The 144,179-nt window shown below is 43.3% G+C and overlaps 1 protein-coding gene across 2 annotated transcripts; it reads right to left on the bottom strand.

Annotated features, from left to right (window-relative positions):
* Positions 1 to 69,167: 69,167 nt before the first annotated feature.
* NPY (neuropeptide Y) lies at positions 69,168 to 138,699 on the bottom strand. Of its 2 annotated transcripts, XM_068238652.1 has the most exons (4): positions 138,523 to 138,699; positions 135,660 to 135,847; positions 132,299 to 132,379; positions 69,168 to 69,664 (listed from the first exon to the last, which is right to left on the bottom strand). In XM_068238652.1, exons 2-4 carry the CDS (start codon positions 135,845 to 135,847, stop codon positions 69,640 to 69,642), a joined length of 294 nt encoding a protein of 97 aa, XP_068094753.1. In that variant the 5' UTR covers positions 138,523 to 138,699; the 3' UTR covers positions 69,168 to 69,639. The 2 variants fall into 2 exon arrangements, with proteins under 2 accessions (XP_068094753.1, XP_068094754.1); XM_068238653.1 differs by lacking the exon at positions 69,168 to 69,664 and having other exon boundaries at positions 132,295 to 132,379; positions 138,523 to 138,695.
* Between the last annotated feature and the right edge of the window lie 5,480 nt (positions 138,700 to 144,179).

Below are 144,179 nucleotides of genomic sequence, written 5' to 3'. Positions count from 1 at the left end.
TCAGTGACAAAGCTGAAGCTGTGCTGGGTATGGATCTTTCATCAAGACAACGATTCTAAACACTTCTCAAACTCCATTAAGGCATTCATGCAGAGGAACAAGTACAACATTCTGGAATGGCCATCTCAGTCCCCAGACCTCGATATAATCGAAAATCTGTCGTGTGAGTTAAAGTTAGCTGTCCATGCTGTCACTTCTCAAACATCACTGTGTGTCTCCTATAGGATATATTTAACTGACATTTTTTATCGTAACAACCAACAAATTATACAGGAAAATCATGACGATTAACAAGGTTGCCCAAACTTTTGCATCCCAATATATATATATATATATATATATATATATATATATATATATATATATATATATATATATATATATTATACAGAGAAAGGGTGTGGGGCCGATATGATCTAGTAAACTAGCAAACTACAGAGGAGTCTGTGTCAGCAGCACACTAGGGAAACGGCATCATCAATAAAAGATTCCTCTCCTTCCTCACACAGCAGGACCTACTCAGCAAAAGCCAAGCCGGGTTCAAGCCAAGCCACTGCACAACCGACCACATCTACACACTGCACAGCCTCATCAAGTCCCATGCCCACAGCTTACGTGGCAAAATACACGTTTACTTTCCTAAAACTCCTAGAGAGCGGAATAGGAGGAAGAACCTGTGATGTGATTAAGAGTTCATATACTGGGTACCAATGCAGTGTCAAAGTGGATGGGAAGAGAAGCGCTTTCTTAAAGCAGGGTCGAGGAGTAAGGCAGGACTGCAGTCTGAGCCCAACACTCTTTAATATATACATTAACGAACTGGCTGTAGCCCTGGAATCCTCCCCAACACCAGGTCTTCTATTGCATGACCGTGAGGTGAAGTTTCTGCTGTATGCAGATGATCTTCTGCTGCACTCCCCAACAGAGAAGGGCCTACAGGATAGCCTGGCAGTATTGGAGAGTTTCTGCACCACATGGGCACTACCCATCAACCAAAAGAAGACAAAAGTGATGGTGTTCCAGGCAAAAAATCTAAATAAAACCCCCTCCTCCTCATTTATATTAAATGGCTGCCCACTGGTGACAACTAATGTAATGATCAGTGGTACTCTGCTGATCAGAGTGAGCTCAACCAGACTAGTTAGGAATACAACAGTAATAAATACAACAAAATGTCAGTATTTTAATAAAGGTGTGATCACACGTGATTAGGTGCACAGTAGCTCAGGAGTACTCCTAAGTGATAGCCCCTGGCTGTGGGGACTATCACTAAATCCAGAGAGGTCGTACAAGCAGAGTCGGTAACTGATCGGTCAGGTCGCAGTACAAAATCGGTAAGCAAAATCGTAGTCAGAGTATAGCCAAGGTCGGCAACAATCAGATATGCGGAGGTACAGAATCAGAAGGCAAGGACAGAGTCGAGGTCGGGCCGAGGTCGGCAACAAGACAGATAGGCTGAGTACAGAATCGTGAGGCAGAAGGATAGTCGGAAGTTCAGGCAAGGTTCATACACATAAAGACAATAATATCAGTTATAATTATAGCTATCAATAAATTCCTAGCTATGTGTGAAATCCCCGAGGTCCTGCCGGATCAAAGCACACTGGGAACTAACTAAGGTCTGAGAGCTTAACCGCAAAGTTTCAACAACAGCAGACAACGATGTACTGAAAGCCCGGGTCTTAAATGCAAACGGTAATGCCCGTGGCTCCGCCCATACTCCTTAGCCAATCAGATGGCAAAGGGTTAGACCAGAGTTGTCAGCTTACCGGCCGGTCAGCTGACCTTTCTCCTCGGCGCATAAAGGTTCTGTCTCTGGGTGCGTGCGTGCGCCCTTCTGTTCTGATGTACCCTGGAGAGACCTGACCTGGTGGGAAGCGATGCCGAGGAGGCGGCGGCGGAATCCGCTGTGACGTCAGACGCGAGTGTGGCGGTAGCGCCGCTCTCTGCAGCAGAGGTAATTTTGCTACTACTGACAACTAACAGTTACACCTACCTGGGGATGGAGATCAACCAATCAGGGAGCTTTAAACCAGCAGTAGAGGCCCTGAATTTTATGCCATCAGAAGGCAACTTTACCACCTAAAACCACCAGTGAGAGTCTGGGTAAAGATATTCGACAGCATCATCACCCCAATCCTGCTCTGTAGCAGTGAGGTATGGGGCCCGGCCACCTACCCTGACCAATCAAAATGGGACTCCAGCCCAACAGAAATATTCCATCTAGAGTTCAGCAAGTATCTTCTCCAAGTCCATCGCAGCACTTTGAACTCATCCTGCCAGACGGAGCTAGACAGATTCCCACTATGGCTGACTATCCAGCTGAGGGCACTCTCATACTGGGCGCAAATACAGAGCAGCAACTCCAGCACTTACCACCGTAAAGCCTCACTGAGCCAGGGGGGCGAAGGCATACCACACGCTCTGAAACAAAGCGTCAGCAGCCAGCCCAGCCAAGACCACCAACACAGGCTCAAATAAAAGGGACCACAGAAAGCTGCAGGGAACAATACCTAGAGAAATGGAGAAGTGACATAAAGAACTCCCAGAAACTCACCATCTACTAATCAATACAGAGGGAGTACACAATGGCATCATATCTGGAGAGGCTACACCACCACAAAGAAAGACAGACCCTGAGCCTGTACCATCTGAGTACCCACAGCTTAGAGATAGAGACAGGTCAGCACAGACAGACATGGAAGCCCTGGGAGGAGAGACTGTGCAGACAATGTGACCAGGGGGTCTTGGAGGATGAGGCCCACTTCCTGCTACACTGCAGCAAATATGCATCTGTGAGGACTGCCCACTTCCAGAGACTCTCCGACCACGTCCAGGATTTCACCTACACAAATGTGGAGAGGAAACTCTAGATCCTACTGGGGGAAGAGGAAACAACTGTGCAAATAGCTGCCCGATATGTCACGGCTTGCCACCAACTGAGAGGAACATGATACCACATGGACTGTATACCCCCAATACCCCCCTATGGACTGTAATCCCAGCCCCTCATACTGTCCCTTACATCCTCTACACTCTATGGACTATATACCCCAACCTTCTATACCCTTCCCTTATCCCCACGACCCCCACCCCCCACCCATATTAATGCTATGTTTTGCTTTGGCAATGCTAAATGTATTTGGTCCTGCCAATAAAGCTTTTGTGGATTGGATTGGATTGGATTGGAGAGAGAGAGAGAGAGTCTGTGTGACTGTGTGTGTGTGTCACCATCCTCCACCCTTTTCTTCAGTAAGATCTTCAGAGTTGTAGGTTTGATTGTGTTGCAGTAAATGTCAACTCTGTCTACACCATAAATAAAGGGTGAGGTTATACAGGTAGTCCCTGGTTAATGAATGAGATAGGGACTGCAGGTTTGCTCTTCAGTTAAATTTGTATGTTGGAACACTGTGCCCCCCCTCCCCCCACCTCTATCTCCCTGTGCCTCCATTGTGCTCAGGCCTGTATTTATGTCACAGGAGCCTATAGACACAGATGTCCCTAGGCTTTGCCCTCCATGAACCTGAAAATATCCGCTGAACTGCACCACAAGGGTGCTGGCTGGCCCAGCTGTCACAGCTGTCACTTTTCCCTTAGTTCCCTTGCTCATCATAGGCAGCTACAGGTGTCCCTTAGCATTAGGTAGCCAGAGGTACCCTCAGTATTAAGTAGCTAGAGGTGCCCCTGACTGAAGGAAGGTCTAGTCAGTGGAATGCAGAGAGCTGGGTGAGTAACCTCTCATCAATGCTATGCTTAGGACTCTGCACAGGGAAGGAGGGAGGAAGTCGGGAAGGGGAGTGAGCCGCCTTTCCATCATCAGGGGCCTGTAGGCACATGCCTACAGTGCCTTATTGTAAATCCAGCCCTGATTGTGCTTCCAGTGCCCCTCTCTACCCCTTTGTGTTTTCACTGTGCCTCCAGTGGCTCCCTCTGTCTGTCCCCCTTTGCCTCCACAGTGCCTTTTGTGACCCCCTTGGGGGGGGGGAGGTGGGGAGGCCAGTCTCTCTTTCTTTCCTTTCACACAGGAGCTCCTTCCACAAACAGACTCCCTTCTCCCGATCTCACCTCTCTGCTCCAACCACCCTCGCTGAGGACAAGGCACTTTGCGCGGCAATGTGAACACGGTGGCCGGGAAGCACACATATGTAGCATGGCCGGTGGTCTCTCTCCTCCTGGATCTCCTCGTCAGCAGCATGGCTGGTGGGTCTCCTTTTAGGTTGGCAAGGCAGCACAGAGGCACTATACTGTTGTAGCAATGCTTGCAGGCCGCTGCATATCAGCTGAGTGGCACTTAAAATATTGTCCCTCCCTCCTCTGATTGGATGACCACAGCGGCACCAGTATTGGCTAATGGGAAGCTGGTGCTGCTGCTATTGGCCAGAGTCCCCCTGCTTGCTACTCTGTGACAAGTAGAGATGGCCCGAACGGTTTGCGGGCGAACGGGAACTGGCAAACTTCCGGGGTTCTCGATCGCGGAGAACCAAAAACTTTCCCGGAAGTTCTATTCCAGAAGTCATTGCATAATTGATCACAGTACCTGTGTGACCGCACGCTGTGTAATATACCACTCCGAGCATACCTGTTAACTGCACCTGTGTGACAGCTGCACATTGTATTGTAATACCAGTCACTGCATACCTTTCACTGCACCTGTGTGACTGCACATTGTATTAGTCAAGTCAGTGCATACCATTTACTTCATCCCCCCGATATGGACAAAACAGGTAGAGGCATAAGCAGGGGCAGACCCAGAGGCAGGCCACCTGGCAGGTCTGTTAGAGGTCGTGCTGATGTGATTTCGTGCAGCCCTGGCCCAAAGTACAGTGCTCAGAAGGCACGTCCCATCAACTCCCAAGATTGTCAGGACATGGTTGACTATTTAACACAGAACACCTCATCTTCCGCAGCCACCAGTGCTACTACTAGCACCACATCCACTGCATTTGACACTTCGCAGGAGTTATATGATGAGGAAAACACTGATGCACAGCCATTATTTTTACAACAAGATGAAGGCGCTAAGCAAGTTACACCACCCCATATGTCTGAGTTAGGCGACACTATGGATGTAACGTGTGAGGAGGAAGAGGATGAAGTACCTGCTGTTGGTGCAGTTTATGAGGTGTCTGAGGCAAGAAAAGCTGGGGATGATGATTATGATGATACGGATGCCACGTGGGTTCCCAATAGAGTAGATGAACAGTGGGACAGTTCAGTGGGGGAGTCAGACAGGAGTAGGAGGAGACGAGTTGCTGAAAGGGCAGGGGGAGCTCGTCATCAGAAACAGCTGGTGGCAGTGTCCGGTGCCATGTATCGCCACCTATGGACAGCCAGCCAACATGCCCTTCAATATCAGCTGCTAATGTGACCATAGTACCATCACCCCAGGGGAACTCAACGGTTTGATAATTTTTACGTGTGTCTGCCTTAGATCAGAGCAATGCCATCTGTTCTCTCTGCCTCCAAAAATTGAGCCGGGGAAAGGCCAACACTCATGTAGGGCCTTACAAAGGCACATGCTGAAAAGGCACAAAATGTAATGGGAAGACCACCTGAGGAAAAGCAGCACACAAAAGAAAAGCCACCCTCCTTCTCCTCTTCCTACTTCAGGTGCATCATCTTCAGCCACTTTCTCCCTTGCACCTTCACAATCACAGCCAACCTCCTCCACTCCACCTCTCACTTTGAGCGGTTCCTGCTCCTCTGCCCACAGCAGCAGCCAGATGTCCGTGAGGGAAATCTTTGAGCAGAGGATGCCAGTGTCTGCCAATCACCACCTTTCCCGGCATCTGACAGCTGGCTTGGCGGAACTGTTAGCTTACCAGCTGTTACCATACCAGCTGGTGGACTCTGAGGCCTTCCGAAAATTTGTGGCCATTTGGACACCGCAGTGGACTATACCAGGCTGCAATTATTTCTCAAAAAAGGCGATACCCAAACTGTACCATGAAGTTGAGAGGCAAGTGGTGTCATCTCTGGCACACAGCATTGGGTCAAGGGTCCATCTGACCATGGATGCCTGGTCTGCCAAGCACGGTCAGGGCAGGTACATTACTTACACAGCCCATTGGGTCGACCTGGTGACCGATGCCAAGCAGGGAGTACGTGGCTGTTCAGCAGAACTTGTGACACCTCCACGGCTTGCAGGCAGGCCTGCTGCCACCTCCTCTCCACCTGCTACCTCCTCTTCGCTGTTGTCCTCCTCCTCCTCCTTGGCTGAGTGGCAGTTCAACTCTACTGGTGCTGCAATCTCCTCTCCAGCTACACAGCCCCAGCTCCCCAGGGCCTATGCTGCATGCCAGGTATGACGGTGTCATGCCATATTAGACATATCTTGCCTCAAAGCGGAGAGTCACACTGGAGCAGCTCTCCTGGCTGCTCTTAACAAACAGGTGGATCAGTGGCTGACCCCGCACCAACTGGACATCGGCAACGTGGTGTGTGACAACAGCAGCAATCTAATTTCAGCTTTGAATTTGGGAAAGTTGACACATGTTCCCTGCATGGCATATGTGCTGAATCTCATCATTTAGAGATTTGTATCTAAGTACCCAGGCTTACAGGACGTCCTGAAGCAGGCCAGGAAGTCGTGTGCACATTTCAGGCGGTCTTACACGGCCATGGCACGCTTTGTGGACATTCAGCGGAGAAACAATTTGCCGGTGAGACGCTTGATTTGTGATAGACCGACTCACTGGAATTCGACCCTGGTCATGTTTGACCGCCTGCTACAACAGGAGAAAGCCGTCACCCAGTATCTCTACAACTACAGTAGAAGGACACAGTCTGAGGAGATGGGGATGTTCTGGCCCAAGAACTGGACACTCATGCAAAATGCCTGCAGGCTCATGTGGCCATTTGAGGAGGTGACAAACAGAATTGCAGTGAAGGCGCCATCAGCGACTTGATCCCCTATGCTTTTTTCCTGGAGCGTGCCGTGCATAGAGTGGTAGATCAAGCTGTGGAGGAGCGTGAAGAGGAACAGGAACAGGAGGAAGATTTGTGGGATCAATTCTTATCAGAACCAGATGTTTCCTTAACACCTGCGGCAGCACAGAGGGGGAGGAAGAGGAGGAGGAAGAGTCGTGTGGGGAAGAGGAGTCAGACTCAGATGATGATGAGGAAGGTGGTTTTTTTTGGGAGGAGGAGGTAGCAGAAGAACAACCACAGCCAGCGTCGCAGGGGGCTTATGCTGCTCAACTTTCCCGTGGTATTGTTCGTGGCTGGGGGGAGGAGGAGAACTTAGCTGACATCACTGAGGAAGAGCAAGAGGCGATGGATAGTACGTCTGCATCCAACTTTGTGCAGATGGCGTCTTTCATGCTGTCCAGCCTGTTGAGGGCCCCCCGTATAAAAAAAACTCAAGGGGAATCAGCTGTACTGGGTGGCCACGCTACTAGACCCTCGGTATAAGCACAAAGTGGTGGAGATGTTTACAAATCACCATAAGGCAGAAAGAATGCAGCACTTGAAGAACAAGCTGGCAACTATGCTTTACAGTGCGTCTAAGGGTGATGCCACAGCATAACAGAATAAAGGTACCACTGCCAGTAATCCATCTCCCATGTTCACGCAGGCAAGGACAGGACGCTCCAGCGATCTCATGGTGATGTCGGACATGCAGACATTCTTTAGTCCAACGCCTCGCCTTAGCCCTTCCGGATCCACCCTCCACCAACGACTCGACCGGCAGGTAGCTGACTACCTGACCTTAAGTATGGATGTAGACACTGTGAGCAGCGATGAACCTTTGGACTACTGGGTGCGCAGGCTTGACCTGTGGCTAGAGCTGTCCCAATTTGCCATCCAACTTCTGTCTTGCTCTGCCTCAAGTGTCCTGTCAGAAAGGACCTTCAGCGCATCTGGAGGCATTGTCACTGAGAAGAGAAGTCGCCTAAGTCAAAAAAGGGTTCAGTACCTCACCTTTATCAAAATTAATGAGGCATGGATCCCGGAGGGCTACTGCCCGCCCGAAGACTAAGTCAGTCCCCACACACAGCATCTCTGCCTTCATGCCGTGTGACTGCCTGCCCCAAGACTAAGTTGCTCCCCACACAGCATCTCTGCCTGCAGGCCACTTGACTGCCTTCTCCGCCACCACCAACAGGGTCCAGGACTCCAGGCGGATTCCTGAATTTTTAAGGCCGCTGCTAGCAGCGGCTGCTATACTCATTTTTCTGGTGCGTGTACATGCCTGCCTAATTTTAAAACAAAAGGCATGTACATGTGTTAATTCCCCTTCGTGATCGTTACCTTGCTGCAGTGAAGGGGCACAATGAAGCAATGACCGCCAGCGATATGAGTGTCGTTGCGTCATTGTGAACGGACCAAATTCGATCAGCTGGACAGTCACTGTTGTTCTGTCATTGCGCTACCTCAGACCAGCGACCATTTGGGCTTGAAAACCGCCATGGCCTGCACTCTCGCCGTGGTGCGCACCAGTCCAGCACGGCCGTCACTACACAAACAGCTGTGTGCGGTGCGTTACACAGTGAGTTTGGTCTGTCAGTGTGAAGCAGAACTCTAATTACACTCCCTGATTGATGTATATGTTACGGCCAGAACCCGAAGTGTGGCCAGTGGCCACTTCGCGTTCTTGCCAGCCACTTCGGGTTCTGGCCGGCCAATGTGCAAAGTGGCTGCAGCGCAGCGGCCAATGCTAGAAATGGAATGATTACACTAAGCTACAATGTATTTTACGGCCGTCTCGCTGCGGCCAAATGTATTAGAAGTTGGTTAATTTAATGAAATTAAATATAGCCGGCGGCAATGTAATAGATGAAGCCGCCGGCTTTCGCACTGCCTCCTCTCCTCCTCCCCCGGATCCCACCCGCCTCTCTCTCTCCTCTCCCTGCCTCCTATACAATATACGGAGCAGCCGGGGACATGCGTGTCCCCGAGTCGTTGGTCGCGGCAGGGAATCCTGCCATTCGTTCCTGCAGAGCGGGTGCTGGCAGAAGCAAGGCTGCTCCGTATATTGTATAGGAGGCAGGGAGAGGAGAGAGGCGGGGGAGGATCGGGGGGGGAGGAGGAGTCAGTGCGAAATCCGGTGGCTTCATCTATTACATTGCCGCCGGCTATATTTCATTAAATTAATCAACTTCTAATACATTTGGCCACAGCGAGACGGCCGTAAAATACATTGTAGCTTAGTGTAATCATACCATTTGTAACATTGGCCGCTGCGCTGCGGACACTTCGCACATTGGCCGGCCAGAACCCGAAGTGGCTGGCCAGAACGCGAAGTGGCCACACTTCGGGTTCTGGCCGTAACATATACACATGCAAGATGTTTTAAAGCACTTTAGGCCTCCAATTTAGCATGCAATGTGGTTTCTGCCCTTAAATCGCTGCTTTTTGTCAAATCCAGATTTTTCCCTAGGACTTTTGGCGTGTATCCCACTCCTCCATGCAAAAACTCAGATGTTAGACCCCTTGAAACATCTTTTCCTTCGCTTTTCCAGCATAAATGTTTCTAGTTTTCAAAGTTCGCCTCCCCATTGAAGTCTATTGCGGTTCGAAAGTTCGCACGAACCCAAACTTTTTTTGCATGTTCGCGTTCAAGATTCGCGAACCGAAAATCGGAGGTTCAAACCATCTCTATCAAATACTATTCCCCTCTGAGTTGTAGCAACTCGGAGGGAGATGTAATAATGCGGTGTCTTGCAACCACCGAAACTCCAAATTACCATTATGTAAGGCGCGCAGCATAGCATTGCCGCTATGACGGCGCCCAGCTTTGTCGCTTGGCGCTCAGCACCATGCGCCGAAATAAGCTGCTTCACCATTTTTTTACATCTAATTTCATGTTACCTCCAGACATACTGCTGTACACTATTTTGGCTCCTGGTATTCCTTGACTTTTTTCAGGAAGGTACAAGATTATCCAGTTTCCTTTTCCTCAACCTAACTCTTAAGGAAGGATTTGTGGATCATGGCCCAAGTTTGATTAGTTACAAAATTGTGCATAATTTGGGAACAACTGTAAAGATGCCCATTCATTACTCTAAAATGCAGCCTGATCGACTTTCCAATCCATACATTTTATTGAATAGGAAGAGAATCAATGCTGCAACATGGCCACCTGATCATTCTTTCAATCAATTTCGGCCAAAATTGGTCAAAAGAATTGATCAGAAATACTGGCAAAATCTTGGTCGCAAGGGCTCAATCAGGTGTGTGGCTGTAATGGTGTCCAGTATCGCCATTAATGAGAAAACCCGAGAGACCCCAGCCAGTGTTCCCCTCTTCCCCGTGTGCAGTGTTAAATCCTCACCTCTCTGTCCCCTGGCCTCCTCTGTTGTCCACTTTAGTCACTTGGGCAGCGGAAGCGGTAGAACGATTTCCAATAGATTTCATGTCGAAATGTATTGGAAATTGCTATGCAGTGTGTGGGCAGGCAATAGATCCTTCTCTAATAAGATTTGATCGGATAGGGATCTATCCAATGGTTAATTTGGCCATACATACATCGAGTGATGTACCTGAGACGGAGTAAATTAAAGTATCAATATTTACCTGGGGGCTTCCTCCAGCTCCATGAACTCTGTTGCCTCCCTCACCGCTGGCTCTGTTCCTCTGTAATAACCCCAGTAATTGGGCTTTAGTTGCTCTATTCGGGCCACTCTGTGCATGTGCCCTTGCTTACTTTATTTCGCATCATACTATCCAAAAGGAACTGTACATTGTACATATAGATTTATTATTCTTTGGAGTGCATTTAACCATACATGGACATTTTATTTTTTGGGTGATCACCTATAAGAAAGAGCTCTGTCCCTGGATAGTGTAATGGTGGCTGGATAGTGTAATGGTTAAGGGCTCTGCCTCTGGCACAGGAGACCTGGGTTTGAATCTTGGCTCTGCCTGTTCAGTAAGCCAGCACCTATTCAGTAGGAGACCTTGGGCAAGTCTCCCTAACACTGCTACTGCCTATAGAGCACGTCCTAGTGGCTGCAGCTTCAGCGCTTTGAGTCTGCCTAGAGAAAAGCGCAATATAAATGTTCTGTGTTTGTCTGTATGGATGTGGGTATGAGTGCTGGGGTGGTATGCTATGGGTCAACACTTTTAATGTTGATAATAATATTAATAAAGTTTATATTTTTCTATGAAAACTGATCTTATTGATTAATTGGAGTGGTGCTTCCCTCACCGGTCCGCTGGCTCTTTTCCTCTGTAATAGCCCCAGTAATTGGGCTTCAGTTACTCTATTCGGGCCACTCTGCGCATGTGCGACCCGGCCGTGCGCTCAACCCTGCAATGTGTGGCTCAACTGGCGCAACTTAAGCCCTATTACAGGGGGCTATTAGGGAGGAATAAAGCCACCGGGGAGAAGGGGAGGACAGCAAGTGGGCTGGAGAAAACCCCAGGTAAGTATCGATTCTTTACTTTACTACGTCTCAGCAGGATCAGTTCTAGTAGCAATGGGGCCTTGGTGCAAAATTAGCCTGGGGGCCCCAAACAGGCACCCCTGACCAAAAAGCTGCATTAGGGGTCCTTTGTGGCAGCTTAATTTCCCTCCTGGGCCCCTGAGCTGGCTGCTGACCCTCCCAATCACCTTATAACTTAGCTGTGCTCCCTGGGGCCCATGCCGAGTCTTTGGCAGCGTAGCATCTTACCTGCCCGCTAGCACAGATGATGCTACTCTGCCAAAGACTCTGCAGAGGCCCCAGGTAACAACAGTTAAGATAGGGGGAGGGACCTTGGGGGCCCCTACAGGCTCTGAGGCGATTTCCCCTTTGCCTCTATGGTAGGGCTGGCCCTGCGTCTCAAGTTCTTTTTAAGTGTTTTTTTGATAGCTACGTCTATGTAATGTGTTTTTTTTCATGTTGCTTCTATCTGCTATTTCAATAAACATTTACTTTTTTCATCTTCATCGTTCCCCTAAACTTTTTTTGTATCACATGTGGAATAAAAGAAAAGAAAATTCTCACAGAGTAAACTTCTTGTTCAGCTTAGGTATTGGCCTTGTCATTAAGGCTACAGCTGTCCATTATTAAGGGATTGTAACGATTATTGCGTGGTTTTAATTATCAGTGTTACAGAGAGCTTTGCTTTGCCTCATTCCATCAGACATGCCTGCGAGTGGTTAAAGCATTGCAATACTTTTGTCTTTTGTGCAGTTCTGTCACTACTAATTATAAGTTCCTTTGAAAAGCAGATCACAAAAAAGGTGACAGCTGAAGACAGTAATGACATAGTAAGCAACTGTGTGGTGATTTGCAGACTTTATAAACTGGAGCTGTAGTGTTAGAATTGTAGATGGTAGATGCTGTTTTAATAAAAACCAGTAAGGAAGTAAAGTAACCTTAAAGGCATTGTAACACATGTGTTTCTGGGGGCTCAGCGCACCTCTGATTGGAGGCCATTCAGAGGCGGCCTGGTGATGTGCTGATCCACCTTTTGCGCAATTTTCAATTTTCAAAGGTTAGGATTTAGTTAGTGTTAGGTCCCCTCCCATCAAGGATGACTTCTCCGCAGTGGGAGGGACGAGTACTTAACAAGTTGCATGCAAGCGGTTACAGGAAACCAACATCCTTCAGTGGTAGACAGGTCATGTGTATGCTAGGTGTGTATTTTATCCCACAAGTGGGGCTTGCACTCTCTTGCAGGTGGGCACTTATCTGTTTTTAAGTAGAGCTTTTCATTTCCTTGCTATGTACTAATTTAATTCATTTTTGGTCAGCTGCTCCCACTTAACAGCTTTGCGTTTGCAATTTCTGGGGGGGCTCAGCGCACCTCTGATTGGAGGCCATTCGGAGGCGGCCTGGTGATGCGCTGATCCACCTTTTGCGCAACACATGGATTGTTGTGGCTACAAAATGCACAAACTAGACTCATGTTTTATTTAAAAGGACTAGTTATGCTCACCTTATCTGTATGGGCCTGGTAATTTCCCTGCTTAGGCCTGGGCATCAGAAACATAACTTCTGAAAAACAGTACAGCCTATCAGGAGTAGAGATGGCCCGAACGGATCGCATTTGAACCCGAACACGCGAACTTCGGTGGTTCGCGTTCGCAGTGAACTGCGAACTATATGCGAATTCGGGCCGCCCCCTATACTACATCATTAGGCTCAACTTTGACCCTCTACATCAGCCAGCAGACACATGGGAACCAATCAAGCTACACTCCCTACTGGAGCCCCCCCCCCTTATTAAAGGCAGGCAGTGTCAGCCATTTCACTCACTCGTGTGGCTGCAGTAATTAGAGAAGGGAGAGCTTGCTGCAGAGAGACATAGAGAATGCTTAGTTAGGCTCTTCTTAGGCTTGTTAGCTTGCTCTTTGGTGATACTTATTGCTAAAAAGCACCCCTCAACAGCTCTTTTAAAAGCTAATGTTGTTCTTGTGATCTATTTTTTTTTTGTGTGTGTGTGTCCCACAGACACTTGTTGCATATACAGCCCTGTCAGTCAGTCGCAGCTGGCCCTTGGCCCCTTGCTAATTCCTACTGTGCCACTGCCAGGCCCAGCACATTCAGTGACTTCCTGTTCATGGTACATGTGTGTGTGACAGCTGCACATTTGTAATACCAATCCCTGCATACCTGTTCAGTGCACCTACCTACGTGACCGCACGCAGTGTTATATTATATACCAGTCACTGCACCTGTTCACTTTACCTGTGTGTGTGACAGCTGTACATTTGTAATACCAAACCCTGCATACCTGTTCAGTGCACCTACCTACGTGACCGCATGCAGTGTTATATTATATACCAGTCACTGCACCTGTTCACGGTACCTGTGTGTGTGACAGTTGCACATTTGTAATACTAGTCACTGCATACCTGTTCAGGGTACCTGTGTGTGTGAGACAGCTGCACATTTGTGATACCAGTCACTGCATACCTGTTCACTTCACCTGTGTGAACGCACGCTGTTTTATATACCAGTCTGTGCATACCTGTTAAATGCACCTGTGTAACCGCACATTGTTGTACCAGCAGTCACTGCAACCTTTTCACTGCACCTGTGTAACCGCACATTGTATTAGTCAAGTCAGTGCATACCTTTCACTTCACCCCCCTCCCCCCAAATGGACAAAACAAGAGGTAGAGCCAGAGGCAGGCCACCTGGGAGATCTGTTCGAGGTCGGGCCCTCGACCAAAGTACAGTGTTCAGAAGAAGGCATGTGCCATCAACCCCCAATATTGTCAGGTTGTAGTTTACTATTTAACACAGAACACCTCATCTTCCTCAGCTTCCGCACGGAAGCGTGGCATGTCTTCCTCCTACTGCTCTGATTCTGGCACCCCACTTAACACTCAGTCGGCAGCCATCACCAAAGTGCCATCATCCCAGGGCTCAGCCGTGTGGAAATTTTTTTGTGTGTCTGCCTCAGATGAGAGCAATACCATCTGTACTCTCTGCCACCGAAAATTGAGCCCTGGAAAGACCAAGACCCGCGTAGGGACAACTACCATATGAAGGCACATGATTACAAAGCACAAACTGCAATGGGATGACCACCTTAAAGTGAACCTCCAGACTAAAAATCGACTCAGCAGCACTGAAAAGGCCTGGTGTTTCTTTAACAGTTTCACAGCATCAGAACTTTGTTTCTCTTATACAAGCCTCATTTTTAGCTGCACAGAAGAAAACTGCCCGGGCATTTTTCCTCTGATGCTGTGCAAAGCATGATGGGATTTCTGATGTTGTTGCTCTCGTTCTGCTGTTTTGGTGCATTTTTTTTTTCTTACATTTTGAATTTGACATTTGAAGCCTAGGAGCTGGGAGGGGTGATCAGGACACAGGACAGTTGGAACTGTGTCTCCTGCTCCCTGTCACCTCCTTTCAACCAAAAAGATGGCTGCCCCCATGACAAAGATGGCAGCCCCCATGAATCACAAACATTTGCCTTTTCTTTTAAAACAGGGTAAGTAAGAGATTATATTACATATCTATTCTAATTAACATAACTAATGTAACGTAATGACAGTATGTTTGTTTAGGCTGAAGTTCCCCTTTAACCTCCTTGCCGGTCCAATTCCCGCCGGCAAGAGGGCAGCGCAGCACTTTTTTTAACTTTTTTTTTTCAAATCATGTAGCGAGGCCAGGGCTCGCTACATGATAGCCTCTGAGCGGCGGCATCCCCCCACCCACTCAGAGTAAGCAGGAAATCCTGTTCAGAATGTGATTTCCTGCAGGGCTTCCCCGGTCGCCATGGCGACGGGGTGGGATGACGTCACCGACTTCATGGACGTCGGGACGTCAGAGGGAATCCCGATCCACCCCTCAGCGCTGCCTGGCACAGATTTTTCCCCGGGACTTTTGGCATGTATCCCACTCCGCCATGTCCCCCTCCAGGTGTTAGACCCCTTGAAACATCTTTTTCATCACTTTTGTGGCCAGCATAAATGTTTCTAGTTTTCAAAGTTCGCCTCCCCATTGAAGTCTATTGCGGTTCGCGCAAACCAAACTTTTTTTAAAGTTCGTGTTCGAGGTTTGAGTACCTAAAATCGGAGGATCGAGCCATCTCTAATCTGTAGGGGGCGTAACTAAGCTGAATGCTCCCATGGCCGCAAAAACTTTGTGGTGCCCCATGCTTAAAGGACTTGAAAAAAGTTCAGTACCTGCGTCTATTTTGAATCCATCCGTGCCCTCCGTTTACTTCCACCAGGTCCCCGCTCTGTTACTGGCCCCTGGTTGGCTCCCGACCCCATGGACCCGGCGGAAGTAAACGGAGGGTGTGGATGACGTCCTCTGTGGACTCAAAGTAGGCGCAGGTACTGAACACTTTTTTAACTTTTTACCTTGTAAGTCCTTTAAGTCCCCTCCCCCCAGCGAGTCCGGTCTCTGTGACACCCTCAATGAGAATAGTGCAGCATGCTCATACCTATGCCACACAGCTCTGCTCCCGCCTCTTCACTCTGAAGTGTGGCAGTGTTTACCTCCATAAGGTCCAGATGTCACCTGACATGCTTTGGAGCCTTACGGAGGAACACTGGTGCACGCTCCCACGCTACAGAGTGCAGAGGAGGGAGCAGAGCCATGGTGACATAAGTATGTGCATGCATGGCTGCTCTGCATAAAAGGGGGAGAGAGAGTAACAGGTCCCCTTAGCACTCTGTAACCCCCCCTCCCCCTGCCACGGGTCCTGCTCCTCCATTCACCTGAGTGTGCACTTAGATCTCCTCAGCATTCACTATAATGGTGAGAAATCATTCAGATGACTTGGTGATTATGGTCACTTTCAGTTTGCTTGCCAGAACCATAGACCAGTTAAATAAGGATATATGCAATTATAATCATTAAATTATGAAGTGATTCACAACATGTCGTTTTGATTGCTATACCACAAGTAGCGCTAATGAATAGGATGAATATGTTCACAAGTTGGACACACCAGCAGTGGTGTAGCTAAGGAGCTATGGGTCCTCGTGTGAGTCTTACATTGTATCAGAGGGGCCCCATGGTGGCAAATTGTTCTGTGAAATCAGCCATTTTCTGCCTTACCAAATGCGGTAACACGTAGCGAATTGAGGCTAATGGGGAAAAGGTCGGTATAAACCTCAGGAACTGTAATCCAGACAGTAATAAAACAGCTAAAATAATGAAAGCCTCTTCTCCCTCTTCATCCACCTAAAAAATGAAGATAGTTCTGTTCTTAAACACTAAACAATCCCAGATAAAGTATTTTATCTGCGGCAGGCCCTAGGCTCAGCTGTGCTCTAGAACATTAAAATTGATTAGAGACTTTATCTAGAACACTTTCTGTACAGCTGAGCTGATCTCTTTTCACACATGAGCGGAAAATGTGTGATAATGGCTTGTTTAATAGCTGCTAATTGATCAAATGAACGAGCTAAATGGTGAAATAAAACATTTTTTTATCAGCTTTGAAGGGTTTTAGGATAACACTGGGGAATATTGGCGTTCTTTTTTTCCACCTGAGTCGTTAAATTAAAACATTACTGAGTGGACAGGTGTGCGATGAGAGATTCGTGAAAGCAGCATCTGGGAATAGGGATTATTACTGTCATGTTGTTCTGGGCAGGCTGTTAAAAAAGATACACATGGGAGAAAATCAGAAAAACCTACAATGAAGAGACCAATTCTGAGGACGACTAATAAAGGTTGATTCAGTAATGTCTTCCAGAGCTGGAGAACAATAGCAAACACTGGAGAAGATAAAGCGCAACTAAAATAACATATAGTAGAACATTATAAATTATTCAGGTTACCTATTTTTATCTTAAATATCCTAGGTTTAGTGTCAGAAATGCTTCTTATATCTATGTTTTGCTATATAATGGTTTGTAACCCAGCCTTTCCAGTGATGTTTAGCCTAGGTTATGATGTCATGCAGCCTTCTCCCCCAGAGCATTTTGTGTGATCGTGTGATGTTTCTGCACCCTTCATAAAGGGAAATAAAATCCACATATCCACATACATTTAAGAATGTAAAATCAGGAGTAGTAAGATTTTACAATCAGTGCTGCTCATCAGGATTCCGGATATCCGGGTAACCCGGATATCCAAACTTTTTTCAGCTATCAGATCGGAGCTAGGATTCCGGATACCTGGGCCCAAATCCGGATAGCTATCTGCGGATATTTGGGCGCATAATGCGGATATCCGCGGATATTGCGGTTATCCGGATCCGAAATACTGTAACTAAGGAGATGACGTCCTGGAGCCAATCAGAGGGCTCCCAGCAGAAGCCCTAGCAACCAATCACAGAGGGGAACTGTGGCCAGCCCCACCTGACCTCATTGAGCCAATTAGAGGGCTCCCAGCAGAAGCCCTAGCAACCAATCACAGAGGGGAACCCTGGCCAGCCCCACCTGACCTCATTGAGCCAATCAGAGGGCTCCCAGCCTAAATCCTGGCACCCAATCACAGAAAGGAACACTGGCCAACCCCCCTGTATAATAAGAAGGGCTGCCATGATGAGACATATCGCCCTAGCTTGCTGAATGCTCACTGAGAGACATGCTCCAGTGCTGCTGGCCTAGCAAGGACTGTACACAGTTATAAACCTAAAGCTGTTAAGTGATTAACCCCTTCACTATCACTACACTATCGTTAAATCGTTAATTAGCTTGATGTCATTGTGTGACAGTCATTGTGTGTGCTCCAGTGCTGCTGGCCTAGCAAGGGCTGTACACAGTGATAAACCGAAAGCTGTTCAGTGATTAACCCCTTCACTATCACTACACTATTGTTAAATCATTAATTAGCTTGATATCATTGTGTGACAGTCAAAGTGTGTGCTGCAGGCAGCTGCTATGTGTCTGTGTGTGTGCTGTGCACAGACCAGGCAAGCTGCTTCCTGCTGGCCAGCTATTAGCCTTAGCTAACTACAGTATAGGTTTGTTAGGTTAGGGATTAGGGAATAGCATTACTGTGTTATTGTGTAGTTAGTACTGTAGCACTGCAGTCAGTGCTAGTAGTTGTTAGAGTAGTAGTACTACTTTGTTAGCTTACTACAGAACTGCTGTGCTGTGAGTAGTGCCAGTGTGACAGTTAGTGTGCACTAGTGTCTTCTCCTCTGCTGTCTGATTGCCACGTGGCACTTGGCAACTCATAATCATAGGTTAAGGGCAGGTAGCATTGCTCAAGAGTGCCTAAATATGACAACCTCACAAAACATTTGCTATGGGGCTCCATAATGTCTCGCTCTGCCACTGCAGCTAACAGTATGAAGAAGAGGATCTACCTCCTCCAGTTAGTAGTGCTAGATGAGATGACACCATAAGTAATATGCAGGAACACAGCACTGCACTGCATTTGCAAAAATACATTCCCAACCTGCAAGGAACCTCCACCATACTTCACTGTCGACTGCTGCCACTCATAGTATTCAGCCAATTGGTGAACAAACTACTGTCTGCTACAGTCAGAAATTCCATATTTTAATTCACCAGTCCAGAGATCCTGCTGCTATTTTTTCTGCACCCCCATTTTCATGTTTGAATGCATTGATAAATTGCTTGGTGCTGTTTCCACAGTGAAGGTATCACTTTTTCAGCACAGTTCTTCCACAAATACTTTTTATGGTCAGGTCTTACAGGTTTCTACCAGTTCTAATCTGATGGCTCTGCTTGACATCTTCCAATCAAGGGAAGTAAGCATCTGGAGCACTGTTTGCTTGGCCAACCTCTGCATCTGAGGTCCTCAATGTTGCCCTGGTATTTGTGCTTCTTCAAAATAAATCGAACAGCACATCTCAAATCCCCAGTCAGCTATAAAATCTTTGTCCAGCAGAAACCTTTTCAATGTTGCTGTGCTCAGTCTTGCCATAGTGTATGACCTATAAATTGAAAACATATTCTGTAAACTCACCTTCGTAACAGAGTATGGCTATTCCTCACTTCTATTCAGCTGGTTTTAATTCAGTTAATTACTGTGTTGCAACCTACATATAATGACCATTAGCACCTGCTTGGCATAACTGGTTAATCAACCGCACTATAATTTTCCCCAAATCCCTGACTTTGCGCAAGGATGACTATAAGAACTGATGTGATGCAAAGGGTAGTCACACAGAACATTGATTTGAATTCATATGTTAGTTCCTTTTTTATTTAGTAAATTGATAAGAATACATTTGTGAAAGCATTCTTACTTTAAAGCATTTTTTTCACACCTGCCTCAAGCTAAGAATAATATTATGATGTGGAATGGTGATGTGACAACTTTCCCTTTAGATACATTCCTAAGCCAAGCAGGCCAGAAGCTTCTAAACATCTAACAATACATGGCAAATATTTCTGATCTCAGCCTTTAACAGAAATGTCATCTTAGGCTGATGAAAAATATAGTCTTTCTTTTAAGTGTAATGCAAATTCTTACTAGCAGTTTAAAAAATGAGTATTAACCTTACTGACCTATTTCAAAGTAATGTAATTATAATAATGCTTGTCTTGTAGAAAGCCACTTCTGCTTAAGTCTTTGTGGCTGTGCCTGTGTATGCTAATATGGCAGTAATAACGTGACATGGATTACTGTCCTTTAGATGCAGGAAAAATTAAGTAAACTATATAAAGTGGTGTTATAGAGTATGATCATTTTAACTAACTTTTTTAAACTCTATGAATGACACCAATGTTATATTTTACTATATAACAGTTAAACTGAAATGCATAAATACATAAAAAATATAGCGGGGAAAAAAGTATAGTGGCTTCACTCAGTACATAAAATTAAAGATACAATTAGAACAGACTTTTCAGTCTTTTTATACTGGAGAAACCCTTTAACCACTTGCCGACCAGGGCTTCCTGCAATGATCGGTGCTGCTTGGGCTCTCCAGCCCGCAGCACCGATCAGGAGTGAGCCAGAGCGATCAGACTACCCCCCTTTTTTCCCCACTAGGGGGATGTCCTGCTGGGGGGGTCTGATCGCCGCCGGCTCTGTTGGTTCGGCGGGGGGGCTCCTCAAAGCCCCCCTCCGCAGCCATTTTCCGCCTCCGTCCCCCTCCAGCGTTTCCCTTCCTCCTATGGGCAGCGCAGGACGGAGATCCGTCCTGCGCCGCCTACAACAGATGCCGGCGAATGAGAATGCGGCGATCCCCGGCCAATCAGAGGCCGGGGATCGCCGATCTGCCTTACGGCGCTGCTGCGCAGCAGCGCCGTATGATGTAAACAGCGGGGATTTCTTCCCCGCCTGTTTACATATTGCCGGCGAGCCGCGAGCGGCGGCTCTCCGGCAGTTCACGGAGACACCCTCCGTGAACTGACATGGAAAGGCCGCTCGATCGAGCGGCCGTTTCCATGGTAACCCGCAGACGACCAGTTTACGCCAATCGGCGTTAGCTGGTCGTCAAGAGGTTAAATAATTTTTGGATCTCACAGTATCTCTGCATAAAATAGGTTTGGGGTCACCCTGAGCTCCTTGGGTATTCTGTTGTTCCATCCTAATACAGTGTTCCTATAATAGTGTTCTTTGTTACAGTGCCCCCTCCCCCCCATTATTGTGCTTTCCATTAAAGTTCTTCTATTAAAGTGCTTCCTTCTATAGCTCCTTAATTAACCACTTCACCCCCAAGGGTTTTTACCCTAACAGACCAGAGCAATATTCACCTGTCAGCGCCCCTCCCTTTCACTTGCCCATAAATGTATCACTACAACAAAATGATCTATATCTTCTTTTTTTTCCGCCACCAATTAGGCTTTCTTTCGGTGGTACATTATGCTAAGAATGATTTTATTCTAAATGGATTTTAACAAGAATAATAAGAAAAAACGGTAAAAAAATTCGCCATTATAGATTTAAAATAAAATGTGATACTGTGAATAAAACACATATATTTTATTTGCCTATTTGACCCAGTTATTACAACATTTAAATTATGTCCCTAGTACAATGTATGGTGACAATATTTTATGTGGAAATAAAGGTGCATTTTTTTCAGTTTTGTGTACGTCACTAATTACGAGCCCGTATATGCAAATATAACAGTAATATACCTCATGCCATATATAGTAAAAAAATGTTTTTAAAAGTGGGGTCCCTAACATAAGTATTTATATTGTTTTAAAATGCTGTCATTTTTTTTACACATGTATTATTTTGTTAACTATGGAGGGGGCAGTATGGAGAGGGGAGTAGATATTAATTTATTTTTATTTAATATAAAAAGGTGTAAAATGTAGTGTAAAATGTGTGTTTTTACTTTTGTTTGTATTATTATTTTTTTTAACACTAGATGTCCTTACACTCACTGTCTGTGTGCTTAGAACAAGTGATGTTACAGCAAAGATCATTGGCTTCTTATTGAAGCCATGATCTTTGCCTTACAGACACTTTGATTGGTTCAGGGAAGACTTATTTCCGTTCATCAATCGATGCTCTCCGGGTTCTGATGGGTACCCTTGGCGGAGGTGGAGAGGGAAGGGGAGCATGCACATGCACGGTAGCTGTGGAGGACGTTTTAAAATGTCTATTGGTCCGTTAAGAGGGACCAACAGGACGTTTTAAAATGGCGCACAGGTGGGTAGTGATCAGAGTTCTCCTCATAGTGCCTTATTGTTGCAATACTGATTATACTGTATTTCCCATCTATTACAGTGTTCCGTATTATTTTAGGATAAGGTGTGGGGGCCCAACCTTTAGGCCTTGTTCACATTATAAATTGCAAGCACTATCCCAAGCACTGGCGATTTATGGGGCGATTTTGAAAGTGCTTTTAGAGCAATTTTGGCTTAGAAAAGCGCTTTTATAGGCACCTTTTCAAGCGCTTTTGCAGAGCAATTGTTTTCCAGACAGGAAGTGAACTCTTTAAAGAGGAACTCCAGTGAAAATAATTTAATATAAAAAGGTGCTTAATTTTTACAATAATTATGTATACATGATTTAGTCAGAGTTTGCTCATTGTAAAATCTTTCCTCTCCCAGATTCACATTCTGACATGTATTACATGGTGACATTGTTACTGTGGGCAGATTATGTAGCTGTAAACAGGGAGATTTATGAGTGAGTGCACACCATATTTGCTTCACATTAGTACTCTGCACAGCGGTGCACATTCCGGATAAAAAGACTAGGTTATTCACAATATCAACAAGAACAAAGATTCCAGGAGCATCTGCGCTGTTATATAAAACTCCAAACTTTTATTCCAACATCTTCTTTAAAATTGCGTATCCACACAAAGCAATATTGTAAAATTGTACTTATCACCAAGGATCACATAGCAGCAGCAGATTATGTAGCTGTTCTGGCTTTAACAGACAGCTATAAACAGCCATTTCCTGTGTGTGTCATTGTTACATTGTGGCAGTTTGCCCAGAGTACCGTAAGGTACCAGAGCCTCTTGTGGGAGGGGTTTCAGCACAAAATCAGTCATACAGCGCCCCCTGATGGTCTGTTTGTGAAAATCATTATATTTTTCATGTAAAAGTGGGTATCAGCTACTGATTGGGATAAAGTTCAATTCTTGGTCGGAGTTTCTCTTTAAGCCGGAGATTAATTAATACAATGGCTATCATTCATAAAGCATATCCGCATGCGGAAATGCTTAAAACAGCTGAATTTACCGAGCACTAAGCAAAGTGTTTATTCATAAAGGCTGTTTCTGCATGAAAAGTTGACATTCTGGAGCAGAGCGATAAATTAACGCCTTGTGTGGTGATTATGTTAACAAATGTCACCATAAATCAATTCATCAAGATTAGAGCAAGCGGTGTCAGCACAGAGATTACCGCTCCCTTTGAAGTAGCAATAACCATGTGGAGAACAACTAAGCTAATGAGACAGACCCCCCAAGCAGCAGCTGCAGAGAGAGTAGAGCAGACAAGGCATTCCGGAAATTGAATACCAAGGCTGTGTTTTTTTAACCCCTTGGGTACCTGTTTTCAGATATATTTCACATCAGAAAGCCTGCATGTGTAACATTTTTTTGAAGTTATTCTAAGCTGCCAATTAAATAGATTGTTTAGAAAGACTAATAGACAGATTCAGCGCAGATTCAATGCAAACAGAGGCAGTTTTTAAAAAATGCACATGTAAAGGAATGCTGGGGCTGCCTCTTCTATAGTAAGCTGTCTCTGGAGGAGAAAATGTATCAACTCGGCAGCTTCTCATGTTACACAAACACACCGCCAGCCTACCGCCTGCCTAGTTCAGGGAAAATACCGAACTTGTATCGCAACTGTCAGGGCTGGAACCCACAGGAGCGCTTTTGGCAGCGTTTTGGCAGCGCTGCGATACGCTAGCGTTTTGCCAAAACGCTCAGCTGATGTTAATGGATGGGGCAACTTCCACAGGAGCGTTTGCGTTTCCCAGAAACGCAAACGCAGGACATGCAGCATTTTGGGAGCGTTAGCGCTTCAATGTAAAGTATTGAAACGCTAGCAGAAACGCTCAGCAAAACCTAAACTGAGCGGTTCTGCTAGCGTTTTGCGGTTCAGCACACTGTAACAAAATGAAAAATAATTCACAGGACCAATCAGGATAAAAACGCAAAACGCAAAACGCTAGGCACCCGCTGGGGAAAAAAATACACTGTTGCAAAACGCGACTGAAAACTCGCATGAATCAGCTTGCAAACCGCTCAGGCAAAACGCTAGCGGTTGCGTTTAGCGTTTGCGGTTTGCAGTGGGTTCCAGGCCTCAACATTTTTATGAATGAGCACACAGAAGTCTAAACTACCGAATGCGGTATTTTCCCGCACAGATTTTTTTTTTACCGCACTGCTTTTATGAACGATAGCTAATGTATTTATTCATTTCAGTGCTTGGGAAATCACAATAATAGGTGCTTTTTCAAGTGCTTCGCGATTTCTCTAAACCTTCCATTGAGCCAAAATGCTCAGAAAATGGTAAATGTAGCACATTTGTGATTTTATTAAAATCAAAACTCTCACGTTAACACTGTCATAGGTAATCATTGCACAAGTGCTTTTAGAGCGATTTCTAAAATCGCCAGCACTTTAAAAAAAATCAAAAACGCTCATAGTGTGAACAAGCCCTTAGGGCTGGTTACCATTGCAAGAGCATTTCTAAGCGCTTGTGATTTGAAAAACTCTTGCTAATTATTTTGTGGTTGAACTTTATGGACGTATGTCTTTTTTCAACCCAAATAACTATGTAACTATGTAATGTAATGCTATGTGTGTGTTCTCACTTCAGCAATGTGATTTTTTTTTTAAATCAGACATATCATTACATTAGCAAGCACATTTCAAATGGCACTTAGAAAAGCACTTGCAGTGGGAATCAGTCTGATTGCTGACTATTTCCAATGCCACAATTCTATGTAACGTGAGATTTTACTTAAAGCAGAACTGTAGAGACAAAATAAACACATTGTTTCACTTACCTGGGGCTTCCCCAAGCCCCCAGCAGCCGCCCTGTCCTGCGCCGCTTCTCGATGAGTCTCCGTTCCCTCGTCGCCGCTCGGTCCCGTACCTCAACTTGTAATTCGATGCCAGCGCGGCTCTGGCCAAGCGTATCCTTTCTTTGCGTTCCCCTCTGCAATAGCGGGCAACATGAAGAAAGGATATGCGTGCTAGAGCTGCGCAGGCGCAGTGGCCCGGCAGCGAAACCGAAAGTAGCTGGCGGCGGGCGAACGGAGGCTCGTTGAGGAGCGGCGCGGGACAGGACGGCTGCTGGGGGCTTGGGGAAGCCCCAGGTAAGTGAAACAGTTTGTTTATTTTGTCTCTGCAGTTCCGCTTTAACCATCTACAAACATGGCAGAAGAATGTGTGAGTACATTAGCACATCTCTATTGGAACAGGCATCTATGGGATGGCAATATCAGATGAGCAAACATTTTTAGAATGCCAATATTTCTCAGTTTCAGCATTTGCTCTGTTGCCTTTGTTATATTTTGAACTGAATATAGGATTTACATGACTTGTAAATCATTTCATAATATTGTATTTACATTATTTACATTGCCAGGTGGCTAACAAACCAGCCTCGCCACTGTCCCACCACACCGATTCTTCACTCGCTGCACTGGCTACCTGTAAAATGGAGAATACTCTTCAAGACTGGACTGTTGACATTCAAATCCCTATAAATTTGGGCCCTGGATACATGACGGACCTACTGAAACGGAGCCATACCTCTCACAACTTCAGATCAGCAGGTTTCAGAGTGCACCTCAAAACATTTGGAGCCAGAGGTTTCTGTCATGCTGTCTCTACCCTTTGGAATTCCTACCACACCCAGTAAAGACAACCTCATCCCTGGAGTTATTCAAATCCAGACTGAAAAGTCACCTGTTTAGCCTGGCATTTGTGGACTTATTAAATTCCTCAGTACCAACAATTTACCAATCAACCAATTACTGGTCTGATCCATGTTTATGTGTTTTGAGCCATATGGGAGAAAAGCGCTTTACAAATATTTGTTGTAGTTGTTGGATTATATTTTTTAATTTTACATATTGACCACATTTTTTTAAATGATGTTGTAGCTACAGTGTCATAAAATAACATGGAAACATAGTTTTGTATGTGTTCCATTTGTACTATGAGCTTTACATTTGCATAATCTGGTTATACAAAACATCTGCTTCATGTTAATCCATGCATTATCAATTTTTCAACTTTAAGCCTTTTGACTGCAGTGAAAATATAAATGAGATAAAGAATGTGCTAAGCAAATATTTGACTAATGATAAGGCAAGTAAAAGCCATGCATGGCCTCCTGAAGTAGATTGTGGATGAAAATATAATATGGTCCTAAATTACCAGTTACATAAATACAAAGCTTCTAATGACCATAGTACATCTCTTGAACAATAAAGTGCTAAGCTTTGCATGGGGAATTATCATGCATAGAATCCCAGTTTTTGCATGAAATGCTTTCATTCTTCATTATGCTCTTTCTTTTCTAATCCATAACATGGTTGGGTATACAGTGATCCTCATGTATGTCAGTGGTAATTAATGCTAAGCAGCATCCTTGTTAACAAGAAGAAATAAAATAAGTGTCATTGTATTTTTTATTCTATAATTTCCACCTGTACTCTACAACATCTCAAAATACATCTGAAATGCTGGTGGACCTGAATGTCTCCAAGACACCATGACGCTTTATTATTTCCTTTCAGTGAAGCTGCATTTACAGAATACATGTAATTAAGGTACCTGGAAATTTGGGCACAGGGTAAAGGTCCTGACATCACACTGTGGGAGGGGTTTTACTCCTATATCAGCCATTCAGACCCCCTTGATGAACTATAGGAGAAAAGGTAAAGATTTCTCACAGGTAAGGGGTATCAGCTACTGATTGGCATGATGTTCAATACTTGGATACAGTTCCTCTTTTCCGTCCGGTTCACATTAGCTTTTAGTTGTGGATCCAGGGCCGGGCCAAGGCAGAGGCTGGAGAGGCTCCAGCCTCAGGGCGCAGTGTAGGAGGGGGCACACAATTCATTCAGCTGTCATTCCTAATTGTGTTTGAAGCAGAAAGAAATAAGAAAAGGGGATACATGGCAGTGACTGCAAGCCAGATAACTAGAGATTAAGGTGTTGGGGGCCCTGGGGAGCCTCTTAATCTAATAACAATCAGTGTGTGGCGGCTGGGGTGGGAGGGATGGAGGGGCGCACTTTGCTGTCTCAGCCTTGGGTGCTGAAGGACCTTGTCCCGGCTCTGTGTGGATCCAGCCGTATGGTTCCGGTTTCGGTTCCGCTGAATGGGCAAAAAAAAGCAGCAGGACCCAATTTTCCTGACCGTTTCGCTAAACGGAACGGTAATGGAAGGTTTTACAGCAAAATAGGAACCAATGAAAACGGACATTTTACAGCACACTGGCTGTAAAAATAGACCGTTTTCCTGGATCCAGATGGCTGGATCTGTACGGCCTTGATCCGCAAAAAAACGCATATGTGACCTGGGCATAAGGCTTTCAACCTCCAGGTTTATAGCAAAATACATCCCATTAAAGGATAAGAGCAATCTCCATTACTGGTTTGGCAACAACATCCATGCTTTTTCCTCACTGCCATACCATAGCTTAAAAACACAAAACATTGTTAGAGTAAAAACTGAATAAGGGTGCATACACACATCAGACCATAGTCTTTGGAAAATGAAAGATCACAGACCAATTTTACCCCCTTCCATGTAGTATGACAGCCATACCTACACAGCCTATTCTATTGAGCTGAACTCCCCATCAGATAGAAATCTTTGCAAGATGCTGCACACAAAGATGCTGTACACATTCAAAAGATCAGTAACTGCAAAAGATCTGTTCCTGCAAAAGATCCATTCCTGCAAAATGCATTCACAGTCTATGATATCTGCAGATCCTCATACACACCTTGTTTAACAGACATTCATCTGCAGATCAGATCCATCAGGATGGATCTTCAGATCTGCAGATAATTGTCTGATCTGCAGATGAATGTCTGTTAAACAAGGTGTGTATGAGGATCTGCAGATATCATAGACTATGAATGCATTTTGCAGGAACAGATCTTTTGCAGGAACAGATCTTTTGCAGAAACTGATCTTTTGAATGTGTACAGCATCTTTGTGTTCAGCATCTTGCAAAGATTTTTATCTGATGGGGAGTTCAGCTCAATAGAATAGACTGTGTAGGTATGGCTCTCATACTACATGGAAGGGGGTAACATTGGTCTGTGATCTTTCATTTTCCAAAGACTATGGTCTGATGTATGTATGCACCTTAAAGGGAACCAGAGGCCCCAGAAAAAATATTTTATACATACCTGGGGCTTCCTCCAGCCCCATACGCAGGGATCGCTCCCACGCCGCCGTCCTCCGCTTCCTGTATCCGGCGGTATTGAGTCCCGTAGTTTCGGCCAGTCGGCGGCAGCACGCAGCCAAATGTCCGCATCACAGGGGCTCCCAGCATACCCTTACGCGTGCGGCTGCATACTGCGCAGCCGCAGGCGTAAGGGTATGGAGGGAGCCCCTGCTCATGCGAACAATTGGCCGCGTCCGCCGGAAGTGACGGGACCCGGTACCGGCGGATCCAGGAAGCGGAGGATGGCGGCGTGTGAGCGATCCGTGCGTATGGGGCTGGAAGAAGCCCCAGGTATGTATAAAATCTTTTTTCTTTTTATAAGTCCGGCGTCTCTGGTTCCCTTTAAGGCCAAACCCCCAGCTAACTGCACAACTTCAAACAGTCCTTTGAGAACTACTACACATAACGATTCACAGGAACAAGAGATAGCTATGACAGCAATTACTATAACGACTTCTCACATACATGTACAGTTGACAATATTGTACCGTAATGACAAGTTGGCTGTGCACACATCTGCCCCCATGATAGATACACTGCCAAAAGAAATAATCACCACAGTACTGCTGAGAACTCTCTTAACACAAAATCTTTTGTGATGCATTTCATCAGAATCTTTATCTACCAGCTGATGTGCCCAGAGTTTATTGTATATCACAGGTGCGATCATTGTAAGGTGACAGCTGCCAGCAAATGTTCTACTATTCCTTTTGGCAGCTATATATTCCTAAGTTCATCTCATTTAAAGGTGCTCATTGCCCCACATATCAGTTCTATAGTGCAGCTGAAATGTATTTTTCCGAATACAGGATCACAATTTCCATAAACTTTAAAGGCTTACACACTGTAAAGCGACAGTGGCAGCCACAGCCGAAACCCGAACACGTTTATGTGCATTAAGGGATGTAAAATTCTTCTGGCGGAGGCAGATAAGCCAGTCAATTTAAGCAATTTATTTCAACCAGTTACATAAGTAGAAAGCATTTCAAATGTAGATTCAAATTAACCTCAAAGTGTTGAATTCACAGATTACATTTCTTACACCAAACTAATTTCTCTGTCATCACAATAATGGATTTCTTATCTTTATTTTATTTAAACACAAGCCGTAATAGTCCTGGGAGGCAAAGATGTTATTTCCGTCATGGTGGTAAAATAATAGATATCAATTCTAAATGATCTGCTTACGAGCTCTGATGGAATTCATTCTTTGTTTTAAACCGTTGTTGAATATTTATAGACAGGATGGTGTCTGAATGATACAGACGCCATCAGTTTTTTTCCCATTTAGTATGGCCTACTGCTCTTCTTGTTTCCCTAGAAAGGAATTAGCCTCATTGAGCTCAGCTAATGCTTAAGAAAGAAGTCACGATTCAGGTCATTACATCGCTATAAGAGAAACCCTTTTTTTTATTGCTGATTTTTATTAGTAATGTTAAAGTCGGGTTTTGGTCCTGGTACTTTGCTTCATAACTTGGTTTCTAAAGCCAGGGGTGCCTCTAGCCATTTTGTCACTCCAGGCGAGAAAACCTGTGCCCCTCCGAAAATAACCGTAATGCGGCAGCATTTTACTAGAAAATAATAATGCGGCAGTGTTTCACCAGTAATTACACTTATTGCGGCATCGTTTCACCAGGAAAATACACGTAAAGGCTGCAGCATTTCACCAGAAATACACAATGCGGGCAGCGTTTCACCAGAAAATACACATAGGCAGGGCTCCACTTTCATGAGGCACAAAGGGGGACAGAAGGAGATTCAGGGGGACTGAATAAGGCACACAGGGTGACATAGGGAGGCACAGGGGTCAGAAGAAGTCACAAAGGAGGACAGAAGGAGGCACAAGGGAACAGAAGGAGGCACACAGGGGGACACAAGGAGGCACAATTGGCAACAAAAGGAGGCACAATGGGGGCAGAATTGGGCACAAAGAAGGACAGAAGGAGGCACAGGAGGACAGAAAGGGATACACAGAGGGTCAGCGGGTGGTACAGGAGGACAGAAGAAGGCATGAGGGCCAGAAATAGGCACAAAAAAGGACATAAGGAGGCACAGGGGGACTGAAGGAGGCACACAGGGACAGAAGGAGGCAGAAGTGGGCCAGAAGGAGGCACAAAGGGGGGCAGAAGGAGGCACAATGGGGGACAGATTGAGGCACAATGGAGGACAGATTGAGGCACAAAGGGAGACAACAGGAGGCACAGGAGGAAATAAGGAGGCACAAAGGGGGCAGAAGGAGGCAAGATAGGGGACAGAAAAAAGCACAAAGGGAGGCACAGGGAGACAGGAGGAGGCACAAAGGGGAACAGAAGGATGCACAAAGGGGAACAGAAGGATGCACAAAGGGGGACAGAAGGAAGCACAAAAGGGTGACAGAAAAAGGCAGAGGGGGATGTAAAGAGGCACAGGGAGACAGAAGTAGGCAGAGGGGGGCAGAAAAAGCCACAGAGAGACATAAAAAGGCACAAAGGGGCACAGAAGGAGGCACAGGGGGGCAGAGGAAGGCGCTAGGGGCAGAGGTAGCACATGGGGACTGAAGAAGCACATGGAGACAGAATGAGGCACAAAGGGAGACAGAAGGAGGCACATGAGGATAGAAGGAGGCAGAGTGGGACTGAAGGAGGAACAGGGGGGCAGAAGTAGCACAGGGGGACAAAGAAAGGCACAAGGGGACATAAGGAGGCACAGGGGGGCAGAAGAAGGCACATGAAGACAGAAGGAGGCACAAAGGGAGACAGGAGGCATAAAGGGGTCTCCCTTTAGAAGGAAAAATAGGGGATCAGACATGGCACAAGGGACTGAAGGAGACACAAGGAGACAGAAGTAGACACAAAAGGGACAGAAGGAGGCACAAAGGGGGGGGGGGAGGATGTAAAAGGCACAGAAGGACACAGTGGCTGCTGCCTGCAACTTACGCTAAGCAGATGCAGAAGCAAGTAATAAAACACCTGTGGGGGTGGGGCTTAGTCAGGGGGTATGGCTTCATCCAGGGGGCATGGCTTAACCCACCAACATGGCTCCCCCAGGACCAATGGCACTCTAGGCAATGGCCTGTACTGCCTATGCCTAGATGCTCCCCTGTCTAAACCTATCGAAGAGTACTAGTAACTTTGGGCAGAAGCATTTCCCCAAAGGTGCCTGACACTAAACTTTAGACTAGGGGCAACACTTACTTTACTACTTTACATGCTAGATAATCCTCAGACAAGGCAATAGTTTTGAGTCATCTAGATCGAGAATCTAGTGAATGTACAGCTACATATGCATTGTCTTCTTTTCTCCCTTGCCCCGCAGGAGGCCTCTTGCTCATTCACAAACCACTGTTCCCCCTCTACTCTTCACAGCTACAGCCAAACACTGTGTGTGTACAACTAGGGCTGGATTTGCACTTTCCAGAGCCCAAGGCCAGGTGTCACCAACTGCCCCCACCCCACCACCCAACACCATTCTGTCCACAATGCTGACTAGCGATCTGTTGTGCTTCTTTACCTTCCATTCAACAAAGAAACAGCCCAGGCTGTGTCCACTCGTGCTCCCTGTAATTCCGTGTTTCTGCCAGAATAGGCACAGCAGACATTAACCACTTGAGGACCGCAGTGTCAAACCCCCCTAAAGACCAGGCCATTTTTCACTAAATTGGCCACTGCAGCTTTAAGGCCTCGCTGCAGGGCCACACAACTCAGCACACAAGTGATTCCCCCCCCCCTTTTCTCCCCACCAACAGAGCTCTCTGTTGCTCCCCCAATGTTTATTTATTTTTTTACTAATATTTTTATTATTTATTTTTAAATAAATGTACTTTTTTTTTTTAAAATCTCCGTCAGCCTATCAGCGCGATCGGCTGTGATAGACTCAGCCTATCATAGCAGCGGATCCCTTTTGTGCCTCTGGAGGGGACAGCCGAGTGACACAGCTTTCCCCTATACAGCGCTGCCTTAGATCGCAGTGCTGTACCTAGTAAATAGCCTAAGCTTTCGACGCTCGGAGACTGAAGCCGAAGCGGAGCTCCATCGTTCACGTGGGGATGCATGGCGATGTGTGCGCAATCCCCTGCAAACTCTGCCCCAAGGACTGCACGCCGATCGGCGTCAGGCAGTCCTGTGGCTGCCGCCGCGTCCATGCCACTTGCTGTGGAGCGCTCTTTAAATAGTTAAAACTCAATGAATTTAGTTTTGTCTGGTCTCTAATGTAAACCCCTGGCACTTCTCACACAGCAGCATGTATGTCCATCATACAGAAGACAGAATCATTCAACAGGTGACAGCAGATGCTGACTGCCATAATCTACCAGGAAGTAAGGGAGATGCAGGGATTGGGATCTCTGGAATTCAGGCATCAGTGCGAAGCAGGCCCGCTACACTGCAGACCAGAACAAATTATTTACTTTGACATGTACCCTCTTCTCTCTCCAAGTCCTGCTGCCCTTCTGGTTTTATCTGATTTTCGCACCCAAGGCCACGGTGTAACCCAATACGTAATTTACAATTGCACCGTTGTGTACTGTGCCCCTTTCTCTATAGTCAGCACTCTTTTATGGCATGTTTCCAGTTCCCCATTCTCCCATGTATTCAGTACTCCTAAAAATGTTATCCCTCATCCTTTGATACCTACTTCTGCTCCTCTCTCTAGCCAGTTCCTCCTCCCCACAGGAGCCATTGTTGTTTTACCTTTTGGAGTCGGTACTTGTTTTTTTTTTTTTTTTTTTTTGTAGCTAGGACTTCTGCCTTTTGAAGATAGCACTGTTGCTTAAAGGACAACTGAAGTGAGATATTTTTTTCCTTTTAAACAATACCAGTTGCCTGGCTGTCCTGCTGATCCTCTGCCTCTAATACCTTTTAACCATAGACCCTGAACAAGCATGCAGCAGAATAGCTGTTTCTGCCTTTATTGTCAGATCTGAAAGATTAGCTGCATGCTTGTTACTGGAGTAAGGCCTGGTTCACATTAGCGTTCGCTGTCCGGATACGCCTGATCGGATCAGGACCGTATACTGTACAAACGGAACGTACCTTCCGCATAGCAATGCAAAGTCTATGCGGACGTTCACATGCGTCCATTCCATACAGAACGGAGCCGGATCGAATCCGGACTCTGGACACTTTTCCAACATGCGCTATTTTTTGGTCCGGATCATCCGGCCCACGCACCCGGGCCGGATCCTGACCCGAACATGCGGCCATGCTGTGCAATGAGAAACGGATGTTTCTCATCACACTGGCAATAGGACCTGGATGCTTCCAGCACCGGTCCTATGCCACTTGGGGGGCCCGGACTACACGCCGGTATCCCCCATGCTTGCAGTGCCTTTCCGGCACTGCAATGTATCAGTTCCGGCTACTTTATTGTAGCCGGAACTGATACATTCCGGATCCGCAACTTGTGGCAACTTGTGGCCACCGCAGAGACCCATACGGTCTCTTTGCGGCCCCCGGGCCCCCGGACCCCCGGACACTTGCGGACTCGAACCGCAAGTGTGAACGGGGCCTTATTCAGACACTACTGTAGTCAAATAGACCAGCAGGGCTGCCACGCAACTGTTATTGCTTAAAAGGAAATAAATATGGCAGCCACCATATACCTCTCACTTCAGTTGCCCTTTAAATAGAACCTGCAGCAAGAGCCATATGGTGGCTTGCATATATGTATTTCCTTTTAAACAATATCAGTTGGCTGTCAGTCCTGTTAATCGCTTGGCTGCAGTAGTGTCTGAATCACACACCTGAAACAAACATGCAGCTAATCCAGTCAGACTTTATTATTATTTTTTATTTATATACTGCTAACATCTTCTGTAGCACTGTACATAGTACAAAACAAATATTGGGGATCATAGATCAGAATCAGAATACATTTTATTCGGTCTGCACTTAGGGCTCTTTTACACTATATGCGATTCCAATTTCCAATTTTGATGCGATTTTACATGCGATTCTGATTTTTGGTGCGATAAAAAAGCCCTGCATGCTGCGTTGTTCTTCCTGTGTTTCTAGCAGACAATACGATACAAGGTCAGACAGTATAGATATTACAAGTTAAAGACAGTATATGAGTAAAAGTGGTAGCAAACAGGGCGAGAAGTGTTCATTTCAGTTCTGTGCTGTAATGTTTTCAAGTTGTAGCAGTTCTAGTGTAGTTCTGCTTTAAGGATAGTTACTGTCTGAGGGAAGAAGCTCTTCCTGTGCCTGGCAGTTTTGTTGTGACTGACCAGTATCTCACTCCTGGGGGCATAAGCTGGAAGATGTAGTAAGCAAGGTGAGAGGAGTCAGAGGCAATCTTGGTAGCTCTCTTTCTGCCCCTGCTAGCGTAAAGATCTTGCCTGGAAGGTAAGCTACAGCCCATTATAATTTTTCTGCTGATCAGATGATGCACTGCAGTAATTTTCTCATACGGAGCATGAACCAAACCAGATAGTCATAGATGTTGTCATGATGGATTAATTGATAGCAGTATAGAATTGCACCATTAATTTTTGTGGTAGGCCACATTTTTTTCAGCTGCTGTAGGTGGTACTTCCTATGTCGTGATTTCTTGATGATGGTGACAGTATTGTTATCCCATTTTAGGCTATTGGAGATTGTGGAGCCAAAATTTTGTATGGCTCAATTTGGGTCACTGTAGATCCATTTGTGATTAGAGTGAGAGGCTGGGGAGGGAGTTCTCCTAAATCTATTAACATCTCCATTGGCTTTAGAGCGTTAAGTTCCAAGTTGTTGCTGCTGCATCAGGAAGAAAGCTGTCCCACTGCATGCCTATATGCAGACTCATCCCCGTTTTGTATGAGACAAACTACTGTTGTGCCTTCTGCAAACTTCAGAACCTTTACAGATTGATCTGTAGAGATGCTGTTGTTGGTATACAGTAAACAAAACATTGGGGAGAGCATGCAGCCCCAGAGTTCTCCACTGCTGACTGTCAAGGATTTGTGGATGTCTTTCCCTAGCGTAACCTATTGACTCCTGTTAGTCAAGAAGTTGGGAATCCATGTGCAGATGGGTTCAGGTATGCTTAGGTTGAGAGAGATTTGCTGTGTAACAGTGATGGTTGAATGTGTTGAATGCAGAGCTGAAATCCACAAATACAATTCTAGCATAGATTCCTGGTGACTCCAGATACTCTAGTCAGTATAAAATGCAGACACATGTTGACAGTATCATCGGCAGACCTATTAGACCTACAGGCAAATTGCAGAGAGTCCAGCAATGGTATGTAATGGATTTCAGATAAGTCATTACCAATTTTTCAAATGCTTTCATGACCAATAATTTTAAGGGCCACTGGCCTATAGTTATTTAGACATGTAAGTCTTGATTTTTTAGGCACTATAACTATGGTTGCATGTTTAAAACAGGCAGAAACCATTGAAAGTTCCAGAGATGTATCAAAAATATCTGTGAACACTGGAGCAAGCTGATCAGCACAATACTTCAAGAATTTGCAGACACAGAGTCTGGACTGCCTGACTTCCTAATTTTATGCCTTTTTTTTTAAAAAGTTTGCTTACCTCTAGTTTACATATTGATAGAGGGGGACAGGTCGACAGTGTGTGTCTCACTTCCTGTGTTGTGTAGGTGCTGAGGCACAGCAGGGGGTGGAGACATTGGCTGTATGGAGTGCCCATTCTGGAAATTATCACAGGTGGTGGTTTATCACAGGTGGTTTAGTCCTATCAGATGATTACTGCAGAATGTTTGTTTACTGAGAGTTTTAAAGCCAACGGAAACTATTCCTGGTCTCCCAGAATGCTCTGGGAAGAACATTATGTAGAGCTAAACAGCCTAGGAAAAAAAAATTCACCAATATACAGTAATCTATTGATATAGGACATGCTTCTGGTGCTGAAATCAGGAAAACTGCAGTAAAAGTGAGTATCCTGAATAATTTACTGCATTCTACTATATATTCCAACAGCACCTCTGTAAATATTGACCAAGCCAGCTTGGGTCCTTAGGCTTTCAGGCAGTGGCTGTACAAAGACAGGGCACACAGACAGAATTTTAATGCCCCTGAATTTGATGAAGCAGAGTAACTCACACACATATCTACCACAAAACCACCAAATGCCCACTGGTCAGGCTGATGTGTTTAAGTTAGTGTGTAGATACAGGCATACTGGTTTGGATAACACTTATGCATTTATCAGACTTCTTTAGAGTACACATACTGAACACTGCACTCCACCCCTGAGAGGCACCAGTTCTCCTTGTACTAACTGCATTATAGTGTATGGAATGATGAAAGGAAATATTTCATGGCAGAGTAGAGAGAATATGTCTGTCAGTGTTCTAGAATGATGGGGTAGGCAGGCACCAAAATACTTAAAGGGGAACTGAAGAGAGAGGTATATGGAGGCTGCCATGTTTATTTCCTTTTAAGCAATACTAGTTGCCTGGCAGCCCAGCTGATCCTCTGCCTCTAATACTATTAGCCATAGCCCCTGAACAAGCATGCAGCAGATCAGATGTTTAAGACTTTAAAGTCAGATCTGACAAGACTAGCTGCATGCTTGTTTCTGGTGTTATTCAGATACTACTACAGAGAAATAGACCAGCAGGGCTGCCAGGCAACTGGTATTGGTTAAAAGGAAATAAATATGGCAGCCTCCGTATACCTCTTACTTCAGTTCCCCTTTAAGTTGTCAGCAGTCATTGTAGTGGGGAGTAGTTGTATTTCCCTCAGCAGACTTACTGTATGTACAGAGTTTTACTTTAACGTCACAATGCTGAGCTTTAGTGCTAGGACAGTCAGTATTTATTTGGAATGCAAGTATATCTTTTCCCTTTAAATACTGTGCACTTGGTCATTTTTTTCACATCCTGTTTTATTTATATTGTGTACTTTTAAAGTTGAGCAAATATACTGAATTTCAATCTGCCAGCTGTCTGCCTGAAGTTTAGATTCTCTTATGATGAGAAGTATTGTGATTTCCATCTGCTAGCGGAGAGCCTTTCTAATATTACAGTCTGAAAACATATTCTTATTTCTCTTTGCAACTGAAAGCAGGAAGGCCAAGGGGCATTTTTATAAAATGTCATTAAAGCAGACCTGATTAGGTGGCAACCAACCACCAGATGCTACAAAGAACATTTGTCAACTGTGTGCTAAACTCACTCTGTATCAGGTGACTGGACCTTTAGTTGTCACTCCCTTTTATTGCAAAGCAATTGAATGGCAGTTGATCCTTAGTTGAATGATCTCTTATCATACAGTAAGCTCTTGGTAACTGTTGGTTTGACTGTCCATAGAAAGCATCCCTAACTAACGGCAAACTTTATAGCAGCTATTGTAAATGCATACCCAACCCAATGTGTTGTGCTGATTCAGTAGGGAAATAAATACACTCATTTTATTCTGCTGGGCTCACAAAAAATATTGACACGCACACAAATGCAGCTGTCATGTTTCAAATGACAAGACTGTATTTAAAAAGTGCTAAACCTAAAAAAAAATTGTTCTGAAAGTACATGATTAGGAAAAAAAAACGACAAACTTAAACACCTATATTCAATTACTAGCTGGACGCCCGCCGTTGCCTGGGTATGTATTCGGCTAATGTTGGCTCTGCCCACTTTTCCTAACCCTAACACACAATTACTTAATGACCAATTATGTGAGCTTTGCGGTTTTTGGCATCAATAATTTGCAATGAAATAAAATTAATCTGATTGGATGTGGCTCCACCCCTTTTCTGAATTTGAACCCCCAATCACCCAATGGCCAACTGTACCAGGTACAGGTGATTACCAGTGCAAGAATGGCAGCAATTAAATATTCCCCTTAAAAATCAATAGGTGGATTTTGATTGGCTTTTATAGGCTCCACCCCCTTTTCTGAATATTAATTCCAGTCACCCAGTGACCAACTGTGCAAAGTTTGAGAACCCTACCATTAACAGTGTAAGAATGGCTGCAGTTTACATTTGCGCAATGAAATTTGTATTTTTCTCCACCCACTTATTTCCTAAAGAGAACCTGTACTGAGTAAAAATATTTAAAATAAACACATGAGGTAACTTCAAATGAACATTACATTGCCATCAGTTCCTCTCAGAACCTCACCATTTTCTTCTGACAATAATCCCTTACAGTTCTGACAATATTTTGTCACATCTGAAATATATCAGTTGCTGTCCGTAAAATATCAGTTGCTGTCAGTTATAGCTGAGAGGAAAACTGATGTACCACTGATGTCCATATTTCCTTATGGCTCAAGTGGGCAATGTTACAGTTTAACTGTGTGCTGACCAGAAAGCTGTTATGGGGTAATGGCCATTTTCAAAATGGAGGACAGAAAATTCCCTTGATCACAGTGAACAAACAGGACGCAGGACAGGAGAAAAACACTGAGGAGTAGACTACATGGAAGGCAAGTATGACTTGTGTATGCTTATTTTGACTTTTAATTTTCAGTTCAGGTTTTCTTAACATTGTTCAGGTATGTATTTGGCTGGTGTTGGCTCTGCCTACTATTTCTAACCCTAACACACAATTACTCAATGGCCAAGTTTGTGAGCTTTGCGGTCTTTGGCATTAATAATTTGCATTGAGATTAAACAAATCTGATTGGCTGTTTGTGGCTCCACCCCTTTGTCTCTATTTGAACCCCAGTCACCCAATGACCAACTGTACCAGGTTTAAGGCTTGTGCCATTAACAGTGCAAGAATGGTAGCAATTACATACTCCCCTTGAAAATCAATAGGTGAATTTTGATTGGCTTTTGTAGGCTCCACCCACTTCTCTGAATATTAATCCCAGTCACCCAGTGACCAATTGTGCAAAGTTTGAGAACCCTACCATTAAAAGTGTAAGAATTGCTGCAGTTTACATTTTCTCAGTGAAATGTGCATTTGCCTCCGCCTACTGATGACCTGGCATTGCCCGATTATGTATTTTGCCGGTGCTAGCTGTGCCCACTTTTCCTAACCCTAACACACAATTAATCAATTACTCAATGACCAAGTTTGCTAGGTTTGCGGTCTTTAGCATCAATAACCTGCATTAAAATGAAACAAATCATATTGGCTGTTTGTGGCTCCCACCCCCTTTTATAAATTTAAACTCCAGTCACCCAATGATCAACTGTACCAGGTTTGAGGTTTGTGCCATTAACAGTGCAAGAATGGCAGCAATGAAATATTCCCCTGAAAAATCAATAGGTAATTTTTGATTGCCTTTTGTAGGCTCCACCCACTTCTCTGAATATTAATCCCAGTCACCCAGTGACCAATTGTGCAAAGTTTGAGAACCCTACCATTAAAAGTGTAAGAATTGCTGCAGTTTACATTTTCCCAGTAAAATGTGTATTTGTCTCCGCCCACTTATGACCCGGCATTGCCCGCTTATGTATTTGGCTGGTGTTGGTTGTGCCCACTTTTCTAACTCTAACGCACAACTAATCAATTACTCAATTACCAAGTTTGTGAGCTTTGCGGTGTTTGGCATCAATAATTTGCATTGGAATGAAACAAATCTAATTGGCTGTTTGTGGCTCCACCCCCTTTCTGAAATTGAACCCTAGTCACCCAATGATCAACTGTACCAGGTTTGAGGCTTGTGCCATTAACAGTGCAAGAATGGCAGCAATGTAAATATTCCACTGAAAAATCAATAGGTTAATTTTGATTGTTTTTTATAGACTCCACCTACTTTTCTGAATATTAATCCCAGTCACCCAGTAACAAACTGTGCAAAGTTTGAGAACTCTACCATTAACAGTGTAAGAATGGCTGCTGTTTACATTTTCCCAGTAAAATTTGTATTTGTCTCCGCCCACTTATGACCCGGCGTTGCCCTTTTATGTATTTAGCTGGTGTTGGCTGTGCCTACTTTTCTAACCCTAACACACAATTAATCAATTACCAAGTTTGTAAACTTTGCGGTATTTGGCATCAATAATTTGCATTGAAATGAAACAAATTTAATTGGCTGTTTGTGGCTCCACCCCCTTTCTGAAATTGAACCCTAGTCACCCAATGATCAACTGTACCAGGTTTGAGGCTTGTGCCATTAACAGTGCAAGAATGGCAGCAATGTAAATATTCCCTTTGAAAAGCAATAGGTTAATTTTGATTGGCTTTTATAGACTCCACCCACCTTTCTGAATATAAATCCCAGTCACCCAGCGACCAACTGTGCAAAGTTTGAGAACCCTGTATTTGTCTCCACCCCCTTTTTGGTTATGGGAATAAAAAGTATCCTATACATTATTCCAGGTAATGTACTATGTGTGTGCCAAATTTCATTCAAATCCGTTCAGCCATTTTTGCGTGATCGAGTAACAAACATCCAAACATCCGAACTTTCCCATTTATTATATTAGTAGGATGAGTATGTCCAAAACTCTAAAAAAAAAAAAAAAAAGATGACATTTAAATGTGTACCGCCTAGTTCTGCACTTTTGTTTAACATTTTGTTCTGTATTATTTGTTGGATGCAGGGGCGTAACAATAGACCCTGCAAGGAATGCAGCTGCAGGGGGGGACCAGAAGCAGCAGGGGGCCCCATGGGGGTAGAAGTTTCTTTTCCCTGTCCTGAGAGACTGACAACTAAGGTCACAGAGAGAAAAAGCTGTCTGCTCTCTGCACAGTTGTTCTAATGACTGCATCTGCTCAGCCACTGATTAGGAATCATACAAAGTTTTTTAGACAGATATTTGTAGACAGTCCCCCCCCCCCCCCCAAGTGCTGTGTACTGTAGTGATGCCGGAGGAGTCTGCAGAGCCAGTTCTGCTCCATCAGAGATGGACAGAGTGAGTAAAATAAGCTGAGTCTGGGAGCACACTGGTCTTTCAGTTTTCTGTATGCGTTTTCTTATGTGGCTGTATGTGTGATAACATGTACGTTTTTTTCACAGAAGGTAATGTAATTGATAGAAAAAAATGTGTGCAGTGCTTCACTGCTGTTTTTATCTCCATGGGAAAAACACATTAAAGTGTATACTAGCCAATTGGATAACATTTCTTCTCAGTTTACATGTGCAGAAAGGTGTGTGTGTGTGTGTGTGTGTGTGTGGGTGGGGGGGGGGGGGGGTTGGTGGGGGGGGCAGTGATTTCTAGTTACACCCTATTTTCAGCCAACACTTTCATATGTAGCAACCCTTTTTTCATTTACAGGATCCCCCTCGGGCTGCAGCTGCACAAGGCCCGGGCCCTTGTGGCTCTTCCAGAAATCCAGTCCTGCAAGAAGAACCTAGCTCATGTATTGCCTTCTCTCAATGAGGTGGTTTCCCTGGGGCTGCATTTATGGAAGCATAAGTTCTCTCATAACCCCCCCTCATAGTCCTATGCTTCCCTAGTAGGAAGTCCTGATTTACCGCCTGCGTTTGATGACCCGGAGTCTTTTGTATGGTGGGTAAAAAACAACCTGGACTTAGCTGACAAATTCTGGTTCAATGACAAATTTAAGCTAATGATGAGGTGGAATAACAAGCAATCCCTTTATAAACTACAGAGAATGTTTCCTAATCACTCTCCATTATGCTTGTGGTGCTAGTGGCAGTTTGTTGCGTATGTTTTGGGGGATGTAGAGAGGCACAGCCCTTTGGTCTAAGAGATGGGATACATTTAAGCAGGTCACTTCCATTTCAGTCTCTTGTACCTTAGCTCTAGATTGGGCCCGCAGGTTCCGTGAAGTTGACCGATCGTTAGAGGGCCACATTCCGCTCCTCTCCCCTTCTCCCTCCAGCCATTCATTAAAAAATACGAGCAGCACACTTACATGAAGTAACTCGCCCAGTCGCACGTTACAGCAGCAATGGTGGCGTCATGTGACCTGCTGTCATTACGTACCAATGTGCCACATGACACCGCTATCACCATGGAGAGCACCTCTGGAACAAGCGATTGGGTAAGTGTAATCCCTGCCTAGCAATCTATCCATGCCTCGGGCATCTAGCACGCCGAGAACGGTTCTGTCAGCCGCACATAGGGTTGCATTATCACGGTCGCGCGCGCACAGACAGGACCTTTATGCGGGGAGGAGGCGCGTCAGCTGACCGGCCGGTCGGCTGACGTCAGAGGAGACACTCGCCGCTCCTCATTGGCTGATAGGAGGGGGCGTGCCGGAGGGGTCTCCTCTGCTTCATAAGCCTAGCTGAATCACTCGCAACTTGTCTGCTGTTGCGAATACTTGGTGTTTTAGCGCTCAGACCTTAGATAGTTCCAGTGTGCTTTGATCCGGGCAGAAACCAGGGATTTCACACAAGATAGGAATTGTTTGATAGCCTTAAACGTTTATTCATTACTGTGTTATTATCTGTATTCCACGAAGGACCGGCACCACACAAGGTAAGTATAGCTCTTCAAGATTTTATTGATGCAGACATGACTACAACAACAAACAGTTGTTTCGGCCTCCACTGGCCTTTCTCAAGTTGTAAAATGGTCATATAAATTATATATGACCATTTTACAACTTGAGAAAGGCCAGTGGAGGCCGAAACAACTGTTTGTTGTTGTAGTCATGTCTGCATCAATAAAACCTTGAAGAGCTATACTTACCTTGTGTGGTGCCGGTCCTTCGTGGAATACTGATTACTGTGACCCCCAGCCAGGTACCGGGGTGAGGACCTGGGCACACCAGCTTTTTACTTTTGAGCATTATTTGGGGCTCCTGGACGCTTGCAGCATGTGTTATTATCTGTGCATGACTCTGGCTCGTTCTGACTACTCTTCTGCTCAGTGATTCTGTACCTCTGCCCATCTGATCTTGCTGCCGACTCTGCCTGTTTATATCTTTCTGTCTCTGCCTTCCGATTTTGTACTGCATCTGTCTGTCTGTTGCCAACCCGATTAGTCTGACCACTCTACTCTCACCAGAGGTCCCTTGACTCTGGTGAGGGGCGCTATACTGATAGTACCCACCAGCTCCTCTGGTGAGGTATAGCTAAATCTATCAGTACTACTGTTGCACCAATCACTATATTGCTATTTGTTGTCACATCAGCTTTCTGATATACCTGTATTGAAGGAGATTCTGCAGATCACCATATAATCAGGTATACAGTATATCTGCATTATAGGTGATACTGCAGATCACCTAATAATCAGAATTCTGTTCCTTGCTGACACAAATTGTGACAGAACAGCAGACCAAAATGTCTATGGACGCACTGTGTAACCAGGTTGAGGCCTTGACCACAGCGGTGAACAATTTAACCGTATTGGTCAATACCCAACAGACTAAGATCACCCAGCTGTCTGGGGTGGTCCGCACCCTCCAGACTGCAACGGTACCAGTGCAGTCCCCTCCAGTTATAGAGCCTAGAATGCCTATGCCGGGAAAATTTTCAGGGCACACATCTGATTTTCAGAATTTCAGAAACCGCTGCCTTTCTTACTTTGAGATGAGACCTGTTTCATCAGCGACTGAGAGTCAGAGGGTAACCTTCATTAAAACACTGTTATCAGGGGATTCACAGACATGGGCTTACAGTCTTCCGAGTGGTCATGAGGCTTTGACTTCGGTTCAGAATTTTTTCAAATCAATGGCTATCATATATGATGATCCAGATATCGCAATCACTGCTGAGAGGAAACTTAAAAGTCTCAGGCAGGGACATAAAACCGCTGAGACCTATGCTGCAGAGTTTAGGCGATGGGCAGTATATGCTAGATGGGGACAGTTTGCCTTATTAGACTGTTTCTTATCACTGTTATCCGATCCCGTTGTGGATGTAATGCTAAGTCATCCTGAACCCAAGACTGTTGATGATGCGATCTCACTAGCAGTAAGAATAGATTGCCGTATTCGTTATCAAAGGCAAGCTCATGGTAGACACTCTGTGAGGTCTGTTCCCGTCACCTCTCCTACTCCTTTTCCTGCTCGGGATGACATTCAAAATTGTCAGAGGTCGAGAAAAATCAGCGACGGTTGGAGGGGCTCTGTCTATATTGCGCAGAAAAGGGCCATATAGTACAGAACTGTCCCAAAAAGGCGGAAAACTCTGCCGCCTAGGAGTAGCCAGAGGTACTACCCTAGGCGAGCCAGTACTGGATAATTGGTTACTACTCCCTTGTTCTATTTCCTGGGAAGATCAAGTCCGATCTACCCAGGCATTTATAGACTCGGGTTCAGCCGCCAATTTTATAGATTATGATTTTGTTAAGAAATTGGGGATTCCCCTACTCCCCTTAGACAGACAGATTGTTCTCACTGCAGTGGATGACTCTCCACTTCAAGGGAGTCAGCCCCTGTCTCAAACCCCGGGGTTGTTATGTCATGTGGGGGTATTGCATAGGGAACAAATACAGTTTTTCGTGCTTAAGATGGCCACTTCTACTGTAATCCTTGGGATGCCGTGGCTGCAAAAGCATTCTCCTCAGATAGACTGGAGCTCCGGCCAGTTGCTAAGCTGGTCCTCCTTTTGCCATCATCATTGTATGGAGAAAGTTGCTGTTTGCACCACCAGAATTCAGGTGGAAGGGTTACCTGCACAATATGCAGAATTTGCTGATGTATTTTGTCCTAAGTCGGCAGACAAACTTCCCCCACACAGAAGTTTTGACTGCCCCATTGAGTTAAGGCCTGGTTGTATACCCCCTAGAGGTCATTTGTATAACCTGTCCGCTCCTGAAAAACTTGCTATGCAGGACTTCATTAAAGAAAACCTCGCCAAAGGTTTTATCCGTCCTTCTAAGTCTCCGGCTGGAGCAGGGTTCTTTTTTGTTCAGAAAAAGGACGGTGGGCTTTGCCCTGCATAGATTATCGAGAATTGAATAAAATTACCATAAAGAATCGTTACCCACTCCCGTTAATTGACGACTTGTTCTCCCAGGTTACTGATGCATGTGTCTTTTCTAAACTCTATCTAAGAGGGGCATACAACCTGGTACGCATAAGGGAGGTTGACGAATGGAAGACGGCATTTAGCACACCTGACGGGCACTACGAGTACCTTGCTATGCCTTTCGGGTTATGTAACGCTCCTGCCGTCTTCCACGAGTTGGTCAATGAGATTTTCCAAGAGGTCCTGGGGCGATACGTCTTGGTATATCTGGACGACATACTGATTCTCTCACCCAGTCTAGCCAAACACGGATAGCATGTAAAGTTTGTCCTGAAAAAACTGAGACAGAATTCTTTATATGCAAAACTTGAGAAATGTCTTTTTGAGGTGTTGGAAGTTCCTTTCTTGGGGTATATAATTTCAACCTCAGGACTCTCTATGGACCCCAAAAAAGTACCTGCCGTTTTGGAGTGGCCGCAGCCCATGGGGCTGAAGGCACTCCAAAGATTTCTTGGCTTTGCCAATTATTACAGATAATTTATCAAGGGATTTTCTTCTGTAGTGTCACCTCTCACTAACCTCACCAAAAAGGGAGCTGACACTTATAATTGGTCACCCAAAGCACATTCTGCCTTCTCATCTCTGAAGAACTTGTTTTGCTCTGCCCCTATTTTGCGGCATGTTGATGTCACTTGTCCCTTTATAGTTGAGGTGGATGCATCAGAGATTGGGGTCGGGGCTGTTCTGTCTCAACACTCAGGTTTCCAGGGCAGATTGCATCCATGTGCCTTTTTCTCACGTCAATTCTCTCCCGCAGAGAGAAATTACGATATTGGTAACAGTGCGCTGTTAGCCATTAAACTTGCGTTTGAGGAATGGCGTCATTGGGTCGAGGGGGCAGAACATATGATTACAGTCTATACTGACCACAAAAATTTGGAATATATTGAAGGGGCCAAGAGGCTTAGTCCTCGACAGGCCCGTTGGTCATTATTCTTTTTGAGATTTAGATTTATCATTACGTATAAGCTAGGGAGTAAAAATGTCAAGGCAGATGCCCTGTCTAGATGTTTTGAGCCCGAGACAGTATGGCCACCAACTCCCGAGAACATACTGCCCGAAAAAGTTGTCGTGGCAGCCATCAAGACTTGGGAGGATTGGTCACTTACTTTGGGGCCCTATCAACAGGATGTTCCTGAGGGGAAACCTGACGGAGTTCTATTTGTGCCACTTCATTTTTGTCTACAAATTTTACAATTGTTTCATGCACATAAAAATGCAGGGCATCCTGGGGTGGCCAGAATGCAGGATCTACTGTCTAGGTGTGTGTGGTGGCCATCACAGGTCCTAGATTGTAGGGAGTTTGTCAGAAACGGTGTGCCAGGAATAAGCCATCCAGACAGGCTCCTGTGGGCACCTTTCAGTCATTACAAGTACCTAAGGAACCATGGACCCATTTGTCCATGGACTTTGTGGGCGAACTCCCCAGGTCCGAGGGGAAAACAGTTATATGGGTGGTAGTCGACAGGTTCAGCAAAATGGTTCACTTTATTCCACTGGACGGACTCCCCTCTGCCCAGGAACTGGTGGATCTCTTCATTCAACAACGAAAAAGGAAAGACCCAAAGCTCAACCGTGTCAATGATTTCAGTACCAGGGAGTCAACCAGTCAGCACCTGGATCCATCAAGGTGCAAATCCATTAGACCAACATAGAAAGAAGGACTGGGTCTCCACCTGGGATTAGTGCAATTGTAGCAAAGTGGTTTTATTCCATAGCAAAAAAAGCACACAACGTTTCGGCACAAGGCCTTTGTCAAGTGTTACCAAATACAACATATATCCACATATATATAGCAATCAGCATAAAAAAGACACACCCAACAAGAGTGGGTGGGCACAACAGCTTAATGGAGAAGATGGCCAATAATTTAAAGTGACAGTACAATATATTAAATTCGTTACAAAAAACACCTTAAATTAAAATCATCATTAAGTCCATTGGGAGCAAGAGTACTTAGCTTATCAATCCATCTGCTTTCACGTCTTAAAAGGACAGTCTGTGAATCGACATTAGCAGCCACGAAAACTTTTTCCAGAACGCACCATCGCAGATCACTCACGGTATGATCGCATTCATAAAAATGTTTACCTATAGGAGAGTCAATTTTTTTGTCAGGATCATCAATATATTTCCTATAGAGTCTAATATTACTGCGATGCTCATTAATGCGTACACGTACTTCCCGTAAGGTCTGCCCCACATAACCTATACCACAAGGGCATTTCAGGAAAGCTGTCAAAACTGCTCCAGTATTATTAAAGGGGACTATGTATGCCATCCTATGAAAGGAATAAAAATTAAAGTAAATGGAAAATTCTCCTGTGTGACAACTAATGTGGTATATTTCCTGAAATGCCCTTGTGGTATAGGTTATGTGGGACAGACCTCACGGGAAGTACGTGTACGCATTAATGAGCATCGCAGTAATATTAGACTCTATAGGAAATATATTGATGATCCTGACAAAAAAATTGACTCTCCTATAGGTAAACATTTTTATGAATGCGATCATACCGTGAGTGATCTGCGATGGTGCGTTCTGGAAAAAGTTTTCGTGGCTGCTAATGTCGATTCACAGACTGTCCTTTTAAGACGTGAAAGCAGATGGATTGATAAGCTAAGTACTCTTGCTCCCAATGGACTTAATGATGATTTTAATTTGTATTTGGTAACACTTGACAAAGGCCTTGTGCCGAAACGTTGTGTGCTTTTTTTGCTATGGAATAAAACCACTTTGCTACAATTGCACTAATCCCAGGTGGAGACCCAGTCCTTCTTTCTATGTTGGTCTAATGGATCTCTTCATTCAACACATTTTCCGCTTACATGGCATACCAGAAAATGTGGTGTAAGATAGGGGAGTCCAGTTTGTGTCCAAATTCTGGAGAGCCTTTTGTCATCATCTTGGAATGAACCTGTCATTTTCCTCCGGCTACCACCCACAAACCAATGGGCAAACTGAGAGGGTTAATCAGTCTTTAGAGCAGTTCCTGAGATGCTATGTGGCTGACGCGGAGTTAGAATGGGCAAAGTTCTTGCCATTCGCAGAATTTGCGCATAACAACCTGAAAAGTTCCTCTTCAGGCTTTTCTCCCTTTCAGGTGGTTACAGGGAGATCTCCCAAATTCTCTCCATTACCAGTGGTATCTTCTCCTTTCCATGCTTTGGAGGAGTGGCAGGGATCTTTTAAGGAGATTTGGACCTTGGTCAAAAGGAACGTGGAAAAGGCCTTTCAGACCCATAAGAAGCAGGCTAAAAGAAAGCAATCAGTAGAGTGTGACTTTGTACCCGGAGACATGGTGTGGGTTTCTACCCGACATCTGGCGCTGAAACAGCCATCAGCAAAATTGGGCCCCAGATTTATAGGCCCTTACCCTGTTTCCAAAAAGATTAATAATGTCACTTACGTCATTTCACTACCACCCAGTATGAGAGGTGTTAAGTCATTCCATGTGTCTCTGTTGAAGCCGGCTGTGCATGTGGATTCCTCCCCCCCCCCCGAGATGATTGATGGGAAACCTGAGTATGAGATTGAGCGGATTTTGGATTCTCGGCGGGTGCGTAACTCGGTACAGTACTGTAACGATCGGTGTAACACAGAGAGGGTCTGATTACCGGTGATCTGCAGTATCACCGAGAATGCAGAATATACCCGATTATTGATGATCTGCAGTATCACCGATAATCAGATATATCTACTAACCTCTGGACACCTGAGAGAGAAGTGAGTGTTTGGGTGTAACAGTAACACTAGAGAACTGTACCTAAGGAGTAGGTACCGAGGCAGTAAGGAATATTGCACAGAAGTATGCTCCTTCCATAAGCCTAGACTCTCCTGGGGGAGGAGCAAAGCTGAATGTGGGAAGGACAGAGCGTGAGTGACACCAATGAGCGGGTGTCACTAACAGATCTGGGAACTGCCTCTAACAGTAAGGCTAGTTCTCGAGGTCGGCCAAGCCAGGTCGTCAACACATAGACAGATAAGGTACAGAATCAGAAGGCAGATACGGAATCCAATAACAGGCAGGGTCAGGCAACGGAGAATCAGAATAACGAGGTACAGAATCAGGAGGCAGGTACAGAGTCCAGGAACGAGCAGAGATTGGCAACAGGATATCAGAAATAGCAAGGTACAGGATCAGAGTTCAGAGGAATAGTCAGGCAGGCAGAAGGTCATAACAAATAATACAATTCAATATTCCTAATGCTAAGGTGTGAGCTCCTTGATGTCAACACCTTTGGAAACTATGCTAGAACACAGAAACAGACAAGGCCTGAGTGCTACCACGTAGTGATCGCAACGCCAGACACCAGAGAAATGACCAGCACCCAATATATATACTATAGCGCTCTCCAGCGCCACCCTTAAGTGCTGAACCAATGAAAAGTGGTGGAAATGTCAGCTGACCAGCTTGGCAGCTGACCTTCTTCTGGCTGTCATATAAACTCTGCCTCTCAGCGCGCGCGCGCGTCATTCTGAACCTGTGTGGACTATCAGTCCCAGCCACACCAGTCACACTTTGCAATGTCTCTGCTGGCCTGCACGCGGGGTGAGACGCACCGCTATCTGCACATGCGGTGGCCTCCCCGCGCCTGGTCAGACTGTCAGTAGCAGGCCTGTGCGCACAAACCGCCGCGTCGGACGTGGCGGTTTCTCCGCGTTCCGCTATGCCAGCCGTGGAAACAGCCGCCTCATCCTGCGTCCATGCGGCGGCTTTTCCGCGTTTCTTCACAGTACCCTCCCCCCCCCCCCCCCCCCCCGAGGAGTGGACTCCAGACAGCTCCTTCCAGGCTTCTCAGGATGTAAAGCGTGGAATTCCTCTCTCAGTTTGTCAGCATGCATGCGACATTCAGGTACCCATGATCTCTCCTCAATACCATACCCTTTCCAATGAACCAGATATTGTACTGAGTTCTGAACTATGCGTGAGTCTAAAATCTTCTCTACCTCGTACTCAGGTTGGTCATCTATCATCACAGGAGGAGGAGGAGTGGGACCCACATGGACTGCTGGCTTAAGCAGAGACACATGAAAGGATCTTACGCCACGCATACTGGCAGGAAGATCAATGGCATAAGTAACATTGTTGATCTTTCTAGTTACTGGAAATGGACCCACAAACCTGGGCCCCAACTTGGCTGAAGGCTGTTTCAAGGTCAAGTGACGTGTGGACACCCAGACTAAGTCTCCTGGTTGAAACTTCCACTCTAAGGAACGTCTTTTGTCAGCTTGACCTTTCTGACTTTGAAACGCCTTCTCCAAATTATTTTTCACGACCCACCACACATCCTTAAATGACTTTTGCCAGGCCTCCAGAGCTGGAAACGGAGTGGAAGCGATTGGCAATGGGGAATATTTGGACAGCTTCCCAGTAACTATCTGAAATGGACAGAATCCCGTGGAAGAACTTTTCAAATTATTGTGCGCAAATTCTGCGAAGGGCAAAAACTTGACCCAATCATTTTGTGCTTCTGCAACGTAACACCTCAAGAATTGTTCCAATGATTGGTTGACTCTCACAGTCTGACCATTGGTCTGTGGGTGGTAGCCCGATGAAAATGACAGTTCCATGCCCATTTGGTGACAAAATGCCCTCCAAAATCTTGAAACAAATTGGACTCCCCGATCTGACACAATGTTTTCCGGAATGCCATGCATTCGGAAAACGTGGATGATGAACAAATCGGCCAACTCCTGGGCCGAGGGGAGTCCTTTCAAGGGCACAAAATGGGCCATTTTACTAAAGCGGTCGACTACCACCCAAATGACCGACATGCCCTCAGACCTGGGAAGCTCACCCACAAAATCCATGGACAGGTGGGTCCACGGCTCACTCGGGGTGGGCAAGGGCTGCAACGTTCCCACAGGTGCCAGCCGGGCGGGCTTACTTTTTGCACACACCGCACACTCTCTAACATTCTCCTTGCAATCCGTTGCCAGAGAAGGCCACCAAGCGCACCTGGCAACAAGATCCTGTGTTCTGGAGGCCCCAGGGTGTCCCGCATTTTTGTGTGAATGAAACATCTGAAAGATCTGAAGACGGAATGGCAGTGGTATAAACATAACCCCTTCAGGCTTCCCCTCCGGGATGTCCTGCTGAAAGGGCCCTAAACGTCTCCGTCCAGTCTTTCCATGTCTCAGTTGTTGCTAGTACCAGTCTTTGTGGGACAATGGTCTCTGGGTTAGAGGGCTGTGCTGTCTCTGGCTCAAAGCATCTGGACAGGGCATCTGCCTTAATGTTCTTGCTACCTAGAGTGTACGTAATTATAAATCTGAACCTCGAGAAGAACAAAGACCATCGAGCCTGACGGGGGCTTAATCTCTTAGCCCCCTCGATGTATTCCAAATTTTTGTGATCAGTGTAAACTGTGATCGTATGTTCTGCTCCTTCCAACCAATGACGCCATTTTTCAAAGGCCAACTTGATGGCCAGGAGCTCCCTGTTGCCTATGTCGTAGTTTCTCTCTGCCGGAGAGAACCTACGAGAAAAATAGGCGCATGGGTGTAATCTACCCTGCAACCCTGATCGCTGAGACAGCACAGCCCCTACCCCGACCTCCGAGGCGTCCACCTCAACAATAAAGGGGTAAGAAGTGTCAACGTGTCTTAGGATAGGTGCAGAGCAAAACAAGTTTTTTAAAGTGGAGAATACTTGCAGAGCTTCTGGAGACCAGTGGGTAGTATCTGCCCCTTTTTTAGTGAGACTCGTGAGGGGTGCAATGACAGTGGAGTACCTCTTTATGAACCTTCTATAGTAATTGGCAAAGCCTAAGAATCTCTGAAGAGATTTTAACCCCACAGGTTGAGGCCATTCCAGCACAGCAGAGACCTTGGCAGGGTCCATAGACAGGCCCGAGGTGGAAATTATGTACCCTAAAAAGGTGACAGATGTCACCTCGAAGATGCATTTCTCCAATTTAGCGTAAAGCATGTTTTGTCTGAGTTTGTCCAATACAAATTTGACATGTGATCTGTGCTCAGAGAGGTTGTTTGAAAATATAAGTATGTCATTCAGGTATACTAACACAAATTTGCCCAACACCTCTCTGAATACCTCATTGATTAATTCCTGGAAGACGGCAGGGGCGTTACACAGCCAGAAGGGCATCACTAAGTACTCGTAATGCCCGTCGGGCGTGTTAAAGGCCGTCTTCCATTCATCGCCCTTTCTAATCCGCACCAGGTTGTATGCACCCCGTAAATCTAATTTCGAAAAGATCTTAGCGTTGGTAACTTGTGTGAACAGGTCATCTATCAGGGGCAAAGGGTAGTGATTCTTCACTGTGGTTTTATTCAGGCCCCGGTAATCTATGCATGGCCGCAGGCCTCTGTCTTTTTTCTTAACAAAAAAGAACCCTGCACCAGTGGGCGACCGAGAGGGGCGAATGAACCCTTTGGCTAAATTCTCACGAATGTACTCCTGCATGGCCACTTTCTCTGGCCCAGACAGATTGTAGAGATGACCCCTTGGGGGCATACAACCAGATCGGAGATCGATGGGGCAATAAAACGGGCGATGTGGAGGTAACATATCAGCAGCCTTGGGACAGAACACATCGGAATACTCGGAATATGTACTGGTACCCCCTCCAAATGAATCCTGGTCTGGCCCAATGTCACCTTCCCTAAACACTGCTGGAAACAATGGGTTGACCAGCTAGTTAACTGCCCAGTGGTCCAATTGATCTGTGGGGAGTGAAGGTGCAACCATGGCATGCCAAGGATGACTGTGGAGGTGGTCATGTTTAATACAAAAAACTGTAATTTTTCGGTGACTTCCACCTCTGGTGTCTGAGACAGCGGATGATTATTTTGCAGGGGGGAATCATCTACTGCCGTAACCTGAATGGGTGGTTTTACCGGGGTGAGCGGAATACCTAATTTCTATGCAAATTCGAAATCCATAAAATTTGCTGCAGAGCCTGAATCAACAAAGGTCTCGGAATCCTCGGTTTTATCTTCCCATGTAACAGTACAAGGAAGAAGTAACCGTTTATCTTCTAGGGGTAAGAGACGCGCGCCTAGGGTGTTACCCCCTACAACTCCTAGGCGGTAGCGTTTCCCGACTTATTGGGACAATTACGTACTCTATGACCCCCCCTCTGCGCAGTAAAGACACAGCTGCTCAGACATCCTACGTCTTCGCTCCACTTGGGATAGTTTCGACCGACCAATTTGCATAGGTTCGGGTGGAGGCGAGACGGGAGGAGGTGGAGTTACTGGGGGCGCAGCGTAGGACACCATCTTTACATGACTACTACCCTGGGTCTGTTTCTGATAACGTAGCCTGCAGTCGACTCGAATGGCCGATGAAATGGCCTCATCGAATGTTTTAGGTTCAGGCAGACTCAACATGAGATTTGAGACCTCATCTGACAGTCCCGATAAGAAACAATCTAAGAGGGCATAAGTGTCCCACCTGGCTGAAACTGACCACCTCCTAAATTCTGCTGCGTAATCCTCGACCAGACCCTTGCCTTGACGCAAAAGCTTGAGCTTCCGCTCAGAAGACGCAGCAAGGTCTGGGTCGTCGTAAATTACTGCCATAGCCCACTGAGGTGAGGGCTAAGTATCCAGTGGGCAAACTGTACGCCCACGTCTGAGAATCGCCTGATAACAAAGTCTTAATAAATGTGACTCTTTGGGCCACAGTTCCAGAAGATCGGGGTCTCAACTCAAAGTAAGATAACACTCTACTTCTAAAATTTCGGAAGTCAGATTTGTGACCAGAAAATTTCTCAGGTACAGGCAAACGTATGTCAGAGCTAGGAGGGGATCGCACCTCATCCACTGCTGTCTGGAGGGTTTGTAACGAACCAGACAAGGCTTCAATCACAGTCTTGTGGCTGCCCAGCACTTGGTTGATGTTTTCCACCGAAGTGGCAAGTGCGCCCAGACGGTCAGTGTGTGCGTCCATTTGCATCTTGGTCTGGCGTTCTGTAACGATCGGTGTAACACAGAGAGGGTCTGATTACCGGTGATCTGCAGTATCACCGAGAATGCAGAATATACCCGATTATTGATGATCTGCAGTATCACCAATAATCAGATATATCTACTAACCTCTGGACACCTGAGAGAGAAGTGAGTGTTTGGGTGTAACAGTAACACTAGAGAACTGTACCTAAGGAGTAGGTACCGAGGCAGTAAGGAATACTGCACAGAAGTATGCTCCTTCCATAAGCCTAGATACTCCCGGGGGAGGAGCAAAGCTGAATGTGGGAAGGACAGAGCGTGAGTGACACCAATGAGCGGGTGTCACTAACAGATCTGGGAACTGCCTCTAACAGTAAGGCTAGTTCTTGAGGTCGGCCAAGCCAGGTCGTCAACACACAGACAGATAAGGTACAGAATCAGAAGGCAGATACGGAATCCAATAACAGGCAGGGTCAGGCAATGGAGAATCAGAATAACGAGGTACAGAATCAGGAGGCAGGTACAGAGTCCAGGAACGAGCAGAGATTGGCAACAGGATATCAGAAATAGCAAGGTACAGGATCAGAGTTCAGAGGAATAGTCAGGCAGGCAGAAGGTCATAACAAATAATACAATTCAATATTCCTAATGCTAAGGTGTGAGCTCCTTGATGTCAACACCTTTGAAAACTATGCTAGAACACAGAAACAGACAAGGCCTGAGTGCTACCACGTAGTGATTGCAACGCCAGACACCAGAGAAATGACCAGCACCCAGTATATATACTATAGCGCTCTCCAGCGCCACCCTTAAGTGCTGGACCAATGAAAAGTGGTGGAAATGTCAGCTGACCAGCTTGGTCAGCTGACCTTCTTCTGGCTGTCATATAAACTCTGCCTCTCAGCGCGCGCGCGCGTCATTCTGAACCTGTGTGGACTATCAGTCCCAGCCACACCAGTCACACTTTGCAATGTCTCTGCTGGCCTGCACGCGGGGTGAGACGCACCGCTATCTGCACATGCGGTGGCCTCCCCGCGCCTGATCAGACTGTCAGTAGCAGGCCTGTGACGCGGCGGTTTCTCCGCGTTCCGCTATGCCAGCCGCGGAAACAGCCGCCTCATCCTGCGTCCATGCAGCGGCTTTTCCGCATTTCTTCACAAGTACCTTGTTCATTGGAAGGGGTATGGGCCTGAGGAGAGATCTTGGGTGCCAGCTCATCGCATGCATGCTGAGGAACTTAGGAAAAAGTTTCATGAGTTGCATCCTGAGAAGCCATGCAGGATGTTTTCGGAGTCCACGCCTCAAGGGGGGGTACTGTAACTAACATGGCAGAGGCAGCTGCGGTGAACAGCGCTACCACCGCAACTGCCTCCAGCTCCCTGCCTAGCAATCTATCCGTGCCTCGGGTGTCTATTACGCCGAGGACGGGTCTGTCAGCCGCACATAGGGTTGCATTATCACGGGCGCGCACGCACAGACAGGACCTTTATGCGGGGAGGAGGCGCGTCAGCAGACCGGCCGGTCGGCTGACGTCAGAGGAGATGCTCGCCGCTCCTTATTGGCTGATAGGAGGGGGCGTCCCGGAGGGGTCTCCTCTGCTTCATAAGCCTAGCTGAATCAATCGCAACTTGTCTGCTGTTGCGAATACTTGGTGTTAGCGCTCAGACCTTAGATAGTTCCAGTGTGCTTTGATCCGGGAGGAAACCGGGGATTTCACACAAGATAGGAATTGTTTGATAGCCTAAACGTTTATTCATTACTGTGTAATTATCTGTGCATGACTCTGGCTCGTTCTGACTACTCTTCTGCTCAGTGATTCTGTACCTCTGCCCATCTGATCTTGCTGCTGACTCTGCCTGTTTATATCTTTCTGTCTCTGCCTTCCGATTTTGTACTGCATCTGTCTGTCTGTTGCCAACCCGATTAGTCTGACCACTCTACTCTCACCAGAGGTCCCTTGACTCTGGTGAGGGGCGCTATACTGATAGTACCCACCAGCTCCTCTGGTGAGGTATAGCTAAATCTATCAGTACTACTGTTGCACCAATCACTATATTGCTATTTGTTGTCACATCAGCTTTCTGATATACAGTACCTGTATTATAGGTGATTCTGCAAATCACCATATAATCAGGTATATATCTGCATTATAGGTGATACTGCAGATCACCTAATAATCAGAATTCTGTTCCTTGCTGACACAAATCGTGACAGTAAGTTATACACAATCATTCCTTCCTGCTGAAGTCCATAGGGAGGGAGGCATGAAAGGAGGGAGACATGGGCTCATGCAGCAGGCTGCATTCAAGAGTAATGTGGCCCGATTAAAAAGAGTTTGCTTACCCCTGGGTTGTTGAATTTAATGAGGAAACTGGAAGTCTCCTTTCTTCCTAGTTTGAGCAGAGGAGTAACTTTGTGATGCATACCTATTCACACCATTTCAGCAACAAGTGAGAAATGTCAGTTTGATTTGGCAGAATGGTTAGCCTACAAGTCTTCTGGCACAACCACTTCAGGCCAGTTTCAGACTGGACTGGCGGCAGCGGTGAAACAGACCTTCGGGGATTGGGGTGTTATATGGCGTAATCCCCTTTTGGCTGACAAACAGGAAGTGACGCTCGATTGCGCTCACTTCCTGTTTTGTAAATACAGAAGTGCATGGAAGCATATTTTAAAAAATAAGCTTCCGCGCATGTGTGCTGCAGTGCAACCGCCATCATTTTTACATCCCTGTTTCACCATAGACTTACATGACTTCTGGTCTGCCGCACATTGCCGCAGGTCGATGCATAACCGCATGGTAACGTAGGTCTATCCGAGCGTTGGGGATGTGGTGAAAACATCTCTTCCATTGCATTGCGCCAACTGCGTCAGTATGAAAGTCCCCATACACTTTCATTGGCATGCGGTGAGGTGCGGTAAAATTACCGCAACGCCCCAGTGTGAATGGGCCCTTATGAAAGTGAAGTTTCTTATATATTTGACTGCACAGTTTTTCATATCATAATCACTCTCTTCAACTTAGAGAATTTACTACCTTGATTATCTTTTGCCATGTTTTTACGTTTCGTTTACTGTATTCTGAATGTTGGTACTAAGCCAGTGTTTTAAATATAATTGTTCATGACTATAATATTGTACTCACAGTGCTATGCTTGCATAATGTAGTATTGATGCACACCTTGAACTTGGCTATGTATTTTGGGGGGAAAAAAACATAAAAAATAAAAAAAAATCTGCATACCATATTATGGCTCAAAATTAAACTGCCAAGTAACTGTCCCTTTGAGTGGATATACAGACTAGGAGGAGTTTGCCTTTCTAGAGTGGAGATATCACCCTTTTTCTGGGGAACATTCCATTCACCTTTGTTAAGAAAAGCCCTAAATATTTTTTTTTCAATAAAGGTTAACAGTTAACTAGAATAACAATAAAAAAAAATCACATGAAGCCAAGAGATACAAATTCCACCTCCAATTTAAACAGAGATTTGCTTCCACATATCCCCCAATATAATGTGCAAAGAAGACAGCAAACCAATGGCTGCAGCAATAACCTTGGATTGGAGCAGTGCTAATAACAAATCTCACATGCTACATGTTTCGGGCAAAGCCCTTCTTCGGGTGTAAAATATGTAACCAGAGATTGTTGCTTCCACATATCCTTCAATATATAGAAAACCCCCAGATTCAGCATCAAGGCCAAACCCAATCTAGGGTTTCTGAACTACACAAACATTGAGCACATTGAGCATCTGTAATGAATCACAGATCTGATTGTTAAAAAACCTGAGATTGGCCCTACATGGGGTTGCTCTCTGGGTCTCTGATTGGTTCATCCTGAATTGTTGGATCTTATTGTGGGTGCACTCATAATTTGGTTGGGATGAATTAGCAGTTAGCACACACTAGTATAAGGACCCAGAATGATAGTGACTTTGATGCTGACCCTGGAGTTTTCTCTTATAGAGAACCCGAAGTGAGGTAGATATGGGACTGCCATATTTATTTCCTTTTAAACAATACCTGTTGCCTGTCAGTCCTACTGATACACTTGGCTGCAATAGTGTCTGAATCACACACCTGAAGCAAGCATGCAGCTAATCCAGTCAGACTTCAGTCAGAGCACCTGATCTGCTGCATTCTTCCTCAGGGTCTGGGACTAAAAGTATTAGAGGCAAAGGAGAAGCAGGACAGACAGGCAACTAGCATTGTTTAAAAGGAAATAGCTTCCATATCTCTTTCACCTCGGGTTCCCTGAATGTAAGTGAAGCTTTATATGGAACCTACAATCAGTTTATATTGAAGTGTGTTCACGACTTCATGTGAGTTAACCATTTAAGGACCGGGCTTGTTCGCGCTGATCTGTGCAGCCTGGGCTCTCCAGCCCACAGCACTGATCAGCAGACAGCCAGGGCGACCAGACTCCCCCCCTTTTCCCCTTTTCCCCCACTAGGGGGATGTCCTGCTGGGGGGGGGGTCTGATCGCCGACGGCTATTTTCGATCAGCGGGGGGGGCTCCGCAGCGATTTTCCGCCTCCTTCCCCTTCCCTCCCTCTCCTCTTTCCCCTGGGTGGCGCAGGATGGAGATCCATCCTGCACCGCCTCTAATAGGCTTCAGCCTATCAGCTGCCGGCGATCCCCGGCCAATCAGTGGCTGGGGATCGCCGATCTCCTTTATGGCGCTGCTGCACGGCAGCGCCGTATGATGTAAACAGCTGGGATTTCTTCCCCGCGTGTTTACATTTCGCCTGCGAACCGCGTTCGACGGCTCGCAGGTTGTTCACGGAGACACCCTCCGTGAACTGACATGGAAAGGCCTCCATGTAAAACCACTTAACACCTAGGTCCGCCGATCGGCTCGTTAAGTGGTTAAGCATAAGGTTCTTTATTTTTTTTTATGTTTTTGCTGTATAATTGTCATGTCTTGTCAGCCCCTCACATGTAAGGGCAATGCTTACCTGAGTGAACCACCATTTTCTTTGAACTTCCTATTATGTCTATCACAAACCTGGCCCTTTCAAATTGAACAATATGATGGAAAAATGTACGTTCTGCAGTAAAGTGATCACTGTTTCCAGAAATATATACACTGCTGAAATAACATGTAAATGTAAAACTTTAAAATAGCAGAAGAGACTATACTACTGCTTCTTTATTCTAAGCCCTGCTATTAATAACTGTATTAAAACCTTCCTGGCGGTAAGCCCGAGCTGAGCTCGGGCTATGCCGCCGGAAGGCACCGCTCAGGCCCCGCTGGGCCGATTTGCATAATTTTTTTTTGCTGCACGCAGCTAGCACTTTGCTAGCTGCGTGCAGTGCCCGATCGCCGCCGCTACCTGCCGATCCGCCGCTATCCGTCGCGCCGCAGCCGCCCCCCACCAGACCCCGTGCGCTGCCTGGCCAATCAGTGCCAGGCAGCTCTATGGGGTGGATAGGAATTCCCTTTGACGTCACGACGTCGATGACGTCGGTGACGTCATCCCGCCCCGTCGCCATGGCGACGGGGGAAGCCCTCCAGGAGATCCCGTTCTTTGAACGGGATCTCCTGATCGCCGATCGCCGGCGGCGATCGGAGGGGCTGGGGGGATGCCGCTGAGCAGCGGCTATCGTGTAGCGAGACTTTGTCTCGCTACATGAAAAAAAAAAAAAAAAAAAAAGATTTGCTGCCCCCTGGCGATTTTTTAGCAAACCGCCAGGAGGGTTAACTAAGAGGGAAGCCTAAAGGTGCCTATACACTTGTTGATGGCCTACTGTATACAGATTGAGATCTACAGGAAATCTGTGGAGCCAGGTCCCTCAGGTCTCCCCAGCATCTTTGCATGTGTTCTCAGTTTGCAGATGCTAGGTAAGCAAAACCTAATGCTTTTGTTGATAATTGAGTCAGCAGTGGGGGCAGGGGGTGCAAGAGACAGTTTTCCGTTTCATGGCTCAGTATGTGGTGGGCAGGGGGTTTGCTGCAGCCAGTGTATACAGGGATAATTAAGACAGGAGCAAACAGTAGAACAGATCAGGAAAGAAATACATTCCTGAGTCCCTATATCTAATCAAATAAACATCTCTCGTCTTCCTTGTGCCACCCCTCTCCTTCCTTACAGCTGTTGTGTCCCCTCACAGTGCCCTCTTCTGTAAAGTTACCTGTCCTTAGCTGTCTTCCACCTCTCTGAAACTCTCTGGTCTGCTCTGCTCAGCTCAGCCCCTCCCCTCAATGTCAGCATGGATAAGAAGGAGCAGATAGCAGAGCTTGTAAGAGATACTCCAGGAGGAGGAAGACTGTGCAGAAGGACATGAAACACATCACAACATGTCCCTGATGATTGCCAGAGGGCCTGCCACTATTGGACCCCTGACATTCTGTGGGCTCAATACAGGATTACCCCCTGCACCCTGAAGGTGGCCCTGGGTCTTCTTCATTTAATGTGCTCCCCTGGGCTGTGCAGAGTGTTATCTACTAGCACACTTCCTCCTGTGTCTTTTCTCCATTGTTACTGGGGATCCTGAGCCAAGACACAGGACACAGGAGGAGGCAGCGTCTATGCTGAGAATAGGTTCCACTGGGCAAATGACATCTTTCTTTGCTGAAAATGGACAATATTTGCATCTGCAAACACTTTAATGAAGATAGGTGAGATGGTAAACAATGACTTTTTTATACACCTTATTTAATATTTACATGAAATAAATACAGAAACATTAACACAACATTAAGGTAAAATCCCTTTAAGCATACATATTTTTTTATTTTACCATAAAAAAACGAAAACGCCAACAAAATAATAAAGTTACCGTAGCTACCTCAAAACACTTTATCTATGAAGGTTTATTACACTTGATGCGCTCAAAAAAATTGCCATTTAAATGTTACATTGTAGTCAGCTGCTAAAAACTATGGAAGGAGTAGTATAAAATAATGTTACTGTAATATAATAGGTCAATATACACAGATGGCTGCTTCATTGTCTGAATAATTACCGCCCAGTACCACTATAAAACTAGTACATCTTGTTTTGGTGCCGGGCAGTTTGGCGCAGGGCGACCCGAATGATGGCTCTCCCTGCTTCAGCTAAACTCCCCGGCGGCGTTTAATACTATTCCCCCTACAAGTTGTTGCAACTTGGGGGGGGAGATGTAATTCTGGGTCTTGCAATCGCCGGAGCCCCAAATTACCGTTATGCGGGCCGTGCAGCATAGCATTGATGCTAGCCTATGACGTGCCGAAATAAACTGCTATAAAACAGCCACAATGATAAGTTCCCTTTCGCCCCAAGTCCATTGCGTTGAGATAAGATCGCAATGTAACCGAAAAGTGGCATTGCACAGTAACATTGGGGTGGGACCATACAGTGAGGCATACAGTATAATTAAAGTATGACTCACAGCCTCTGTAAGTGCATATTTCGCCCGATTAATGCACAGCATGCTGTACGTTACTGTATCAGAACCTGCTGTAGTTAAATCTTCCTACTTTCATCTGAAGAACATTGCAAAGATTAAACATCTGATTCCCCCAGAGGATCTTCCAACCCTAGTCCACGCCTTCATCACATCACGGCTGGACTACTGCAATGCCCTTTATGCTGGCCTCCCCAAAAAGGACTTGCGTCGCTTGCTATTAGTGCAGAATGCTGCTGCCAGATTGCTAACAAACCAGCCTCGCCACTGTCACATTACACCGATCCTTTGCTCACTGCACTGGCTACCAGTAGAATGGAGAATACTCTTCAAGATTGGACAGCTGACATTCAAATCCCTGCACAATCTGGGCCCTGGATACATGAAGGACCTGCTGAAGCTGCACCACACCTCTCACAACCTCAGATCAGCAAGTTCTATAAACTTGGTCACTCCCAGAGTGCACCTCAAAAAATCTGGGGATAGAGCCTTCTGTCATGCTGCCCCTAGTCTTTGGAACTCCCTGCCACACCCAGTAAAGACAGCACCATCCCTGGAGCTATTCAAATCCAGACTGAAAAGCCACCTGTTTAGCCTGGCATTTCCGGACTTATAAAATTCTTCCTCTGTACCACGATGGTCGGACCATGCTTATGCGCTTTGAGTCCCATGGGAGAAAAGCGCTTTACAAATGTTATTTGTTGTTGTTGTTGTTGCTGCACCACGCAACAGCACACTTGATGTGGAAGCCCCATATGAATATCATTGCATTGCATTGTGATGTGATGCAGTGATATTGTCTTTTGCATCGCAACAGGATCGTTGTAAAAAAAAATCCTAAAAGTCTAGTGATTTGATTCAGTAACAAATTACCACAGACATTTTTCTGTGGTAGAAAATAATCCAATAAAGTAGTTATTCAATCCAGGATTTAACTCATCTCACCATGAGTGCATTTGAGTGTGACTGCATTTGTGCAATTATTGAATCTCCACTCTCACTATTATGCTACATGGCCAAGATTAGGTTTCCAAGACAATGAAAAATTACATTTCAGTCCAGCCCAGTCATCATTATTAAACTCTGGCATGTGATGCTGGGTACACACAATACGTTTTTCTGCTCGATCTTCCACGCGATTGACACATCGGAAATTATCTAATATCTAGAGGAAAAACGTATGGTGTGTACCCAGCATTAGTCACACTGTTTATATCAATAAATGACTGATAACTAGTCTGATTCTCTTTAGTCATTGTATACTGAAGCTCTGATAAGGTCTGCACAGATATTATAAGCAAACCTGCACACAAATTACAAGAAGAGAGAGAGAAAGGGAACATGCTGCTGCGAACACACAATGCAATTTCCTTTCCGATCAACGGGTAATCTGAGGGGAAGTTGTATCATGTGCACATGTCCAAACTAATCCCGCATGATAAAGGGATCAATTTTCTGATTATAACTTTAAAAAATGATCACTTTATTGATCAGAAACAGATTGGACAGTATGGAAATAATCGTCCGATTCCCATCGATCAGACCAGAAGTTGCATCCTCTGTTCCCAGTATCAGAAACAGTTTATTCAATACTATCAGACAGCATATAAACAGGCCAGTATAATAACTATGAGCTAAAATTAGCAATGCAATGCAAATACTGTACATTACATGTACCTTGTCTAGTTGAACTTAATGGACATATGTCTTTTTTCAACTGAAATAACTATGTAACAAATGATTGAGCAGGATCCATAGCGTAACTACAATAGTATATTTTGCTCCACTCCCTTCTGCCCTTCTCCCTCCAGACCCCCCACATATCACTGAGAATGCCTCAAGAATGTCACAGGGCCTCAACTTGCAAGTACCCCAAAGTTCCACATATGATCCCACGTTCTTACTGGGTCTTTGTCAGCATCTGGAGGTGAGGTGTTTGGGTGTTTGGGTATTTGCAGCAGCGTCAGGGCGGGGTTATGTGACCCCAGAAGTTGAGGGCCCCTGTAAGCAAAGTTGGAAGGGACTTTGGCAGAGGAGTAACCATTAGGAAGTTATATGGGGCAGGAATATTTATTTAGAAAAAAAATCTCAGAATAAAGCTATAAGCACACTTAACCTCCCTGGCGTCATAATTATTTCCAGATCTAAGGTCTAAAAGCCATAACATTTTGTTCACAAGCTTTTAGACCCTACAAACAAGAAGAGAGGTCTCAGAGAGGTCTGCAGCAGCTCCTGCATGAAACTCACTCAGCTATGGTATTACCATCCTGTTATGCGGCTTGCCGTCCCGAGCCTGACTCAGGATTACCGCTAAGGAGGTTAAGTATAGGTACGGTATATTAACAGTTTACACCATTGAACATAAAATTAAATGTACAGTATTTTTTGGACTATAAGACGCTCCTGATCATAAGGCACACCTAGGTTTAGAGGACAAAAACCAGGGGAAAAAACATATATACGAAACCTGGTGTATCCATGGTGAAGGGGCATCTTGTGGATTATGCCCCCTTTGTACCTCATGCCCCCTTGTACTTCTTGTGTATCCCTGTATCCTCAGTTTGTCCCCCGTGTCCTCCTCTGCATAGGCATAGTACAGGGAGTCCCAACATTGCGGCGGGTTGGAGGTTCGTATTGGCAGGCATTCACAAGTCAGGAATTTCCTGCATTTGGAATATAAGTCGCAGTGACTTTTTCCCCCACTTTTGGAGAGAAAAAGTGAGTCTTATAGTCCAAAAATACAGTAGTTGCTGAAATGTAATCTTTTAGTTTTAAACTGATTTGGCAAAATAAAAGATTTAAAGTGGACCCAAATTAAAAATACAAGATTTCAGAAATAAAATCTATTTTCTAAATTATAATAATAAATAGCAGCCTTTTTCAGCTGCATGATGACAAATATAAAACATTTTACATTTATTGGAGGAACCCCTCCCTTCCTTTCATATTGCCGGGATTTTTCCGGCAAACTGGTGGAGGAGATAAAAAACAAAAACAAAACACAGGCTGCTACTGATGATGTCACAGGGGAGGTGATCTCAGCTTGTGTGAGAGTTCACATAGACGGCACCCCTGTGAGGGAGGGTAGCTGATGACAAACACACCCATGATCTAAAACCTCCTACTAATCTCAGAAGTAATAGCTGCCACCTGTATAACTCTAGTTATGAAAAGAGAAGGGTGAAAAGCATGCACTGAAATGCTCAGGCTTAAAGGAGTGTTTATTTATCTTTGTATGTGTCAGAGTGGTGCAACTAAATATTTTGAATAAAAAAAATGTTTGGTTTGGGTCCGCTTTAAGTTGCCTACATAAGGTACATATACTACCGTCAAGTCCAGCTTTGGCTTGATTTTACTACTGTGTAAAGTCTTTAGAGTGGCAGTCACCAATAACATCAGATGCAGTTAGTTGCAGACAAAAGCATTTAAGTAGATCAGTAAATAATGCATGATCACCAGTTTTGGTTTGTTTATGTGAAACTCTGGGTATGTTTACACTGTGGGTTCATCCAACCCGCTTTGTGAAAGGGGCAGATGCTTTTTTGCAGCATGATTAGGGACTATGTCATGAGAAGATTGGTTGAATCATCTGAATACTGATAAATATTTTTTTTTAGATATGTTAGTTTGTCCTCCTATGGGAGGGTTTTTTCCCCAAAGTGTACAGTTTCTTTATTTGCAGGAAAGTTGTTTCTTGGTGCTGTTAGAAAAGCTGCTTATTTAGTTTTATGGTTCAACTGATAGAAAAAAAAATATTTGCTGACAGTGCAATGAAAATGAATGTCAGTTGTCAACCTTCACCTTTCTTAACCTCCTTAGTGGTAACCCCGTGCTACAAATGGGGTAGGCGCCGCGGAGGATCACATGGCCCCAGGACGCTTTTTTTTTTAATGTTGCTATACGCTTTAGCTAGCGGTTCGCTAGCTAAGCGTATGCTCAAAGTTGCTCCGGTCCCCTGCGATCGCCCGCAATAGCTTCCGGGTATACGTACCCCCGAGCGTTCCCACGGCCACCCAATCGGCTCCAGGCTTCGCGATAACAGCGATCGGGATTGCGGAGACGTCGATGACATCATGACGTCATCTCCACTCGTCGCCATAGCAACGCCGGAAGCCGATCAGGAAACTGCGCTTTTCGTGGGATCATGGCGTGGTTCGTATAGCCGGCAGCGATCGGCGGGCATGGCCTGGACCGGAGCAACTTTGGACATACGCTTAGCTAGCGAAATGCTAGCTAAAGCGTTAAAAACATTTTTTGGGACAAAGAACCTCCCGGTGGACGCAGCCTCAGAAACTGCGTACCGCCAAGGGGGTTAAAGGACCACTATAGCGAAAATTGTAAAAGTTAAAATACATGTAAACACATACAAATAACAAGTATGTTTCTTTTAGAGTAAATGAGATGTAAATTAATTTTCTCCTATGTTGCTGTCACTTAGAGTAAGTATTAAAACCTGACAGAACCAACAGGTTTTACACTATTTCATGATAGTGGTCCTTTAACCACCCTGGCGTTCTGATTAAATCGCCAGGGTGGCTGCGGGAGGGTTTTTTTTAAATAAAAAAAAAACTATTTCATGCAGCCAACTGAAAGTTGGCTGCATGAAAGCCCACTAGAGGGCGCTCCGGAGGCGATCTTCCGATCGCCTCCGGCGCCCATAATAAACAAGGAAGGCCGCAATGAGCGGCCTTCCTTGTTTTGCTTATATCGTCGCCATAGCGACGAGCGGAGTGACGTCATCGACGTCAGCCGACGTCCTGACGTCAGCCGCCTCCGATCCAGCCCTTAGCGCTGGCCGGAACTTTTTGTTCCGGCTGCGCAGGGCTCAGGCGGCTAGGGGGGCCCTCTTTCGCCGCTGCTCGCGGCGAATCGCCGCAGAGCGGCGGCGATCAGGCAGCACACGCGGCTGGCAAAGTGCCGGCTGCGTGTGCTGCACTTTATTTGATAAAAATCGGCCCAGCAGGGCCTGAGCGGCGACCTCCGGCGGTGTTGGACGAGCTGAGCTCGTCCAGACCGCTCAGGTGGTTAAGGCTGGGGCAACACGTGTCAAAACTGCATGCAAAATTGCATTACAACTCTAAATCAATGTTAGTCAATGGAATGGTTCTCAGTTGAATGTGATTGTCCCATGGGAGAAAACATTTTTTGTTTACAAATATGGCACATCGTGTTCTTTTTTTCCATAGAGAATCTCCAGCTGCTGTGGAATAGCGTGCATGTTTGTTTATACAAACAGAAATTTTTATTTTGTGCAAAAAAATCACATATGTAAAAATGTACATGTTTTCCGCATGGACAAGTGTGGTCCGAGACTAAGAAATGGCATACTTCAAGTCCATTTGGAAAGAGAAGTAATCTTCAGCTTAGAACAGAACTTGAATCTATCCTGAAAGAATATGTAAGATTTTTAGACTTTAAATCATAACTCCAGCTAATATGTTAATCATAGTTTTGGTTAGAAAAAGAAATAACAACTATGAGGTTTTTTATTATTGTCTCTGAGCATGTGAAGCAGCTCCTGTCAGGACTAGGACTGTCCAGATGTTGCCCAGGTGCTCACAAAAACAGTCATTGACAATCCTTCCTAATAGAGACACTGACCAATGTGCAATTACAATTTTCACCTGAGTTTTCTTCTAGGTTATATTTTCCCAAATTGTAACTGAAATGCCTTTTAAAACACCAGCAAGCAAAAAAATATTCAAAATAATTTTGATAGTACTTCTTCACCTTCTTTTTTGGCACTTTTTCTATTGCAAAGTGCTGCAAAAATATTTAAAATACAAGATGAAAAATTATCTCCTAGGAGAAAACTCAGGAGAAAAAGTTAATTGAATATGGTCCCCAGAGAGTTACAACATTTGAAAGTTACCAACAATACCAAATGCAAATTGTAGGCCTGCTTTGGAATTGGGCCAATCAAATTTCTCGTAAAATTTGCAGGGGATCTAACCATCCCTTACTGTGTTCAAATCAAATCTAAAAAAATATTTGCTCAAATTGAGATCTCTCAATTCAATTAAAAATGTATGGCGATAGTTTTAGTACTTTTAGTACACAAAATAGATTTTGTATTTTTTTTTATTTTAAATTTTAAATCATGAAATATCACTGACAAAGGCCCAGTCTTTGGAGCTCATCCTCTGTCTTGATATGCAAAAAAGTATTGTTTTTGTAATAAAACAAAACAAGCTCCATTAAGAACAAAAACATCTAGTAAACAGTGATCACTCGGTTCGTTTTTCAGGTGATTAGATGGTTCGATAGCATGTCCGATCTCCCTTTCGATCCTTTCCCCGCTCGATTTCTGATAGAAGTGAATGTAAAAGATAAGAAAAACGAGCGGAAGATAAGAGAATTGACTGCAGAATCGAGAGGCAAAAATGATTGAGAGGAGAATCGAGCGCCAGAAATGAACCGTGTATTCCCAGCATTATAGAATTATTCACTACAAGAGAAAAATGACAGTCCCTTTTAGCTAACAAAAATTTTAAAGTCACTTCAGGTACAGATAAAACAAATATGATTATGATCCAGAAAACGGAACACTGGAAAGCTATTTTCTTAAACTGTCTATTTTATAGTAAAAGTTTGCAACCCTTGTCCTAGTCACCATAAAACATAGTGGCCCATATTCAATTCTCCTTTTCTCCTAGGTTTAAGATAACGTTTTAGCATTCTGCAATTGAAAAAGTACCCAAAAGTAATGAAGCAGCACTGCTAAAATTATTCTATAAGTGCTGTCAAAATTATTTTTGACAGTACTGTCAAAATTAAAAAGTATTTTCTTGATTGCTGGTGGTTTAAAAAGAATTTTATTGATAAGGTGTAACAATATCATGTAGGAGAAAACTTAGGAGAAATTGGACCATATCCTATTAACTTTCCTCCTGATTTTTATCCAAGGAGATATTTTTACATCTTATCTTTCATCTCTAACTTTTCAGCACTAAATAAAAAAATACTAAAAAGTAGGTAAAAAGGTAATTAAGGCTTTAAAAGTATTTTATTGATAAGGTCTGAAAACAACCATTGGAGAAAGTTCAGAAGAACTGTTAATAGGATATGAGCCAATAATTGTGAATTGAATAAAGGCCAGTGGCCTATCCAATTTAATTTTCCTCCTACGTAATCTCCTAGGTGATATTTTCAAACCTTATCAATAAAATACTTTTTAAGCCACCAAAAAGTAAGAAAATACTTAAAATAATGTTGACAGTACTTCTTTTTACATACTTTTTGGTAATTCTTTAATTGTAGAGTGTTGATGAATTATTTTAAACAAAAGAAAAAACTCCTAGGAGAAAACTTAAGAGAAAAAGTAAACTGAATAAGGGGGTGTGGAGATTGCTAAAAAGTTGGTAAATATGCAACTATGTGATTGAAAGTTTGTGGTTGTCCTGTCCACAGTGAAGACTATTTTTGTAAATAAAGGCAGGACATACAGTACATCATTTATTTTAAAAAAAATCCTGTGGTTGCTTCATGAAACTGCAGTTTCACGTCCACTAATTTGCCCACTTCTAAGCATCTTTGATTATTATTTTTCATGTCCCAGGTGAGGATGGCACATTTCCACCACTTAACAGAGGATAATTTTTACTAAATCTGGTCCAGGTTATCTGGATCACTTATGTTATCCTCAGAGAACTTGACATCTTAGGCCCAATAGGTAAACACAATTAATATGCTAAAAAAAAGTGTCTACAATCCCTTAAAATTCATGAAACTTCTGCAATGTGGTTTTAAAAAACAAATAAAAAACTTAATTTGTGCATTTTTTAGATTACAGGTACAGGTTTTTCTAGCGATAGTGTAATGTTATATTATAAGAAGTTCATAATTCTAATTTTGACAACAAGGTTTACGGGTGAAATAAACAATATTTATAAAGCTGAATTTGAAAAGGGGTTTAAATATTTTTATTTTGCTAAATCGGCTTACATAATTACCATCATACAGCATTTTACTTTTTTTCCACAAGAAAAGATACACAGGATGTTAGAGATCCAGCCGTTGACATAACATAAGTGGACTGAAATGAGTGAGGTCTCAACAGACTTTTAACTGCATCTCTGCCAGAAGTGCTACACACTTTGTACATCCCTCTGATAAGTGTGGTTCCTGCACCGGAAACACCAGCTACGTGTTTTGTTTTCTTCATTGCACTTTCAAAGCACAAAGTATTTATTTCAACATTAGATGTCTTTATACAAATGCGGTGGGAGATTAAAACAATTCTACAGAATTCAGCAAATGTCTGCATGCATTGGTCATGTTTTTGGAGGGTTGTTAAAAGTCTGATTTGTATAGAGCAATGAACTATGGATCAAAAACTTTGAAAAAGACTGAAGATGGAAATCCACTTTCATCACCACATCGGAGGGTCTTCAAACCTGCAAAGATAAAACCATATAGGATTATAAGTGGTGACACTACACTTAGGAAAAGCTGATATACAATCGCAAAAAAAAAAAAAGCAAGATATTTATGTATGGTAGTAAATAAGAACATCTTTCCCCAACCAGATGTGCTATTCATATGTGATATATAAATGTGCTGCTATATAGCCTTTCAAGCATGAGGCATTTTTATTTACGGTGGATTACACTCAAAATATGTTGATCAGAGGCCACTCCCCAACCTCCACAATCTTCCTCTGTATCCAAGGAGTCATTGTGCAGTAATAGGGGAATGAGGTTTCAGTGGAGCTAACAGAGAGCTTCATAGCACCAAACCTTGCTCCAACATCACCCAGCAGCTACTATCAATGGTCAGGCAAATGACTCTTATTCACCAGAGTGAGGCTCTTCTCATTCTGCCATCTCCCAGTAGAAGCTGGCAATTGAATTTGCCAGTAACTCCTAAGCAATGTCAAGTGTGCCAGACTTCTGGTTGATAGTCCACAATGTATCTACCATTTAGCTCTCCATAGGCCCTATGCAATTTGAGCTGATAAGAAACTCAAATTGCATAGGGCCTATGGAGAGCTAAATGGTAGATACATTGTGGACTATCAACCAGAAGTCTGGCACCCCTCCAGTTTGTATTCAATTTGGCTTCTCAACTCATTCATCTTTCTTCTTGCTCCTCCTCTGCTGCTCCTCTCTGTCAAGCTTTTCATTGGCTGCCAAGTAACCAGATGATGCATTTAAAACTCTTAACCCTAACCTAGAAAGCTCTCCACAATCTCTCTCACCTGTACATCTCCTTACTAGTTTCCAGATACAACCTCAAATGCTATCTTAGATCAGCACACAGCCTTCTTCCCTCCTCTAGAATCACCTCCTCGCATTCACATATACAAGATTTATTACATGCCTCTCCCCCCATTCTCCCCTGAAATCCTCTTCCAAAACACACCCGGAACTCTCCTACCTTTAGAAATCTTTAAGCATTCCCTCCAAACTCACTTTTTTCGACTAACTTAGGCCATCAACCTCTGGTCAAGTTGTACTCCTTACTAAATATAACCTAAAAACACACTGCTTCTAGGTATGCATATTATACATTGCCCCACATTTTGTTGTCTCCCTAATTCTTTAGACTGTAAGCTCACAAGGGCAGGGCTCTCTTATCCTATCATGTCTAGGAATTTACAATATATTTTGTTGTTCATGTTAAATTTGTCAATGTAATTACTATGACTACCTATTCTGTATTATGTACCAGTGTCTATATTTTGTGTAAACCATTGTCTGTATTATGTACCCCATGTTTTGTTTCTTACTCTGTACAGCGCCACTGAATATGTTGGTGCTTTATAAATTAATAATAATATTAAATAATAACTCCTTAGCCTTGACACCGTAGACACATCTAAAAAGTGGAGTAGCTGGCTGTAGCTGAACTTAATGAACGATTTGGGATTAGGCTAAACCAAAGAAGACAGAACCATGCATTCAACATTTATGTAATCAAAGTCAACACCTGCATGACTCTCAGCATTACTGAATGCACAGATGATGCAACCAGAGCTATGGAAGAGCAGCAGGCCAAGGGGATAAAGCCAACAGAACAACCAGCTGGACGTAATGGTGCTCATATACTTAGCAATAAAAATGTCTCATTCTATTTTATTCTGTTTTTTAATGAATTACCAGGAAATTGAATTTTTTTTATTGCAATTCCATTTAGTGTCAGAGATGGACTACAAAAATAATTTATTTGATCAAAAATGAGAGAAATGTATTGTTTTAGTCATTGAAAAGACCAGAAACAGTGATCTATAATGTAAAATCTAAAATGAAAGTTAAATAAAACATACAGATTGCATATTTGATGAGCATCTTAAGAAATAATTCTATTTTCTATTTCTGCTTATGTTATGTTAAACTTTAGTCCTTTTGTTTCACTTGATCTTCTAGAATAAAGCAGAGTCAGTTATTCTACATTCAAAAAATGTATCCCCCATATTTGATGAGTAAGTAAATTATTGTAATATGCTAATTCAATCATCCTATGAAACCGAAGTTGAGAAAAGCAAATTAAGGTTTCTAGCAATTGTTATATTTAGCATGCAGTTGTGTCTCTGTTGTTCAGTGATTTGCTAACTCCAACAGCCCTCTTCATTACTTTTTTCAAAGTAATTAGCACAGGGCTAATGATAGGTAGCTAAGGGATAGACACCATTTAAAGGGTGAAAATTTGGGTGAGGTGTAGGCTAAAGGTCAGGGTTACTTTTCAACAAATGGTACAGAGAGACGTAGTTATGATTAGTGACAGACAGGGTCAAAAAATGGCTGATGGCCATAGCAGAAAGAGAGGGGTGAATAGTGTTAGGCACAGGGGATTGGGCAGAATGTGAGGTTATTATTACACTAGATAGAAAAAAGTCTAAATGTACATATCAGAAGAACTATAGCAATTGCCATAGTAGTTGTTATGGGGCTCAGAGGAAAGTGGTGTCCCTGCCCCTTACTATTTTGCAATGCACACACCAATATTTCAGCAAGCATCATCAACAGTTCTGAATCTTTAATTAGAACAGCAAATATAAATGTGTGATGCTGAAATGTCTGCTTGCATGCTGAGTGCTGTGAACGAATTATAGTCAGGGCCGGTTCTCTCATGAAGCGAGGTGAAACATTTGCATCAGGCATAGAGATTACAGGGGCAACATGTTTGTACTGTGTTTACACTAACAGCTGAGGCTGAGGGTGAGCAGTTTTTTTGTCACAGAGTCACAGCCAGCCAGTGTGCTATTCTGTTGAGCTGCAGCATGTCATGTGAGAACATTAAATGAAGCAGAGTAAATTGTCGGGTGCTGTGTGATCATTCCAAATTGGGGGGGGGGGGGGGGTGGCGTATTCTCACAAGTTTGCCTCAGGCAGCTAAAACTCAAGACTCGGCCCTGATTATAGTAGGCAACAGTTCTAAGGAAGACACTTGTTGGTAGTGAACTTGCATACTCCAAATATACTGCAAAACACCCCCTGCCCCACACTCTGTCTTGCTCCCTCACTCACTCTCTGTTTGTTTCCCCTTCTATGCCCCCCCCCTCTCCCCACATACACACACACTCTGTCCCACCTCCTCCTCCCCTAAAGACGACCGTTTCTTGAGGAAATCCCATTCTAGCATATGACATCTTCCCTTTACTTGACCTACTACTTTACAAATTACCTCTTCCCCCCTTTCCTGGGACCTTAAACTAACATCCTTCTTTAATGTTACCCCCTCCTGATGCCTATCTTTAATCTATAAAACTAACCTCCTCTTACCCTATTGACTAAACCCTCCTAATTAGTGTTAGTGTTCAAATTCAGATCACCCACAACTATCTGTCATTTAAGTTAAACTTTGAAACGCGAATATTTCTATCATTCAGGTGGTGACTATTTAGACATCCTTCGTCATCTGCTAATATCTATGGATTTCATCCATTATTAACGTAGGCACAGAAAACAGATGAAAACTGATAAAAACTGATGAAAACTACCCATCTCCCTTTAGATTGTAAGCCTCAGTCAGGATCCTCCCCTCATTATATCCAATTTGGATCATGGACCCCTTTCTCGGGTACTCTTCCTGTGGACTGACTTGGACATTAACTATGTGGTCTCTAAGACTTAAACTCCATTGCATGATCTTGTACCTTGTTTGTTTACCTATTTATCTATTGTTCAGCACTGTGTAATATGTTAGCACTTTATACATACAGTAAACAATAATTATAATACACTGGATAGCCTTTTTTGAAAACTGACAGAAATGGGCACCAGTGGAAACTCACTGCCAATTCCATGGAATTTGAATTCAGTTCCCAAATTAACCCAAACATTAAGATACATTTGACTGAACTAAATCCAAACCAAACTGTGTCACGTTTGACCAACATTACTCCTTATCCTTGCCAACACTTAACTGATAATCACCTTTTTATCATCTTAAAGAGGAACTGAAACCAAGGATTGAACTTCATCCCAATCAGTAGCTGATACCCTATTTCCCATAAGAAATCTTTTCCTTTTCTCAAACAGATCCTCAGGGGGGTCTGTATGGCTGAGATATTGTGGTAAAACCCCTCCCACAGTGTGATGTCAGCACCAGGGTGCTGACATCACACTGTGGTAGCCCTGTTGCATTGTGGGAAATAACAGCTGTTTCTAACTAGTACCAAAAATGCATCATCTCCACTGGCGTATCCAGACCAGGGTTCTGGGTGTATGGAACACCCCCCTGAGACTCCTGTCCCTTTAAAAAAAATTCCCTGAAATCGCTGAAGCGGGCGAGATGGTAAAGGCTTGCCTCCTGCAGGGATTGTGGGAAAAACTCAGCTCTTTTACTATTGTAAAGACTGCATGTAGACAGCTACAAAAGGTATTTCACAGGTTGAAAAGTTTTGACAGTCCCTAAACTCCAGGAGGGCTACCTGCAGCTTGTGTGAGAGGCTTTTTTGGATTTGGCTGGCAGGGACAGGAGACACGTGCAAGTAGCGATGTGGGACTGCAATACAGATACTCTCTTTTCATTCACTATTGTTTTCCTCCTTCCCCTAGTGCTGGCTGGAAGGGGGGCAATCTCCCCCCAGGCAGCCTTTCATTCAGAGATTTGTGTCTGGTGTATTCAGGTGAAACACAAGGCTAGCTGATAAAAGTGCAATTAGAGGGCAGGCAATCTGGTAAATATCCCTAGCATGATGCAGAGCTTGCCTGGAGGGTCTGTGGGCAAACACCTGTCTGGTCTCTCCTCATTGTTATAATGACTGCATGTGTGGATAAGGTGTTATACAAGGTGAAAAGTTTTTGACAGTCCCGAGACTCCAGGAGGGCTGCTTTCTGCAATACAGATACGCTCTCTGCTCCATCTCAGGCTATTCTCAGTCTCTCTCCACTCCTCCTCTTACTGGGCTAATGCACGCCAAAATCACAATAGCAATTGCTAGCAATTAGTGAGTGCAATTTTGTGAAGCGATTTTCAGAGCGATTTCTGAATGAATTGCTCAAAAAAATTCTACATGCAATATACCTGCGATTTTGAAAAAATCACAACACTGCTGAGAGAACACCCTCATAGGGTAACATTAGCCAAGCGCTTTTCAAATCACTGTCGATTTGAAAAACGCTCAGAAGCCCTCTTGGTGTGCACCAGCCTCCTTCATTCACCTTTGTTTCCCTCTTTCCCTAGTGCTGGCTGGCTGTGTCTTCTTGTCATACAGGAAAGCTAAATAAAAGTGCAATCCTGGTGAGGCAAATTATTATTATTTAGTATTTATATAGCACCGCCATCTTCCGCAGATGCATATAACCCTGCATCATATGGCTATCGCTTGCGCTATGTGACACTGTGCCATATTCCACTGAATTGTCCAAACTAAGTCTATCTCCCGTTCCTCTCTCGGGGAGTTGTTCCATCGCTGTCCCCCGTTCAAATTTGCTGCTACCAGAAGCCCTCAGAAACACTCGTGTCCTTGAGTACTTCCAAAGACAGGCAGCTCCGTAATACGCCAGCGCACTTTTGTGCATGGGCAGTATGGAGCCACCTGTCTTCGGAAGCACTCGGGGACATAAGTGCTTCCGGACCTTTCAGGAACCCCCCCCCCCACCTTAAAAATCCTGCGTTTGCCCCTGATCTCCTTCCACAGACATCACCTGCCAGCAGTAAAAAATGTCACCATGTGATAAATGTCAGAATGTAAATCAGGGAGAGAAAAGATTTTACAATGGGAAAACACAGATTAAATCATTTATAAATAATTATTGTAAATATTAAGCACTTTTTTCATTACATTATTTTCACTGGAGTTCCTCTATTGGTACTAAATATACACCCACAATTTTGGCTGTGTATTAGCCAAATGCCAGTACCAAAATTAACACAGAAAATTCCCAGAAACAGCATTTCTGCAGCATTGTAACAAACACTGGTGCCAAAATGAATGGCATTGATTTTTATTGATTTGTACAATGAGTAGATTTTGATTGGAAGAAATTGGTTATCACAGTTACACTACAGTCTATTACATGAAGTGCTTTTTTAGATTTTTGGTATAGCAAAATAAACAAAACGGGCAGGTTTTAGAAATGTTTTAAAGCAAATTGTAAGCACAGAAAGAGAGGTATGTAAAAATGTATTGCAGAAACTGACATTGCATGGCATCCACTAACCTGAATATTTCCTAGTAAATCAATGTGCAATGTAAGACTTGACCTCACTTTTTTCTTTCAAGACACTCTTAACCTTTACAGTTGCTATTAAGCTGTCTAAATCTATGAACTCTGAAATGCTATGTTAATATGTACTACGAAACATTAAGCTGCAATTTCTTTTTTTAATGTTTAAACTTTAAAAAATAATGTGATTCTATTAGAATAAGTCCTTTAAAAAGCAAAGATATATTTTATTCGGGAAACCTGATGATTTAGATTCACAATAGGGATCTTTCTTAAAGTACATCTGACCACATACTTAAAGAGGAACTTCAGCCTAAACAAACCTACTGTCATTAAGTTACATTAGTTATGTTAATTAAAATAGATAGGTAATATAATCTCTTACCCACCCTGTTTTAAAAGAACAGGCAAATGTTTAATTTTATGAGGGCAGCCATCTTTTTGGTTGAAAGGAGGTGACAGGGAGCATGAGACACAGTTCCAACTGTCCTGTGTGCTGATCACCCCTCCCAGTTGTTAACCTCTTGAGGACTGCAGGGCTAAACCCCCCTAGTGACCAGGCAATTTTTAGTTTAAAAGGCCACTGCAGCTTTAAGGCCAAGCTGCAGGGCCGCACAACATAGCACACGAGTGATTCCCCCCCCCCCCTTTTCTCCCCACCAACAGAGCTCTCTGTTGGTGGGGTCTGATCGCTCCCCCCATGTTTATTTTTTGTTTAATAAATATTTGTGTTGCCGTATTTAAAAAAAAAAACCCTCTTCCTTTAAATCCCTTCCCTCCCTCGCTCCCTCCCTCCCCACAGCCGGCCAATTACGGCGATCGGCTGTCATAGGCTTCTGCCTATGAGAGCCGATCGCTCTCTTGTCCCCCATGGGGACAGCCGTGTCACACGGCTGTCCCCAGTGCAGCGCTGCTGCTGATCGCAGCGCTGCACAGAGTAAATAGACGGCGATCACGCCGTCTAACAGTCTCCCGAGCGGCAATAGCCGCTCGGAGACTGAAGGCGGGGCGGAGCGCCGCCCCCCAAGCAGGAGATGCGCGCGCAGCCTGCGCGCGATCTCCTGCAAAACAGAGCCCCAGGACTTTACGCAATTGGCGTTAGGCGGTCCTGGGGCTGCCGCCGCGGCCACGCCTACTGGCGTGACGCGGTCGGCAAGAGGTTAAGCAACGTGAATAACAACATAGGAAATCCCTTCATGCTTTGCACAGCATCAGGGAAAAAAAAGCCCGGGCCGTTTTCTTTGATGGGGCGGAGTTTAGCTTTTTGTAAAGCTAAAAATAAGGCTTATGTAAGAAAAACTAAGTTCTAATGCTGTTAAACTGTTAAAGAAACACCAAGCCTTTTCAGTGACGCTGAGTAGATTTTTAGTTTGGAGGTTCACTTAAACATTTTCATGACTTCTTCATTCCAGAAAATGTGACAAATTTTTATAGAAGCCACAAGACAACTACCAAGTAGTCTTATGTGATAGCTGAGCAGAGGCGTAGCTGTGGTTTTCAGCTCCCGGGGACAAAGACAAGTTTTGCACACCCCCACGGACAAAATTGGCATGGACACGCATCAGAATGTGGGCATGGTAATGGGTGGAAACAGATGGACAAATGCTGTTTAGCTAGCCTTATGTGCCCCCCTTTAGCTAGCCAAATGTGCCCCCCTTCCTCCTGATCATATAGCCAGATTTGCCTGCTTTTTCTGCTGCTACAGTGTTTCTGCACTCCATTGCAGAGGGAGGGAGAGAAGCAGGGGCTCTTCAGGCAGCCAGCAAGCTACCTTTCACGTGCGTGGGGGTGCAGCAGCTGTGATGAGTGTCCTCAAAGTGCTGCGCCCGGGGACATATGTTCCCTCTTGCCCACCCATAGCTACGCCTCTGTAGCTGAGCAAACTAGGGTAAATTTTGAGCTAGATTTGGTCATTTCCAACAGACCAGATATTGTACCAAATGTGCAAGTTCAGGAGTACTTGGGGAAGTATGAAAAAGGCTGAATTGGATAAGTAAAAATTTATTGGACATAATGAAAATTTAAAGGAATACATCTAAGGCCCAAAGAAGCTTATTGTGCATTCTGCATGAAAAAATATAAGTAACATAATAAAACCTGTAACAGACAATTCAGACTGGCAAAACTGGATGATGATGCACAGGTTACTAGTCAGGGCCGGCGCTACAGTTAAGGCAAGGGGGGGCAATTGCCCTCAGGCTCCAGAGCCCAGGGGGGGCAAGCCTGTCCTATTTTCACCCATTTAAAAATGTAATTTATTCGGCCGGGCTGCCGAGTACTTTGACCGTTGCCTGAGAAGCAGCAGTAGGCAGAGGAAGAAGGAAAGGCCCCCTCTCCCCCCTGGAGTGCCCCCCTCGCCTGCCCATATGCAAAGTGATGCGAAAAGAAGCAATAGTACTCACATGTCATTGCTGCTTGTGAACTTCTCCATCACACAGTTCCGTGTCTCCTCTCTGCTGCCCCCTAGTGGCGCCTCTCATTACTACACCACTAGAGGAGTCAGCGAGGAGATATGTAACTGTGTTATAGGGAGAAGACTTGCAGAAGCTCCTGGCAGCGCAAACAGGTGAGTTGTACAGTAGCTTCCGCTCGCATTGCTCTGCATGGGGGGGGGGGGGGGGTTGGTACTAAAATGGGACACATATGGTTATTTGTACTGAGGGGAAGGTTACACAACCAGGGGGCATATAGGGCTATCTATACTGAGGGGGCACATCTGGCTATCTATACATGAGGGGGAACTACCTAATTAGGGGGCACATATGGCTATCTATACTGAGGGGAAGGCTACCCAACCAGGGGGCACATATAGCTATCTATACCTGAGGGGGAGGCTACCTAACCAGGGGGCACATCTGGCTATCAATACTGAGGGGGGCTACCTAACCCTGGGAGCACATCTGGCTATCTGTACTGAGTGGGGGGGGGGGCTGCCTAACCAGAGGGCACATATGGCTATCTGTACTGACTGGGGGGGCTACCTAACCCTGGGGGGACATCTGGCTATTTATACTGAGGGGGGCTACCTTACCCTTGGGGCACACCTGGTTATCTATACTGAGGGTGGCTACCTAACCCTGGGGGCATATCTGGCTATCTATACTGAGGGAGAGGCTACCTAACCAAATGGCACATGGCTATCTATACTGAGGGGGGCTACCTTACCCTGGGGGCACACCTGGCTATCTATACTGAGGGTGGCTACCTAACCCTGGGGGCACATCTGGCTATCTATACTGAGGGGGAGGCTACCTAACCAGATGGCACATATGGCTATCTATACTAGGGGGGCTTCCTAACCAGACGGCATATATGGCTATCTATACTGAGGGGGGCTACCTAACCTGAGGGCACATCTGGTTATCTATTCTGAGGGGGAGGCTACCTAACCAGGAGGCATATATGGCTATCTATACTAGGGGGGCTACCTAACCTGGGGGCACATCTGGTTATCTATTCTGAGGGGGAGGCTCCCTAACCAGGAGGCACATATGGCTATCTATACTAGGGGGGCTACCTAACCTGGGGGCACATCTGACTATCTATACTGAGGGGGAGGCTACCTAACCCTGGTGGTACATCTGGCTATCTAAACTGAGGGTGAGGTTACCTAACCCTGGGGGCACATCTAGCTATCTGTAATGGGGGGGGGGGGGTAACTACCTACAGCAGTGCAGTGATGAAAGCGGGGGGGGGGGGTCAGGAGGGCCCCCGAGTAACTTTTGCCTTGGCTAAATGGAGTACAGCTGAAGTTTTCTCACTAATCAAGAAGGGATAAAAATCAGAATAGGGAAACTGTAGGCCTGTAAGCTTAACATCAGTTGTGTTTAAACTGTTTAATGGTATTGAAGGAGACGTTACAGAAAAATGATATAGCACGGAAAAATCTAAGTTTACATAATCAACATGCGCTTGTCTTAACAGCATGCTCAGTTTTTATGTGGTGAATGTAAATGGCGAATGCAAATCTAGATATTGGGAAAGCAACAAATGTAAAATATTTGGACTTTGCAAAAGGTTGCGACTCTGCAACTTTGCAAAAGGTTGTTCCTCACAACAATGTGGTACAAATGTTGAGAATGCAAGGTTTAGGAAATAATGTGTGTAAATGCATAGACTAGACGAGAATACCGGTAAGTGTAGAGAATCGTTAGGGACATAGGCAATCAGTAGTACTAGTAAATGGATATTACTCAAGCTGCAGTGGGGTCCATTAGGGGCCAGTATTGGCTCCAGCTCTCCTCAATATTTTTCTTACTACTCAGTAGATGGAAAGTAAAATTGTCATTTTTTAGGTCACCATAATTTTCACAAATGTGAGAATATTTGCAAAAGTATATGGCAATAAGAAAAACAACACATTTTTGCCAGCTGCACTGAAGTCAATGGGCATGACAAAACTAATTTTCAGCAAATATATTGAAGTCAGTGAGCATGAGAAAACTTTTTGAGGTTAACGGGCATGAAAAGACAGCATAGTGACATACTGCAGAAGAATCTTGACAGTATGGTTATATGGGTGGGTAAATGGCAGAAAGATTGAATGTCTATAAATGTGAGGTCATGCATGTTGGTTATGCCAATGGCACACCGCCACATACACTAAATGGTATATGGCTGAGGACATCAGACTTAGGCCTCTTGCACACTGCAAGTGATTCCGATTCAGATTCCGCTTTTTAATCAGTTTTTACATCCGATTCCGATTCCGATTTGCAGTGTGCAGGGAGCAAACTGCTAATCGGAATCGGAATCGGATGTAAAAACTGATTAAAAAGCGGAATCTGAATCGGAATCACTTGCAGTGTGCAAGAGGCCTAAGTCTGATGTCCTCAGCTATATACCATTTAGTGTATGTGGCGGTGTGCCATTGGCATAACCAACATGCATGACCTCACATTTATAGACATTCAATCTTTCTGCCATTTACCCACCCATATAACCATACTGTCAATCACTTGCAGTGTGCAAGAGGCCTTAAAGAGACTTTGAAGTCTCTTTTTCCCCCTGATTTTCTCATATCAGCCTGTTAAGAATTAACGCCTAAGTGAAATCACCGCATCCCCATGGCAGATGACTGATTTATTACACAGAAAGCTACGACTTTGCAGGCCGCAGATCTTGCTGCTCTGGAGAGGCAGAGCTTTGAGTTGTAGCTGGAGCTTTGCAGGGCTAATCCTCAGGAATAAATCTGTCATCATTAACTCTTAACAGGCTGATATGAGAAAATCAGGGAAAAAAAGAGACTTCAGAATCACTTTAAAGCGGACCCAAACCAAACGTTTTTTTAATTCAAAATATTTAATTGCACCACTCTGACACATACAAAGATAAATAAACACTCCTTCAAGCCTATGAGCATTTTAGTGACTGCTTTTCACCCTTCTCTTTTGATAACTAGGGTTATACAGGAGACAGCCATTAGCAGTTCCTCCTATGCTGGACACCATCTCCTCCACCAGTTTGCTGTAAAAATCCCGGCAATTTGAAAGGAAGGGAGGGGTTACTCCAATAAATGTAAAATATTTTATATTTGTCATCATGCAGCTGAAAAAAGGTAGCTATTTATTATTATAATTTAGAAAATAGATTTCATTTCTGAAACCTTGTATTTTTAATTTGGGTCCACTTTAGGAAGGATTTGGGCATAGTGGTTGATAATAAGGTAAACAACTCTATTAAATACAAAGCAGCAGCAGGTAAAGCAAATAATATTCTATGATGCATACAAAGAGAATAAAAAGACAAGATGCTAGCAGGGGCGTAACTAGGCCCCACCGGGCCCCCCTGCAGAATTTCTTAGCGGGCTCCCCCCCCCCCCCCGGGCCGTTCTGTGGGGGTTGGAGGGGACGCAGCATGAGGGGAAAGCCATGCAGCAATTCGGCGGGGAGGGGGGATGGTGGGGGGATGGTCCCCCCCCTCCCTCACCTCAGGGCTCTCCCTCTGCGCTCCCCTCCACTTTAAATCTAAGTCCGGGCAGTGTCTGGGCAGCGGCGGGCAATCATGGGCTTAAATTCATCTTCGGGTGATCCAGATAGTAGTTATTCGGATGACACCCAGTACTGCTGTGCGACGGGCTGGGCGGGGGATCAAGCTTACCCTTCTGATGTCTTCTCCGGCTATCCCTCGGCGCCTCCCACGATGCGTTCCACTCGGCGCTCACGTGACTTCAAACACTTCCTCCTTCCGGGTTGAAGGAGGAAGTGTTTGAAGTCACGTGAGCGCCGAGTGGAACGCATCGTGGGAGGCACCTAGGGACGGCCGGAGAAAGTGTCAGAAGGGCAAGCTTGATCCCCCGCCCAGCCCGTCGCACAGCAGTACTGGGTGTCATCCGGATAACTACTATCTGGATCACCCGAAGATGAATTTAAGCCCATGCTTGCCCACCGCTGCCCAGACACTGCCCGGACTTAGATTTAAAGTGGAGGGGAGCGCAGAGGCGAGAGCCGTGAGGTGAGGGAGGGGGGGACCGTCCCCCCTCCCCGTCGAATTGCTGCATGGCTTTCCCCTCATGCTGCGTCCCCTCCAACCCCCGCAAAATGGCCCCGAGCGGGCCCGGGGGGGGGGGGGGGGGGCGCCCCCCCCCCCACGGGAGCAGAGGCTGCAGGCCCTATCGTTACGCCAGTGGATGCTAGTGTACTACTGTCTCTGTGCAAACCACTTGTGAGACCACAATTGGATTATGGAATACACTTTTGGGTGCCACATCACAAAAAGGTCATTGAAGTTTTAAACAGATACAAAAACAGGTGACTACATTAATCGGAGGGGTGGAAGGTCCCTGTTATGGGGCTGCACATGGAGCCAGCAGATACTGAGGACAATACACTGTAAAAATGATGTTTATTGGGCATATTACCCTATATACTGTAAAAGTGAAAAAAAAAATCACACATAAATCACAAATTCCAGAAACTCCACACATTTAACTAAATAACTTGTAACAAATACAATATACACAACAATGCCCAACCAAACAAAATTCAAGTTCAGCAAGTAAGAGAAAAGTCATGGCAAATGCAAGGATCAAAACGGGATAAGGGTAGTAGAGTATATTTAAGACAGAGAGCCAGGTACAGTGAGCAGAACTCAGCTACACACACAGGGCAAAGCTACTGAATATCTTTTGGAGGAAAGAGTGGCCCTTATAAAGGAACTATTGCTTGGGGAAATTGTGAAAAAACTGAAACAGCTGAATGATTGCATTTTATGATTCGTAGTGTGAACTAGTCCTAAGGGTGCTTGATTAATTCCAGACTAATGAGGCACATGTACTGGTGTGTGACATCTTAGTCATCAGGACTCCTGGTACCCACCAAAGGTAAAATAGGGAATTACCAGTCCTTATAAAGTCAGAAAAAGGACTCCTAATTGTGAACAGCAGAGGTTCATCCCAGTCCAGGCACACACTGTCACTAGCAAGTAAAACAGAGAACTCTGTGATTTCAAACAGTCTCAGTTACCAAGAAAGGTTTAACTGGGCTTACTGGTCTTAGAAAAGAGAGGACTTAGGGGTCATGCAATCAACATGTATAAATATACACAATGGCAATGCAGAATCTTGGCAATTTAGATTTGTATCCCTAGATCTGTAAAAAGATGAGGAGTCATTTACTGTGTATGGAGAGAAGAAGATTAAACCATTTGTTTAGAAAGGAATTTCTGTATATTCTGGCGTATGAGACTACTTTTCAACCCTTCAAAATCATCTGAAGAGTCAGGGGTCATCTTATATGCCGGGTGTCATTGATGCTGGGTAATACGCCCTATCCTGTTACCGACTCTCAGATCTCGCTACTGAGTACTGTAGTGAAGTGGCACAGGTGCACATGTGCAAGATCTGAGAGGCAGAGAAGGAGGTAAATAGGATGCAAGGGTGGGCCAGAGGTTGAAAGAGGCGTGTTTTATGTGCACAGCACAATCTATTCTTCCATACCGCTCTGATAAACAGATAAGACAAGGAGAGCTGACCAATCTGCTTAGGGAGAGTTGACCAATCCAACCAGTCAATTGCCTATACTGTATACTGTTGTATACTAGGTACTATACAGTACAGCACCGGTATCTGTTCATACATAGCACCAGTATATGATGTTGTTTTAATTTTTATTTGGTGTGCGTTGGAAGAGGGGTAGTCTTATTCAGCGAGTATATACCAAACTATACATTATAAGTGGAAAAGTTGGGGGGTCGTCTTATATGCCCAGTTTTCTCATACACCGGAATATACTGTAATCTAAATAAGAGTTGTTAAGATGCCGGCTATCTTACCACACTAAGCTGCAAATTCTATCATTTAAGAAGGGCTTTGATGGTTTCATTACCTTGGCTGATTTCTTTATCTTGAAAGGCAACCATAACTATAAATACTAGGTACAAGATGGTGATATCTGGATCCAACCAGGGAGATCATTTTGAACTTCTATGGCTTGTGCTTTGGTACAGTGTAGCTAAAAAGGTTGAACTTGATGGATGTGTATTTTTTTTACATTTTAGATAGCCATGTAACTACTGAGACAGATCATTTATACCAAAGAATATAATATATCTCCATTCTGAAGTTGTAGCAAGCAAGGTACTGCTGGTTTAAGTAGCATCCTTATGTCCAATGTCAGAGTGCAGCACCTGCACCCATTATAGAGAATGACGGGGAGGGTACAATATCAGTGGTTCCCTTAGCATGTGGTGGGCTCAATCCTCTCTCCCCTGCTTTCACGATTTACATGTTACTGCTTGGAAAACTAATCCAAAAACATGGCCTGACATACCACTGCTATGCAGACGACACCCAACTATATCTTTCCTTCAAGCCTGTTGTGACAGACCCAAACTCCAACTAGAAACGCCTGCTTAGGCGAACTACAGCAATGGAGGAGTGACAACTGGCTGAAACTAAATGCAGACAAAACTGAAGTCCTTCTGATTGGTAGGGCAGCGCATGACAACAATCTCAGATCCACAGGTTCTAATAATCTAGTCATACCCAGAGTCCACTTGGAAACTTTTGGTCCCAGAGCCTTCTGTCATGCTGCTCCTACATTTTGGAACTCCTTACCTCAGCAGATCAGGACAGCTCCATCCCTGGACATGTTTAAATCCAGACTGAAAACCCACCTGTTCAGTTTGGCATTTGCAGAAATATAACTTTTGTTGTGTGAATACTTCATCCTACTACCAACTACCGTGTTTCCACGAATTTAAGACATCCTCTTACTCATGAGGTCCACAGCTTCAAACAAACCAACACATCAAAAAAGCATGTCCAGGCAACACAGCAAGCAGATCTCCTACCTTCCCAAGTCCTCTTCCCAAGGTAAAGGGAATTCATCCTCCTTCCCCAAACACCAGTAATATCTTCCAGCTGGCAATCCGTTTTTTGCAGACTGTACAAATACTTAAATGCATTCAGAGACTGAAATTATATTGACTCCATTGCCTTTCTAAGTGAACCTTAGTAGGCCCCATGTTTCTGCATATCAATGGAATTTTCACACCTCTCCTATTTGATTCACAAGGCCAGCAGTTTGCTTTTGGCTACCCCCCCCCCCCCACTGATAAACAACAACAATCTAAGGAAGAGCTTACTTAACCCATTCCTTCCCAAAGAGCAATGTTAATCTATACAGCCAGCGTCTTACTATCTCTCAGGCCATCAAGAGCTGCATCTCACATTGGGAAAAAACAAGCTAATTTGCTGCAATCTCTAGGGATTTTAAATAAAACGCATAGAGGAAAAAAAGGTGGCCAGGCCCATAAAAAATGCCACACTCAGACTCAGTCCAACTTCAGGGACCCAGGCCCATTCAAGGGAAAGAACTTTCCAGCGATCTCCAGTGATGTGTACTGGAAATCAGAGGCTGAAAGTAGCAGAAGTTACCATGTCCCTAGTCAGAGATGCAGTAACACCCTGGCAGTGAACCCAGTCGCCAATGCTAAGCCCCATGCAGTCACGGCATTGCTCTGCAATGCCCGCTCTATAAACAATAAGACAGCCATTATTGCGGACCTTATTCAGACATGCGATTTTTCATGCATCACTGAAACCTGGATTGATGCCAATGCGGGCCCCACATTGAAAGCAACCATCCCATACAATTACTCAGTCCTAAGTGAGGGAAGACAAGACCGCAGAGGAGGGGGTGTAGCAATTTGTGGCAAAACAACTCTGCAGCTCAGAGCCCTGAATGTTGGCTCAACAAAGTCTTTTAAATGTATAGGTGCCCAGATCTCAGCTGGATAAGGCTTCAAAATTTTAGTGGTTTATCGTCTCCCCGGAGATGCTGACCCATTCCTACAGGAATTCTCTGAACTTCTGGCCATGCTAACTCTGTCTTATCCGAGATGGATCATCCTTGGTGACTTCAACGTCTGGGCTGATAACACTCAATCACAAAATGCAAATTAACTAATAAATCTCATGGGTGGACTAGGCTTCACACAAGTTGTAAAATCTGCTACCCACAGAGGAGGGCATACGCTAGACTTACTGTTCCACCTTGGAATGGACATTAGTAACATAACAGTAACCCTAGTGGTGTGGTCAGACCATCACATAATACAGTTTACTATTGAACATCACCCTATCAAGCAGCTCCCTAAAGAAACAATCAAAATCCGTCCCCTGAATAAATTAACACCGGAGAGGATAACTGCAAACCTGGATTTTACAAAATTTGCTCCACAGTCAAATGGACCCAAACACTCTAGTAACCCAGTACAACAACACGAAATATGAAACACTTGACAGTATTGCCCCATGGCGCACCAAATCAGCAACCAAAAAGCAGAAAGCTAATTGGTTTGACAAAACCATCATGGATCTAAAAAAGAAAGGGCGCAGACTTGAAAGACAGTGGCGCATATCAGGGTCTGAGGAGCACAAATCTAGCCTAATTCAACACCTCAGACAATACCAACAAGCAATAACCAAGAAAAAATCAGACTTTATCTCGCACAAAATATCTACAGCCAACAACAGAGCTGGTCAACTCTTCCACACAGTGGAATCACTCTGCAATCCTTCCTGCCTAAAAGCCCCAACCACATTCTCCAGGGAAAGGTGTGAAGAATTCTCTGCCTTCTTCACAAACAAGGTGTCTACCATCCGTGCCAGCATTACACCAACATCAATTGACCACTGGACTTTGCATCTGCCTACTACCGTACCACCATGGCAAGTCTTTGACACTCTGAGTGAAGAAGATTTTGGAATTCTCATTCAAAGTCTCCGCCCCACTACCTGCGACCTGGATCCTGGCCCAACTGGATCCTTAATGCAGTGCCCAGAGCTGATCAGGCCAGCACTTCACAAAATCACTCAGTGCTCCTTGCAAAGTGGACTTTTCCCAGAAGAACTAAAGAAAGCAATCATAAAACCCCTCTTGAAGAAACCATCACTAGATCCTGATTCTGTAACCAACTACAGACCTGTTGCGAACTTACCATTCCTATCAAAAGTTATCGAGAAAGTAGTCGCCAACCAGCTGGAAGCCAGGCTTACAGATAACAACATCTTTGATACTTTTCAGTCAGGATTCAGGAAAAGGCACAGCACTGAAACAGCATTAGTCTGAGTAATGAATGATCTACTTACTGCAAGGGACAAGGGTGATTGTTCAATTTTGATTCTTCTTGACTTGTCTGCAGCATTTGATACTGTGGATCATGACATACTAATCCAGCGACTGAAGAATTACTGTGGCCTAAGGGGTACTGTTCTTAGCTGGTTTCAGACCTTCCTATCTGGCAGGACACAGCAAGTATGTCTGGGCACACACTACTCTAATCCAGTGCCACTTCCCTATGGAGTTCCACAGGGTTCTGTACTATCACCATTACTCTTTTCAGTCTACATGCTCCCACTGGGCAAAATAATCCAGAACTATGGCCTAGGATACCATTGTTATGCAGATGACACACAACTGTATCTGTCCTCCAAGCCTGGCACCCAAGACCCATCAGCATCCATAAATGCGTGTCTAGTGGATTTACAAAATTGGATGAACACCAGCTGGCTGAGGCTGAACTCTGACAAAACAGAGGTGTTGGTGGTAGGTGGTCCACACATGATGGATAAAGTTCAAAACGCTCACCACCTCAAACTAGCAATTGGGGGAGATACTGTACAGTATAAAGACTCTGTGCGAAACCTTGGGGTGATCCTGGATGGAAATCTAAAACTCAAACAGCAGATATCAGCTGTCGTCAAGTCTTCCTTCTTCCATCTAAGAAATATAGCGAAAATCAAACACCTTATCCCAGCTGAAGACCTACCTGCCCTGGTTCATGCATTTGTATCCTCCCGCCTAGACTACTGCAACGCCTTGTTCATCGGATCTACAGATAAGGTTCTGCGCCCCTTACAGCTAGTACAGAATGCTGCAGCCAGACTCCTAGCCAATGCCCCCCGCAGCTCACACATCACCCCAGTACTGCAAACTCTTCACTGGTTGCCAGTAAAATGGAGAATCAATTTTAAGATCTGCCTGCTGACATTCAAGGCTCTACACCACATGGGACCCAAATACATAGCGGATCTATTGGAACTTTATGCCCCTCCACGCACCCTCCACTCTGCCAACAAGATGAAGCTGATTATTCCCAGGATACACTTAACATTTGGTGCTCGGGCCTTTTCCTACGCAGCCCCTACTCTATGGAACTCACTTCCACAATCAGTACGAGAGGCTCCCTCTCTGGACAGCTTTAAAAAAAGACTAAAAACTCACCTCTTTTCCCTAGCCTTTGAGACTGCATAACGCAGGTCACAGCGCTTTGAGTCCCCAGGGAGAAAAGCGCTATATAAATATTATTGTTATTGTTATTGTTAAAGTAAGTCTTAGCCCATATTTCGAGTATACTCGAAATATAAGGCATCCTCCTGAAATAAGCCCTAGTCACAGTGGACACTAGGGTCCTGCTCATCTCCCCCCCCCCCTCCTCTCTCTATCTGCTCCTTTACACAGTCTTCTCCTATCACTCCCTCAACCTACACTCCACTCATATTGTTCACCTTGCTATTATTGTTACTCAGGTTTAGCCTGCTGGTTGGTTTTTGCACAGTATTTTCAGATGTTATATTTTATTGGTATATTGCCTAGTGATCTCTTTATGGTTTACACCCCTAGTTATTTCCTTTTGCACAGCTAGCATGTGCACTCTTTATTATATGCAGATGTAGGGAGACCTGTTTTTCATGCTTAAAATAATCATTTTTCCTGTGTTTCTCTGGGGAAGGCTGCAGCACAGTGTCAATTTATTATTGGCCTATTGGTACTGCATTTACCTGACACTGTGATAATATTTCTCTTACTGCGTCTGCTACCCCCCGAGATAAACACAGCTAGTTATAATTCATTATTTACTCCGCAGGGCTCAAATATTTTATACATTATATTAGGGGCCTCGGCTTGAGCACGACTAGCCTTGTTTTTAGATGCTTTTACATTTTTGTAGTTGGCATTAATAAACAATTTTTTACATTTACATCTAGCTTTTGGAATATATTTTTCTACTCTTTCATACTTCTGATATATGGGGGTGCCTTGTCTCTTGTTTGTTGTAACTATTGTTTTCAGGTTTTAGTACCTGCCCCCCCCCCCCCACTCTTTTAATCATTATTAACACATCAACATTGTTTGCTTTATTACCTATGCATGTTCACTTTTTGTTGGGTCCAATATGGAAAATTAATATAAGACAGTGTCTTATTTTCGGGGAAACACGGTACTGAATCTGAGAGAGCCTAAGCGCTTTGAGTCCTATGGGAGAAAAGCTCTATAGAAATGTTATTGTATTTTATTGTATTGTATGTATGAGGTATCGAATAGTTGACTCATGCATATGGGCAATAAAAGACCATTAGTACCCTTTTCCACTAATGCAAAATATGTAGTGTTTTCCCTGCATCCCACTTGACGATCAGTAGGCTTGCATAGCACAGCTATAGCAACTAGGCTGGAGCTTTGCAGCAACAGGGGTGCCCTGTCTGGTTCAGAAACAGATGCAGCACACCCAGATACCACCTTGAACCCCCCAGGGTGGCAAGGCCCCCACCTGCTCCCGGGCAAAAGACGGAGAATGCCGCAGGCATCGATCCCTGCCCTGATGACCAATGAATGGCACCGCAAGTGTTGAACCAATCCCCAGCTCTGGACATGCTATGCTAAGTAAAACAAGCCCCAGAGCATCTTTGAATTTCCCTCCAGCGCCCCCTATTGTTTTTTTAAACAGACCAATGAGGATTCCCATAGGTCTAGTAAAAGACTAATAGGTGGCTCTGGAGAGAAATTCAAAGATGCTTTTGGCTTGCTCCTGCAGTCTATTCACAGCTGACTAATTAGACAACTTGATCATGCTAAACAAACATAGAACACAGAGCAAAATGTTTATTTCCATCTCAGTTTGCAGCCTGCAGTGTGAGTCCTTAAGGCCTGGGCACACAGATAGAATATTTTAAAGTATATAATCTTTACTTTGTAACGCTCTGTGTAAAATACAGACTGCCCCCTTCTTGCATGCGTAATTAGATAAACACAGAAGACTACTTTATATGTCTAAAGGAGTACACCTTACTAATCAGAACATTTCCACACCCCATACTCATTCTGCTGGCAGGAAGGCTAAGCTGTGTATATTGATACCTCTGTGGATACAATCAAAGTAGCAAATGTGAAATGATGTATTAAAAATTGCTTATAATGTAGAGATCTGAAATGAGGAGATGTATCTTTTATCAAGTGTGGAATATTAGCCTTTTCCATGTAAAATACAGACACACATCCCCACCTTTCTCCACCCCACCCTTTGCTATTTATTCACATTTCTTCCTGTATCTGACTATTGAAGGCTCTGTTGACAGAAGTGGTTGTATGCTTAGTACACTGTAGACTCTTGAAGACTACATGGGATAGCTTAGTTGTTCACCAAGGATAACCACCCAAATGATTTCGGTGGGAAAATCAGAATCAGTAGTGTATAAATGTTCTTGCAATTTAATGTTATCTAAAGCTATATTTCCATTTTATGTTGTAGATATTTAAGAACAGCCAAAAAAGCAACAATACGCTCAATTTGCACTTGTTAGCAACCTTGGCAACAGTATTCTCTGTGCTCTGTTTGGAATTCTGTTGTCATGAGACTGTCCAGAAACTGTCACCATGCTGCACAAGTAATTAGCTGCAAGGATCCTTCGTTACCCATTTACTGCACACATACTAATCCCCTGTCTGGCAGAAAAGTTTTACACCCCTCGCTCTTTCTTTGAGAACTGCTGTGGAATGATAGTGAAGTATGGTCTGGTTTTAGTCGTAGAGCAAATATGCTGTCATCAAACCAACAAATGTCGATTCGCATAATACCTTTAATAACTAACATACCTGTATATTCTGGCGTATAATTTTTATTCATTTTTAACCCAGGATAATCTTGTCAAAAGTCGGGGGTCGTCTTATACGCCGGGTGTCGTCTTATAGGGCAGGTGCTGAAACTTCCAAGCCGGACTGAAAAATCTGTGGTTGCCGTATATGGTGTGGGGGGAGCACAAAAACGTCAGCGGCCGTATCTCGGCCGTATGCAGCGAACGTATCAAAGCAGCAAGGGAGGTGCTGTACAAGTAGTCTTGGAGACAGGGAAAGCTAACCAAATCCAAGCAGGCTTTGTATACAACAACCAGCCAATCACCAGTTTTGTATACAACAACCAGCCAATCGCCAGTAAGGTACATCTCTTGCCGTGATTGGCTGGTTGTTGTATACTGGGTACCACACACAGTACAGCACCAGTATCTGTACCTGTTTATACAGTATAGCACCAGGACATACAGTAAAGTATACAAATGTCCAACAGTCAAGAGGGGTAGTCTTATACGGTGAGTATATCACAAAATGTAAAAAAATTTTTTTTAATATTCTTTATTCAAAATGTAAATTTTAACTAGAAAAGTTGGGGGTTGTCTTATACGCCCAGTCGTCTTACATGCCAGAATATACAGTAGTTTATTGCAAGCTTTTGAAACATTACGTTTCTTCTTCAGGCGTGATACAGGACTGGATCAGAACCATATAAATCTGACACCATGTCACGCAGTCTTACCGACGCTTAGATCTCTTTAGAACTCAGCATTTGACAATACAGGTAACAAACAATAATCAGCTTAGCTTAGCTTAGTTCCATGTGAACACAAAAGCAAGGTTAAAACATATTTGCCTTTATTACTACAATATACAGTAATTCAACTTAAAAGGTGAAACTAATATAATTACTGTATATGAAATAGACTCATTACATACAAAGTGAGACTTTATTTGTTATATTTTTGATGATTATGGCTTACAGCTTGTGAAAACCCCAAAATCAAAATCTCAGCCCATTAGAATATTGTGAAAATGTTTAATATTCTATCTAGGCTCAAAGTGTCAGACTCTAATCAGCTAATTAATCTAAAACACCTGCAAAGGGTTCCTATTTCATACATTAGACACCTTTTCATACATTACACCTTTTCAGTTGAATTACTGAAATAAATAGGCACAATATTCTAATTTTTTGTTGCACCTGGACTTTTTCTGCCCTCCAAGCCAACTTTCTTGTGTCTCCCCTTCCACGTAAAGCAGCCCTCCTCCCATTTGTAACATTCATGTACAGAAACCTCCAGTGGCGTAGCTAAGGAGCTGTGGGCCCCGATGCAAGTTTTACAATGGGCCCCCCAAGCATTCTATGTGTCAGAGGTGCAAGAAGGGGATGGGGAACAGCTTGTTAATGATTACCACTATTCAAAGTATCTATAGAAGTGATTATTATGAGCACAGGACCAATAGAAAGCTAATACTGCAGTTGAGGGAGGGCCGTTAAGAGCCTCTCTGGCCCAAGGGCCCCGATGCGGTTGCAACCTCTGCAATCCCTATTGCTACACCCCTGGCAACCTCTCTCTTTTGTTTACAGGTACCTTGGGCACTAGCTCTCTTCTTCCATATGTTACTTCTCATTAGCAGCCTTCCTTTTCAGTTTGCAGCCTTCTTTTCCATATGAGAAAACACTCTTCCATACCCAGCCGCACCCTTAGGCAGCAGCCACCCAAGGACTGGGCCTTTGTGGCTTTTTCAGAAACCCAGCCCTGTTGATGATCTCAGCAATGAGCTGCTTCTCTGTCCTTTCTAATCAGAAAGATGGGAATGGCTTGGTCCGAGATGTGCTCACCTAGGTATGATACTTAGGGATACTGATTTGCTTATGCTGGTTGTGCTTTCTTAGTGGGCTACTGGAGCCACACGATTATCTGTAAAGAATTGAAAACCAAAAGCTTTTAGTAGTTAAGGAATCTTTCTTATTTGTTATTAACAGCTGCAAGCTAGATGTGTGCCTGAGATGTATAAATATGAACATCCCTGGATCCACATTACATTTGAGGCACATTACTGTCAGCTTGAGAAATAGCCAATTTCCCTTATAGCAACACTTGCCAATCAAGCTGACAGGTGAGCTTCACAACCATCATTACAGACATACAGTGGTTTAATTAAAAAAAAAGGCAATGGAGCTACCTTCCATTTCTAGTCATCCCCATTTCTTCTACTGTGTTCTAAAGGGGGCGTGGAGAGACAATGGTTTACCAAGAACAGATCCCTCTGCAAGCAGTGTGAAAATTCTCTGCTATGACACAGAAGCAACATTCGGTGCAGACACTATGCAGTTACAGATCTCAAGCTCTATTTGCTGCTTTTATCTAGTGCAGCTGATAATAACTTTGGTGACCCTATCTTAAAATCTGACTGCAAGGTGTATAATGCCAAATATATATATAAAAAAATGATCAGATTTTAACGCCGATAGGCGTCGGGAAGGTGGCTCCTCCAGGACCGCCTAATGCCAATCGGCATCAGGTCCTGGGGGTGGAGATTAACGGGGATCGCATGCGCATATCCACTGAGAAAACAAGGGCCGCAATCAGCACAGCGCTGCGATCTAGTGCAGCACTGTACAGGGGGACAGCTCTGTCACTGAGCTGTCCCTGGTTATTAGGTGCGTGTAAGCCTGTGGTCGTCAAGAGATTAATTTAGAGTGGCAATACGCTGCACAATTTACTTCAATGGAGTAATGGATTTCCAGCTGTGGACATTACTTCTTGCCAGGAAAAGCCAGATGGCTTGCCCTGCGACTTAAAGTGGGGATCTGCAACAAACTGAGTGCTTGAAACAAACAGCATGGTTGTTCCTTATAGCCTGTGGTGTTATGACCATTGTTTGGCAATCTACAAAGTTGGCAATCTACAAACTTTAATATGGCAATCACAATGATACATAATTGCAAAATGATGATTCTTTATCAATCATTTAAAGATAATATGTACTCCAAAATTCTTACAATAGAAAGCACACCATTCTATTCCTTATGTTCTCCTGGGCCCCTTTTTCCTCCCTGCTGAGATCCTGGCTTGTAATTGCCAGTTTTAGGCAGTGTTTACAAACAAAAAACATGGCTAATCAGCATGTGACCGGCTCAGAGAAGCTCAGTTTGTGACTCATACAGAGCCTGGAGGGGGCCTGGAGAGGGTGTGCATAACTTCTATCCTATCACAGAAGAGCAGCACATTCCTGCCTGAGCCGACAAAGCCGGCAAAGGAAAGAAGATTAGATTAGGTAACAGAGATAATACAGCCACTGTGCAACTAGGAAAGGCTGCAGTAAGACAGACCACATTAGAACAGGTATAGGAACTTATAGGATAGAAGAAATAAGGCTGAAAATTTTGTTACAGAGTCTCTTTAAGCTAAATACTGGCAGAGTACTAGTGCTACAACTTACAACAAACTAGCTCAGTGCTCACAAGTAGTGTTGGGCGAACAGTGTTCGCCACTGTTCGGGTTCTGCAGAACATCACCCTGTTCGGGTGATGTTCGAGTTCGGCCGAACACCTCATGGTGTTCGGCCTTTTAAGTTCGGGTTCGCCCCGAACTTCTGTATGCCCCCGAACAGGGCCGAACAGGGCCCCTGTTCGGGCGAACAGGGCCCTGTTCGGCCGAACAGGCCGCAATACGGCCCCCCTATGGGGTCGCAGGCATAAGGGGGGAGCATGCCCCGATCGCGGGGGGGGTCGGAAATTCCCCCCACCCCCTCCGCTAGCGCTCCCCCCTCTGCCCGCTTCCCCATTCAAAAGTTTCAAGAAGTACCTGTATAGCGGATGGCCTGGCAGTGGGCGGCACTGTGGAGTGAGGAGGAGGAGGAGTCCGGAGAGTGACGAGTTGAGGGAGGCCGGGCAGCGGGCGTGAGGTCAGAGAAAGGGCGGAAGTTCCGCCCTTTCGCTGACCTCACGCCCGCTGCCCGGCCTCCCTCAACTCGTCACTCTCCGGACTCCTCCTCCTCCTCACTCCACAGTGCCGCCCACTGCCAGGCCATCCGCTATACAGGTACTTCTTGAAACTTTTGAATGGGGAAGCGGGCAGAGGGGGGAGCGCTAGCGGAGGGGGTGGGGGGAATTTCCGACCCCCCCCGCGATCGGGGCATGCTCCCCCCTTATGCCTGCGACCCCATAGGGCCCCCAAAATAGGGATGTTCGGGAAGTTCGGGGTTCGGCCCGAACATGCCGAACATCTCGGCCATGTTCGGCGAACTTTCCCGAACCCGAACATCCAGGTGTTCGCCCATCACTACTCACAAGGTAAACCAATAAAATCCTAAAAGTTCACAGTTCCCAATAATTCAAGCAGAGCGCTCCCCTCTAGGTGTTTTAACTAGCATACAGTACAGATAAAGGCAATAGGGGGTTCATATAGCACTGCATGCATGCAATAATGTGTTAGCAAGTTTGTGCCAACTGACTCGGAGTACTAGAGAGGATCATAATCTACTAATCACTATTATGCAGATTTCGCATACATTTTCACAATTATGGACATATGTAATTATGATTTTGACATTCAACTGATTTTGTGTAATACATTTGTAATTTTGCATAATTTTTACGTACCTTTGTGCCAATTTTAGTGGCTAATAGCAAAGACCCCATAAATGCTATAGTCACCAAAATGTTCAAAAAGACACTGTAGTTTTTGTGTAGTTTTTGAGAAAATCAATTTTAAATATGCAAAGGAAAATGTTTTTTAATCTTATAAAATAACAGTTAAAAAAATATTTTTCTTTGCCTTTTTAAAAATGGATTTTCTCAAAAACTACAACTACAACAAAATTAATTACGATTCTACGTGAAATTATTCAATACGATTTTGCATCATAATTGAGAATTATGATGCAAAATTACGATGATGTGAATTTTGTGCTCATTACTACAGAGTGCTATCATTTCCAGAAGATGATCTCTATTCTCTAATATTGGGAAAGAGTGGGGTAAAGGAGGGGGAGAGTGTGGGAGAGATAGGTAATGGAAGAAAAGCAAGTGGGAGAGATAGGTACAGGAAAGGGAGTGAGTGGGAGAGATAGGTAAAGGAGGGGGAGAGTGTAGGAGAGATAGGTAAAGGAAGGAGAGTGAGTGGGAGAGACAGGTAAAGGAAGGAGAGTGAGTGGGAGAGATAGGTAAAGGAAGGAGAGTGAGTGGGAGAGACAGGTAAAGCAAGGGGCGTAAGTGGAAGAGATAAGTAATGGAAGAAAAGCAAGTTGGAGAAATAGGTAAAGGAAAGAGAGTGAGTGGGAGAGATAGGTAAAGAAAGGAGGGTGAATGGGAGAGATAGGCAAAGGAAGGAGAGTGAGTGGGAGAGATAGGTAAAGGAAAGGAGAGTGAGTTGAAGAGACAGGTAAAGCAAGGGGAGTGAATGGAAGAGATAGGTAAAGGAAGGAAAGTGAGTGGGAGAGACAGGTAAAGGAAGAGAGTGAGTGGGAGAGATAGGTAATGGAAGTAGAGTGAGTGGGAGAGATAGGTAAAGGGAAGATAGTGAGTGGGAGAGATCGGTAAAGGAAGGAGAATGAGTGGGAGAGATAGGTAAAGGAAAGAGAGTGAGTGGAAGAGAAAGGTAAATGAAGGAGAGTGAGTATAAGAGATAGGTAAAGGAAGTGAGTGGGTGGGAGAGATAGGTAAAGGAAGGCGAGTGAGTGGGAGAGATAGGTAAAGGAAGAGAGTGAGTGGCTGGTTAATCAGCACCAGCAATGTTATGGGGTTCATATATAATTTTTAATATTTAATTTATGCAAAATTTGACTTGAATCTCTGGGAATACTTTCCTGGCTAACATTTAGGACTCACTGTAAAATATCTAATCATTATATTACCCTATCTACACTTTTTAACAGTAAACACTGCAGTGTGTTACTGGTAAATAATTAGCACTGCAATATACTGGAGCTGTATCTCTCACAGTAGCCCCTGCCAATGGACTGGCAGGTATAGGGCGAGGACATGTGTTTGCCATGCCAGTGGCCTTGCCTATTGACATTAGAAGAGAAGGCACTTGTTTTGTTACCAGTGCCTCTTCCAATGGTACTGCGTCCTATATTCTGTTAGGAAATCTATTGTTTGCACAAAGAGTTAAATGTTTTTAGACAGTTCTTACCCGGCTCTTATTGAAAACCTGTGATAACACTTATAACTGCTCTGATACTATGTACTTTGTAATTGCCAATTACAGCTATCATGTGACCAAGAGTCTGCTCATTGATCTATAGCTGCAAGTCCTGCTGTCAATTTGAGACAGTGAGATGACAGTGGTGAATGCTGAAACTTGCATGCTCTGAATAAGGAGCTCTGTTTTTAAATAGAGCCACATCTGACAACTACAAATTTGTATAGTTTCAAGACTAAATAACTTCATTATATCTCAAGCCAGTGGTTATAATGAATGAGCATGACGCAAATCTGGGCAATAGAAGCTCCATATGTGTTACCTTCAGTGAAGAGTACATGTCAATCAGTTCTGCACGAGAGACAGCTAGCCAAAGTGCAAAAGTAAAGTGAGTTTCCCTGTTGGTGTTTGAAGCCCCCCATCACTTTAAAAACAATAGAGAGGGTACTGAGGTTGCAAAAGAACAGCTAAAATATACATGTTACTTTAACAGCCTTTGTCTTTTAACGATTTAACAGTGAATTTATTTAGAGGCTTGCAAGTGCTCCAGGCCAATTTATTTAGCACATTTTTATTTCTTGTCTGTTACATTTCCTTGCTACCAATTATAACTGATGTAAAGTGTATTTATGGCCACTGAGAAAATAACAGAGGACTTCTGTCTTCAGTTTCTATAGCCTCTGCTAGCAGAGAGAAATCTTAGCATTCCAAGAATTTACAGCACAACGAGTTTTGCCTGCTAAAGTCAAAAGCAGTGAACTGTCTCAAACAAGATAATTCCTTTGAAGCTGTTAATGGGTTAAACCACTAATAATCCTGACTTGCAGTTTTCACTGGAAGTAGCACAAATGTGGTTTTATTGTACATTCTAAGTTTCTTCATCATAACATGGTACATCTTAATGTATCACCACATATCCCCTAATCAATTCTATTGCAAACTATTTCAGTTGTGGCAAAGAATCCACATACCTATGGTAATCTATGCCGTGCCACATGATCCATTATTGATCTGGTCACATGATCACATTTCCTATGTTTGAGACAGCTAATTTGGTAACTGTGTTTCACTAAGGATTTGGGTGCCACTACAGACCGCAATATTTATTACAGCTATAGCAGCGCTCACTGTGCTGGCTATAGCCGAATTACAATAAAACAGCGTAATTCCAGTGGCAGCAATAGCCATGCTATGAACTACATTGGGAAATAATAATTTGCCTGTGTCTCTGCGTCTCATGTCCCTGTGTCAGTGCTTTTGTACTACTGCGCACCTGCCGCACTGACAGCCATTGGGACAGGATGAGGACACACCTGGCGGGCGTGTGTGCGCGTGCGCTGACATGCGGCGGTGACAGACCTAGAGCCCATTTTAAAACGGGTTTAGGTCGACAAGTGGGTAAATGAAAGATTAGGCTGTCAGTTGGGGAATATACTGTATATTTACAATAGCTAGGAGAATAGCTAATGCAGGGAGCACCACATTTATCCTCTTCCTGCATCTAAATTGAGGATGAGCAGAAATTATGCCTATGCGTAATTAGGCATTATAATTTGCATTTATGCATCATAATCGTGATGTGAAATTTTGGGGAAAAGTGTAATTCATTTTGTATGTAATTGTAAGCATGCGTAATTTACGCGTTATTTCGTGCTGAATGTGGCAGTGAATAGCAGAGCCCCCATGTATGCTATTGCTACCAAAATTGCTACATATGTTAAGGAGGATAGTGGGTACAAATCAAAAAACATTTCTAAAAAGACCTTGTAGTTTTTGAGAAAATCGATTTTAAAATTACAAAGAAAAATGGTTTTTAAACTGTGATTTTTCTGAGTTTAAAAAACTGTTTTCTTTGCATTTTTAAAACCGATTTAATCAAAAACTACAAAGTGTTTTTGAAAATTATGTGAATAACAACTATTAGCGGTAAAATAGAGGGCACTTCACAGTTTATAACATGGGTGCCCATGGAAGCACCCATATTGCTGCTTTGTCAACTTTGGGCCAGGACACTATCTGCATGGGCTTTCTGTGCTCTCCTTAAGTTTGAGTGGGATAACTGTGAACACTCAAATAGGTTCATTGGTTCTCTACAAAAATTGGTTGTCATTAAACTATGGCAGGGATTACATCGTGAAGGACAGTTAGTGACATGACTATGTAATCTGTGAAGTGTTGTGGAAGATGTCTGTGCTATAGTTATGTATCCTAAAATCTACTATTTACCTATGTGTAGCACATAATGCTTAATATGGTGAAGATTTTTTTTTGATGGGTAAAATAACATCATAGATTGTAAATATCAGTTCACAGGTTCTTGTTTTACACTTCAAATGTGAAAAGTGGGTTGCTATTTTTAAAAATTACAGTTGAATCCATTGAGCAATGTGTCGGGCTGGATGAATGGCTTACTAGGAAGCCAGATCTGTTTTGACAAGCAAGAAATTGAAGAAACAATGTGTCACTACGGACAGTATCACATCTACTTCATGCTGGATTGTTATTTGTAGAGATTGTTTTGTAATATTGCTACTGATGTTTAAAGCAATGTTATCATTTAAAGTTTATGTTCAGTCATTCACAAATACATTTCATATGAATCAGCGGAAATAGACCAGTACAGCGCAGTACTGTAGACTAAAGCTCCAGTTCCACTTGAACAGCAGAAGGCTAAAAAACTAATTACAGCATCATCAAACAAGAAAGAAAACTGGGAAATATGACATAAAGCCTTGGAAAAGATCATAAGCTTGTATTTAGGAACTACAGAATTTTTAAGTTGCAGTACATTGCTACAATACATCCAACAATTTATATAACCAAAGAGAACTATAGAGAACAGGTTAATAAAACAAAAGTCTAGAGCATAGCTTTTATCCAGCATAGCAACGCCTGGCTCCATCGGAGTATCTGACTATGAACAAGACACTCCTATTCACATTAGGTCTTTGTATTCCCTGGTATCTTCAAAGTCATAACAAGAGGTCCTTAGTTTGATGTAGAGTTCTATCTTGTCCTGAGAATTCAGAATTATCTCTTCCATATCTGCAATTCTGTTAACTCTATCCAACCATTTAGTAATAGAAGGGGGTTTATCTAACTTTCACATTAAAGGGATCATTGGCTGCCTGAGTAGTTAGCAAGGTGAATAATATAAGAATAGCGCGCTTGTTAATTTCAATAGGATAAGGGACCAAGTGTAGCAAAAAACTGGAGTGAAATGTATGGATATGGAGAAGATTTTCTGTGCCTAAAACTGGACATCCTTCCAAAATGTCTGTACTTTTCAGAAGGACCAGAACATTTGATACAATCCTGCACCAGATAGACTGCACCCAGCAGTTATCATTAGGCATCAGCTTAGCTTTATGAAGTCTTGCAGGCATTTTACACCAATTAGAAATAATGTTATATCCTAGCTCCTGAGTATTGACATTAAGAGAACCCTTACAAATAACTGTGAAATCTTTTTCCCACTGCGTCATTTGAATTTCTAACAGCTTATCCCATTTTTGCTAAAAGGGGAGTTTGTTGAGGAGCCTACACTAGACAGCAGATTATACAACCAGATTATATCTCACAGGGTATAAACTCAAACTCAGATAGAGGTTTAGAAACCACACAATTTCTAGCAGGAGCTTGTACAAACGATGCAGCTTAGCTGATCTAAAGTTTTGCAGCTGTCAGCCACACTCATGTCTTAATTTATAAGGAAAGATGGGTCTACCCCAGGTCCGAAACTTGGATTGTTTGGCACTTGGGTTACGTGACCTCGCTGGGCGCAGCCCTTTGTCCACTCCTCTTTTCCCCGCCTACTGACATGCGCAGAGCGTCTCTATAGACGCCGGGCATGGTATTTAAGCTGGCCATCGCCATTACACGGTGCACTCCCACCTTTGCAGCTTGCTACAGTCATTGCTTTTCAGCCATTGGGATCGTAAGTACATTGTTTTTATCTTGTAGACATTATTACTGTGGACTTCGTTGTTTAAAAACCATACAGCATTGGCTGTGAACCTCATTATGCTCCCTGTCTATATAGTGGCTCAATTTGCCCTATCTACATTACTGCGTTGTCCGGTGTAGTGGTGTTATTGTCTGTTTGTCCTTTTGCAGTTTTTTTACTTTAGGTGCTATGATTGGCCCTTGTTATATACTTGTTATATACTTTAGGACTGTGACTTCAGCAGCTTTATTAACAGTAGTCATTGAGAATTATATTGACTGTTTCTTTAGAGCATTTTTGCCTTAAGGGTAGCCTGTGTTTGACCACATGTACTTATTGCTGTCATGTTTGTTAAAGGTGTAAGTCTACATCTGGTTGGTTCAGATGTTTTTTGCTTCCTTGGTGTCCTAAATGTGCAGTATCCACAGCATTGGCAGGTATGTGGAATTGTTTTTATTATCTTTGATCTCTTTTCCTTCTCTATGTGCCTTTTTCCTCTAGTGATGAGGTCGATATTTATAGACCTTGGGTGTGTCACTAATTGATATTCTCAAACTTTTCCCCTGTACTATGGCATATACAGTGGACTGATATTTACTAGTCCCTAAGGCTGTAGCGATATGCCTCTCCTCACTCTTAATGTTGCTCTGTTTGACACCGACATCTCTCTTTTTCTTATTGGCAAGTGTGGAGGTCTGTCGATATGAGACCTGGTGTCCACACAGTGTCACTATTTTCAACTTTGGGTTATTTCTCTGTGAGGTGTTGGTTATACTTTTTATGTATTTTTTAATGTCATTAATATATATCTATTTATATGCTCTTTTTGTAGACAGTGCTCTCTGCAACTGGCCTGATGAAGGGCCTTCTGTGCCCGAAACGAGCGTGTCATTGCCTTTTCTAAAATTGCACCTAGTTTATAACTAAAGCCGATGTCTGCATTGTAAATTCTGTTTTGGATATACCCACAAGGAACCTCTAACAGAGAATGTTTTACTCTTTTTATGTCTGTGTCAATAAAGTTTTGATATTTTTGCATTGAAAAGCTACAGCCCGTATTTTTTCAATTTACAAGGTCCTTTCTATATATGTGAAGTTCCAATAGGGGAAAGTGGACTACCCCATATAAAGGACTACAAGGTTTTCTCTTTTTCCCTTTGTGTAAAAAGACTATACTCCCAACTATATATACAACTTGGGTGAGAGGGCCAGAAACCAAGGATATTAATTTTGATATCAGAAGCTGGTGGAAGGTCTACAATGAGGCAGCAACAAAAGGGTAATTGGGATGCTTAGGGACCCCAGACCAAAATTGAACCATGGCAGGTAACTTTAAACTGATATTAGAGAGAGACTGCTCTACCTGCTCCTATCTTTTAGAAGTACCACTCCAATATTTTGCTCAGTGATTAATCCTGTTGGTAGGTATACAATACCAGAAAACCCATTACACCTCTAGTTTTGCTCATAGATAAAGTGGTTAGTTTTATCCAAGCCAAGCCAGTCAGTATCTCCATATATAATTAATGATATGGAATTGGAATGGGAGGAAATATTTCTTTGGTATGGCTACAGGGATAGCCTGACTAACATACAGAAATCTCGGTAAGGCACTCATTAGAAACCATATGACCAAACCAGTAGATGCCATCTGTTTACCAAACACAATGTGTCATCATCATGTATAGTAGACCTCTAAAGTTTTTTTTAATGCCTGCTACCTAGTGGAAGAGGTACCAGTAGAAGAGTCCCAATAAGGGTTCAATGGTAAGTTATGATCCTTCCTAATACAAGCATACCTCTTTGAAAGCGCTTGAGTTTACTCACAATATTCTGGAAAAAGTTAACCTGCTTGTCATTAGGGCAATAAACATTAGCTAATGTGATATCTCTAGCATGTGCTACCCCATGCACAAACAAGTAACTTCCCTCTGGGTCCTGCAATTGGTTGAACATCTTGAAGTCTGTAGAGTGATGGACCATCCAGGGGAAAAGGAGCAGAGAAACATAAAGGGAAATGCTTATCATAAAATGCAAAAATGTGTCTCCTAGCTAAAACCAAAGGTAGCACTTTCACATCTAAGGTAATCCAAGAACATGGACCCTTTTTCCAGAATATTAAGGCCATTTGTGTTCATAGATACAAATTTCCAATCAGCAGAAGCGTGCATGTTTCAAAGACATATTTAACATATAGAGCAACGGGATCAAGTAGCTTAAAGGACAAGTGTAGTGAAAGAGATATGGAGGCTAGGAAAAAGACAAGTGAGGATGCACACTTCCAAATTTATGAGTTCAATAGTAATCAATTAAAATGATTCTGGGTGCTGCATCATAAATAACAATGAACCATACATACACAATAAAATATGCACACCATGCAATTTTGGCTGCAAAAAGGGAGTATTTTGAGTATTCTTAAGAAGGTATTTCCCAGATTTTATCAGCATGTGGACTGTAAAACCAGAGGAGAAAACACCTTGGATCATGTCTATACAAACATAAAAGGTGTCTATAAAATCACCCCACGCCCCCAACTGGGACAGTCTGACCATCTATCTTTGTTTCTTATTCCCGCATACAAAGCCATTATCAACACTGCTAAACCAATTAGCAAGTCTGTTAAAGTCTGGCCTGAGACTGCCGTCTCTCAGCTCCAAGATTGCTTTGAAAATACAAATTGGGATATTTTCTTTCATGAAACAGACCTGGAGACGAGTACTTCCTCTGTATTGTCATATGTTAATTTCTGTGTGGACACCATCACTGTCAACAAAAGAATTACGGTTTACCCAAATCATAAACCATGGATAACAAAAGAACTCAAGAACCTTCTAAAGAATAGAAACAAAGCTTTTAAAATACAGGACAAAGAAGCATATTCTTCAGCCAGAGCAAGTCTGAAAAAAGGCATACGAAATGTAAAACTTAAATACAAAGGATTGAGGAAAACTTTGATAATGACTCAAACCCAAAGAGGATGTGGCAAAGCATTCAACTATTCACAGATTACAAAAAGAAGAATAGCACTCAATATACACTGGACAATAACATCCCCAGCCTAGCAGAGGAACTTAACAACTTCTTTGCTAGATTTGAAAAAGACAACAATCGGCCTCCAGTCAACTTTGGGCCCACTACAGACTCACAGCCTTTAATCCTTCACATACATGAAGTGCAGAAAGCACTCACAAATATCAACACCAGGAAAGCTGCAGGTCCTGATGGTGTGCAAGGACGTGTGCTCCAGGCCTGTGCTGGTCAACTAGCGAAAGTTTTTACACAAATATTCAACCTCTCTCTGTTCTTGGGTGTAATCCCATCATGCCTTAAATCTACAACCATTGTGCCAGTCCCAAAAAATCCTAGGATAACCTGTCTTAATGATTATCGACCAGTTGCTCTAACCCCTGTCATCACCAAGTGCTTTGAACGACTGGTAGCCACACACATCAAGGCCTCCATCCCAGCAAATCTAGATCAACACCAGTTTGCTTACTGAACAAATAGATCGACTGAGGATGCCATCTGTGTAGCTCTCCATGCTGCCCTCTCACACCTGGAAAAGCCCAACTCCTATGTTAGGATGCTCTTTGTTGACTACAGCTCAGCATTTAACACCATTGTACCTAGCCAGCTGACCAACAAACTCCATGCACTAGGTCTTGCTCCCTCCATATGTACTTGGTTATTGGACTTCCTTACTAATCGCCCTCAAACTGTCAGACTAGGAAAACAGACATCCTCCACCCTTACCCTGAGCACTGGCGTGCCACAGGGCTGTGTATTAAGCCCTCTCCTCTATGCACTTTTCACCCATGACTGCCAGCCTATCCATACCTCAAACATAATTGTTAAGTTTGCAGATGATACGACTGTCATTGGGCTTATATCAGACAATGAGGAAGTTGCATACAGAGAAGAAGTTAGGAACCTGACTGCATGGTGCGACATTAACAACCTGTTATTAAATACAAAGAAGACCAAAGAAATTATTCTGGACTTTAGGACCACCAAAAAGACCACCCACCTACCGCTAATGATCAATGCAGAGGCTGTCGAGAGAGTTTCCAGCTTCAAAGTTTTGGGGGTCACCATCGCAGAGAACCTGTCCTGGGCTGACAAAGCTTTAGCTCTAACTGGCAAAGCACAACAACGCCTCTACTTTCTGAGAAAACTAAGGAGCGCTAACCTCCCACAGAAGCTGTTGGTTAATTTCTACAGATGCACTATAGAAAACGTTCTGACCAATTGCATGACGGCCTGGTACAACAGCTGCACGAAGGCTACTAGAGAAGCCCTGCAGCGAGTTGTTAAAACAGCAGAAGCCATTATTGGCACTGAACTACCATCACTGGAACTTTTGTATAATACTCGCAGCGTGAGAAGGGCCAAAAACATTATCAAGGACAACACTCACCCTGGAAATGCCCTGTTTGAGCTCCTTCCATCAGGTAAACGTTTTAGATCAATCCGCACACACACAAACAGACGGAAAGACAGCTTTTTCCCATCCGCCATAAACTTGATGAACTCTGAATGCTCTCTGAAATAATTAACACCGTGTACAAATTGTTTAAACATCTGTAATACCTGGCATACTTGTATAATTCTTTCCCTTCCTTGTTACTATCACTATGTTCCCTATATGCACCGTGGGGTTGTCATGAAAAGTAATTTCGTTGTGTTACACAATGACAATAAAGTGAATTGAAATTGAAATTGAAAAGATATAACACGGGCTACACAATCAGTCAGATGGACTATACAATCAAAATTGTGTATAAATGTAACGATCGGTGTAACACAGAGAGGGTCTGATTACCGGTGATCTGCAGTATCACCGAGAATGCAGAATATACCCGATTATTGATGATCTGCAGTATCACCGATTATCAGATATATCTACTAACCTCTGGACACCTGAGATGAGAGTGTTTGGTGCAACAGTAATACTTTGAGGAAAGAATGGGAGCAAGACAGTAGGATCTACTGTAAAGGGTTAGCTTCCTTCCACAAGCCTGCTGCTCCCCAAGGGGTGGAGCCAGGCTGAGACAGTGGGAAGAACAGAACGTGAGTGACACCAGTGGTGGAGTGTCACTGACAGATCTGTGAACTATCTCCTAACAGGGGAGATAGTTCTCGAGGTCGGACAATCCAGGTCGTAAACACACGGACAGATAAAGTACAGAGACAGTAGGCAGATACAGAATCCAGAGACTAGCCAGGTTTCGGCAACAGAGAATCAGAAAGACAAGGTACAAAATCAGAGATCAGGAGAATGGTCAGGAATGCAGAAGGTCATAACAGATAATCAACAATGCCTAAGCTTGAGTGTGAGCTCCAAGATTCTCACACTCCAGGAACTAAACTAGATAATACAAATAATGCAGATGGTACAGAAATCCTAGACTAAGGTGTGAGTTCCATGGCCGTCAACACCTTGGAAACTGGTCTAGATAACAATACAGATAGTAACAGAATTCCTAGGCTAAGGTGTGAGCTCCGTGATCATCAACACCTTTGGAAACTGACTAATACACACAGATACTGACAAGATCTGAGTGCTACCACATAGTGATCGCAACGCCAGACACCAGAGAAATGACCAGCACCCAGTATATATACGCCAGCGCTCTCCAGCGCCTCCCCTAAGTGCTGGACCAATGAAAGTTGCTGCAATTGTCAGCTGACCGGCCTGGTCAGCTGACCCTCCTCTGACTGCCATAAAGGCCTTGCCTCTCTGCGCGCGCGCGCGTCCTCCTAAACCAGTGTGGACTATCAGTCCCAGCCACACCAGTCATGTGTTGTAATGTTTCTGCTGTATTAGATGCGGAATCCGCCGCCACGCTGTCTGGGCGTGCGGCGTTTCCTCCGCATACCGCCTTACTGAGAGAAGTAGACCTATGCGAGCAACTAGCCGCATTGGACGCGGAATCCGCTGCCCTGTAGTTAGAGCATGCGGCTCTTTCTCCGCGCTCCGACTGCGCCCCAACAGCCATGTCAAACGCGGAATCAGCCGCCTCACCTTGAGCACTGGCGGCGGCTTTTCCGCGTTTTCTCACAATAAAATACAATATAGGGTACATAAATACAGCAATGTCCACATTTAAATACAAACATATGCAAAAATCAGGAAAAAATCTGAACCAATATGCCTATAGAGATGCAGCATGTATGGGCAATCTGAGTCAAATATCCATCTGTGGGCACATTGCATGTAAAAAGTTCTTAGGAAAATCAAATACAATTGATTTGAAGCATATCAGATAGTTCAACACAGCGTGGTGAAGGGGCAAGGGGCAAACCCCGCCAAGTATTATCCAGACAGACGGCGTTGTTTCAAACAACAGAGTGTTTTTTTCTCAATGGGTGCAAGCAGATGCGGCAAACTGAAGCAGTGATGGCGGCGGATATCTGATATGCTTCATACCAATTGCATTTGATTTTCCTATAAGCCCAAACAAAGTCTACAAGTTGGTCTCTCAGTCTGCCCAGCAGCTTGATGAATAAAGTGGTTAAAGCTGGGGTAGCCTGGTCTGTTATGGCGGACCAGACTCCAGCATACCATGCATGCACTCCTATATTGCAACGTCTGCCACGGTTGTCTAAAGCTTCCAAATGACGATTGTGCTCTATAAGTCTCTCATTATGCAGCCTTGATAAGAAATCATAAATAGGTATCCCCAGATTGCGAGCGGAAAAGCTTTGTTAAGTTGCAGCCCAGCTGCATCTAGTATTCCTAGGAATCTGGGTATTGTTCTTTTTCTTTGTATTGCTCCCCATCATGGCAGAGAAATCAGTTGGAGCAGTGTCAGGCAGAAGAACAAGAGTTTAAGTCAGAAGCTGTCTCCTTAAGCAGCCATCTTTGTCCAGTGCCCAGCCACACCCCCAGCAGTGGTGTATTTACACAAAAGTATCAAATCCCAGAATCCTTGTTGACTGTAACATGATATTGATTCCTTCTGCTATCTAAAGCTTTACATTTGCTGTTCCTTATGTATAAAAAGATCTGAGCCAGTGATTTGACATAAATATATACCACATGCTGACTATGCTTTACAATCCAACTTTATTAAGTAACTCTCAAGATATTTTTAAATATCTTTTCAATTCAAGAATTGCACACAATTTTTTTGACTGATTGTAACATTTCAAAAGTCGGACTAATGTACCACACACATACAGTATGTTTAGTCTTTCCACAATTTTGAAAAAAAAAGATTAAAAACTCAGAAAAAATTGCTTGGGTATGTACATCAAGAAATTGTCAATCTACCCTACACCATTCAATTTTTATATATAATTTATATAAAAATTGAATGGTGTAGGGTAGATTGACAATTCAACTGTAATGATCTGCTCAGCTGCCTGTGCAGGCAGGCAGCCTTTTGACCGTTGTTCAGGTCTGCATTCTGAAGGTCTCTGGAAGAGAGACCTTTTGTCAGTTTTTCAGCTTGCTGCTGCTGAAGAATTTGCATACGTTTATCATGCAAATTGCCTAGCCACATCCCTTGTAGGCTTGCTCTATATATACCATGTGATATCACAGACCTTCGCTGGTCATAAGGATTTATCTTGTGAAACACTCCGGAGAGTGTCAGCCTTGCTCATTGTTTGAAGATTAGCTTAGAGTAATTCCTGGGACTGCACTAGGCAGGTTTCCCTAGTGCAGTTAGGATTGTATATCTGTTTTGTTTGTCTGTTGTGATTGTCCTGTCCCTGTGGTGATCGACAGGAAGTCGTTCTGATCTTTGTTCTTGGAGTATAGCTGGAGCAGCGGTTGCTACCAGCTATCTCCTCTATCTGTCTTGCCTGGATCGCACTCGCCTAGCGCTAGTGCTGTGGATCCGTCTGATCTCCATCTCTCTGTCTCCCTGGATCGCACTGGCCTCTTTTCGCTAGTGCTGTGGATCCTATCTCTCGCTTGTTCCTGTTTTCGTGTGTCTGTATTGTCTGCTACGAACGCTTGCTGGAGGCTCGGTGAGGTAACCGTTAAGCAAGCGCTCGCGTCCTCTGTTTCATGTTTGTCTGTCGGTGGTTAGTTAGGCGTGCTTGTCTCTATTGTGCTTATCACGTGGAGACCACGCACAAACGCGTGCACTGTTGCGAATGAGTTCGGTGTTCGCGTTTAGCTAGCGTTTGTTATTTTCCTTATCTTCTCATTGTATGATTTGCTGTGCCTTTGCTACTCTCGTGCTCTGCCTTGCTGTAGCCTTGTGTCACGTCTGACGATCGCTCCTCTCGCAATCGCGTTCCTACTTCATATCTGCTGTGGTGTGTGCACCGTCGCAGGTTGGCGACTAGTTTGGTGCACACACATACAATCTGTCTCTGTGCTCATTCTCAATCGCCTCTCTTGCGATTGCGTTTCTTCCCTTCGTACAATTCCTGTCTGGCGTGTGTGGTAGGGCAGAGGAGCTGTTCCTTTGCACTCCACAGCTCCACCTGCCGACAGGAATTTCCCTCTACAGGTGCATTGCACCTTCTGCTGGGTTTCCTCAAATTATACGCTTGTGGAGGATTTCCGCAGTGTCAGCGCACGCCTTGTGCGCTGATCACGGAGAGAATTCCACAATCGTTACACCAACATTCCCAATCTTCTTGTATCAAATAAAAATTAGAAATTCCATCTGATTTCTCGAACAAATGAAAAAAAAATGCTTTACATTTTTCTGTACAACCGATCGTTTTTATCAAATTGTCATAAAATTGGATCATTTTGTTGTATGGTGTGTGGCCTTTTTTTACACTTTTAGGCCTCATTCACACCTAACAATGAAAACGTAAATGCAAGAATTTTGCGTTTTTATGCGCTGTTTCTCTCCCCTCCCGGCGCGCCACTGCGCGCTGAATTTTTTTGAAAAAGGGCTTGTATAAGCGCTTTGCCAGAGTGGTTTTGAGATTCACTGCCTGACGCAAGTCAAGCCCCAAAAATGGTACAGGCACCACTTTTCTGAATGCACAGCGCACGAACCACGCTGATATGAACCTTCTCATAAAGATTCATTGCACAAGCATTTTGTGGGTGATTTTAAAAATCACCTGCGCTTGAAAAAAGGCCAAAAACGCCCCTAGTGTGAAACGAGCCCAAACAGACATATTAAAATTACCACAGTAGTTTATGCTACAGAAAGTTGCTTAGTGTAGCTGCACGTCACATTACAAAGTAATCTAGACCCTTCTTTACTGCATTGCTGTATATCTTATACAAAAATTTAAAAATTTGAATAAAATCTTTAAAACACAGAGCTATCTAGACCCTGAATTAGAAACCAAAAGCTTACAATTTGCTATCCCTCAGCTTAGTATCCTATCTAAGTGATGATGTCTGATTTCTGAGTAGTCATTTTTTGTATTCTCTGATTGGCCAAATGCTTCAGAGACAAGCGATTGGGCTAAAATTACCGAGTTGCAGTAATGCAGTATTTCTGCAGAAATCCGATTTCCGTTTTCTGATCAGAAATGGTGATTTCCAATCACAAATGCGGAAATTTAATTTCCACAGAATCCAAATTAGCATCCCTAGTAATTGACACAAACCATAAACTCAAAAGCTGTTTTTTGAACACTATTATGCTACCCATACTCTTGGAGATCAGCTAAACAATAAATATTTTCCCATTATTGATCCATACCTGTTCTGCTTCTTTGTTGAAACATAAGTAAATAGAAAAGATTTCAGTAAAAATCTTGTGTAAGATTGCTCACATCACCAGCGCCACCACCTTTGTATGATGCAGTGCAAAGCAATGGGCACCTCAATCATGTACTGCCATCACCAATGACCTTCATATACTCCTTGCACTTGTTAGGAGATAAGGAATGAACACACGCCCAATCAACATTCAATTGATAAAACAACCAAACACTAATCAAGATATATTGTACTAAAATAATGGGGTTGATTCACAAAGGTATTAGTGAATTTATCAACTTAACTGTAAGGAGTGCTAATGCATGAGATAAACAAATAAGGAAAGATAATTCATGAGATAAATAGATAAGGAGAGCTAAACCATGAGTTATGTCAAATAAGGAGAGCTAAACCATGCGTTATGTCAAAAAAGGAGAGCTAAACCATGAGTTATGTTAAAGAGACTCTGTAACAAAATTTTCAGCCTTATTTCTTCTATCCTATAAAATTTAATATGAATAAAACTGAACTAATAGTCTTTCCACCATCCCTGTCCACCTCTTTGCCTGATATTACAATAAATGTTAACAACATGTCTATAACTTCAGTTCCCAAAGCACGGTGCTTAGGGGTAATATTTGATTCTTCTCTCTCATTTATTCCTCACATTAACTCCCTAACCAGCTCCTGTCATCTCCAACTCAAAAACATAGCACGTATCCAACCTTTTCTCTCCCATGACACAACCAAAATGTTAGTACATGCTCTTGTTATATCTCGATTGGACTATTGCAATATATTGCTTGGTGGACTTCCAACTAATCGACTAGCACCGCTCAATTCCGTACTGAACTCTGCTGCTCGACTCATTCATCTCTCCTCTCGCTCTTCCTCTGCTGTTCCTCTCTGTCAAGCTCTTCATTGGCTACCAATTAACCAGAGGTTTCAGTTCAAACTCTTAAAGTGGATCCGAGATGAACTTTTACTCCTTACATAATTGTGTTCCTTACATATAGTTTATAGGGCATTCCTCAAGCCAAATACTTGTTTTGTTTTGTTTTAATACTCTAATTCCCTATAAACTAAACAAGCCACACCCACAGCTTCTCCAGAGTGCCTTGGCGCTTGCAAGGGATTGTGGGATTTCAGTCTGGGCAGGTGAAAAAGGTGTTACTAGCTATAGATTTCAGAGGCAGAGTTTTCACAATCTGAGAGCTGCAGTGCAGATACAGATCAGTTGCCTGTGTAATGGAGGAGATAAGAGTGGAGTTTTCACAGAATATGCAGATTAGCATGCCTAGATACAGATAAGCTTGCCTGTGTGTGTAATTGTGTAATAGTGACAAGCAGAAAACATGTCTGCTCCCATTGTATCACAGGAAAAAATATTAATATACTGTTGAAACGGTTTGAAGATAGATTTGCTATGTAAACTATCTAAACTTTAGATAAGATATATAGACAAGTCACTTGTTATAGTTAGTTTTTCATCTCGGATCCGCTTTAACCCTAACCTACAAAGCTCTCCACAATCTCTCTCCCCTGTACATCTCCTCACTAGTCTCCAGATACCAACCCAACCGCAATCTCAGATCTGCACACGAGCTTCTTTTATCCTCTTCTACAATTACCTCCTCACATTCACGTGCACAAGACTTCTCACGTGCCTCACCCCTTCTCTGGAATGCCCTTCCACAGCACAACCGCCACTCTCCCACCTTTGAAATCTTTAAACGCTCCCTCAAAACCCACCTTTTCCGACAAGCATGTTCTGTAACTTAGGCCATGCACCCACTAAATAACCTAATTACGCACTGCCTGTACATATACTGTATATTTCCCCCACCTCTTGTTTCCACCCCATTCCTTTAGATTGTAAGCTCGCAAGGGTAGGGCTCTCACCCTTTTGTGTCATGGAATGTTATTAATTTAATTGCTTGCACTCTGTTAGACATTTATACATTGTAGTCATCATGTTAAATTTCCTATTGTAATCAGCAGTTCTGTATTTTGTATCAGTGTTCATATTTGATGTATATCATTTTCTGTATCATTGTGTATCCCTTGTTTGTTTTCTTACATTTTACAGCGCCACAAAATATGTTGGTGCTTTATAAATAAATAAATAATAATAATAATAATACGTTTCTATACCTGTTCTAATGTGGTGTGTCTTACTGCAGCCTTTCCTAATTGCACAGTGGCTGTATTATCTCAGTTTTATAATCTAATCTTCTCTCTTCTGTCATCTTTGTCGGGCTCAGGCACTCAGGCTGGAATGTGCTGCTCTGTTTGTGATAGGATAGAAGCTATACACACCCTCTCCACACCCCCTGCAGCTTTGTGTGACTCACAGAGTGAGCTCCTCTGAGCCTATCACAAGCTGGTAACAGCCATGTCTTTTGTTTGTAAACACTGCCTAAAACTGTCAATTACAAGCCAGGATTGCAGCAGGGAGTGGCAGAAACAGCACAGAGGGGCCCAGGAGAACATAATGAATAGAATGGTATGCTTAATATTGTAAGAATTTTAGAGTACAGATTATCTTTAAATTAGGAGAGCTATACCATGAGTTATGTCAAATAAGGAGAGCTAAACCATGCATGATGTAAAAAAGGAGAGCTAAACCATGAGTTATGTTAAATAAGGAGAGCTATACCAGGAGTTATGTCAAATAAGGAGAGCTAAACCATGCATTATGTCAAATAAGGAGAGCTAAACCATGAGTTATTTCAGATAAGGATAGCTAAACCATGAGTTATGTCAAATAAAGAGAGCTAAACCATGAGTTATGTCAAATAAGGAGAGCTAAACCATGAGTTATGTCAAATAAGGAGAGCTAAACCATGAGATAAGTTAGATAAGGAGAGCTAAATCTTGTGTTAAATTAGATAAGGAGAGGCAAATCATGAGTTAAGTCATTTAAGGAGAGATAAATTGTGAGTTAATAAGTAATGTGAGATAATTTAACAGAAAAGTTTGGTCAGTGTATGGTGTATGGCCACATTTGGAGGAATTCATAGTTCAATTTACAGTTTTAAGACACACAGAAATCATGCAATAAGATATTCAAATATTCTCTAGCTTATTATGTAAGATGTTTGCTTCTCTCACAGTTTCAGGGTGTGATTGTCCTTGGGCAAATGTCTTGCTGGGATTACAGCCTGAGAGCTGTTTTGTGAAGTGAGAAATTGCAACTATTCTTTGCTGACTCACAACCTAACGGGTTCTTATTGGGATAAATGGTATTTCATCTTCAATGTTGTATCAAAAGACAATGGGCCTGATTCAGAAAGTGGTGCAAACTGTTTAGCACGAGTGTGCTAAACAGTTAGCACGTGAAGTGCCGTTCGTGGACTTTTGCGCGCGCAAAGTGCCGCAATTCGCGCGAATCGCAAGACTTTGCACGCGCAAAAGTCGCAAACGGCACTTCACGTGCTAACTGTTTAGCACACCCGTGCTAAACAGTTTGCACCGCTTTGTGAATCAGGCCCATTGTATTCAACATACAGAAAAGTGCAAGAGGCAATCCTTGTGGCTGTTTGTAGCCAAGTTTGGTCAAAAATATAATCATTGGCAAAGCAGAATTTCTGTAAGTGCATAAACAAAAATACAGTAGTAATTTAGCAACAGACCATAACAATTTTAGGAACAAAGGACCTCTTATCTAAATGACATAAGGACCCTTTTATCTGAATGAAATTTCTGAGCAGACTAGATGATTGCTTCTTGATTAGAAGATAATGCTTGAAAAGTGTTGGACCAGACTATAGACATGGAATAATTTTCTAGCTTATTTACAGCTAACCTGAACTCAAAACTTCCTCTCTGCTCTAATAGATAAGCAGCAGCGTAATAACCTTAAAATGTTGAACCTTAGCCTTAAAAAAAAACCTTAAATAACGTAAAAAAAAAACATTTCTTTGTTACAGCTGTTACAAATTCTGCAATAGATCTGCAGTATGTCTACTTCCTGCTTTCATGGAAGCAGACATATTGTTAACATCTTGTCCTGCCGAGCCCCACCAAGGTGATGACTTTGCTTCTTGGCTTGAAAAAGGGCTAGACGCCCGAAACAGCGGAGCTGTCGCTGATGGATGCTTTGACATCATGCCATTTTAATTAATAAAAGAGCTATTTTTTTTACTGAAGATGATGCTGACTCGTTTGGAACTTTTGCTATTGATATGGTCTGATGTGCACAGACCATAGGGGTCAGAGCACGTCTGATACAATCTCTCCCATTGGTGCTTGCTACACACTGTGGTCTTCTGAGGTAGCCAGCTGACACAGCTCAAATTACATTTGTGATTAGTTGCAAATGAGGGGGAATTAGCAAGCTAAACTCTATAAATGTATACAGGGTGCATTTCTCTCTGCTTTCCATTTTGTGCAAGAGGTCAGGTTCACTTTAAAAGGTGCTAAACGATGCTTTAGTATTAAGCCGCATCAACACACATAGATGCGGCCGCGATGCTCCTTATCAATCGAGCCGCTTATGCGGCTCGATTGATAAGATCCAACAGGACGGATCTTGCTTCCCTGCTCGCTCCCCGCGAGGGGACAATGGCTGGGAATCGAGCGGAAGATAAGCGGCGCCAGCGGGGACGAGCGGAGAATCGTATGCGGCGCACGCGCGGCGAGCTGGGATGCGGCGGGCACGCGCGGGTACACGGAAGAGGCGATCCGGCGGCTAATCGAGCCGCCGGATCGCAGCCTCATCTACGCATGTAGATGAGGCTTTAGAAGGAGAGTGTACAGGAACTAAGTAAGGTAGTATCTAAAGATACAGGAGTCAACAAAAAAAACAGCCAGAGGGGAGAAAAGATCAGGCGTGAGTAAAGATACTGAGATGTAGGCATAAAGGCTCATACACACATCAGACCATAGTCTTTTGAAAATGAAAGATCACAGATCTGTTTTACCCCCTTCCATGTAGTATGAGAGCCATACTCTACACAGTCTATTCTATGGAGCTGAACTCCCCATCAGAAAAAAAACTTTGCAAGATGCTGCACACACAGATGCTGTACAGACACAAAAGATCTGTAGCTGCAAAAGATCTGTTCCTGCCAAAAATCCAACCCTGCAAATTGCAATGATAGTCTATGAGATCTGCAGATCATCATACACACATGATTTAACTGACAGATCTGCAGATCTGAAAATCCAACCTGGTGGATCTGATCTGCAGATGAATGTCAGTTAAATCATGTGTGTACGATGATCTGCAGTTCTCATAGACTATCATTGCAATTTGCAGGGTTGGATTTTTGGCAGGAACAGATCTTCTGCAGCTACAGATCTTTTGTGTCTGTACAGCATCTGTGTGTGCAGCATCTTGCAAAGTTTTTTTTCTGATGGGGAGTTCAGCTCCATAGAATAGACTGTGTAGAGTATGGCTCTCATACTACATGGAAGGGGGTAAAACAGATCTGTGATCTTTCATTTTCAAAAGACTATGGTCTGATGTGTGTATGAGCCTTAAGGTGGGATCAGCCAAGGGCAGATGGCCAGCACTCCAGTAACTGACTTCCACATTTTATTAGCTTCAACAAAAATAAAATCTGGAGAGTTTGTGCAAAAGTAATTTAAGCAAAGTGGTAATCAGATTTTCTTAGATTTAGCTAGAGCCCTAAAGTATCAATCAAGCTTTATTTCAAAACATCCATATTCCTCTCAGTTTAGGTTCCCTTTAAAGCGGACCTGAACTCAGAACTTCCTTTCTGCTCTAAAAGATAAGCAGCAGAATAATAAACTTTAAAGAAAAACATTTCCTTGCTACAGTTGATACAAATCCTGCAATAAATCTGAAGTGTGTCTACTTCCTGCTTTAATGGAAGCAGACATAGGGCTTGATTCACAAAATGGTGCTAACTTACTTTGCACGCCTAAAAGCCCCTTAGCACGCCTAAAGCCATTTAGGGCACGCAAAGTTTAGCCCTGCGCAGTGCGCGCAAAACATCGCATGGAGCGGCGTTTCGGGCGCACCCGGTGCTACGTTTTAGGGGCACCCAGTGCAACATTTTCGTCGCAACCGGTACGACATTTCGCGTGCACCGCACAGCGCTAAACTTTGCGGGCAATCAATAAAAGCTTTGGGCGTGCTAACTGAGTTAGCACCCTTTTGTGAATCGAGCCCATAGGGTTTACAAATTAGCTGCTCTGCCAAGGCAGCCAGCTGGCAGAGCTGAGAGATCAAATTACAGTTGTGATTAGTCACAGATGAGGTGGAATTAGAAAGGCTTAACTCTTTAAGTACATTCAAGGTGCATTTCTCTATGTGCAAGAGTTCAGGTCCACTTTAACCTGAGTGTGGTAGTCCCCTAGGAGGCAGTGACAGTGTGACATTTATGGATTAATTGCATAAAGGTCTCTTGCACACTGCATGCATTTCCGATTCCGATTCCGCTTTTTAATTGGATTTTACCTCCGATTCAGATTTTTGATCTTTACTGCATGCTGCGTTTTTTGATCCGTTTTTCTGTTGAATGTATTCAGGGAAAATCAGAACTGAAAATCGGAAATGGAATCGGAATCAGAATCAGAAAACGGATTTGCAGTGTGCAGGGAGCCAAATACTGTGTAGATTAGTTGATAAGTCCTGGGCTGGCCTAGCAATGGCAGGCCTAAGGGCATAACCACCTAATATGGGAAAAGGGTACCAGATACTCCAGAGTCCCTGCTTCCGCAAAATCTGGGGGACCTACTCCCCATGTCATATATATTTTCTATTTTTTTATGGACTTAGATACCACTGCATAAGGTCTTTGTGATGCTGGGCATACACGGCTCGATTTTGAGCCATTAAGATGTCTCGATAGATAATTTCCGACATGTCCGATCTCCCGCCCAATTGTTTTGCTGCACGATTCCGGATAGCATTGAATGGAAAAAAGATAAGAAAAACTAGCGGAAGATAAGAGAATTGACTGCGGAATAGAGCGGCGGAACGATCGAGCGGGAGAATCGAGTGGCAAAATCGAGCCGTGTATGCCCAGCATAACATTCAGGTTAATAGAACCTCTGTGCGCGTTTTTCATATTTCATGCAAGTCATCTCCACCCCAGCATATTTGTATATATAATGGGTTTAGATAAGTTCTCCAACAATATCAAGTTGTTATAGATAACACAAATCCTACCTAGGGATCTACGGTGTTGAATTACAGTCAAACCAGTTTTTTTTTGCAGCACAATGTATAACCCACTGGAGAAATAACTCATGAGGTCCACACAATTGTCTAACTCACCAGCAATAAGTGATGTTGAGTTCTAATTCAATTGCAATTAGCACCCAGTGGTGCAGCTTGTGATTCTGACAGGCAGCAAAGCTTCAAATAACCATTTATCTTCAATAATATTCCATATCAGCAACAGAAGATGCAAATAGAAAAATGTATGGATTGGATGATAAGATTGATATTAGAGGTGGTCTAAAATAATCTCTCTTGTCTGAAAAAAACCCCCAAAAAACAATTGAATAGGCCCATATTTAGCGTAATTCCTGTTCTGTTATCTTGCCGGCCAAGTCACTAAGTCACATTTCGTCCAAAGCCAACAGACCTTCTCGGTTGGAAGGACACAAGAAAGCCAAGATGAAGTTGACACACCTATCAAAACTAGAACATGCCATGCAGGAGAATAAATTGTTTGAAATCATGTGCAGAATCCCATACTTACTAGGCAAATATGCCAAACATTGGATCTCCAAATTGAAAAAACATACTGTTGATCAAACTTATTATGCACCTGTTCCGAATTTCAAAACTACAATACTGACTTCTTAGCACAGGAGGCATAAGCAGGCGAATACTTCCACATGTCTAAAATGTGAGCCCCATAATAAAGTAGGTGAAGCCATTTAAATAACTACTTTATTCTCTTGTACTTTAGGTATGCATCCAATACTGCTAGTTTACAACACATGGTTTTAAGTTTGATACAGTTATATAATTTAGTTTGCCTATAGCTGTCTTAGGGCTTTATTCACAAAGCGGTGCTAACCTACTTAGCACGTCTAAAGTCTTTAGACGTGCTAACTAGGATGCTAAGTGGGTTAGCACCGGATTTCTCAATCAGATCGCGCGCTAACTTTGCGCGCGCAAAACTTTACACGCGCAAAGTCCTGTGCGCGCTAAGTCCCATAGGCTTTAATGGGCACTTCGCGCGGAGCGCCCTGCGCTCTGTGCAGTGCGTGCTTAAAGTTTTACGCGCATAAAGTTTTGCGCACTTAAAGTTTTACGTGCGAAAAGCTCGTTTAGACGTGCTAAGGGGGTTTTCACAGGCGTGCTAACAGTTAACACCGCTTTGTGAATCAAGCCCTTAGGGTCATTTAGTTGTAATCAGAGCACTTAAAGTGTAACTGTCAGGCATGAAAATCAAAAATCAATTCTTTATTTGTATCTGAAAAACAAGTAATAAGCATGCTAACCAAGCAATCCAAAAGTTAAAAATCACTGTTACTGTTCTTGTTGATAAATGATCATTCCCCAGTTTACCTGACTCTTATTTGGTACATTGCCGCACAAAAGAAGTTGCACGGCATGCTGAGTTGTCTTTATTTGCTTCTTTACTTTCCTCTCAGACTTAACTAATGCAGCCTAATTGGCTGAAGCCTCTCCCCCCCCCCCCCCCCCCCTTGGTTTTCCCTGCCACACTTCTGTTCCTCTCTGATTGGACAATATTTCTCATGCTGAAACAATGCACTTTCTATTGCAGAGCTGGTGGGATTGCCTGAAGACTGGGAGGAGGGTGGGCAATGCATACACAATCAGGCAGAGGAGAGTAAGGGAGAAAATTACATCAGGATTGGCTTCAAGGTAGGCATAGTTAAAATGGAGAATCCTAAAAAGGATTTCTCTTTTTTTTTTTTACCGGCAAGTTGTTTCTCCGCTAAATATCGGCCAAGCGTGCCAAGGCCGTGTAAGACCGCCTGAAATGCCCACACACCTTCCTGGACTGCTTCAGGACGTCCTTTAAGCCTAGGTACTTGCACACAAAACTCTGAATTATTAAATTCAGCGCATGTGCCATGCAGGGTACATGTGTCAACTTTCCCAAATTCAAAGCCAAAAAGAGATTGTTGCCATTGTCACATCCACGTTGCCGATCTCCAGTTGGTGCAGGGTCAGCCACTGATCCACCTGTTTGTTAAGAGCAGCCAGGAGAGCTGGTCCAGTGTGACTCTCGGCTTTGAGGCTAGACATGTCTAAGATGGCATGACACCGTCGTACCTGGCATGCAGCATAGGCCCTGGGGAGCTGGGGCTGTGTAGCTGGAGAGATCGCAGCACCAGTAGTGTTGTACTGCCATTCAGCCAAGGAGGAGGACAACAGCGAAGAGGATGTAGCAGGAGGAGTAGGAGGATAAGGACAGGAGGTGGCAGCAGGCCTGCCTGCAAGCCGTGTAGGTGTCACGACTAGGTCCGCTGCACGTACTCTCTGCTTGCCAGCGGTCACCAGGTTGACCAAATGGGCTGTGTAAGTAATGTACCTGCCCTGACCGTGCTTGGCAGAACAGGCATCCGTGGTCAGATGGACCCTTGACCCAACACTGTACCTTTTAACTTCATGGTACAGTTTGGTTATTGCCTTTTTTGAGAAATAATTGCGGCCTGGTATCTTCCACTGCGGTGTCCCAATGGCCACAAATTTTCAGAAGGCCTCAGAGTCCACCAGCTGGTATGGTAACAGCTGGCGAGCTAACAGTTCCGCCAAGCCAGCTGTCAGGCGCTGGGCAAGGGGGTGACTGGCAGACATTGGCTTCTTCCGCTCAAAGATTTCCCTCACGGACACCTGGCTGCTGCTGTGGGCAGAGGAGCAGGAACTGCTCAAGGTGAGAGGCGGAGTGGAGGAGGGTGGCTGTGATTGTGAAGGTGCAAGGGAGAAAGCGGCTGAAGATGATGCACCTGACGGAGGAAGAGGAGAAGGAGGGTTGCTTTGCTTTTGTGTGCTGCTTTTCCTCAGGAGGTCTTCCCATTGCAGTTTGTGCCTTTTCTATAATATAACACTGAGTGCGTTCACGTAGGTGCACTGAACAGGTATGCAGTGACTGGTATCAATACAATGTGCAGGTATGCAGGGATTGGTATTACAAATGTGCAGCTGTCACACACACACACAGGTACCGTGACCAGGCGCAGTGACTGGTATATAACACTGCGTGCGGTCATGTAGGTAGGTGCATTGAACAGGTATGCAGGGATTGGTATTACAAAGTGCAGCTGTCACACACACAGGTACCGTGAACAGGTGCAGTGGCTGGTATATAACAATGCGTGCGGTCACGTAGGTAGGTGCACTGAACAGGTATGCAGGGATTGGTATTACAAATGTGCAGCTGTCACACACACAGGTACCGTAACCAGGTGCAGTGGCTGGTATATAACACTGCGTGCAGTCATGTAGGTAGGTGCACTGAACAGGTATGCAGAGATTGATATTACAAATGTGCAGCTGCCACACACACACAGGTTCCGTGAACAGGTGCAGTGAATAGTATATAACACTGCGTGCGGTCACGTAGGTAGGTGCACTGAACAGGTATGCAGGGATTGGTATTACAAATGTGCAGCTGTCACACACACAGGTCCCGTAACCAGGTGCAGTGGCTGGTATATAACACTGCGTGCGGTCACATAGGTAGATGCACTGAACAGGTATGCGGGGATTGGTATTACAAATGTGCAGCTGTCACACACACAGGTACCGTGAACAGGTAGTCACTGAATGTGCTGGGCCTGGTAGTGGCACAGTAGGCATTACCAAGGGGCCAAGGGCCAGCTGCGACTGACTGACAGGGCTGTATATGCATCAAGTGTCTGTGGGACACAGACACACAAAAAAAAAAAATCTCAAGAACAACATTAGCTCTCAAAAGAGCTGTTGAGGGGTGTTTTTTTTTAGCAATAAGTATCAGCAAGGAGAAAGCTTACAAGCCCAACAAGAGCCTAACTAAGCTTTCCCTAATGTCTCTGCAGCAAGCTCTCCCTTACTGCAATTACTGCAGCCCCACGAGTGAGTGAAATGGCAGACGCTGCCTGCCTTTTATAAGGAGGGGGGGGGGGGCTCCAGGAGGGAGTGTAGCCTGATTGGCTACCTACCATGTGTCTGCCGACTGTGATGTAGAGGGTCACAGTTGACCCTAAAGATGTAGTATAGGGGGCGGGTCGAACTCGCAAATAGTTCGCATTTCACCGCGAACGTGAACTACCGAAGTTCGCGCGAATTGGTTCTCTGGCGAACCGTACAGGCCATCTCTACCAACATGTCCATGTAGACACTATATTACACTAGATAGTGTGGTCTACACTGCATTACATTAGATAGTGTGGTCTACACAGCATTACATCATAAAATGTGGCCTTCCACTATATTACATTAGAAGCTTGTTTATACAAATGAAGGAGCTTTACATAGATTTGTTTCATAAATCTGCATGTCCCCGAACTGCTACAAGGCTCTGTTCACATCTAAAATTGCTGACGGCAGCGGTTTATGATTTTTTGAGCGTTTTTTTTCCCCTCCTGGCACTCAACTGCGCGCTACGATCTTGAGCAAAGTGCTTTTGTAAGCACTTTTGCCGAGCGATTCCATTTTGTCACTTCCTGACGTCAGTCAGGAAGTGAACTCTTTGACCCGGAAAAGAATACATACAATTTATTCTTAAAAACGCGAACGCAATCGCTGTGAACATTTAGCATTCTTACTATACTTTCCACTAGAGCAAAATCACCCCAAAAAATGGTACAAGCACCGCTTTGCAGAGCGCAAAGCAGACAAAATGCACTGATATGAACTTTTCCATAGAGAATCATTGCACAAGTGTTTTGTGGGCAATTTTGAAAATCGCCTGCGCTTGAAAAAAGTCCAAAAAAATGTCCTAGCTGTGAACCAGCCCTTATACAGGTCTTTTCTCATGGCCTTGTGCACAATCATTTATGTTTGACAGAAAGTACTTTTCATTCATTATTAAAACAAATGAAATATATAAATCTATCATACTAGATTGCTGGGCTGTTTGTATCACACCCACCCATTGCCTTCAGCAGGAGTCAGTCAGTACTTCTCCACTGAACACACATAGTTGATGATTCTAACTGAAAATCAGCATGATGCCTAGGCATAGACCAACCTTTCTCCTTTCGTAGCTTTGGGATCATTCTGTTTCAACTCTGAGTGCCTTATGATGGCTTAATTATGGTGTCAGTGTGCTGCGACAGTGGTTATTAAAATGCATTTGCTTCATAATCACAAATAATCCAGAAGCCCATTATGACATAATAGCTTATATAACAGTAAAATACGTGTTGGAGAAATTATTGAAAATAAATCAAACATATAATTAACTCAAGCAAACCAAGTGTGACTACAGTTGGCCAGATGTAGTCATGGTTTGCATTTTTTCTCTATTTTTGTGTAAAAAAAATCTTCTTGACTGGATATTTTAAGTGACACTGAAACAAAAAAAACAAAAAAAAAAACGTATGATAGAAGGAATTGTATGTGTAGTACGGATAATTAATAGAGCATTACTTGCAAAGAAAATAATTGTGTGTTTTTATTTTCAGTTATATAGCTTTTCGTTTTATAACGTTGCATCATTCTGTCATACTTGCAGTTTGCAAACAACACTCTGTATTTTAAACTATCAAATGACCCTTTGAACTTTCCTGCAGTGAAACCTTAAAAAAACAAGAAACAGTGAGAGACGGGTTGAGATAAGTGCTTCAGAAAACAGGGCTGTCTTTGAACCAAGTTGGGTCAAAGAGCTCAGAGAAGCTCCTTTGCATAGATAACAACTGTAGTTTCTTGACTCTTCCTGTACTCGAAAAGAAGATGAGGCTATTTTCTTCGCTACTAATGTTCTATTTCTTAGCTGTGCTACACATACAAATCATTGTCTCATAAGTTTATTGTCACTTCATGTTGGCATTAAGAAATGTCCTCTGTAAGGAACATATGTTGTGGCCCGGTGTTCTCCCTTTTCTTGCTTATTGGTTATCTCCTTTTGCAGCTTTATGAAATACATCTGTTTGAAAAAATAGTAACTAAAATGCTTGCACATTCCATTAAGGCTGCATCATGTTTATAACCTCCAGCATGCTTCTTCCTTGTGGCAAGTAATGTTATCACAACAAATAGGCATCTTTCCAGGGTCCATCTTGGGTTCTGATTGTGCCTAGCTAGTGTATGTGGCAAAACACAGGCACAAAAGGCCTTCAGCAAAGCAGGAAATATGCCACTGTAGCGGCCAAGCAAGATTAAGAAAGTGGAATTTTGATGTACTGGAAATGAGAAATTTAATTTTTCATTTACAAATGAAGTCCAGGAAAACAGCTGAACACAATAGAGAAGTAGGCTATTTGTAAAAAGCCTTAGCTACCAAAATATTTCTAATGCTGTCTATCCAGGCCTTTCATTCAGATAACTCCAGACAGCCCGTGCTGCAACCTGAGCTGATTTTACTCCTCGGGCAATTCAGTAGGCACAGAGAGCTAATCCTTACTTGCAGATCTTTTCATTTGATGATAGCAATAAACTGCAACCAACGAAATAAACAGTTCTGAAATTATTTAGATTAGAAATGTCGTACTTGCCAAAAAAGGGCCATTTTATCCATCAGTCCTGTGATGTCAAGGATTCTAGAAAAAACTTTCCTCTTATCAAAGTAGGCTCCTAGAATAATCTTGGCAGCATGGTTTCACTCTCTCCTCACCTGCCTGTGGTTGTGTGTGTGTGTGGTTGTGTGTGTGTGTGTGTGTGTGTGTGTGTGTGTGTGTGTGTGTGTGTGTGTGTGTGTGTGTGTGTGTGTGGTGTGTGTGTGTGGTGTGTGTGTGTGGTGTGTGTGGTGTGTGTGGTGTGTGTGTGTGGTGCGTGTGTGTGTGTGTGTGTGTGTGTGTGGTGTGTGTGGTGTGTGTGGTGTGTGTGGTGTGTGTGGTGTGTGTGGTGTGTGTGGTGTGTGTGTGGTGTGTGTGTGTGTGTGTGTGTGCGTGTGTGTGTGTGTGTGTGTGTGTGTGTGTGTGTGTGTGTGTGTGAAGAATGCTTATTTCAGTGTACTACAGTGTGTAGAGAGCTAAAATACTACTGTGTGGTGTGATCTGGTCATGCCTCACTAGCCCCTCCCAGTGTCTACATAATTGCTATTTGGATCTAAGCATATACATGCAGCTGTTACTGGACATCAGGTTATGTGACTAGACTGAGATTGTTTTGTCCTCAAACTCTGTCATGTGTATATACATCACTTTGTCCCTTTAAATAGTAGCACAATAGGCACATGTAAGCATTCAGCTTTGTAGCCATTAGTGTAGTGGCTGGCCATACACTGGAACAATATGGATGAGATGGACAGCTGTGTGTGGCCAAGCACCTTATCTTTTGATACATGTAGTAGACAGCAGCATATGTTACAGTGTATGGAGGTGTTCTAAAATGTCCTAGCATGTGTACATGTTTGTATGCGAGTGTGTATACATTTCAGTGTGCGTGTGTGTGTGTGTACCTGACTGTGTGTATATTTGACTGTATGTGTGCAAGGGTGTGCATATATAAGTGTGTAATGTATCAATGTATGTGAGTGTGTATATTTACATGGGTGCAAGAGTGTTTTTGTTTTGGTAAAGGAGTAATAGCTACTGTACTAAACCTCTTGGAATTAAGGACATTTTAAATAAGCAAGTGATAACCACAGATTATGACAGATTAAGTTATGGTTTCATTTTTTCCCCATTACTATTGTTTTACATACAAATGAATACCACCTAAAAAGAGTCATCATCTTTGGATACATGTGAAACAGAAGTCAAACTAAATTTTTCCTGACACTGCCAGATAACTAGCCCATGAATGTGTTTTCTCGCTGGAGAGAATACAATGAAATCACAAGTATTGCTTTTATCTAAGGGCTAGTTCACACTTGATTTAAAAACGTATCCGTAGCTACGTTTTTTGTCCCGGACGAAAAACGTAGCCACGGATACCAATGTTAAAAATAGGAACAGTACACACTCAAGTTAAAAACGTATCCGCGTGCGATCCGCGGAATACGTTTTTAAACCCGGAACGCTGAGTCCGGACTTGCAGCATTTTTCACGGACCCGTATACACGTACGGGTAGTGAAAATCAATGGGGAAACGGGCCTCCCTCTTCACTGACATTTTGGGACACTGGAAACGGATCAGTTTCCAGTGTCCCATGGTGAAGGAGGGGGCCGCCATGCTGGAGGGGGTAGCAGCCAGGACAGGGGGCTGCGGGCAAAGCGGCGGCCAGGGGGGGTCACATCCCCCCCCCTTGCTCACCTGGGTGCCCCCCGTCCCCGCTCCCCCTCCAGCTCGCATATAATGTAATAATTTGTACCTAAGGAAGTTCGGCGAGCCGGGCACTTCCGCCCACACTGCTCGCCGTCACTTCCTGCGATGCCGCCCACTGAAATACAGAGGGCGACATTGCAGGAAGTGACGGCGAGCGGTGTGGGCGGAAGTGCCCGGCTCGCCGAACTTCCTTAGGTACAAATTATTACATTATATGCGAGCTGGAGGGGGAGCGGGGACGGGGGGCACCCAGGTGAGCAAGGGGGGGGGGGGATGTGACCCCCCTGGCCGCCGCTTTGCCCGCAGCCCCCCGTCCTGGCTGCTACCCCCTCTAGCAAAAAAAAACAAAAAACACGCAAGCGGATCCAAAACGTGTGCTGCAAAAAAGGCAGCACGGATCCGTTGGCGTTCCGGGTTTTGAAAATCGGAGCCCGGACCGCAGATGCGTCCCGCACCCGGAGCTAGTGTGGCCCTAGCCAAACAGAAACTTGTTTTAACTGTATAGTTTTCATTTTAAAGGTGTATATTCTATACTGTTACATTGTATTTTTGTCCAATAGAACATTATATAGAACATTTTTATAGAAAGGGCAGTATAAACACTGATATGCAGTGTATATTATAAAACAGAAATGCTCCCATCTATATTAGTGTTATGTTGTATGGCAGCTGCTATACATGAATAGTATTTCACTGCCATTCCTTAAAGTACAACCATATCAATCTTTCCCCTAGCTATTCCAAGTCCCAAGCCATACAATACCTACACTTCCTTGCACTTCCAAAGTACCTGGCCTGCCTGCACTTTTTGTCTGCTTTTTTATGAAGGTGGCATTTCAGGCCATCTCTATCTTTGAACACCCATGCAGCTTAGAAGAAGAGTTGTGGCAATATATTCAGGAAGCAGGAATGCTTTAGATATGGCATGAGAGTACAGAAGCAAGTGGGTAATTTAATAATGGAATGGGACCATACTAGTTGCTTCTTTTCTTCAGACCTGTTCACAAATGTGAACAATATAACACTTGCATTGACATTCATTCAGCTTTGGTTATATTTATTTATTTATTTATTGTACTTATAAAGCGCCAACATATTACGCAGCGCGGCTACTCATGGTCATAAAATATTTTTGTGACATTAACTAGTTAACCACTGAGGGGTTTTCCCCTTATGGACCAGAGCAATTTTCACCTGTCAGTGCTCCTCCCTTTCATACACCAATAATTTTATCACGCTTTCTTTGGGTGGTACATTTTGCTAATAATTATTTTATTCTTGCATTTTAATGCATTTAGCTTTAAAACAAGACGTGCTACTGTGGAGAAAAGCCACAAATTTATTTGCCCATTTGTCCCAGTGATTACAGCATTTAAATGATGTCCCTAGTACAATGTATGGCGACAATATTTTATTTGGAAATAAAGGAATTTTTTTTTTCAGTTTTGCATCTGTCACTAATTACAAGCCCTTACATGCAAAATAACAGTAATATACCCCCAAGACATAAATATTAAAAATGTGAGTCCCCAAGGTAAATATTTATGTATTTTTTTTAATATCATTTTTTTTATATACAAATGTTTTATTTTGGTAACTATGGGATAGTGGGGGAGGTAAGGGGTTAATTTTAATGGGGGATGTATGTATTTTATTACATTTAATGTGTTAGGGTGTAATCTACTATTTTTCCACTAGATGTCCTCCCCCAGTTTATTCCCCCTGTGTACTGTGTGTACACAGAGGAAGTAATACATGTATTTTTTACTTTCACTTTTGTCTATGACCACTGGCTTCTCATTGATGTTGGTGTTCATTCATCACAGGCACTTAGATCATTGAATGGGAACGGTGTTCCCATTTACTGATTAGCGTACTAATGGCAGTGATGAGAATGTGTGTGGAAGCATGCACTGGCCCTCACCAGGTAATCGTGGTGGGAGAAGAGTATCTACATCCCTGGGACTTCAGATGAAGTCTGTCAGGGCATAGATATACTGCACACAGTGCAGTAACTAGTTAAGCCTGATATGATTTATACAAAATGTATATTGAATACAGAATGTATATTGAATTTGTAAAGTTCTATTGCACACACACCCTGATGTCTGCAGGCAGGACATCAGGATGTGTGTGCAGCCTTCATCCTGCTTCTATCATAATAGAAGCAAGATGACTGGATGTACACACATCCTGATGTCTTAAAGGACCACTATCGCGAAACATTTAATTTTCAACACACCCACAATAGTTACACCAAGCATACAGAAGATTTCCTGTGTCATTTATTTTAATTTCTTTTATGGTCCTTTAAACATTCAAATGTCACTGTATGCTATACACGTCAGTGCCTACACTTGCGCTGATGGACTTCTGTAACTGTAATGCCTTTATAGGGGTAGCCTGCTCAGGTGTTTTTAATCACAGATGGTGTAGTCTTTTTTAATGTGTCCCCCAACTGCCATATCCCAGAGAAAGCTTACCCTGCCTAACCGCTATCCCTCCTGCAACGATACTACAGAAAGGTCCTGCACTCTCCCTGTGCCCTTCAGGCATTTGGGAGGCAGCTCTCAGCGTGACACTGCTGGGTAATAACAATCTGGAGCCGCTCTCCCAGTCCATTGAATCGCTGGTTCTCTGCAATGATTCATATGAATCATTGCCGGTTCTCTGCCTGCTTGCAATGATTATTATGCATTTATATAAAGCAGTGCTTCGGTCTGGAGTAATTCTTGACCATACCACTTTACAGAACTGTTTCAGTTCAGCAATATTCTTGGGATGTCTGGTGTAAATCACTTTCTTGAGGTCATGCCACTGCATCTCAATGGGGTTGAGGTCAGGACTCTGACTGGACCACTCCAGAAGGCATATTTTCTTCTGTTTAAGCCATTCTGTTGTTGATTTACTTCTATGATTTGGGTCGTTGTCCTGTTGCAACAACCATCTTTTGCTGAGCTTCAGCTGGTGGACAGATGGCCTTAAACTCTCCTGCAAATTGTCTTGATAAACTTTGAAATTCATTTTTCATCTGATGATATCAATACCTCCAGGCCCTGACTCAGTAAAGCAACCCCAAAACGGATTATATCCAATTCCTTTTTATTCCATAAATGCGGATATACAACATACAGACTAGCACAGTGTTTCAGGCCTGTCTCTCTTTGTCAAACTTAAGTCAAACTTCTGATCTGCATGCTTGTTCAGGGTCGATGGCTAAAAGTGTTAGAGGCAGAGGATCAGCAGGACAGCCAGGCAATGTGTATTGTTTAAAAGGAAATAAATATGGCAGCCTCCATATCTCTCTCAGGTCAGTTGTCCTTTAAGTTACAGAGCTTGAATGATGACAGTCAAGTCTCAGGAGCATGAGTTACCTATGCTGTTTTTCAGACTCTGAATGACCAGTGCCATATAACAGAAGCTTTAGCAAATGCTACATGTCACAGAAAGTGTAAATCACCACTCCATATTACAAGAACCTTACTAAATTGTGCCCTAGGGGCCTGAATGAGCTTCACCATGTCACATGAGTTTAGGGACCAGTCTGTGTCACAAGAGCCTGACCGGCTATTTATGTTATAGAAGCAAGAAAGGAAACTACTATACATAACATGAAAAGCTTAAAGAGGAACCTCAGCTTAAACAAACATACTGTCATTAAGTTACATTAGTTATGTTAATTAAAATAGATAGGTAATATAATCTCTTACCCACCCTGTTTTAAAAGGACAGGCAAATGTTTGTGATTTCATGGGGGCAGCCATCTTTTTGGTTGAAAGGAGGTGACAGGGAGCATGAGACACAGTTCCAAATGTCCTGTGTCCTGATCACCTCTCCCAGTTGCTAGGCAACGTGAACAACATAGGAAATCCCATCATGCTTTGCACATCATCAGGGAAAAATTCTCGGGCAGTTTTCTTTGATGGAGCGGAGCTCAGCTTCTGTGCAGCTAAAAATGAGGCTTTGGTAAGAAAAACAAAGTTCTGATGCTGGGAAACTGTTAAAGAAACACCAAGCCTTTTCAGTGCTGCTGAGTAGATTTTTAGTCTGGAGGTTTTTAAGTAAGAGTGATACTTAAATAAACATTGGTTGTAGCCCTGGGTCTCATGTTTCTAAAGCCAGGTCTGTAGCATGCCATCAGGATTGCTTCCTGTGGGTTTGTCACAAATAAAGTTTTAATCTCACCATTACAGTAAAGTACTTGGTTGAATAACAAAGGAAAAAGTTTATATGGATTATTTTGTGTCTCATATATGCTAAGTGTAAGTACAATTTTGTCTGGAGCTCATGAAATAGCATATAAGCCTACAGAGTGAGAAGCTAAAGGCAAAAGTCATAAAATAAAACATTTATGGAAATAGAGTGCCTACTTTTATATCTAGACTATTCCACTATTGATGATATTGTAATTTGTACACTTTTCTCCCTAGTTCACAGCGTGACTGTCATTCTGTAAGATTGCGGTTTAAATTGCAAATGATGGCCTTTTTTTTCTTTGGCAGTTTTATCCTAAGTTTTCCCTCGGTTCCTTAAAGAGAACCTGTACTAAGTAAAAATATTTTAAATAAACACATGAGGTAACTTCAAATGAACATTACATAGTTACCTTGCCATCAGTTCCTCTCAGAAGCTCACCATTTTCTTCTGACAGTAGTCCCTTCCAGTTCTGACAATATTTTGTCAGATCTGAACTATATCAGTTGCTGTCAATAAAATGTCAGTTGCTGTCAGTTATAGCTAAGAGGAAAACTGATGTATCAGGTAATGTCCATATTTCCCTATGGCTCAAGTGGGCAATGTTACAGTTTAACTGTGTGCTGACCAGAAAGCTGTTATAGGTAATGGCCATTTTCAAAATGGAGGATGGAAAATTCCCTTGATCACAGTGAACAAACAGGACGCGGGACAGGAGAAAGACACCGAGGAGTAGACTACATGGAAGGTAAGTATGACTTGTGTATGTTTATTTTGACTTTTAATTTTCAGTTCAGGTTTTCTTTAACTAAAGAATGTGTGTGTGTGTGTGTGTACGTGCTTTGGTGTTTTTGTGTGTGTATGTGTGTAAGTGCAAGTGTGAATGAGTGTGTGTATGTGCGTGCATGATTATATGTGTGTATGTGAAAATATGAATGTGTGTATGCATATATTGAGTGCATGTGCCAAATTGAATGTGTGTGTACTTGTGTGTTTATGTGAGTGTGTGCTTATTTGTTTTTGTGTGTATGTCTGTGTAGGTGTGTGTGTATGTGCTTCCATGATTGTATGTGTGTATGTGCAAATGTGAATGTGTGTGTATGCATGTATTAAGAGCATGTGCAAATGTGAATATGTGTGTGTACTTGTGGGTTTTTGTGTGTATAAGTGTGTGTGTGTGTGTGTGTGTGTGTGTGTGTGTGTGTGTGTGTGTGTGTGTGTGTGTGTGTGTGTGTGCGTGCGTGCGTGCATGTATCATGTGTGTATGTGTCTGTGTGTGGTATGCATTAAAGTGTAAGCATGCAATGGTCAAATAGATTCCATCAATGTGTTCTTTCATTCAGAAAGTGCATACATAAACATGTATCCTTGGCTTAAATGTAAAATCATACTTGGAAACAAAAAGGAACATGTTACAAATGTAGAGTGATCATGAAACATCTCATCATCAGTGTGAACTAAGGAACCTCACACACTTGCCCAATCTGCTCTTTTCAAAACAGGTGCAAAGAAAACTGGAGCAAAAGTGGCAAAGTCGCCCAGAGCAATTTGTCTGTATCCTTTTTCAGTTACCAACTGACTCCTGACTGCTATCTTTCTGCAACTGTTGATTTTTTGCCTCTATTTTGTGAATCTGTGTCTTCAAAGATCAGACCCTTGCTAATCGCTTGGATTCATATTGTCATATTACAAAAAAACAACAGTGAAAACCTACATGAATCTAGAAAAAGTGAAGCCATCCTAAAGGCAGAAAGAACTGTAAGAGGCAAAGAAAAAAAGGAAGAAAGAAAAGACAGAAATATATTTAACACCTTTCTTACCGGGATCGGGGAATATTCTCTGTGCTTTCTCTCCACCAGACATCTGAGAGCATTGCTTCAGGATTTGATCGTTTGCCATATCTGACAAGCGGAAAGCACAGTTATCACACAACAGAAACATATAAAGCCACTACCAATGTGTAATCAGGTTGTGTTATCATTATTTAATTTTATTTGTCACACTTGCAGCAATACAAAAGATAAGAGAAGTAGATACTAAATGTCACACTCACTTATGCACATGCTGAGACATATTGTTTTAACCATGCAATTAAATGGCAGTAATGTAGCTGAAGATAATAATTATAACATTTTATCACATGCTGAAGCTGCACGTGAAGTAGCTTTAGAGAAAGCTGGGAAAACGCAAGTTTCAAGCTATAATTTTTCACTCACATGAGAAAATGCATTCTATGGAATGAAAAATAAAGAGCTTGACGTAATAATACATGTAGTTATAAGGCAAGGCCTGCCGATCTCACCCAATGTAATTCATAGAATTAACTATACTACGCCTAAATGACATAAGAGCAAATCAGTCAGCAGTACACTAATAAAAAATAAAACAGGAGAATGATGGAATATGCTTAGTAGGTGAAAATAACTGGGTTACATAACATGTTATTTTATATCTTTTTATTGCATATAAATTATTATTACCGTAATCTATTATGTAAGAATTCTTATGATGGTGTGTAAACAAATAACAAATACAACATACGTTCAAAACATATACACTAATAATATACTGTACCTAACGCTGGATGGGACTGATATTTAAATGATACACAAAATAAAACTAATTTTGAATGCTATTTAAATATGACATCCAATTTTAGCGCATGCCAGTTAAGCGGTTCTCACAGTATAAACTGTCAAGTCAAATTATAGCTATTGCAAGACTCCGGTGTTTTGTAGAGATGTAAAATATAAAAATAGTCTAATAGAAACTTTGTTAAGAAATGCATTATCCAGGAAAAAGGCTTTTAGTATAGGTACTAGAGCTGGTTGTGGTAGAAGTTGTCATCTTAGCACCTTAGTAACTTATAACTAAATATATATTTACTGTACATATGAATACTTATTGAATAAACTTACATTTAATAATTACAATGATCAATGATGTAGCAATATACTGTAGCTTGGAGACTTTAGAATGAGTTGAACAGCATTTCCTCTCTTATTTGCATTATAGACTTTACAAACCCAATCCCTCAAAACCATTAAAGATTAGTGTTGCCTGCTTACCTCTGACAAGTCATTTTCTGGCTATTTAACGTTTTTAAACTGTTGATACTAACGCCTTAATAACATGTGACATTTATATGTCTCATTCCATTAGTGTCTGCTCTGTTCCCGTTACACTGATTATTGCATGGTGATTCCAGCTCTATATGTGAATATCTTTCCCCAGTTCTCTACCACATGTTATATGTAAACCTCATTGCTTTGAAAGGTAATTTTAAAATCTGCCCCACTTTAATTTTGTCTTCTGCTAAACATCTTCCGAAGGGATTTTCTCTGTTGTATAATGGATGGATATGATTCATGGTAGGCAAATGTATAAGATGAAAAGCAAAAATAACACATTTAGTTAAAACTGAAGCTAAAAATACTAAATAAAGTCTTTTGTCAATGGCAGAAAGAAATTGAAAAACAGAGCAAACATCAAAATGATTTAAAGGAGTTATTTTGGTTACCGTTGACTACACACCTTATAGATAATTACAGCTGTTTGCAGTACTCATTCAAGTAAATCTACTTCTTTATTAGCCACATACAGAAGCCAGCCCTACTAACTAGACCAGTACAGGGATAAACTGTTTGACAAAATATATATAATATATATACACACACACACACATTCTGCCAGCTGCTTCATCAATCACAGTACTTGACTATTAATTAAAGACGGGTTGATGACTTCAAATGGAATCTATAAGTTAGGTTATGGTTGCCATTTTTTTGCTTGTTGACTATGAGATCTATGGCTCTTTAGACTGTATGATACCGAATGGTATTTTGGGCATGATTTCGTGCTGACTACAAGGTACTGCATGTACCATGATGGAAAAAATCCCTGTTGATCAGTTGTAATGTGACCGTGAATCTGTAAATTCAAGCATATGTTAAATATCATGGGTATCGATTAAATGTGCTGCTCTAACAAACAAGTTTATATGTGTACCAGAGAACAAAAGGCTTACTTTATAGCTGAAGTTATTTTTTTTTCTCTTTACATTTCTTCTGCTCTCTTGGGCAGTTCAGAATTTTCCACTGTGTGCTACTTTACATTTTTACACTACTATTTTTAATAAAATCTAAATCCTATGAGTTTTTCCTGGGAGCAATGTGTCACAATGCATAAATCTTTATCGCCTTGCCTCATCACTTTACACTAATCAGGTTAGAATGTATGAAAAAATAAAAGTGTAGTTCATACTCAAGGTGCACGAACTGTGATTTTAAATTAAGGAAATGAAGTAGCATCAACATTAGGCTTATGGAATGATAGCTTGTCAATGTATACATTTGATATGAATGATCTACTAAAAGTAGACACTGCTGACCTCTGTTATTTTGTCTTATTAATGTATTTATTGGAAAAAGCAAGACAAATTGTCAAAATTCATATACATCCTTAACCAGATTTCCTTAGTATACATCCTGAAAGGCTAGAAGACAAATCATGGCTGGGTCCTGCTGTGAATTAGTGCACATTACTTTTGGTCTTAGTTTGTGTTACTTTATAATCTTTAAGTAAATGCTAATTAATGCAAAAATTGTTTTGTTTTTCTGTATGTCACTATTTTGTCTATCCAAGTCATATGGTCATTATAAGATTGTTTTGATAGTATTCTTTCTTGCAACAACTCAATAAAGATATCATCTTTCATCTGGGAATCCAATGTGATGTATGTAGTAAAGATGGAAGTCATGGTGGTTTCAATCAATAGGCCAGTTAAATAACTAATGAGCCAATGGTATTGCAGATTGGTAGATTTTGTTTTGTGTCCTGCCACAAGTTCTACATTCATAATTGAGTGGACTTTATCACAACATAAAAAGCAATGTATAACTCAGAGGTTGTATTCAGAAACTAGCGTTCATGGGTTTCAGAGCAGAAAATGGATTGCTTATTGCTCTGAATTGTGCATTGCACATTGTTGTTCTTCACGTTGTGTTATTTGATATTTCCATGTTCTGCTAAATACTAATATCTGCTGTATAAGTTTTTGTATCTCATGGACAGATCACTTGTATTTAATGAGCCGGCTGGGAACTGGAAGACCATTTAGCCTGAACTGACATCCCATCACATGGTCTCCCTTAGTTCTAAAGCTGAATGAACTGATCTCACCTTTGTCTTGTGATGAGGTTTATATAATGCCTCAGTGCTGAATAATATTTGGCCATGTCCTCTGCCGGTGCATCCTCTCCTGGATTGTCTGGTTTCGATGGGTACGCCTCTGAAAATGTTCCCAAGCAGATCAGCAAGGACAGACATATAGTCAGCACAGACATCCACAACCTCATGCTTCCCTGCATCTGAAATATAGCAACAAATAAAACGTTCAACAACTCCAGAAATGTCAGTCATGATTACAGTTTGTAAAAACTCCACAACCACGTTGAATATACAGGATGACTTTATTGGACTGATATTTCACCCACATCAAATATTTCTAATTATAAAGTGTGGACTGAACTGTATTGTTGTGCTTCGTACAATTGAGTCTGTCAGTGCAATGTTACGTGTACAGAGAAAGTGAGGGAGAAGTGGATGTCTTTCTAACCATATTTGCAACTATCACTTTCCAACAATCTCAATACAAAAACATCTTGCCAATTTTTTCACACCTATTGAATAGTGACATCTGAAAAAAAGGGATCTGCTCAATTAGTTTTGCTGCATTTTAATTGTGTAAAAGCAGATTGCCAATGTTGAAATATGGGAACCTTGTTGAAGAGTGTCAAGTAAATATTCTCCACACTTATCTTTATCTTTACCCAAGAAGACTTGACCTAAAATCTTGCTACCCATGCAAAATGACAAAAAGAAACCAGGACATTGGTGGCACTGTTTTACTGTAAGAATCAAAATCACAGGTCATTATAGGGTACTTTGTATATACAGTGACCTAGACCCTCTATACGAAATGTGTAATGCAATCATGACATTGCATACGAAAAGTAACCTAATAATGGTAAAGAGTACCACTGGCTGCCACACTATGGTCAGTACTATATTAAACCATTTTGTTTGTGTGACTTGCTTGGTCAAAGCAAGTCACTCTGTGTGACTTGCTTGGTCACACCAAGCCATACCATTCAGAGTGACTTGCTTGGATGGCAACTAATTTACTTTAGTGGACACCTGTTAAATCCACATGGTGACTGTTCTTATGGATGAATTAGATTGCCTACAAATTTGCATGCATGTGCAGTACAATTCATCAATGTATCATCGGATTATCAAGTTCTGCTATCACTGATTTATCAATCAATATCTCTCTGTCCTGGCATCTGTTGCAGTGCTTTCACACAGTGACTATTCAGCCTTATAACTCAGAGTGCCTACAAATTTGCATGATTTATCAGGGAATTCTAGGATTATCAAGTTCCCTTATCACTGACTAATGTATTAATATCCCTCTGGGACTTGCAATGCTTCATATGGTGATGAATTGCAGATTTGCATGCAAAGAGAAATACAGCTTACCGATGTGCCTTTTGATTTCTAAGTTGGATTAACATCGGTCTATCCATCAATATCCCCCTGCGACGTGCCATATTGGATTATCTGGAGATCATATGTGACCTTCAAGTGTGGTGACATTTATTGTTACTGAAACTGTGTAAAGTTTGGGACTTTAGTGATGCTATATATTTATGTTGCATAATTTAGTACCTGATGGGAGGGAAAGGTTGCAATCATGAAAGGCTTGTTAATTTATTCATGCAGGTTACATGCACTGCATGTTGGTTTTAATTGAAGCACTGATTCTTTAGTGTGGGTGGCTTGCATGCTGAGTCCATATTTTTTAGGTCAGTCCGCTCAGTTGTTACTGGTACACTGTGCTTTCTATTACTATTATTAATAAAGATATAATGCTGATCATAGTGTTGCAGTGGTGCTCTAAACTATTATTAAGTCTTTGCTATGTCTGATAAAGGGCACTTTCATTTGACATGGAAAGTGCAAGCAAAATATCTTGTTACCCAAATCTAACTTCTTTATGTGGATGGTAGAGAGAAATAGTCACTTAAACTGCTTCATTTCATTAGCCAGTCCTTTCAAATTGCTACCTTAGAGAGCCTTTTTTATTGTAAAAGCATTGTGTTCATCAGCTGATCTCTATACAAATAAGTCCCACAGTGACAAAGGTCTTTTGGTTATACAGAGTGCAAAATCATAGCAAGTACCAGGTGTGATGGACCTAGTTTCTCACAGCAAGTATCTGTGTATACACAATAACCAAGGTGGAAATGAATAAGTTTGGTTGTATACAGTAATAAAATAATACAGTAATGCTGCAGCCTTCAGAGCCATAGAGAATTTCTGTTCATGTTCTCTAGCTTCAAGGCAAACGCTGGTTAGAGAGAGAAATGTTTACTCGAAAACAGTACAATGTAACACGTGTAAGCAGCCTGGACAGCTCTGCATGCCTCAAAGTTACAAGAGCCTTTCAGCAAAGGACAGCTCAGCCACGCTGAAAGTTACAGCTTTCAACAAAGTGCAGCTCCACTAGCTGAAGGTTACAAACACCTTTCAGCACTGAGGAAAGCTCCACTACGCTGAAAGTTACAAACACCTTTCAGCACTGAGGACAGCTCCACCCGGCTGGAAGTTACAAACACCTTTCAGCACTGAGGACAGCTTCACCCGGCTGGAAGTTACAAACACCTTTCAGCACTGAGGACAGATCCTCCTGCTGAAAGTTACACACGTCTTTCAGCACTGAGGACAGCTCCACCACGCTGAAAGTTACAAACACCTTTCAGCACTATAGACAGCTCCACCACGCTGTAAGTTACGCTGTTCAGCTGTCTACACTCCCTATAGCTCCGTTATATTTTTAGGGCTGAGGATGGAGCTGCTTGATGTAAAGGTTACTCACACGTTACAGCACAGCTCCAGATGGACGAACACTATCAGCACTGAGGACAGCTCCGCAGCAGTGAAAGTTACCAAGCATCAGTACAGTGAGTATATTACTTACGTTGTCTGTAGAGAGAGATCTTCTTTCTTCTCCTGTCACCTCGATTTCTTTTCTCTGCCAAGCTCTGTGTTTCCCGTAACTGGTGTCCTTCTACTTTATTTCGTCTCCTCTGTACTCCTGCTTGTGTGGGCTCTCTGCCATGCTGTTGCTTTTATTGTGTCTCCCGTGCAGGCGGAGCTCAAGCAATACTGTAAGAGTGACTACTAATCCAGATCTCCTCCCTCCTATGAGTAGCAAACGCGTCACTGGTGAGACCTTTCAGACACGAATCATGTTTTTAAAAAATAAATAAAAAGGGTGGACATTTTCTACTTCTATTTATTTAAAACACGAGGGGAGACGATGCAATCAAAGAGTGTCATCACAGACCTCAAGTAAGAGGAAATGCTATATTGATTATTAGGTAATTGTTTTGTTAATTTTGGAACCTGAGCATTCCAGCCAGATTCAAGACGTTCCAGTCCCCCCTCCCCCTTCTGCTCATTAGCATATCATGCAGCTGCAGTAGTTGAAAACCTATTACTGTTGCAAATATATCACCAAATTTACACATACAGGCTGTGACGAGTCTCTGACTCATCAGTCTGTAGACTGTAACTAGAAGATTTTGACTTGGAAAAAGATCAGTTTTGAATTCTGTGGTGGAACAGGGTAAGAATGTCTAAACCATTTATAGATTGCATCTATACAGCATTCATTGTGCCAGTGTTTATGAACCAAGCAATCAACTGGGACAACTGCTTTATTCTACAAATAACCCTCCCTTATAATATAGGGTCCAGATGCAAACATTTCCCTTTGTCTCTTATCTTAGCAGCATTAATGTTCAGCTCTTGTAGGCAATCACCGCTGTCAGCAGATGCAGGTAGCAGTGTAGGCTATACATATACGTATTTGAAAAGGTTTACCAATCTCGCTGATAAACTACGTAAAAATAGTTTTTAGTAAGATGGACGTGTCTAAAAATTGCCTAATCTATTTACATAAGAATGCCTGAGTGTGACGTGTGCATGAGCCTTGACGTAAAGCAATGCTGTTGGGGGAAAAATAGTTGGTGTTATTCACACTTTAAAGCGCTACTAAATACAGATTGGATTTTAATGCTTCATAAAAATTATTATGTATACCTATCAATAGTCAGCAAGAACTGAATAGCTCTTAATAATGTGGAGAGTATTTTTTCAATGGTCAGAAGACTTTCTGCTTTGAAATCCTAACCAAAGACAGCTGGTATTTTGAAAGCCTCCAGAGATGAAAGGACAAAAGTTATTAAGCATTATTCAAGTATTAGATATTAAATATCATTTACGCAAGTAAAGAAGCTTGTTTTTACATAGTTTTGAACAATGGCTTTAGATTGACTGGTATTTTGTTTCATAAAACATTTTCTTTGTCTTTTTTTCCAGAATTAACACACAGAGAGGGCCCAGCCTGTTGCTTCTAAAATATTGGAAACAGAATCTGCAAAATATAATTTGTAAGCTAATTTGTTTGTAAACTTTGTTAGATAAAAAAAAAGTTTATCTAGAAAAAAGTAAAAAAAAAGAACTGAGATGGCCACTTGATTACGCAGCTGGAACCCTAAGATACCAGGAGCCACGTTACTCGCTTACAACAACACCTCCTGTCTGCCATGTGCGATGATTGATAATCACTAGGTGTGAGAGCAGTCATTTGGGGGAGTGTTTGGAAAGCTGGGGCTTTTGTAATTGGAATTTGGCAGTGAGGAGTTTGAACAGTTGTGAGAGTTATTGTTTTTGTTTTGCCAGTTGCTTAAAGTGAACATAAACCGAATGGAATAAAAAGAGTTTCACTTACCTGGGGCTTCTACCAGCCTCCTGCAGTCACCCTATGCCTGTGTTGTCAATAAATGATCCTTCGGTGCCCCGCTGTGGCTAAGTTTAGTGATTCAGTGACAGGCCAGTTGATGGCCACTGTGCCTGGGCGCCATGCAAGCACAGTGGCCATGCAAGCACAGGGGCCATCTACAAGTGGCCACTCACTGAAAAATGAAACTCAGCTACTGTGGGGGACCAGAGGATCGTTGATTGATGGCACGGGCACAGGATGTCTGCAGGGGCTGGTAGAAGCCCCATGTAAGTGAAACTCTATTTTTTCCCATTCGGCTTAGGTTCATTTTAACTCAGCAATCACACAATGCAACATAATTGCAATACTGAATTTAGCTTTGTTATAAAATACAATCTTGTTGCTCCCATTGGTTACAAAAATGAGTTGTCATTATTCTGTTTTTACATACTGATTTTCAGAAGATGTTTCTGGGCTTGGATATCCTTTAATAAGTACAAAACGTGTAAAGATACATACCACAGTGATTTTTGTGGTATCAACAGACACAAACGTGACACTATCCAACCACACCAGTTTCATGCCTATAAGCTGTTGTAGTGGCTCATTGCTATTATCCAAGACGAACCAGCACAAATCTTAATTTTTGTAGCTCAAATGGGCACAAATGTAACACTAACCAAGCGCAAGGTAATTTTTATGTGTGCTTATTGTGGGTGGTGTAGCTTCAAGGAGCAATCAATAGCAATTGTGAAAACAGAATTCATAAATTTCACACAGCACTCACCCCAAAAGGGAATTATGGGAATGTGCATATAACCCCCCAATATACACTGATTACTCACCAAAAGTATGGCTATCCACCATGCAGTAATACACAAAGCACTAAAACAAACAAAGAAATGATCATTATGTTCAGTTTTGGCATGTAGTGCTAAACAATGCTGTAGAAAAGCTAAACAGATTAAGACCGGGAGGGAGGAGGCACCCGAAAATGTGATGTGTGGAAGGGATAACATCAGCTGGATAAAACATAAATAAATAGGCTTACCTCTAAAAGAAGGGGGTAGCTCAAATAAACTAAAAATGTTATTAGTTTATTTGGGCGACCCCCTTCTTTTAGAGGTAAGCCTATTTATTTATATTTTATCCAGCTAGCATTATCTCTTCCACACATCACATCTTGGGACACCTCCACCCTCCCAGTAATATCCCACACAAACTCCATCAGCTCAGGGTGTCAGCTGTGTATGTTTGTTCCTTGGAACCCTTACATCCGTTTTTCTTTGCCTGGACAGCGATCTACATTGACGAAGACTAAAGAACCCGAATGAAGACGGGCTTTCCACACCAGCCATTGCACTGTGGTTGCCAGTCTTGAAACCTATTCTTGTGAGTCAATCCGTTATCAAGAAGCAAAAGACGGAGCACCAACACTGCTCTTTAAGGTTTAATTGTAGTTACACAGGCATACAGACAACAAGTAGGATAGGAGTACAAGATACCGGCCTTACAGCCGTTTCACGGCAACTGCCGCTTCCTCAGAGACCGACAAAGGTATCAAAAGTGATGCATATGGACAACCATTTCTATACATAAAGTATAGCCTCTTACCACTCCCCACCATCTAATCACCGCTAACGATTGTGCGCCGCCATTACTGCGGCTGCGTACGCTTCCGGGGTCGCGTCCCACCCACTTCCGGGGGTCACATAACATCTTGCCCAATCGGCGCTCAGGAAGGGGCGCAATCTAGCGCAATGCTGGGTTCGTTACCGCTATTGCATCCTTAGTTACACTGTAACCATTGCGGGGAAGATGGTGGAGGTGTGGTTCTGAAAGAACATAAACAATAACAAAGTATTAAAATTTGAAGCCTGTGATTACATTAAAAATCAGCATAAAAATGTACATAAGGTATGCATATATATAGGACAATAAGGTGCATTCTAGTAAGCATCTAGGTAGCAATAGCGTTCATTACGCTCATTTAGTCCCATAGCATAGCAAGCATCAGTTAGGGAGATTAAACGTGCTTCTTCCTGCAGTAGTTTTTGTTTACGGTTTCTTCCCCTATGGGGGATTGGTACTTGTTTGAGACCCATAAACCTCAGGCCCCCCGTTTTACCTCCATGACACTCTCTCACATGAGCTATCAATCTGCCTGCTCCTATACCTGTACGTACTGAGTTAACATGCTGCTGAAAACGAGTAGCTAATTGTTGTTCTGTTTTCCCAATATAAAACCTTTTACATGGGCACATAATAGCGTAAACTACATATGTAGATCTGCAATGTAAGTAATCCCTTATGGTCAGTCTTGTTCCCCCTAATTGTACTGTTTTTCCCGGCAAGAACTGACCACAATGATTGCATGTTCCACATCTGTAGTTACCTTGTGGACAAAGGCTATGCAACCAATTTGTCTGTTTCATCTGCCGTAATTCGCTAGATGTAACAATGTCCCCAATCGTACGTGCCCTTCTAAATGTAATCAGGGGTTTCTCGTTAGCAATATGGCTCAGTGATGGATCTAATTTCAAAATAGACCAATGTCTGAGGATAGTGCTGCATAGTTTTTCTGCCATAGGGGAGTATTCGAAGACCATTACTACACGTCCATTACTGGGTTGTGTACCTTCTCTTTTCTTTTTCCTTTCTTTCCAAATCAAGTTAGTACGTTTCATCTTTTTAGCTCTCAGGTAAGCACCAACCACCACCTCTTTTGGATACCGCTTAGCTAGAAAGCGCATACCCAGATCAAAGCTCTGCTTCTCATAGTCAGAGTCCAAGCTATTGTTCCTTTTTAATCGTAAGAATTGCCCATATGGGATTCCATCTAGAGTGTGTCTTGGGTGGTAGCTGTTATACTGAAGGAGAGAGTTAGCAGCCATATTTTTTCGGTATCCCCTGGTAAGGATACTTTCTCCGTCAGTGAACAGCTGTAGGTCAAGAAATTCCACCTGATTCCCTCCCCGCACTCCAGTGAACTGCATATTGAAAGTATTCACATTGATGTATTCAATGAATCGATTGAAGCTGGACTGATTACCTTTCCAAACTATTAAAAACATCATCCACAAATCTAAACCAACAGACAATGGAGTTGCAGTAGGGGTTAGACTTACTATGGATATATACTTCTTCCCACTTTGCCGAAAACAGATTTGCAAATGTGGGTGCTACAGCCGTCCCCATTGCAACTCCAGATGACTGTTTGTACCATCTATCCTCAAACCTAAAGCTTGTACTCCTATCCTACTTGTTGTCTGTATGCCTGTGTAACTACAATTAAACCTTAAAGAGCAGTGCTGGTGCTCCGTCTTTTGCTTCTTGATAACGGATTGAATTACTTGGATTACGTGAGCACACCCCTGGGTGGTAAAGTACACAGAGCCAATCCACAGCCAGCATCTGGTGCCAGCCATCTCTTAGTCTACCATTCCTATTCTTGTGAGTATTCTGCACTAGAGATGGCCCAAACGGTTCGCCGGCGAACGGTTCCCGGCGAACTTCCAGGGTTCGCGATCGTGGAGAACCGCAAACTTTTCCAGAAGTTTGGTTCACCCCCATAGTGCATCATGAGGGTCAACTTTGACCCTCTACATCACAGTCAGCAGGCACATTGTAGACAATCAGGCTACACTCCCTCCTGGAGCCACTCCCCCCCTTATAAAAGGCAGGCATCGTCAGGCTTTTCACTCACTCGTGTGCCTGCATTAACCACTTCAGCCTACAGCTTCGAAAATCTTATGCATCCAAGCAATGTTCACCTCCCATTCATTCGCTAATAACTTTATCGCTACTTATCAAAATTAATTGATCTATATCTCGTTTTTTCCGCCACT

This window comes from Hyperolius riggenbachi, chromosome 5 (assembly GCF_040937935.1).
Source record: "Hyperolius riggenbachi isolate aHypRig1 chromosome 5, aHypRig1.pri, whole genome shotgun sequence".
Classification (NCBI taxonomy): domain Eukaryota; kingdom Metazoa; phylum Chordata; class Amphibia; order Anura; family Hyperoliidae; genus Hyperolius; species Hyperolius riggenbachi.
This window is presented reverse-complemented; position numbering and strand designations above follow the sequence as displayed.

Bases quoted from the DNA above. Each gene is read 5' to 3' on its own strand.
- NPY (XM_068238652.1), bottom strand. From the start codon at position 135,847: ATGCAGGGAAGCATGAGGTTGTGGATGTCTGTGCTGACTATATGTCTG. The intron at 132,380-135,659 runs GTGAGATCAGTT...TCCGCTTGTCAG, and splicing joins AACCTCATCACAAGACAAAG to ATATGGCAAACGATCAAATC. The intron at 69,665-132,298 runs GTAAGAAAGGTG...TTATCTTTGCAG, and splicing joins GAGAATATTCCCCGATCCCG to GTTTGAAGACCCTCCGATGT.